Below are 144,179 nucleotides of genomic sequence, written 5' to 3'. Positions count from 1 at the left end.
AAAGCAAAACTTAAACATTATAAAACTGTAGTACAGCCAGAAGTCACCTACGGAAGCGAGACCCTTTTCAAAATCACTCAGAAAAACCGAATTGAAAAAAATCTGAAAATAGAGAGGAGAATTGTCGGAACGTGTATCGATAAAAAACACCAAAAAGACGGCCGATGGTGGATTGTGCCAAATGAGGTGGTGTATCGAGAAATAGAGACTGTTACTGATACTATGCGGAAAAAAGAATCTCTTTCTTTGGTCATCTCATAAGGACACAAGGAAACAAGACCGTCAAGAAATATCATTGAAAAGCTCTGGTTCCAAAAGCTAGAAGTAGGATGGATCAAAGAAATTACAGAAGATATGAAAGAATTGGGAATTTCCCTGACTGACCTACAGAATAAAACTGGAAAAATTACAAAGCTAAATAAAAATTAATAAAAAATCTTTAAAAACATTTCGAATATTTTTAGAAGTTTAAAAATTGTTTTATTAATTTTTATTTAAAACAAACAATTTTTACACAATGTAAAAAGCTAATAGTTATTATATAAATTGTGAACAGTTAAAGAATTTATAAAAGTTATCACCGAGAATGAGCTTAGGCCTGAAGGCATTTTGAAGTAAGAAATTAGAGGCAAGAGTGTTTCTCTAATTCCATGCTTTGCAGAGGCTGAAACAATATTCTATCGTACATATAGACATTTATGTAGAGAGAAAAAAAATGGACTATAAAAAGTTTAACCTGCTAAATAATTAATATATACGAGTTCACAAATGAACTGCATGGAATCCAAAATTTACATGCAAGGCCATAATAATGAAAAACAATACAGTAGGATGCCGATTTTCAAGATGTCTGACAAACTGGACTGCTTAAATCCAAATTAAGAAATTAAAGAAAAAATAATACATTATTTGAAAAATAAATCTTATTTTATTTATGTTTATTTTTCTGAATTTTTCAATTGACCTTTTTGCAATTCATTTAGCAAAAACATATATGTATTTTAGCCTTTGTAATACTTATTAAAGTAAATTTTTACCCAATTATCCAGATCTGGCCTTGTAAAGGTTCATCTGGACAATTGGTGTTTTCACTGTATGCAGAATCTAATATCCTTACTTACCACTTCATTTTTAACTTCTAAATTTTCTGATTTATACAAATTGGTGTCTTCAATTGCTAAATGATCTTTTTTGATATCAAGTAGTTCCTCTTTCAGCTGTAGTAAATCTACTTGCTGTAATAAAAAACAAAAAAATTAATGCTACAAAGAAAAGATTTTTACAATTTTTTTGTATAATTTATTAAGTAAAAATAAATTGCTTCTGTAATTTGCTTAGCACACATATTCAGGACAGCCACAGTTAAATTATTACTATTATTATTAGGTGACTTTAATATGCCAGATTTTGCAAAATATTATCAAAAAATGTTTCAACTCTTCTTATAGATTTTTCTACAAATTTTACAATAAAACCTTTTACAATCAAATAATCTGTTAAAACTCTTGTGGTAATTCTCATGAGTTTGTTTTTTCTAATCTTACTGACATTATGTTAATAATGCTTACAGTAAAACGTTTCATCATGGTAAATAAATATCATTTACCTTACAGGTAACGTTGCCCAAGATTTTGAATTAAATCTTATAGCTAAACAATTCTTACCAGATATTTTTTATAACATTCAACATTTACTAAATAGGAGTTTGACTGTAAATGATATTTATTTATTATATTGCCACATAATATTGAAGTTTAAGAGTGAAACAAGGAAACTGAATTTAGTAGCAAATGAAAAATGCAATACCTGACTCGGATTTGATATTTATCACCAATATAGAAATTTTTTTTAGAACTGCAACTACATATTAACAATATTGTTGATAATCAAGTACCAAAAATATTTATATATAATGTAATTTTTGAAGCAGAATTTACACAATTATTAATGAGAAAAACTTCCATTTAAAAGTTTATATTAAATTTTGAACAATTTCTTTCTGTTTAACAATAATGACCTTCCCTTGGGGACTGCATATGAGGCTAGAGTGGTGAGTTATACAAACACCTCATGGGAGGCTAGCCCAATCATTACTATGAACTTGTAACAAACAGGGTGCCCCTGGGACACTTTTTTGGAGGTGCAATGTGGTGCTCTTATATCAGAAAACAATCATCCGATTTTGAAAATTCAAACTGGGAATATATATATATAGTTTATCTGTTTGCTCATGCATCATGTGAGACAAATCTGACTGACTGATTACTTTCAAATTTCAGAATACGTATGTGTTACCGCAGAGAAGGTTTTAAGCCATTAACAGAGGCCCTAGCTTCTTTGAACATTAAGATATTAAAAATATTCATTATTTCTTCACTCCCAAGATGGGTGAAGTTATGAATTAAAGAAATTCAATTAGGAAAAGATAGATTTATTCTTTTACTTCATTACTGAATATTTCTGCCGCCATTGCAAAGAAATAAGTTATGAATTTTCCGTCGTCAAAGGCGTGTGTACATTGGTTACCATAGTTCTAATTACCTATATTTAATAATTTAGTTTCTTTTTCAGGTTTCTCACCAACCTCATCATGTATGTTACAATAACCAACAATTATAAATACTTACATGATCTGGATAAAATTCCTCCTCTTCTTCTGCCTTTACAGTGTGTACATCATTAATTTTAAGATTAATCTGAGGTGGAATGTCATCAGTTAATGAGATCTCAGATTTCTATAAAAATAAGATGAAAAAAACCTTACAAAAATGTTGAAATTAATTAATATTCAATAAAATATCTTTTTTTATTCTGACAAACTTAATTATACCATAGTAAATTTGTCTATTATCAAGATATACTGTCATCATAAAATAGATTAATAGAAAAACAAATTAGAAGATAAAAATAAATGCGATCAAAGTCTATATTAACTGTTTATATAAAACACATGAAATAATGTTTACGGTAAATACTTAAAAATAAAAAATCACAAAGAGATAATCCACAATCCAGAGAGCGCTATAGAAAACTATTTTGAGCCTATATTTAAATACATTTTGATCAGAATGCAGATAAAAAGTGATTTTTTTTTATAATTATTAATTATTTAATTAATTTTAAATAAATTGGTGGGAAGATTTTTCATATGATTCAGCAATTTAGAAGGACATTAAGGCTCTTCTTCCTGTAAGTTGGAGTTATGAAAAGTTATGAAAACTGGTGTCTGGTTACGTTTCTAAATTTCCCTTTAATTTTACTAAATTATAAAAGTAAACCCTACAAAATTTCTTATAATGATATTTTATTAGCTGTCAATAACACACAGGAAATTTTCGAAATTGAAGATTTAAAATGACTAGAGGAGATTATTGAAGTCGAAAATCTCTGAAAAAGAAGCCATTAGGTCCATACATAGTAAAGTGGCTAATCTATCAATTAACTAAACACCTGCAGCAGAAAATTGATACCACTGATGCTAAAATAAGGCACAACTGAACAGTCATTTGATCAGAAGCTCTATGTCTGACTGAACATCTGACATTTGACAACTTCTAATAGACAAATGAATGAACAATATTAAAAAAAAAAGGTCTTTCAGCCCATCAAACACAGAAAAGAAGACACAATAATGAACACGGAGAAAATATTAGATTTAATCAGAAAAAGAAAAATCACCTTTTATGGTCAACAATAACAGAAAAATACATCAAAGAATATTTACTATGACAATTGCAAAATATTTCAGGTTTCCAGGGGAAAAAACTGTAGAAGAAATATTTCTTACCTGGACAGGGGAAAAAACTGTAGAAGAAATATTTCTTACCTGGACAGAAGAAAAAAGTAAAATACTTGAAAATAATGAAGGATATATGAAAGAAAAAGTAACTGAAAAAGGGAAATAACAGGAACGTAAAAGCAATTAGATTAGACAAGCGAGATTAAAACTACAATTCAACCAAACATAAACCATGTAAAATTATGACACCAAATACTGACAATTAATAGCAAGTTATTTAACCCCCTTCATAGTTTTTGATGAAATAACTCATCAAATAACTACCCTGATAAAAATTTCCTTGACGAAATAATTTGTCGTCCACTTTTTTGCTGAAAAGTGCCACTGATGAAATAATTCATCATTATGAATTGACCCATTTTATTGTATTTGTTGATGGGTTACTGTAACAGACGTGAGTCAAGTTCCATTTTTACTCTAATTTATTACTGAAGCGGTAGTATCATATTGTTTCTCTATTCTATATGTCCTAACAAAGTATATTCATTATTCGGGTTATTTTTTGCAAATAAATTAGTTGACATTCTTTATGTCAAGCAGACTAATCTTTATGTCAAAGATTTCATTAAAAAAAAAATAACTACCAAACCAGTTTTTGAGGTTTCACCTGTGGAAACAGACTGATAATTATGAGATGCTTTTGTTTGTGGCTGTATATATGCTATCAGGAATTACCTGAAAGCCACAAACTGAAAGTTATTATACAAACAACCTCCTTTTTACAACTCTTGGATTTGGAAATGTTTTAGCCCAAAGAATCAAACTTTTATTGTGTTTCCTCAATTTTACTCATGATGATAATAATACTAATAAATCTTCAAAAAATAAAATTGATTATTGACTATCTTGTTAAAAGATTCAGAGATGTATATACACCAGAAAAAAGTTTAGATGATGAAAGTTTACTGGAAAGGTAGGCTAAATTTCATTCACTTTATTAGAATAAAATGAGCACACTTTTATATTAAGACATTTCAGAGCCAGAAACTGGATATATGAAAATAAAATTTGATAGCGTACGTAGGTGCAGGTACACAAATTGTAAAAACTCCTAATCATGGCTACACCACTAATATTGTCATTACTCTTTTTGAAACTAGTAACCAACTGGTGAACAATAAAGCTACCCCACGAACGTCCACTTAAATGAGAATGATATGTATGACATGTAAACAATGTGTAGTCTTGTACAATCAGGCGTAACATTCCTGTGACATATGGTTTATTGAACCCCAACTATCAAAGTCTATAGGTGTCCATGGTTTATATTTTAATTGTCTATAAAAGCAACTAAATTTTACTAGGATTTGAACTTTACAACCTTTTGACTTCAAAAATCAGCTGTTACAGCAGTGTTACTTAACTGCCTATTTGCAACTCAACAAATATTAGTAACAAAATATATATATACATATATATATATATATATACCAACCTTTGTAAAACTGATTATAAAAGCAAATGTCTATATAGTGTATCTTTTATACCATATTACATATTTCAAATTTCTTCTTAATTTAACTGAAACACATTTACTTTTTTTTTTTTTTTTACTTATTGTATTACCCATTAAATATAGAATCACACAACCTTTTTTAAATTACCCCTTTCAATTATCCAGATTTGGCCTTGAAATGTCCATCTGGATAATTGGTGTGCCACTGTATATAAAATTTAACACTTACCACTTCATTTTCAACTTTTACATTTTCTGGTTTAACTAAGTTAAACTCCTCAATTGTTAGAGATGTGTTTTGATTATTCATAATTTCAAGCAGTTCCTCCTCTTTCAGTAGTACTGAATCTATTATCTGTAATAAAAAACAATAAATAAATGCTACAAAGTAAATGTTTATGATTTATTGTACAATTTATAAAAGTAAAATAAATTGTATATGTAAATCGCTTATCATACACAAACAGCGCAGCAACAGTTAAATTATTATTAGTATTAAGTGACTTTACTGTGCCAGCTTTTGTATGGAAAACTTAAGAAATGTTTCTTTTGCTAAATGTCGCCATACAAATCTAAATATTAAAAATGCTGTTACTCACCATATAAATGGGTCTTGAAAACAACACTACGTTACAAGATGATGTTGTTTTTTACAAATTGTAAGCTTGTAAGATTGTAAACAATATTAATTTTTTTTATCGCAAAATAAGCATGAAACTAGTGCATGGAACATGGAAATGTCACTTTATAGTGTATGAAAAATGTCACACCTAAGCAGGATTTGATATTGATCATGAATATAAATTTATTAATAAGAAGAGAGTTCCATAAGCTACAAAAACAATATAAATCTACTTTAATTAAAAATGAAATTCATAGTGTGTGATAAGGAGGGAAAAATAATGTTGACAACTAAATTCATATTAGACTGTGTAGAATTAATATGGAAAGGAAAGAAAGCAATGGTTCTAAATGTTGTCAAAGTGTTATTAAATATATATGTATACTTTTTATTCCCTTAATGTGTATGTTGCAATTTGTTCAAGTAGTTAACAATAAAACTACCCTACCATGGGCCAATTAGATGAGAATGATATGTAAACAATGTGTAATCTTGTACACTCAAATCTCTGCTACAGAGGAATTATTTTTTATCAGTGTTTATTCTACTGGAGGTTTTTAACTCAATTATTGCAATTCATTCAGGAAACACACACGTGCGCACACACATACACATTAAGGAATTTATTAATCTCAATTATAAAAGTAAATTTCTACACATAGAAACTTTTTTTGTTTTTCCACCATATTTATTTTTTGTTACATTGTACAAATTTACATATATTCCTAATATCTTTCTGGGTCAATCCATTTAATGTGACCCAAGGGTTGACACTAATTCAAAAAAAATTCAAACTCACCCACTTGTTTTCCACATGTCTCAGGACCTTAAAAAAAAGTCCTTTTTTTTATTTAAGCAGTTTACCTGTGGCGGCCATTTTTGTTATGGTACACACATCTATTTTTGTGATTGTAAGGGTTTATGAAAACAATCGTAACTAAAAAACTGTTAGTCCGGAAAGAATGAACCAAAAAGCAATATATTCATATTTTTTCAAGGTGAAAGAATGGACTAGCGGTTATTTACCTATCTCTCTTCTTTTTACGAGAAAATTAGCGATAAATTTGATCTTGAAAAACAGTGAAATTTTACTTTTGGTAATTTATTTTGATGAGGCGAGGATGCCAAACACAGTTTGAATTATTTTTTTACATGTAGGTATTGTTAGTAGTTTTACCACAAATAATATCAATAGTGATATAATAACTAACCCTACATTTTTGAAAACTAATCTTTTTACATGATTTAAGTTTTGGCTTCAAATAATTTTGACGGGCTGGTAATAAAAATTTCAAATTTTCACCGCTTGCAGTGTTTTTATAGATGTTTATGGAAAATAAAATAGTTTCTTGTGTACTGTACTAATAAAAAACTTATAACCTCTCAAAAATCATGAAAAACTTGCTACAAGCAATACAATTTTAACTTAATAAAAGGGATTTCTTGTCTTCTTGGCGATTTAATATTTTTATACTTAATACTACAGTTGAAATAGACTTGTTTGAACCATTCAATTGCAGTACTCATCTTATAACAGGCGCTTGAATTCATTTCGTCATCAGGAAAATTCATGATGCAACATACTCATTTATGCTTGTTGCATCATTTAGCTTCGCGGTTACAGACTGGTGTGTCTGACATTAGTCAGTGACCTGTTCACGTCTTTACCAAGTGTCGTAAATTTCATTCTGTTTTTGAAAGTGTTTATTAAATAAATAAGTTTTCATTATTATATTAGCAAATTTTTAAATTATTTAAATTTTTACATTATTTTTCAAGTAAAACAATGGAAAACAATGTCCCATAGGAATTTATGTGAATGAAGAGTGTCAAAACATTGTACTGGTACAGTGCCAAAAGAACTCATTAAAATTTGTGAATTTACTGATGAAGACAAATCAACTTATTTTTTTACGTGTTAATTCAGATGTCACTAGTGTTTGTAAATACATGAAAATGTTTTTGTCAACATTCAGTCACCTGCATTGACAGTTCTGTTGCAACCCTTTGAGAACTCATAAAAAAACCTGTTAAGAAAACCTTGACAAATAACATTAGAGCAAGCTCTAAAAGAACACATTTTTCCAAATTTAAATTTAGTACCTGGAAAGTCTTTTTCTGTTAACTGTTTCAAAAGTATTTTTTCTCAGCAGAACAAAGATCTACACGAATGTAAAAACCAAGAGCAATATATTGCCCCACATCACAAAATTGAACGATTGGATGTTGGTTGTAGCATTTTGGGTGTATCACTTCCATAAAAATTAAAGTATTAGAAGCTACAATAAATATGTTCTTGTGTCAGAAGGCATTGTAAGATGTTACTTTACTTCAGACTCCAAGGACTAAGATCATCTGGTGTCAAGTATTGCACCACTTTCACTTAGGGAAAAAGACTCTATTGCTTGTGTGTATGACTATCAAGTGGTAGATATTAGCCTCGAAAATGATGATCTGCGGGTTCATTTTTCCAATAGAATTATTAAAAAAGATATCACAGCCAACCACACTAAATAATAAACTTTAATTTCTACAAAAACAGGCTATTTCATTGAAGAATAACAAAAATTTTGCTACAATTTAGTTTTTCTTTGTTAGAATTTACAAAAAAATACACCAATATAAAAATAAAGATGAATTCTTGAAAAAAGATGTGGGCTACTCATTGAAATCTCAGTTTGGGTAAGTTTTACAAATATTTTTAAATCAAAATTGTTTTAGGTTACTGTTATTGATTAATTTATAATTAAATTACTAAAAAAAATTATTACGATAACTAATGTAAGTAATAAAAAACAATTTTAAAAATATTGAAAACATTAACTTCAACAGCAAAGGCGCTAAATATAAAAATATATAAAAACTGTCAAGTGCAAAGAAGACAACAAACCCCCTTGGATAACTTATTTAGAGTCAAAATCATATAGCTATTAACAGGGTTTTCATGATTTTTGAGAGGTTAAAATTTTTTAATAGTACAACACACTATTTTATTTTCCATACAAATCTACAAAAACACTGTAAGCTGTCCACATTAGAGATTTTTATTGCTAACCCCATGAAAGTTATTTAAAGCCAAAATTTTAATTTTTTGTAAAAAAATTAGTTTTCAAAAAATCATAAAAATTTAGGGGTATGTATATCACCATTAATATTATTTATGATAAAACTACTAACATATACCTACATATAAAAATAATAATTCAAACTGTGCATGCCATCACTGCCTCTTGAAAAAAATGACCAAAAGTGAAATTTCTGTATTTTTCATGTTCAACTTAATTGGTAATTTTCTCACAGAAAGACGAGAGATATGTAAATAAACCACTGAAACAATCTTATACCTTGAGAAAATATGAATAAATTGTTTTTGTTTTATCCTTTCAGGACTAATGGTTTTCTTTAGTTATGAATCTTTTTGTAAGCCCTTACAATCACAAAAAAAAAGTGTGCGCACCGTAACAAAAATGGCCACCACAGGTAAAATGCTTAAATAAAACCGTTAGAAATTAGTTATTAAGACTGTATAAACTAAATAACTTTCACTGTGAAGGAATATACGAAATACTCCTGATTTACTAAAAAAAATTTAAAAGAATACTTTTAAGATCCTGAGACATGTGGAACCAAGTGGGTAAGTTTCAATTTTTTTTTTTGAATTGGTCAAACCATCCTTGGCTCACATCAAATGGATTGACCCATCCCTCATTTTGAAATACATGATGGTAACTAAAATTGGCTGAATCCATTTAGTTAAAAAATAACTGCAGTTTCCAATAACACCTTCATTTATTGTGTGATTTTTTTTAACAGATATAAAACAGTTTAAACGCAAGTAGCATCTTTCATGGCAACAACTACAGTAATATTGTTGAATGTCATGTACCAAAACTACTTATAAAAAAAAAATTAATTTTCGAAGCAGTTCTCTAGTGAAATTATTATCGCAATTATTAATAACAAAAAAATTCCATAAGCTTCAAAAACGTAATCTATTTATTATTAAGAATTATTTAAAAAGAAATTGTATGCAATACTCTTTGTCAAAGATTTTTTTTTAAATTTGCTAATAAAAATGACAACAGCAGATCTTATCCATCTTGTACGCTTTTTGAAGTGAGTATGCTAATAAGGGCGCCAATATTACATAACCTTTTCGCTTAAAAATGTGAAAGTGTCTATCTATATTAACGATTTTTCCTTAACTAAAATTACATTTAACTGTAACGATTCCTGCATTATTTTAACTGAGAATGATACTGAAAAGGCCATTTGAGTTAATGATAACTCTTTCATAGGCCCAGAATATAATCATCCTCTTTTAGTAGTGAAGAAACGCTCTGTGTTTTTTGTACAGTTTTTAACTAAGCTCTTCAATCATTCTTTCATATCTTGATGCATTTAATACTGATTTTCATTGTGCCATTGGTGTAGTTAATATCAAATTACTTATTAAAAAACTTGCTGCGTGTGGATTTTATAATAAATTGTTGTCTTGGATATATCCATTTCGTACAAACAGAATTCCTTATGTTAAAATTGATAATTTTATCTCTAAGCCTATTTATGTTAGATATGGATTAAGACAAGGCATGCATTTGGGTTCTCAAATTTTCCTTGTATTTATAAATTCTGTTTATTCATATGCTATTCGCATTTTTTAATTTTTTGCAGATGATATATGAAATTGTTTAAGCCGATTACAAATCTAGTTGATATTCAATTACTTCCGATCAACTTGAACTGTGAGCAAAAATAGTATTTCTGCTAACTTTAAAAAAATTAATTTCATATTCAATTTGGAAGGTTTGAAAATGTTGATATAATTGTGCAGCTGAATAATATAAAATAATACTGCAATACAAAAGGTCTCTTCTATTAAAGACTTAGCTGTATGTTTTGATAGCAAGTTATCCTTCAATGAATAAACTGGTAATACTGTAAGTCACTAAAAATGATAAATTTTATTAAGAGACTCTACAAATTTTAGGTCATGCATTTATGAAGTACTAAATTAAAATTAATAAACTCTGTTGTATGGTGACCTTTTGCTGACTTGCAATTAAAATTACCTGAAATACCACATAGAATTTTTTTTACATGTGCTGCATATAAAATCAGTGATTCTATGCCAATTTTATGATTCTATTACCAATCATAACTTTATTCATATCTTTAATTTGTTAAAAATACCAAGAATTGAGAGATTTCTGATCAGGACAGATTTAATATTTGCTACTAAAATTTTTAGTAATTATTTTGACTATCCTAATTTATTGCAGTTTTTTAACTTTCATATTAACTACATTGATTGGTATAATTTTCAAAATTTTCATGGTTACATAGATCATCTATTACTATGTCACCTATACTATGTAAAGTACACTTAATACCTTAACCTTTTCAAGAGCTATTCTAACTTATGAATGATAATTTTGTTATGTAATTATGTTGGTTTTTTAATATGATTTTGTATTCATGGGTTTCATGCCTGTCTATATCAATTAAATAAATAAATACAATTTAAAATTTAACATACTTACCAAATAGCAATTGTACAGTCTTTGTTTTAGGGTAAAAATAGAAAATTAGGCCACAACAGCAAAGACAATTGCAAAATTCCAGCAAGTACTTTAAAAGATCATTAAACTACCAACAAGCCAAGGTAACAATTCAATTCAAAATCTAGCAACTTGAACTGAAAAATCCAAACAAAATAATTAAATCAAAATATGCAAAATCACCCAGAAATTAAATAACAAGGTAGCAAGGGTTAATTTTACTGCAGCAAATTACAGAAACAATCATGAAAACAACAGATGAAACAGAATGAAATAACGACAAAGGTATTTCCTTCTTACCTTTGACAAACAAAATTCTTTCAAAATATTACTGAATTAAATCAAACACTTAACAACATTACTAAATAGATTCTTCCAAACACCTCTCATAGACAGCTTTCTTATAATTCCTTAATGACTGTGCTTTATGTTTTATAGTGGCTTGAATGAGGTTATATTTGATATCGATTCATTTGTGATGGCACTATTAAATAATTACTCTGAAGATGAATTTTTAATTAAATTAAAAAAAATTTTTTTTCTGCATCCTGATCACCTTGCTATTTCTTATTAATATATTTACCTAACATTATTTCATGTGTTTTATTTAAATAATAAGTTAAAAAAAAAATAAGACATCATGAAAACTAGTACTAAAGATCTCCCAGTTATAAGATTTGAACACTCACTATACCACTTGGTTCCTGTGACTAAAAATATACAAATAACTTACTTACTTAATAAAAATGTTTAATTAAGTTTACTACAAAACATCACGAGTTGGAAGCTGCCATTTTGGATTTAATGGAGGAATCCTCAACCAAAACTATACAAAAAGGTAATAATAAATTCCATTACAAGCTGAACCACCAGCCCACACTTGTTATCTAAAAACTTTTTCTAATTTGTATGCCCCATTTTAGAATACACATTTTTTTTCAACATGCCCACAATAATAAAGGTTACAAAAAATAGGGAAAAATACTAACATTATTCAGATTAAGCAGAATTCAAAAAACAATGCAAGTTTGTTTAAATATATAGATGTCAATAAGCACAGGTTCACTGAAGTTATTATATGTCAGTGAAATAGATTGATAATATTGGTTTGTAAATCTTTGTTCTACATTTCAAATTATGTGTGTGTGTGTGTATATAGTGTGCGTCTACAAAGGCCAACCTTTGTAGACCACGTTAACCACTAGACCAGACCAGTGGGTTAAAATTAGAACAATTTACATGACTGGTTAAAGTTCACACCAATAAATGATCAATACAAAAAATTCAAACTTAAATTCTATTGATTTATATTTGAATAGCATAACATTACTTACTTAGTCAGATAAACAAAGTAAACACCAAGTACACAATAATAAAATTACAACGTCTACTACACCTCTTCCTAACAACGCTTTCCCACAAATTGATCAGTGATGCCAACACATGCAATTGTATACTTTAATACATACGACCTCTGGATATAATCTTGGAAAATATATATATATACATACGTATAATATTGCACAACATACTTAAAAATAATTTTTCATTCACGGAAAAGTTAAGTGGTTTAATGTAAAAATAAAAAATGTACTGAAATTTTCATAAAATTCTTAGAAGCGATTGTAACTTATTAAAATAAAAAAAAATATTAAGCCAGCATTTAATAATAATAACAATGTTCTCATATACTTGTTAGGAGATGTTTATTGGTCCCAGATATCTTGAAACATGAACATCTTTGTACGCGCATCGCCGACAAAATACAGAATGCATCACCCTAAATCCGAAGTCAAATATCTAAATATCTCTTAAAGAAAATGATAGAGGCCTCCTCGACCTAAAATCACTTTGTAACAGACACACTGCTTCAATGAAGTGATATTTTCTCTCCAGATCTGAAACATCATCATTCGACAAAGCAGTAGTTGCATCTGACAAGGGTTACTCCCCTCTAAATCTGAATGTTGACAATTTCTACATAGTATCATTACAACTAGACATAGGATCCAAGCATGGAAATCTAAGGCGCTCCACGGTAGATTTGTCCATTCCCACGAAAATGCTAATAAGGTCGCATAAACGCGTTGGCTGAGGGACGGACTTCTATTTAGAGAAACTGAAGGTTTTTACATGCCATCCAGGATAAGGTCGTTGCGATGAACAATTACAAGCAGTTCATAATAAATCAGTGATGAGTGCGGGATGTGTCACCAATTATCGGAGATAATTGATCATTTTATAACTGAGTGCGCCAGTCTGGCTGACAAGGAAATCTGCATCACCACGATCTTACATTAAACACTGTTCATCAGGCGTTGGCGTTGAAATTAGGACTCGTAGATGACAGGGATGTCAGGGTGTCCTTGTTATGAATATAAGGCGAGGCCTGTGCTGGAAAATGAGCACTATAGACTGTGTTAGATCTCTCGGTAAATACTGATAAAATTATTGCTGCGAATAGGCCAGACGTGGTTCTCCACAACATTAAAGAAAAGACTGCTCTTCTCATTGATATCTGATCACAATATTATTAAGGCTGAGTAGATAAAATAACTAAGTACAACCCTCTGGCAATAGAGTATAAGGAAATTTACAGACTGAACTCAGTAAAGTCATTACCGTTGTGATAACAGCAACTTGATTGATTAATAAAAATTCGAAGAAGTGGATAGAAAAGGTTGGCCTGGATCCTATACTCAACATTCCAAAAGAAAATTGTAAATTTTTTCTTGTATAAAAAAAAGGTTAAAAGTTTTGAAGAGCAACTTGTTTGTTTAATATTGCTTTAAATTTGGAAAATACTTATAGAACCTGATGAATTTAGATCTAAATTTACAAATGTCATTACAAATTATGCTGGGTTTTAAAATCCAGCTATCATGAGTGCTTCCAGACCATACGGCTTCGGTGCTGGATACTTTGTTGTCCACATTACAATGTTGTCTGGCAAATCCTTTTAGTTTATTTTTTTTTTGTCTTCATTCATTTGACTGGTTTGATGCAGCTCTCCAAGATTCCCTGTCTAGTGCTAGTCGTTTCATTTCAGTATACCCTCTACATCCTACATCCCCAACAATTTGTTTTACATACTCCAAACGTGGCCTGCCTACATAATTTTTCCCTTCTACCTGTCCTTCCAAAATTAAAGCGACTATTCCAGGATGCCTTAGTATGTGGCCTATAAGTCTGTCTCTTCTTTTAACTACATATTTAGTTTATATAATGAAATATAATTATTTTTTTCTACAATCAACAGCACCAATTACATATGGAATTTTGAATCTAATACTCCACTTTCCTTTGGCTTTAACAATTTCAGTTGCATTTCAGAAAAAAATTATCCATCAATTTTCCTTAAAAACTGCTTTTTCGAGAACATAATTGAATGCTTTTGTATCAGCTTTTCTGTATGAAATCCTTGCTAACACCATTCTGAAATCCTGGATATGATTAATGTCTGAGAAAAACTTCAGTTTTTTGTTGCATGCTTAAAGTAACTCTTCTAGTTTCATTTGTTTCAGGTAAAAAAAATATTTTCAAAAACTCAACAGATTCTTTCACAAACACAAATTTTCTTGTACTGATCACCACTGATTGTTCTTACACCACACACTGTTTTTACAGTACAAATGCTCATAAATGCAGCCATTTTATTAAACTGTAAATGTTTTTAGTATGGTTACTACTAACAATCAACGAGCTAATAATAACTGATAAATTTAAGTAAATGAAACGTATTATTCCCCCAAATTTCAGTATTTACTTAGTAGTATCGGTAAATAGTATTTCAATAAATACTGATAAAATTAACTGAAGTGGTAATTGCTTTTTTATTCACACATACTAAATAATTTACTAAAAATATAGCTAGTAATTACTGGTTTTTATTCCCTTTCCTCAATGTGATAATTAACATTTTCTGCTATTATTTTTATTAATTTTTATCTTCCGTGAAAAGAATGACTGTTCTAGGATAACCTCAGTCCAACTACTTCCACTACTCGCTCACCTTGTATTCATCCTCAAATTTACATTTATTGGTACCTTTTTTTTATTGCAGGCCATATTGTCTCAGAGGTGGCTGTAACCCAAATCACAGTTAAAAAGTTAATCTTGTCCTATCTTGACCTAATCAACCCTAAAATTAATGTGGAAATGTTAGCAGTTTACTTTGTAGCAACACAAATTTTCACCATCCTTTCATGGATTACCAACCCCATGTCCTTGAGGAACATGGATTAATTTTTAAGCTGTCTTTTACATACACAGCCTTATGATTTCATTCTTTATTTACCCTTAGCTGAATTGTAAGATGGACCACTGAATGTGAATATAGGAGGAGAAAAGATTATGAAGGTAGAAGAATTTTGTTATTTGGGAAGTAGAATTACTAAAGATGGACGAATCAGGAGCGATATAAAATGCACAATAGCACAAGCGAAACGAGCCTTTCAGTAAGAAATATAATTTGTTTACATCAAAAATTAATTTAAATGTCAGGAAAAGATTTTTGAAAGTATATGTTTGGAGTGTCGCTTTATATGGAAGTGAAACTTGGGCGATCGGAGTATCTGAGAAGAAAAGATTAGAAGCTTTTGAAATGCGGTGCTATAGGAGAATGTTAAAAATCAGATGGGTGGATAAAGTGACAAATGAAGAGGTATTGCGGCAAATAGATGAAGAAAGAAGCGTTTGGAAAAATATAGTTAAAAGAAGAGACAGACTTATAGGCCACATACGAAGGCATCCTGGAATAGTCGCTTTAATATTGGAAGGACAGGTAGAAGGAAAAAATTGTGTAGGAAGGCCACGTTTGGAATATGTAAAACAAATTGTTAGGGATGTAGGATGTAGAGGGTATACTGAAATAAACGACTAGCACTAGATAGGGAATCTTGGAGAGCTGCATCAAACCAGTCAAATGACTGAAGACAAAATAAAATTATGAGCAGCTTACACTCAAATTCACTTCCATTTCATTATCACTCTTTTTTTAAAACCAGGAAAGGCAGTTCATCAACTTTAATATCCAGTCTCCTCCCAACTGTATTAAATCTCTGAATATTTTCTATTGTCTTATATCACTTTGTATATTGATGAAACAGGATCCATTCCAGTTTGGCTTTTAATGTTTTATGATAGAATAACTACTTCAGGGAAGATGCTTTTAAAAAGATGATAAAAAGAATTATGTGTTATCCTCAATGACAGTTCTGCATTTGACAAGGTCATAACAGCCTACTGAGGAAATTAAAATAAATACTTCCACATTACTACAACTTGATTCTCATAGAACAATCGTTTATAGTATGTGTATATATATTATCTCATGGGTATGCTACTAAACTGACAAAGTCAACAAAATTTGAAAATGAGTTAAAAGTGCCTAACTGTTCTAAAAATATGATATCTGTTTAAAAAAATAATTGACCACGTCAATATTTGTTGTAAACCAATATCAAAATGACAAAGTATCAGGACACATAATCAGAATAGATAGAATTGATTAACTCCACGTAGTCATTTTTATGTGTTAGCAAATTTCTTTAATAACAATTAACAACTAAATGTGACCATGTTCTTTCTTTTTCCTGTTTAGCCTCCAGGAATTACCGTTCAGGTATTACTTCAGAAGATGATATGTATGAGTGTAGTCTTGTACAGTCTCAGTTCAACCATTACTGATATGTGTGGTTAATTGAAACCCAACCACCAAACACCGGTATCCACGATCTAGTATTCAAATTCCTATAAAAGAACTGCATTTACTAAGACTTCAACTTCCAAACCAGCTTAAACAGTGAAACTATATTACAGCAGATTTCACCTGTCCATCAGATAATTTCTAGCAATTATAAGGTTATAAAATAACTAGAAAAGGGGAGTCCCCTTCTATAAAATTTTCTTTCATCTGATTTCCACTTATTTATTTTAAATTATCAACCAATAACATACCCAAATCAATATGTTTTTCTCAACTAAATTAAATTTGTTAACTCATCAATGAAAAGTTTTCACTTCAATTCCTAGTCTTGAAAGAAGTGACTGGACTTCTTTAAATAAGCTTGCATATGTCTCTTGCTTGCATCTTACATCTAGTAATTCTACATAATCCATATTTCTTGATTAAATATTAGTAAAAAAAAAATAAATTATACGTGTGTTGTAATAATATTGTTACAAGTAAAATAGTACCCTACAATGGTAGGGTTTTTTTTATACGTGATAGTTTTTAAAACTCGAGATGAAATATCAGAATAAAACAAACTACTAATCTAATGAAACTCGGGTTTATATTTTAAACTACATATTTATAACTATGAATAATGATTTAGTAATATTTGTACAAGATAAATAAGAAACAATGAAGAACCTTGTGATTCTGACAAAAAAACAGCTTATATGTTATCATCATTATATACATTCATAATTAAAAGATGTTCTGATGGGGCTTGTGACTGAAGGTAAAAAGTAATTTGAATTAACAAAATTAGGCGTTAATTAATGAAGAATATGACAGGACTTAAAAATTGTGTAACTCGCATAACTGCAATGCATCAATGATCACTGTTTTAGACAGCAGTTAAAATATTATTGGTTTTGTGAGTTGTAGTGCTAAATTTGCAAACGCAATAAAAATATTTTTTCTATGAAAAAGGCCACAAGATATCGGTCTGCATAACAAGTATCACTGATAATGGAATTAATGAAGCTGATATTCTTAGTAATTGAATAAAATTTTATAGCTATGAAATAGTTTACTAACAGAATTATTGTAATTCTAACACATCTGAACTTTTAGTTGAAGTTGAGCAAACAAAAAATTTGTAATTTCGATTTTTAAATTCACACAACATAATATGCAAGATGTAACAGAATCTGATACTGTAATAAGCCATCAATACTTAAACTTGAATTCAGTACTGATAAGGAATTCATAGAATGATAATGTAAATATTTGAGGGTGACATTTGTTAGGCTAGGATCAACAACAAAACTTATTCACTTAAACAATATATGAATAATAGTTCTCTAAATCCATTGCTATATTGTCAGTAAATGTGGAATGTATTAATATGTATGACCGATTGAAGTATTTTTCAATTACATCATTTCTGGTGTTATCATAACATTGCTTAGTAAGAATATACTTATGTAGTTTAATATGTATTAGTGATATTTTCAGAAAAAAACTTTAAGTTAGAGGGATCACTCATTTGTATAAAAAAAATAATATAACTAAAAAAAATCTACTTATGCCAGTTGATAGTTGGAGAATGGCATCCATCATCACTGTTTCTATTGTAGCGTAAATTCTTTGTCTTCAGCTATTCACTCCATACTAGACAATGATTATAGTACCATCTAAGTTGGAGAATTAAATTGTAACAATTCTCTTACAATTGTAGATATTATAAATAGTTAAAAAATTAATGGAATAAGAATTTTGATTCCTATCACAACAGAACCTTACTTTCTGCATTGAAATCAACAGTTCTTAATATTTTGTAAAAGTTTTATTGATTAATAATTTTGCTTTTAATACAATTATGTTTTATATCTATTACTATAATTGTTTACATCTATTACACGTGCTTAAAACAAGATTAATCATAGAAATCTGGTGCTACTTTTCTAGTTATAAGTTTTTTAAGTTAACTTTAGCAAGTAACGTGAGTAGTAATGTGTTATATTGACTATAAAGTGTTTACTTATAGCTTAATTTAGTAGATAATATTATTTTCAGAAATAATGTGAAGTTATAAACTGGTAGAAACTATTGATCAATAATTAATAGGATAAATAAGTTAGTTTAACAAGCACATGGCTAACCTTAAAATCGCCACGTGGTCAAGAACTTCCTAGTACATAAAGGTCTGCCACCTAGTTGCTTTTTTACCAACCAAATGGATCTGAAGCCTTCTTCAATCTCTTTGATCTGGCAGCAGATTCAAACCGATTGAAGTGGGACTTAGAAACTTTTCTAAGTCTCACGAGGGATTTTCATAGGGAAACAGCTGTTTTCCTATTATGTAGTTGCTAGGCTCTCGGCCCCAAAATCCTTAGGGTTCCAGGCCAGATCCTCAAGGTAGCTCCACCCCACTTTCCCATTTTCGCGGGCGATACCCCATCCCCCCCAAAAAAATTATTTTTTCATCACTATCACCCCCCATCAAAATTTTTGCACTTTCATGCAATGTGTCTACAGACTCGCTAAGAAGTGTAGAACATTTTGACAGTTTAAGATGTCTGTAACAGCAAAATGGAATAGGATAACTTATCAAACATATTGACGTGGAGGCCACACCTGCGAAGATCAGTACAGATGCAACGATGCCTGATCCTACATCTGACAGGTTGCCTGTCAGCCTGACAGGTTGTTAGGGTGGATGTTGTAAACTGCCCTCAGCGATGTTACAGCTGCCTTGAAGTTTGGCGTGTCTCAAGGAACTGCAAGAGTGCAGACAGGTCAGCTGCATGGTTTAACTGTGGAGCAGCTGGAACCCAGGCGGCAGACTGCAGCAGCATGCCAAAATGCCTTTCATGTAACGTCAAGGGGCATTGGACTGGCAGCGTAACATCCCCAAAGTGGTGAACAAATAAACTAAAGGAGAGCCGGAGGAGGAACGGACAGCAATCGACAAGCAGATGAAAGTAGTTCAACTAAACATGAACCCCTGTGTGCTGGCACAGGATATGCTTGCCAGACACATAGTGGAGATGGACATGGACATAGCCGTAGTTTCAGAGCCATATGCACTGCAACGCCGTCCGAACTGGATTCTATCTGAGGATGGAGGTGCGGCACTGTGGACGTGTGTCTCGTCCTACGCAGGACGTACATTAGGGAGTTGACTTCGTGAGGGCGAGAGTGTTTACTGCATGTGCTATCTCTCCTCCAACATCTGCTGCCCACGTAGCAGAAGAGGCCGGTGACTGGAGTGGTTCATTCAGCCCTGTTGTATGGTGTAAAACTGTGGTTGGGAGTTTTATGATATGCAAAATATAGGGGAAAAATTGAGTTTGTCAATAGGAGGTGTTGCCTTCAGGTAATATCGGCTTATAGAACGGTCTCAAAGGAAGCAGTGGAGGTCCTACCTGGACTCCCGCTCATAGATCTCATCATTATGCAGTGCTGTAGGATAAAGGAACTGGGCCCGCCGCCTACAGATGAAAAGAAACATCAGACCCAGGAAATACAGGGCGAGATGACACAAATGCGGCAGGAGCGATGGAATCGGACCACGAATGGCAGGTGGCACACCATCATATAGGAGACATCAAGGGGTGGTGTTGTAGAGGGCATGGCTTGCTAGGATATGAACTAACACCGTTCCTGGCAGATCATGGAGGCTTCCGATCAAACCTACATCGATTTAGTGACCGCAATGACAACTGCCAGGAATGGGGAAAAGAAGGAAAATATACATGTTTTCTTTGTATGCCCTAGATTTGCTGATGCGTGAAATAAGATGCTGGACAGACTAAACTGAACATGTATGTTTCACCCTGACGAAACACAAAGGATGCTTCTGTAGGACAAGACATTGGAGGGTGGTGGAGGACTACACCAAAACTGTCATGCGAATGTTACATGTTTATGACGAGACCCGAAATAGAGCACGGCACCAGAGGGCATGTGTGAGGACAGGCTCTCGGCTGAGTGCTTTGTCCTGATTTTTTCATGTATGTTTGCTATTTTTACTTTCATATATTTTGTATGTACATGCATGCAATCTTTTCATAGTAGCAATATTTTATTATGATCTTGCTGTGCTTTCTTTTATTAGTTTGAGATGTCTCCTGTATAATTTTGATATCTCTGTTGCATATATGATTGATATGTTCCTTTGACGTAATAATGTTGATATATTATGTTCCGGAACCTGGTTGTGATCTGTCTGGATGATCATGGGTTTTTGTACATATGATGACTTTGAAAGGGGCCGATTTAAATTTGATATCCTTTGATGTACTGTCTGCAATTATGTTCTTTGCTCATACGGTGTTTGATGTGAACTAGTGTGAGTTTTCTTTGTTAGATTTGTTGCATATGTTTTGATTTGATCTGATTCTGTTTGATCACGATTTGTATTATTTGTCGTTGGATGTATTATTTGTTTGTGTACCGTTTGGATGGTGATGTATTGCACTGTGATGTATGAATGTGTAAGTGCATGCATCCACCCCCTTTCTGAAGTAATGCTTCTTTAAGCAATTCCAGGTAGTCAGGGGGTAGGTTTAGTCAGTCGGTAGTGCGCAGGTACACATATGCATTTAACATCATCTTGCGGCACCTGTTGGTGACCCAGATACTGCCATATGGCGTCTGTAAAATTGATTTCCCACCTCTACAAAGAAAAAAAAGGTTAGCTAAAACAATGGCTTGGACGATGAAGTGGTAAAAGATGTAACTTTTCCAAAACATTCTGAAGCCATGGAAATGTTGAAGCAGTTGTTGTTACCTACTTTGAAAGACAAGAAAACAGGTCATCTAGCTAACTATTAATGTTTTAAGTGTTTGTGAGATTGTGCAGCCTGGAAGCACATATCAAAATTGAAACAGAAAACATTTGTGATTTTTTAAACTGAGCATTTTAAGAATATACTGATTACAGTACGTACTGTGTATTTTTTCAACATGTCAACAAAACTTTCTAAGTTTAGGGTTTTTTGCGATTTGTTATTAAATTACTACTATTCTGTACTGCATAAATATTTAAAATTACGTTAAGTAGAAATCAATTAACATTAGACAACAGTAATTTTAATACAGCTACATTTAATAATTCCTATAAGTTTAACAACACAGTAACTATAAATTTGATTGAAATATTGCCCTATGTTTTTGTAATTACTATAATTATAGTAATTATTCTATACTATATGTACTAAGAAAAATTTGGTTAGCTATTCAAATAATGAAACTGTAAACAATGCATTGTTTACTGAAAATGGTTCTATATAATAAAAAAAACTACTTTTTAATTTACAATAATTTTCCCAAACTTTTCTAATGAATTATATTGAAAAATAAAAATGCACTGACAGATATTATCTAAAATATTTCAGACTTATCTAGAATATTGTTTTTGAAGCAACTATAAACATTTGCTTTTCTTTTGTGCATAAAAAACTATCATAAGGTCAACTTCCATATCAAGCAAACCACCAAAGGCCAAGACATGAGAAATAATATTCACTCTTGATCAACATAATCATTTTCTTCTTTGACTGCTAAGTAAATAGAATGCTAAAAAAAGTTTGAAATTGACTTCTTTGTTGAATGCACTTTCGACCACAAAAGAACTTACTTTTTACAATAAAAGAGAAAAGGGTTTCTGCCATCAGGAACTTCTCTTAAACCTGGCAGCTTTAAAAATAGGTGTCAATTGTAATTAAAAAGACATTGATTTCTGATAAAGAAGACTATCAGGATGCAATTGCTTATTGAAAGGCCAAATATTGGTGCTTGGGGAATGTACTACTTGCAAATCACAAATATGAAAAAAAAAGTGGAATATAGTTTATTTAGATGAAACATATATTCATAGGATGCATTAAGTGGCAAATTGCTAGCAGTCAGAGGACTGAGGTCATCACAAAACTAAAAAAGATGATAAATTTATTATTGTGGCTGAAGGCTGAAGAAGACTCCTTTATTTTTAAAACCAGCTAAAAAAAGTATAAAATAATTTAGTGAATTTTTAATAATTTTTGCAAGCGACAGAACAATATTCAACTCAACTGTTTTCTCTAACTATGATAATAATGGAAATAAAATTCTTTAAAAAACAGTTTCTATACGCATTAAAAGTGATTAAATGAAAGATAATGACTCACGAGAGCTGATAGACAAAAGCAGTTTTTACCAGTTGTTAATAATAATTTTGATGTAAAAAAAATTTGTTATGGATATAGTTGTACTAGTCACATTTCTTTATGACCAGTTCTTAATCGAACTTAAATTGATTGAATAAAACATGTGGAACCTTAAAAATGTTTTTTCAATTCTTTCACTGTTAACTCTATCAGTCGATCGGGGCTTACTTCACTTGCCCAATCATCTAATCAGAGGGCTCTGCCGCCTGGACACTTGACGCATTCATATCCTAATTTTTATGATATTAAGAATTTTGCAGAAATATTAGTGCATAGAGAATAATATTCTTCTGAACGTTTGGGTGTTTTTGTATTAAAAATAGGCTTGAGTGAGTAGATATAGAATTTATAATAGTTTTTAACAGAAATATAATGTTTGAAGCTAGCAATATTGATAACAGGGAATGACTTCTTTGTTTGGTTATATGTGTGTTCTCGTGTGAGGTTGTGTTAGTTGCTGGTCCAGCTGCTGCTACTGGCGCAGAGCGGATCAGCCTTTTTTAAATAACATAAATTAACCGACAATGGACTGCTTCTAGCAGGAGAGAGTTGGCTGAGAGAGAGTTGCAGTGTGCAGCTGCCCGGCGCACCAATTTTGGTCCACTCTGTGCCAATAGCGGCTAACATAAAAATGTGAGCACGTATGACAAACAAACCCAAGCACTATCCTTTTTATAAGAAAGATAGAAATATAACATTTTGTACTATTGTTTACTTCAAGATCATATACAGAAAAATACTGGAACGTATTTAAACAAATGGTTATATTTTAAAATGTCAATGTTTTATGTTATCTGGAAAAAAAATCAGAACTTTCAACTGGACAGTGTGATCATCATTAAAATATATCAAAAAAGTAAAGATCTCAGATTAGACCGCTAAGATGTAACTTTTAAATCTGTCACATCTGATTAACTCAGTTATATTTTTCACACAATAAGAAATGTACTGACCTGAATTCTCTTCAAGAAACAGACCCAAAAAACCATACAGGTGAGACATCATAAGTGCCAAGAGAGGTCATCTTTTCTAGTAAAATATTAATAATACTGCAATAAAATGTAGCACACCTTTACACAAAAAAAAACCTTAAGGATTATGTTGCATGCATTTCGAAAAGTATAATGTTGGAGAATTGAAGAAATGCTGTGATCATATAGAGATCAAGGAAAATATTAAGTTGAGAGTAAATGAAATTAATAAGATTAATTATCAACCAAATTGATAATAAGAATCCAAATTCAGCATTAGACAACAATAACAACAGTTCTAATGGACAACACAGTAATTACTCTATTAATGATCATTGCAAACCATTAAAGGGAAAAGAATATAACATTATAACGGAAGTATAAAATATAATAATTTTGTTAATTTTGAACATCGATAATGAAATATTTTCAGTAATAGATGCACACTAAGATCACTACTTGTGTCATCACTCTCTTTCAAGTTTACATGCAATCTGACAGCAACCCATCAAAACAAATCAATAATATTAAAAAACAATCTTAAATTATTTCTAGCCATGTACAGATAAACTTGGTTAGTAGTTAAAGAATTATCTGACAAATCAGTACGGAAACTCCCAGAAGATGGTTCTATATAATAAAAAAAACTACTTTTTAATTTACAATAATTTTCCCAAACTTTTCTAATGAATTATATTGAAAAATAAAAATGCACTGACAGATATTATCTAAAATATTTCAGACGTTTTTCTGTGCAATAAAATTGGAAAAATTTATTATTTATTTTCTTATTCTATTTCAGTGAATAGATAAATCCCGACCGAATCTTAGTCACCTTCAAGAAAATTCCTACTGTATAAATAATTGTATTTAGCTACTAGAATAACTGCTGCGCATTAGGATGCCCATACCTATCCATGCCCATCGTCTATCCATATGTTTATAACAATATGCCTAAGTTTATAACAATGACATACCATTAAATGTAGAAAAATGAGATTTTTATAAATGAAACAACCTCATAGTAATCTACTTTTTTATGTGAGGCCACCGCATTTAAACCCCCATGGCTGGGACACTAAAAAATTTAAACGGAAAACTTAAGACTATGCAGATTCACAATGTAGGTCGGGCAAAGAGGGTAGCTTTAATTTAGTTTTAATTATCTAACTGGTACAGGATAAATGCATCTGGTCATAATATAATACAACAAACTGTTCTTACGAAAAGGAATCGTGTACATTTTAAATAAAAAAGCAATCTGTTTTTTGTAGAACTTTATTTGATTAAAAAAATAAATAACTTTGAATGTACATATGAAAATTAATCAAAAACATAATTTTTAAATAATAAGAGTATATAAATATAGTTTAATCCACTTAAATATTTAAGTGGAAGATTAAGTTTTCATTTCACATACATATTGTAAAATCAGACTATATAATTCTGAAATCTTTTAATTTATGAACAAAATATTATTTCTTAACATCAAATAATAATCGCAATTTATATATTATAAACATTTCTAAAACTGAAATATAATAAACTAATTTTTTTATTACAATAAAATACTCTATTTCATAAAGATATTTATTTTATAAAAAATTGAATACATATAAAATTTAATAAAAAATATTATTTTGAGATAGTAAAATTTTAGTCAATAATTTTGAAAAACTGCTGAATCTGCTAAAAAATCCAGAAAAAAGCTCAACTATTTGTAACCAGTAACTAAACTAGAAAACTCAAGTCCCCTGAATAAACAAGAAATAAAGAATAATCTGATCTCAAAAAAATAATAAAGCATCCGGGTGAGGACCCAATAACTGTGTAATTTTTAAAATTATGATTATTAGCTAATTAATCAATGATCTATTACAGAAAATATTTGGAAGACAAAAAAAATCCTGCCAGAATGGCCACTCTGCCCCAATTCATTTTTGACACAAAAGAGGAGACAAAATTTACAGTGGAATGTCTCTCCTTTCAGTAACCTTTAAAATCTTATAAAACTTGTAGAGAATACAAAGAAGAGAAGAGCACATCAATAAACAAATTGGGAAATATATCAGGGTGGTTTAGAAAGGGAAGATTCTGTGTGGAAAAAATAAACAGTAAAGAGGAGATTTTTTTGCCTTTACAAAAGATCGGGCAAGATTCAAATAGAAATGCTAAATGTAATTGCTGAAATATATTTCTTAAAATATATAACAAAATATTTCTTAAATAGATGTATCGGAATATACCAGTAGCAACAAAGTATGATCTAATCTTAAAGATTCTTAATTTTTTTAGGTGTTAAAAAAAAATGTAATTTTTTTTACATTTTCTGATATATATATTTTGAATAATATTTTCGTAAATTTACAAGCTTAAATTCAAAATAATTGCAAAGTTATACACATTTAACTCTTAATTGCTGTCATCTGGTCATTTTTAACCCGAGAGGTATATTTTTGTTGGCTATGTTGCAGTGACAGTTGCTACTTCCCTGATTTCATTGTCCACTCTATTCAAGGGTGTTTCAAGGCCAGCTATAGTGCCATGTACAATGAAAAATTATAAGTTTATTTTTTACGAGAGTTCACAATCAAACCGATGATAGTAGCAATGTTACTTTTTTTTTTGGTAATAAAATCATCATTGTATTTTTTACATTTTTAACAAATTATGAGTTTACTCATAATTACCTCTTGTGAAAGTAGTAAAAGCTTGAATGAAAATGAAATTGAAGATATCTTAATGAACTGATGATCTGTAGGACCGTGAATCTATATTTAGTGAATATGATAGCGATAGTGAATGTGACATAGAAAGTCCTGACAATGTATGTGAAATTAAAAACAAAAATGCGATGAGTGTATCCGATGAATTGTTGAAGAGGAAAGTAGACGAAAGTCTGTTTATAAAAAAAAATTGTTATAAATTGAGTACTGAACTTATTAGTTCAAGAACTTAGGTTATTAGGACTCATCTTTCTCAAATAAAAGAAACTGCTAAAAACTTGAATCTCTATTAATTCAATTTATTATTGGGAATTACTGTTTAGTGATGAAATGTTATACATTATATTAGAACATAAAATTATTAAATTATCACTAAAACTACTGCTCTGCAACTTCCTTTGTTAATTACACTCATAATATTGAATTAAAAGCTTTAATGGACTACTGTATTTATTTGGTATATTTAATTCTAGTAAAGAAGATGTGAGGAATCTACAGAAAGTGATGGAACTGGAAGTGTTATATTCAGGGAAACCGTGTCCCTTCAGCGGTTTGTATTTCTGTTAGTTTTAACGGCACTAAAGTACACTCCAGTATACAAGATGGTGACAAAACTGCTCATATTTTCAAATTATTTAAAATGTTAATCTTAAATTGCACTTCGAATTATTCTCCCTCCAAGTATCTAATTGTAGAAAAGATGCTTGTCAGTTTTCAGCATCTAAGCACCTTTTAAATGTTCATGAAAAATAAGCCCTGAAAATATGGACATATATTTAAGAAAATCACTTGCCTTAACTCATATGAGACGTTGACTTGAAGAATCCAGACTTTCAACATCGCTGACTTTATTATTAGAAATGTATTAAAAATTAAAAAAGGAAAGATCAAACCTGAATTGCTACAGAAAAAACACAGGCGATGTCATATGTGCCCATCAATCAATGACAACAAACATCTCAACGTCTGTAGTGAGTGTGAGACCATGTATGCAAGTACAAATAAAATCAGAAGAAATAGTTGCAAAAATGAAGATCTTGAATAAAATTAGTAATTTTTTTCTTAATTTAAAATTTTTCAATACATATTTGTCTCCAGTTAGTTTTGAAATATCACAATTTATTGTTACAAATACGTTTCATTCAAGAATCAGACATTTTCAACTTTCTTGTTACATAGAAGATTTTTCGATTATTTAATTTTTTAATTACTTTGTTTATTTTATAATATGGGTAAAAAACTTTCATTAGTAGTCTGTAATTAGAAAAAAAAATCATTAAAAATGTTAATCTTTTTATCAAAAAACACGTTTGTAATTTTCATACATATATCACATATTTAGATCAAATTAGTTTTATTAATTTATATATATTCTAAACATTATGTTGAATATTTTATTTCTTAAATGCAATGATAGATATTTGAAATAATGTATATTAAGTAGTAATATTATGTTTTACATGCTACAATCAGGTAATCTAATTAAATTTTATATAAAACCACTAAAAAGCCACCTTTGTATGTTTTTTCATTGCAAATACGGTCAATAATTTTGTCAACCAAAAAAAAATTTAATATTGTGAGAATTTCAATTTTTGGGTCAGCTGTGAACCGACAATAGCATTAATATAATAATAGCAGTAAAGAGTTAAAGTGGTACAGAAGTAGATCGAATTTCAAAGTATGGTAAGAGACCTGGCATCTCAAGTCTCTGCCCTCTATTGTTTAACTTTGCAGCTTCTATACTTTCCAAAACCTTTTTCTATTGTGAATAGAATATATTTGAGAATATAATAGGAATATTAACAACGATTTGAGACATGTATTTCAAAATGTTAGTTTCTGTTTATATTCAAGGTTATGAGCACTTTTAACCATTTTAGTGTGTAAAACAATGAGGAAAATAACTCACAACAAGGAGATAAGATAAGAAAAATTTTTTAAGAAATTGACACATGTAAGAGGCAGTCATTCTTTTACATGTTGATAAAAAATTAAAAATGAAGTTTTTGAGGTCAATAATGACAACAGGTTCAGGAATCCTCCTATTTGTTTTTAATATGCGAGTAAACTTAAATACAAAATCAGAATGAGGTTTTAAATTCATGCAAGATCAACGTTATTTGTGAAAATGAATTTGAGAAAAACACATGTAATGTGTGATTTGTATAAGTCTCACTTGTGAACTTCACAAATGTTTTTTCTGTACCACCTTTTCTGAAATGGTAGAATTTCTCAGCACCAACCAAGTTATCTGACTGGCATAATACGTGGTTCTGGGGTTAATATATTCATCATCACGTGCATATTATACTCTAGAGTAATACATAAATCTAAACTCTTTTTAGGTCGTCTGTAGCCTTGGAGTTTTAGTGTAGCCTGTAGTCAGTGGTAATGATTCAGTTTTCATCTACATGTCTTGGATTCAAATCCCGGTCAGGAATCGTATTTTTCACAAATACCATGGCTACAAAACTGCTATTTTACTTAATCCTCTGATGCAATACCTAATAGTGGCAGTGCTACTACAGTGGTAATAAAATTATTAAAAATGTACTTTGTAGCTATAACTAAGCCAAACGTTAATTTTTTGTTTACCTACCATAAAACTGTTCAAGTTTCGACTTCAGATAATTTCTTCAATAATTATCCCTTACCAATGACCACAATGTTGAACAATACCTAAGGAAAACCAATTTTTCCTTATCTTTACCTGGATAAAATTTGTTATTGTTGTTTTAAATTATGCACACTTGAAAAAATTATATTCATTTTTTCCCATAATATATTTTCTTACTATAAGATTTTTAAAGGTCATAACAATTCTCTAATATGGATACTAAGATATATTTTGAACTATAACTCATTGAAAGATTTTTGACAAAGGTTACAAACAGAAATTTTTCTAATTAGTTATGAATATTAAGATGTTTTTTTAAATTGCTTTTGTGATTAAATGACTTTTGACAAAAGTTACAAACATAATTCTTCTCTTTTGTATGAATATTAAGATGCATTTTTAAACTGCTTTTGTGATTAAATGACTTTTGACAAAAGTTACAAATATAATTCTTCTCTTTTGTATGAATATTAAGATGTTTTTTTAAATTGCTTTTGAGATTAAATGACTTTTGACAAAAGTTACAAATATAATTCTTCTCTTTTGTATGAATATTAAGATGCATTTTTAAACTGCTTTTGTGATTAAATGACTTTTGACAAAAGTTACAAATATAATTCTTCTCTTTTGTATGAATATTAAGATGCATTTTTAAACTGCTTTTGTAATTAAATGACTTTTGACAAAAGTTACAAATATAATTCTTCTCTTTTGTATGAATATTAAGATGTATTTTTAAATTGCTTTTGAGATTAAATGACTTTTGACAAAAGTTACAAATATAATTCTTCTCTTTTGTATGAATATTAAGATGCATTTTTAAACTGCTTTTGTAATTAAATGACTTTTGACAAAAGTTACAAATATAATTCTTCTCTTTTGTATGAATATTAAGATGTATTTTTAAATTGCTTTTGAGATTAAATGACTTTTGACAAAAGTTACAAATATAATTCTTCTCTTTTGTATGAATATTAAGATGCATTTTTAAAAAGCTTTTGCGATTAAATGACTTTTGACAAAAGTTGCAAATATAATTTTTGTCTTTAGTATGAATATTAAGATGTGTTTTTAAATTGCTTTTCTGATTAAATGACATTTGACAAAAGTTACAAATATAATTCTTCTCCTTTGTATGAATATTAAGATGTAATTTTAAATTGCATTTGCGATTAAATGACTTTTGACAAAAGTTACAAATATAATTCTTCTCTTTTGTATGAATATTAAGATGCATTTTTAAACTGCTTTTGTAATTAAATGACTTTTGACAAAAGTTACAAATATAATTCTTCTCTTTTGTATGAATATTAAGATGTATTTTTAAATTGCTTTTGAGATTAAATGACTTTTGACAAAAGTTACAAATATAATTCTTCTCTTTTGTATGAATATTAAGATGCATTTTTAAACTGCTTTTGTGATTAAATGACTTTTGACAAAAGTTACAAATATAATTCTTCTCTTTTGTATGAATATTAAGATGTATTTTTAAATTGCTTTTGAGATTAAATGACTTTTGACAAAAGTTACAAATATAATTCTTCTCTTTTGTATGAATATTAAGATGTATTTTTAAATTGCTTTTGAGATTAAATGACTTTTGACAAAAGTTACAAATATAATTCTTCCCTTTTGTATGAATATTAAGATGCATTTTTAAAAAGCTTTTGCGATTAAATGACTTTTGACAAAAGTTGCAAATATAATTTTTGTCTTTAGTATGAATATTAAGATGTGTTTTTAAATTGCTTTTCTGATTAAATGACATTTGACAAAAGTTACAAATATAATTCTTCTCCTTTGTATGAATATTAAGATGTAATTTTAAATTGCATTTGCGATTAAATGACTTTTGACAAAAGTTACAAATATAATTCTTCTCCTTTGTATGAATATTAAGATGTAATTTTAAACTGCCTTTGCGATTAAATGACTTTTGACAAAAGTTACAAACATAATATTTCTCTTCTTTGTGCGTAATAAGTTGTGTTTTTAACTTATTTTCAAGAATAAGAGACTTTTGACAAGAGTAAGAATTATTTTCTTTCTCTTTAGCATGAAAGTTAATGTCCCTCTTTAAATAACATTTACATCTGAATCTTTCATTGCAATATTCACAAACCAATTTCTTTCCTTTCTGCTGAGGTAACTCATTTTCACTACTTATATCCTTGACTAAATTTTCTGTTCTTACATCGCCATTCGCACAATTACATTCACTGGATTTTTGTTTTATAATTCCATCATATACCGAATTATTTACACATCTCTTACAATTCTTAGTACTTGCAGTGATGGTTAATTTATCAATAATAACCTGTAAAATTAAAACAACAGTTAAAAAGTAATTATGAATTCATGTAAAATTATTTCCATTAAAAGAACATTATTCTATTTTGCAAAATATGGATAAAAAACTGAATATCTTAAACATATATTCAAAATAAACATCGTTTGGAATATTATTTAATGATTCACAAGTAAAGTTTAACGTAATAACAAACTTTACTTATCCTATTGCATATCTATACACATAGCTGAAACTTTACAGATTGTCTGGGCTAAAGGTATCCAAAATAAATGGCCTATATTTAGGAAATCAGTCCTAACTTCTTAGTAGACTCAAATGATAGCATAAATCTCCAAGAATTGTTCAGTGTACTTCCAATATTCAGTAGAATATGCGTAAGATGTGCAGACAAGCTGACTCCAATGCGATTGTAGTCCATCAATATGTGGATCCCACAAAAACCATTCAGTGCATGCTTTAGTTAATGGAGTTTCAATCATGTACACATGTTTAACAGCTTGTACAAACTGAATGGAATATCAATTCTTTTACGTCAAAGTTTAACGTCCTCAAAGGTATGACTTTAAGAGACAGAAATCATCAAAGGTTACAGTTGTGATGAGGCTATGGATCAAGTAAGCGACGCATTCACTGCCCGTCCCATTAAGTTTATTAGGCGACCTAGTTATGGACTGCAAATATCTCTTTCTACTGTTCACAACATTACCATAAGCACTCAGTTTGCAAGAATACAAGTTACAACTCTTAATTATAGTTAGATATCTTATTTAGTGGTGAGACAACTTTTCATATGTGCAGGATAGTTAAAGACACTCTGTCAAATTTAATGTACTTCATGCAGTAAAAATAAAATAAATAGAATAAATTTACGCTATGTAACCTGGAAAGCCAATTTACATTACTGAGTGGATTTAAATCACACTATTTATAAAAATTATGATTATTCCTTTTTTTTTATATAAAAATGTGCTGCCATCTGTTGCTGCTTTTATAAGTGTCATCTTCATATTCTGTCTGAAAGTTGATCAAGTAGGAATCTTTTTTATTTATGTTTAAATATCTAAAAAATGTCTAAACTTTACCTAGTATTATTTAAATTAAATTTCTTGATATTTTCACTACATGGAAATTTTAATATTAAAATTAACTATTTACAATATTTTAATTTTTTATTATGTTTGATATGTAATTTTATATAAATATATTATATACAGCTGATGATGCAGGATCCTGCAAAGGTGCTTTTGGAATAGAAAATAAGGTAAGTGTCATTTCATTTACTTTATAATTCTGTACTTGGGTTGTTCAAGTTGATTTTTTTATTATAAAAATACAACATATATATATATATGATCAAACTGGAAAACATGATTTATAATGTATATTTTTATAATAAATAAAATAAAAATATATAATTTTTTGAATTCTTCTAAATTAGCATCCTCTTTTAACAATATATTAAATACATTTTAAAAAACTTGTAAATAAATCTGATGAAGTGGTGCTCATGCAAGAAACACTGATATATATATATATTTCCACACAGGGCAAGAAACTTAAAAACCAAACTGAGAGAGCTTAACTACTAGGTATTTGAGTGTTACTTTTTACACTGCTCCTATTAGCACTATTATTGGAGGTGTATATTACTACTCTAATCTATTATTGTCTGTTGTAAACTATTCATGCTTCAGTGCAATAATTTTCGAGAACCACGGTTTTCCTTGTCAACACGATTTGTCTAGTGCAAATCTGACTAGACGATTTGTCTAGTTGCAAGTCCTTCACTATCAATAACTGAAGGCAAATGTTCACAATAAATAACTGAAGTCATTGACAACAGTTTGCATCAGGTGACTCTCAATATGATTACTTTAGCATTGATGCATCAGCTGTGCAGGGTGATCACTTCGGATATCTTTTGTCAAAATATGGTAGATATGTTAAGTCTTCCTAATGTAATCACAAAATTAGATTTTATATTATTTTCTTTTCATTTACAGATTTTATGTCACAACCATGTTTAGTCTTACCAGGTCCAATTTAAACTGCCTACCTGATAAATATTGAAACATGAACACTGAATACAATTAACAACAAATCACCCAAAGCTTACTAAAATGTCAACTCCATCAACAGGTTAAAATTCACATATTTCAGTCATCAATGAATTTCAAAAACACACTTTGCTCTCACACATTGACCATTTATCATTCACAAACATCTCAATAAATCGATATTAATTAAAATGAACTAAATACGATTACAAACATTTTGTTAAAAACGAACACATTGAAATATATACATAGTAATGAAATTAAGAAGACAAATCTTGTTTGTTACAATAGCCAATAGCTAATACTTACACGACATGGATAAAATACCATCCCATCTTTTGTCTTCACTGTGTGAAAATCTTTTATTTGAAGTTCATTGCTTTTCATATTAAGATTAACCTGTAATGAAACATCATCATTCAATAAGATCTCAGATTCCTTTTTAAAAAAAAGATAAAGAACACAAATTACAAACTAATTAATTTCCAATAAATGTTTTTGGTAGTAAACACCATTAAAATCTATCTTGCTAAAAATTTTAGAAAAATCCAAATATTATGACAAAATTAGGCCAAAAAAGAACAAAACTGATTTAATTTTATTTTTATATGAATTTACTATTAATAGAATATTACAATTGTTATTTTTATATACATATATATATATATATATTATACACTTTATTTTCTCAAAGTGTATGTTGCAAAAAATAACAAAATAGCAAACACATTAATCACAAATTTAAATCTGTGAAAATTAATTTTATAAGTCAATTTAAAACAAATATGGCGGTTGTTCAGGAAGGTTTTGAAGAATTTTTTTTTAACTTTCAACTTAATTCTCTTGCAATTTGTTTCATTTACAATTTTCATTTTACAGATTTTCCAACTTTTTTTATATTATCAGTATGATGTGATTTGTCCAACTCTGCGAAATAAGCAGTTCTCTCACCTTTGCATCATTAGAAATAAATCTTTGTCCAATGAGCCATTTTTTCAGATTTGGGAGAAGGTAATAATTAATTGAAACCAAGTCAGGTGAATACAGCACATGCTTCCAGATGACTTTGTCAAAGTGTAAATTATCATTGAGTTTTGCAACTACTATCAGAGATATGTGTACCCTCACATTATTGTGGTAAAAGAACAGTATCTTTTTGGCCAATGTGGCAGTACATATCAATCAGTCCAGAACTGTAATGATCCTCGTACTTGAAAGTTCATGTATTACTAAAGAATAAACCAAAACATGGTAAAAAAATGCAATGAAGTCAAATTAAAAAATCAACATTAAGTGCTTACATAAAGTTTCACTCATATAACTACTCCACTAAATACACTCTGAAAGGGCGAGTAAAACTAACTTACTGCTTCATGTTTGATTTTATGATCTTCGAATTTAATTAGGTTGGTCCCTTCAGTCACAAAAGGATCTGTCACTTTTTCAAAATTATCACACCCATTACTGATCGGCTTATATATATATAAAATATTGTCAAGTGAATTATTAATGCGAGATTTGACATTAGACACATCACTAATAAAAATGGCACTAGTCATTCTAAAGAATGAAAGAGAAGAAGAGGTTTTGCAATATTTTCTTCATGCAACAAATATACACAAGTGTTACATAAACATGATATTACCACTGAAATAAAGGTGATAGTCAGCCACATACAAGCAGCTCAATTATTTATACCACAGAAATTTATGTACAATGGAGATCAAAACTATCAGAGAACATTACCATGACTATGCCCAGACGTACTTTAGTTGCTTCACATGAAACCAAGATCAAACTTTAAAAAAAAAACTAGGGAAGAAAGTTTAAAGCAACCGACTAATGGTCTTTTAAACAGAAAATTATAAATTATATATGACTCCATTCACTAAAAACATTAAAAAGCTGGAGCTACAATTTTAATACATTTTTTTTAAACTTTACAGTCCAGTACACTCTTCTTCAATTCTGAGGCGCCCCTTATTGAACAAAATGTTGAAATTCATCAAAGTCACTCCCAAAAATTGTAGGCTCTCTGTAGGAGATGATTCTGTCATACTCTGAGAATGACATTTCCTGTCGTATATTCCCGATACAGAATAAAAATTGCACCTAAAAGATGTATTGTTTGTTATGCAAACAACATAAGAAAGGAATCACAATATAACTGTTGGGAATGTGATGTTGGTATTTGTCCTGCCCCTTGTTTTAGAAATTTCATCACTAAGAAGGAAAACATTTTCATATTTCAAAAACATTAAAATTCATTTAAAAAAAAAATGTATGACTAGTATTAAACTGAAATATAGTAATAACTCTGGGAACTGGCAAACATGAATCTAAGTTATTATTCTGTGATCTTGAACTCTGAATGGCTAAATTCATAAATATTTATGAACTATTTCCATAGAAAATAATTTAATCGTTTTCACAGTAAGATTAGAAATATATACATAGAAGATTCACAACATGTAAACTTATTTCACCATGGCTCAATGAGATAATGATATGTATCAGACTACACTTTGTTTAGTTTAGTAGAGACTCAGAAGATCCATTCCTGAGACATATGTTTAATTAAACCCCAACCACCAGAGTACACAGGTATTCACTGCTAAGTTTTTAAATCTGTATAAAAGCAACTGACTTTTACTAGGATTTGAACCTGAGAACTTTCGACTTTGAAAATCAGCTGTTAAAACAACTTTTTTGTGATGAGTTAAACACTAGATCAGCCTGGTGGGCTAAATATATATATTATTATTATCTTTTATGACCGCATAGGATCATTTTAGTCAGTCTGTTATGCATGTCTCTTTGATGGGACTGTTTGGGCCTTGTGGTCCTCCCATTACTTTTTTATACATTTTGATTTTTGTGCCCTTTCTAGTGTTGAAATGTTTGTGTTGTGAGGTTTTATCTTATGAGTGCTTTTGTTCGTGATTTTCTCATTTAATTTTATCGTACCTGTGGCGCCTACTGATGTAATGCCAATTTCCTTCAGATCCTATCTCATTTCTCCGAATCATCTGCATCCTGCCTTTGTATTTTCCGAGTCGAGATTGTACTGCATCTTTATGATACATTTTGTCCATGCAAGTTCTTCCAATTTTTTCTTTCCATCTTCTGGAATCTGTCTGTCTTTGATTGTTCATTCAGGTGGAAGAGTGTTTGCTTGCTGAGTAAGTGGTTTATGGTTTTATAACTGTGTTTTAGTGTCTTATTTTTGTATTTATTGATAGGCATTTTTATTATAAGTGTACCAGGTTAATTTTTGTGCTTCAGCTAGATTTTTCTTCTTATTCAGATAAAGGATTTTTTGTTTAGATTGTTTGTTACTATTTCTCCAAGGTATTTAAATTGGGTTACTAAATTTTGGCTCCAATTTTATTTGTAATGTTTTGAAGTACTAATATCCGTGATTTAGTTTCATCAATGACATTTGCTACAAGTGCCAACTCGTCAGCAAAACTAGGACAGTTTGTTTCAATTTTTCCACCCATTTTAACTTTTGGGAGACACCTTTTTGAGCTTGAGCCATTCCCTAATTACAATTTCTAAAACACAGTTGAACAGTAGTCGTAATAACTCATTGCCTTGGCACAATCCTGTTTTGATCTCAAAAGGTTCTGAGAGCTCACCTTTGAATATTACCTTTGACACTGTTTGTAAGGGTCAGTTTTATCATGTTTATAATTTGATAAGTAGTTCAAGGTGTCTTAGAATTTTTAGTAGGGATGCAGTCATAAGCTTTCCTGAAATCTACAAACGTTATGACCACATCCTCTTGTAATCCATTATTAGCTTGAAACTCAAGATGTGGTCTGGGCAGCTCCTCCAGGATCTTAAACCTTCCTTGCATTCTCCTGGTTTTTTCGAGTTGTGGTTTGCTCCTGTTGAGGATGATTCTTGAAAGAATTTTGTATGTTGTGTCTAGGAGTGAGACTCCCCAGTTAATTGTTAGGGTCTGTTTTGCCCCCATTTTTGTGTTGTCAGTGGATGAGGGCTATCGTCCACTGTTCTGGTAGTTCTTCTTTGATCTCGATGTTGACAAACTGATGATGAAGGACAATTTTTGCTGATCTTCATGCATATTTTCAGATCTTTCGAAAAGTCTGATCTTCTCCTGCTCCTTTGTAATTCTTCATCTCACCCAGTGGTTGGTAGATTACTTTTATTGTGGGAGGGTTGATGTTTTCTGGTGGTGTTGGTGTTAAAGTTTAAGAATTTTGTTGGTTCTTCGCAATTTAGGATATCGTTAAAATATTTAACAAGGATTTCCACATTGTTTATATTTCTGTTAGCCAGTTTCTTATATTGACTTCAGTGTTTTTTTAATGATGTAGTCTCTTTATTCTCCTTAGGGGTCAGGTGGTTTCTTTTCTTTGTTTTACTAGATTTGGGAAGGATATTTCTAATTTTTGGGATTAATAGCAATAGTCGATTTTTTCCACTGTTCTGATACATTTGCTATTCCAACATTGATGTTTTTGTACGGGATTTTATTGGGGCTAATTCTTCTGTGATTTGTTTATTGTTGTTACTGGATCTTTGATTTATCTGTGATTGTTATTTTTTTGGTTGCTTTTTGGTAATTTTCATTCTTGATCAGTCGGGCAGGATCCTCTTTTCTTCTAGTTTTAGGACTTGATTTTGCTGTTTTCTTTGTGAAGCAAATTCAATTTTGACTACATAGTGATTGGATGCAGTGTCTATGCCTCGGATGACTTTTACACTGTAGATCTCCATGGGGTGCTGTTTATCCATAAAGACGGTCGAGTTACCATTCTCCTATAGTGTAATCAAGGTGTTTTTAGATTTTGATTTTTTGAGACTTCATCTTGAAATATGTGGAATTCAATATTAGGTTGTGGTTTCTGCAGAGATCAATGAATCTGTGTCCATTTTTGTTTGTTTTTTTTGGGCGGGCCATTTTCCGATGTTGTCGTGGTCTTCTTTCTCTGTCTAGTTGGGCATTGAGTTTCCAATTAATTTTTTAACATGGATTTCAGTTATGTTATTTATAGTAAGGTCGAGTAGATTCCAGAACGTTACTGTTTCTTTATAGTCTTTTGGAGAATTATTTTTATTATTAGTGGATGCATCTACTTATTAATGTAGATTTTATTAGATGCATTTGGTGTGAGTGTTCAGATTCTGACTGTTCTTAGATTCTGAGTGTTTGAGTCTGAATAAAAAGCCAGTTCAAAACTGTGGGACGTTTTCATCACTCTCTTTCAAGGTATACCTTCGCAGAGTCTATATCCGTGAGATTCCATGGCATCCTGGTCAGTGTTTCTTATTTCCTGCAGACCCATGATGAGAATTTTGTATTGGTCCATTCGGCCAGTTATTATTTTTAGTTTACCAGTCTGCTGCAGCAAGTTTTCTTTGTGTGTGGAAATGTAGATGGTTTGATTTTGGACTTTGTATTTTTCTTATTTGTGTATGTAGTGTTAGGGCATTCCAATGCTTCCAGTTGCATGTTATCTTCTAAGTGGCAGCCCACCATATCCAAATGCTGCCTTTTCTAAACTCTGGTGTTGCTTGGTTCAGCAGGTGGTGTATTTCTTAAAAAAGACCATTCAGTGACGCCTCTCAAGGGGACATTTGTCAAAATAGGTTCCGAGTTACATCTCTAAATGCGATCTAGTGAGGTGTGATTTGATGATAAATGAAGCTATGAAGTTTTTTTAGATTCAGTTCACCAGACAAATTTCTCCTATTTGTTTGGGATATTTCCAAGCATAACCCATGAAGGCTCAATCTGACTTTTGTTAAAAGATGTTATTTTGGAGAAAAGTTAAAAAGTCTGATCCTAAATATTACACCCGTATATATATATATATATATATAATAGCCTTCGCAATTCACAGAATTAGAGAAACACTCACCTTTAATCTTTTACTTCATCATAATGCTACTGGGCCTAAGCCCATCCTCAGTGATATCTTTTATAAATTCTTAACCTGTTTATAATTACACAATAACTATTAGCTTTTTACATTTTGTAATCTTTTTGCAATTGTTGGATTTTATCTTATAAATACCGGAAGAATACGATAAAACATAAACTCCTGTTATTTCAATTGAGAAATAAAATGAATATATAAATGAAATTGTTTTAAAAAAATTAATGACCCAACAATAAAGTTTTAAAAATTAAAAAAAGATTCCATAGTTAAATACAAGGAAATATTTAATAATAATAATAAATTAAAATATCATATCAGATTATCCACATATACCTTGTACCCCAAAACTTACAGGTTTCCCAAAATTACACAAGGAAGGTATAACAACAAGGCCATTAATTAATTTCAAAACAGCCCCAGGTTATATTATTACTAAAATTATTGATATAGCAATTAGATCAAAGATAAATTTAGAATACAAATAAAATATAAAAAACAGGTATGAATTAATAAATTAAATAAGTAAAAAATTATTAAAACTATAATTACTAGCTTAGATATAACCAATATGTACCCAGATTAACCCATTGATTACACAATCTCAATAGAAAATAAATTAATAAAAGCAGGTGAAGACAAAAAATTTATAAATATTTAACAATTAGAAACATGTCAGCAGAATTATTTTGAATTTATTGGAACCTGTTACATATGAGAAAATATTTTACCCATGGGATTTCCCTTATCTGCTTTAATGTCAAAAATATATTGCAGGAATTTGATAATAGAACAGTATATGGCATACATCACGTATATTAAATTTTATTGTGGGTCAGATTCGTGGATGATAATTTAGTTATATATGAACCGGTTATAGATAATGATGAAGTAATTTTAAATAAATTCAGTTCAGATCATAAAACTTTATATTTTACATATGAAATGGAACATAACAGAAATTTAAATTATTTAGATGTAAATATTAAAATAAAAACAATCAAATAATAACTGAATTATATAAAATACCTACCTGAAATGAAATTATTATAAATAGGAATTCTAATCATATTTGGTCCCAGAAGGTTAATATTTTTAAGTACATGATAAACAGAGCAATAAAATACATAAACAACAAATGGGAATTTTATAATTTTAGTATAAAGAATATAGCTATAAAAAATGGATATCATACGTCATTGATTGATATTAAAAATATAATCAAGAATTTTTCAGTAATACAAATATTACTACATTATTACCCATAAAAATATGTAAAATAATCTTATACAAATAAAATTATAGAAAACTAAATTGATGTGTATACAAATAAAAAATACAAACCTGATAATCATATAATAAAACATTAAAAACATACAAAATCCTGTCGAGAATCATATACAACCAACATGAACTGGAACTTGGGGAATACCAAGGGGGATTTAGGTCATGGAGAGGTTGCCCGGAGCAAATAATATCCCTAAAACTTATGATGGACTTATATAAAAGACGGAAGAAACAACTAATAATCACCTTCGTCGACTTTAAAAGGGCCTATGATTGTATACACCGACCATCCATGCTGAATATTCTGAGAAACCTGGGCCTTCACCCTAAACTCGTAAACATGATAAAATTAACTTTAACCGATACCCAGTCCAGAGTGAAATTCAGAGGTGAACTCTTTCAACCCTTCTACATAAAAACTGGATTGAGGCAAGGAGACGGCCTCTCACCACTCCTTTTTAACTGCGCCCTCGAATTTGTCATGAGAAAATGGTATGAAATAAATCCCAAAAATATAAAAATGGGTACTAAGAAAAACTCCATCGCACTAAATCGCCTAGGATTTGCAGATGACCTCGCTCTTTTAGCAAATAATATTCAAGAAGCCAAAACACAAATCATGAGCCTTCAAAACCTAGCACAAAAGATAGGGCTTCATATCTCTTTCGAAAAAACTGAACTAATGGCCATAGATCCTCTGGTAATAGAGCGCATTACGATAAACGATCATAAAATTAAAATAGTAAAACAATTTAAATATCTAGGGGAAATAATAACTTATAATTTAAATGAAAAAGTGACATGGCAAAACTGGACAAATAAAATGATTAAATCCCAAAAATTAACTCGATCAACATATAACAAAAAATGCCTTTCGACTAAAGTAAAACTTAAACATTATAAAACTGTAGTACAGCCAGAAGTCACCTTACGGAAGCGAGACCCTTTTCAAAATCACTCAGAAAAACCGAATTGAAAAAATTCTGAAAATAGAGAGGAGAATTGTCGGAACGTGTATCGATAAAAAACACCAAAAAGACGGCCGATGGTGGATTGTGCCAAATGAGGTGGTGTATCGAGAAATAGAGACTGTTACTGATACTGTGCGGAAAAAAAGAATCTCTTTCTTTGGTCATCTCATAAGGACACAAGGAAACAAGACCGTCAAGAAATATCATTGAAAAGCTCTGGTTCCAAAAGGTAGAAGTAGGATGGATCAAAGAAATTACAGAAGATATGAAAGAATTGGGAATATCCCTGACTGACCTACAGAATAAAACTGGAAAAATTACAAAGCTAAATAAAAAATCTTTAAAAACATTTCGAATATTTTTAGAAGTTTAAAAATTGTTTTATTAATTTTTATTTAAAACAAACAATTTTTACACAATGTAAAAAGCTAATAGTTATTATATAAATTGTGAACAGTTAAAGAATTTATAAAAGTTATCACCGAGAATGAGCTTAGGCCTGAAGGCATTTTGAAGTAAGAAATTAGAGGCAAGAGTGTTTCTCTAATTCCATGCTTTGCAGAGGCTGAAACAATATTCTATCGTACATATAGACATTTATGTAGAGAGAAAAAAAAATGGACTATAAAAAGTTTAACCTGCTAAATAATTAATATATACGAGTTCACAAATGAACTGCATGGAATCCAAAATTTACATGCAAGGCCATAATAATGAAAAACAATACAGTAGGATGCCGATTTTCAAGATGTCTGACAAACTGGACTGCTTAAATCCAAATTAAGAAATTAAAGAAAAAATAATACATTATTTGAAAAATAAATCTTATTTTATTTATGTTTATTTTTCTGAATTTTTCAATTGACCTTTTTGCAATTCATTTAGCAAAAACATATATGTATTTTAGCCTTTGTAAAACTTATTAAAGTAAATTTTTACCCAATTATCCAGATCTGGCCTTGTAAAGGTTCATCTGGACAATTGGTGTTTTCACTGTATGCAGAATCTAATATCCTTACTTACCACTTCATTTTTAACTTCTAAATTTTCTGATTTATACAAATTGGTGTCTTCAATTGCTAAATGATCTTTTTTGATATCAAGTAGTTCCTCTTTCAGCTGTAGTAAATCTACTTGCTGTAATAAAAAACAAAAAAATTAATGCTACAAAGTAAAGATTTTTACGATTTTTTTGTATAATTTATTAAATAAAAATAAATTGCTCCTGTAATTTGCTTAGGACACACATTCAGGACAGCGACAGTTAAATTATTACTATTATTATTAGGTGACTTTAATATGCCAGATTTTGCAAAATATTATCAAAAAATGTTTCAACTCTTCTTATAGATTTTTCTACAAATTTTACAATAAAACGTTTTACAATCAAATAATCTGTTAAAACTCTTGTGGTAATTCTCATGAGTTTGTTTTTTCTAATCTTACTGACATTATGTTAATAATGCTTACAGTAAAACGTTTTATCATGGTAAATATCATTTACCTTACAGGTAACGTTGCCTAAGATTTTGAATTAAATCTTATAGCTAAACAATTCTTACCAGATATTTTTATAACATTCAACATTTACTAAATAGGAGTTTGATTGTAAATGATATTTATTTATTATATTGCCACATAATATTGAAGTTTAAGAGTGAAACAAGGAAACTGAATTTAGTAGCAAATGAAAAATGCAATACCTGACTCGGATTTGATATTTATCACCAATATAGAAATTTTTTTTAGAACTGCAACTACATATTAACAATATTGTTGATAATCAAGTACCAAAAATATTTATATATAATGTAATTTTTGAAGCAGAATTTACACAATTATTAATGAGAAAAACTTCCATTTAAAATTTTATATTAAATTTTGAACAATTTCTTTCTGTTTAACAATAATGACCTTCCCTTGGGGACTGCATATGAGGCTAGAGTGGTGAGTTATACAAACACCTCATGGGAGGCTAGCCCAATCATTACTATGAACTTGTAACAAACAGGGTGCCCCTGGGACACTTTTTTGGAGGTGCAATGTGGTGCTCTTATATCAGAAAACAATCATCCGATTTTGAAAATTCAAACTGGGAATATATATATAGTTTGTCTGTTTGCTGATGCATCATGTGAGACGAATCTGACTGACTGATTACTTTCAAATTTCAGAATACATATGTGTTACCGCAGAGAAGGTTTTAAGCCATTTACCGAGGCCCTAGCTTCTTTGAACATTAAGATATTAAAAATATTCATTATTTCTTCACTCCCAAGATGAGTGAAGTTGTGAATTAAAGAAATTCATTAAGGAAAAGATAGATTTATTCTTTTACTTCATTACTGAATATTTCTGCCGCCATTGCAAAGAAATAAGTTATGAATTTTCCGTCGTCAAAGGCGTGTGTACATTGGTTACCATAGTTCTAATTACCTATATTTAATAATTTAGTTTCTTTTTCAGGTTTCTCACCAACCTCATCATGTATGTTACAATAACCAACAATTATAAATACTTACATGATCTGGATAAAATTCCTCCTCTTCTTCTGCCTTTACAGTGTGTACATCATTAATTTTAAGATTAATCTGAGGTGGAATGTCATCAGTTAATGAGATCTCAGATTTCTATAAAAATAAGATGAAAAAAACCTTACAAAAATGTTGAAATTAATTAATATTCAATAAAATATCTTTTTTTATTCTGACAAACTTAATTATACCATAGTAAATTTGTCTATTATCAAGATATACTGTCATCATAAAATAGATTAATAGAAAAACAAATTAGAAGATAAAAATAAATGCGATCAAAGTAACATTAACTGTTTATATAAAACACATGAACTAATGTTACGGTAAATACTTAAAAATAAAAAATCACAAAAAGATAATCCACAATCCAGAGAGCGCTATAGAAAACTATTTTGAGCATATATTTAAATACATTTTGATATAGAAAACTATTTTGAGCATATATTTAAATACATTTTGATCAGAATGCAGATAAAAAGTGTTTTTTTTTTATAATTATTAATTATTTAATTAATTTTAAATAAATTGGTGGGAAGATTTTTCATATGATTCAGCAATTCAGAAGGACATTATGGCTCTTCTTCGTGTTAGTTGAAGTTATGAAAAGAGAGTACTGGTGTCTGGTTACGTTTCTAAATTTCCCTTTAATTTTACTAAATTATAAAAGTAAACCATATAAAATTTCTTATAATGATATTTTATTAGCTGTCAATAACACACAGGAAATTTTCGAAATTGAAGATTTAAAATGACTAGAGGAGATTATCGAAGTCGAAAATCTCTGAAAAAGAAGCCATTAGGTCCATACACAGTAAAGTGGCTAATCTATCAATTAACTAAACACCTGCAGCAGAAAATTAATACCACTGAATGCTAAAATAAGGCACTACTGAACAGTCATTTGATCAGAAGCTCTATGTCTGACTGAACATCTGACATTTGACAACTTCTAATAGACAAATGAATGAACAATATTAAAAAAAAAGGTCTTTCAGCCCACCAAAGACAGAAAAGAAGACACAATAATGAACACGGAGAAAATATTAGATTTAATCAGAAAAAGAAAAATCACCTTTTATGGTCAACAATAACAGAAAAATACATCAAAGAATATTTACTATGACAATTGCAAAATATTTCAGGTTTCCAGGGGAAAAAACTGTAGAAGAAATATTTCTTACCTGGACAGAAGAAAAAAGTAAAATACTTAAAAATAATGAAGGATATATGAAAGAAAAAGTAACTGAAAAAGGGAAATAACAGGAACGTAAAAGCAATTAGATTAGACAAGCGAGATTAAAACTACAATTCAACCAAACATAAACCATGTAAAATTATGACACCAAATACTGACAATTAATAGCAAGTTATTTAACCCCCTTCATAGTTTTTGATGAAATAACTCATCAAATAACTACCCTGATAAAAATTTCCTTGACGAAATAATTTGTCGTCCACTTTTTTGCTGAAAAGTGCCACTGATGAAATAATTCATCATTATGAATTGACCCATTTTATTGTATTTGTTGATGGGTTACTGTAACAGACGTGAGTCAAGTTCCATTTTTACTCTAATTTATTACTGAAGCGGTAGTATCATATTGTTTCTCTATTCTATATGTCCTAACAAAGTATATTCATTATTCGGGTTATTTTTTGCAAATAAATTAGTTGACATTCTTTATGTCAAGCAGACTAATCTTTATGTCAAAGATTTCATTAAAAAAAAAATAACTACCAAACCAGTTTTTGAGGTTTCACCTGTGGAAACAGACTGATAATTATGAGATGCTTTTGTTTGTGGCTGTATATATGCTATCAGGAATTACCTGAAAGCCACAAACTGAAAGTTATTATACAAACAACCTCCTTTTTACAACTCTTGGATTTGGAAATGTTTTAGCCCAAAGAATCAAACTTTTATTGTGTTTCCTCAATTTTACTCATGATGATAATAATACTAATAAATCTTCAAAAAATAAAATTGATTATTGACTATCTTGTTAAAAGATTCAGAGATGTATATACACCAGAAAAAAGTTTAGATGATGAAAGTTTACTGGAAAGGTAGGCTAAATTTCATTCACTTTATTAGAATAAAATGAGCACACTTTTATATTAAGACATTTCAGAGCCAGAAACTGGATATATGAAAATAAAATTTGATAGCGTACGTAGGTGCAGGTACACAAATTGTAAAAACTCCTAATCATGGCTACACCACTAATATTGTCATTACTCTTTTTGAAACTAGTAACCAACTGGTGAACAATAAAGCTACCCCACGAACGTCCACTTAAATGAGAATGATATGTATGACATGTAAACAATGTGTAGTCTTGTACAATCAGGCGTAACATTCCTGTGACATATGGTTTATTGAACCCCAACTATCAAAGTCTATAGGTGTCCATGGTTTATATTTTAATTGTCTATAAAAGCAACTAAATTTTACTAGGATTTGAACTTTACAACCTTTTGACTTCAAAAATCAGCTGTTACAGCAGTGTTACTTAACTGCCTATTTGCAACTCAACAAATATTAGTAACAAAATATATATATACATATATATATATATATACCAACCTTTGTAAAACTGATTATAAAAGCAAATGTCTATATAGTGTATATTTTATACCATATTACATATTTCAAATTTCTTCTTAATTTAACTGAAACACATTTACTTTTTTTTTTTTTTACTTATTGTATTACCCATTAAATATAGAATCACACAACCTTTTTTAAATTACCCCTTTCAATTATCCAGATTTGGCCTTGAAATGTCCATCTGGATAATTGGTGTGCCACTGTATATAAAATTTAACACTTACCACTTCATTTTCAACTTTTAAATTTTCTGGTTTAACTAAGTTAAACTCCTCAATTGTTAGAGATGTGTTTTGATTATTCATAATTTCAAGCAGTTCCTCCTCTTTCAGTTGTACTGAATCTATTATCTGTAATAAAAAACAATAAATAAATGCTACAAAGTAAATGTTTATGATTTATTGCACAATTTATAAAGGTAAAATAAATTGTATATGTAATTCACTTATCATACACAAACAGCGCAGCAACAGTTAAATTATTATTAGTATTAGGTGACTGTACCGTGCCAGGTTTTGTATGGAAAACTTAAGAAATGTTTCTTTTGCTAAATGTTGCCATACAAATCTAAATATTAAAAATGCTGTTACTCACCATATAAATGGGTGTTGAAAACAACACTACCTTACAAGATAGTGTTGTTTTCTAAAAATTGTAAGCTTGTAAGATTGTAAACAATATTAATGTTTTTTATCGCAAAATAAGCATGAAACTAGTGCATGGAACATGGAAATGTCACTTTATAGTGTATGAAAAATGTCACACCTAAGCAGGATTTGATATTGATCATGAATATAAATTTATTAATAAGAAGAGAGTTCCATAAGCTACAAAAACAATATAAATCTACTTTAATTAAAAATGAAATTCATAGTGTATGATAAGGAGGGAAAAATAATGTTGACAACTAAATTCATATTAGACTGTGTAGAATTAATATGGAAAGGAAAGAAAGCAATGGTTCTAAATGTTGTCAAAGGGTTATTAAATATATATGTATACCTTTTATTCCCTTAATGTGTATGTTGCAATTTGTTCAAGTAGTTAACAATAAAACTACCCTACCATGGGCCAATTAGATGAGAATGATATGTAAACAATGTGTAATCTTGTACACTCAAATCTCTGCTACAGAGGAATTATTTTTTATCAGTGTTTATTTTACTGGAGGTTTTTAACTGAATTATTGCAATTCATTCAGGAAACACACACGTGCGCACACACATACACATTAAGGAATTTATTAATCTCAATTATAAAAGTAAATTTCTACACATAGAAACTTTTTTTTGTTTTTCCACAATATTTATTTTTTGTTACGTTGTACAAATTTACATATATTCAAAATATCTTTCTGGGTCAATCCATTTAATGTGACCCAAGGGTTGACACTAATTCAAAAAAAATTCAAACTCACCCACTTGTTTTCCACATGTCTCAGGACCTTAAAAAAAAAGTCCTTTTTTTTTTATTTAAGCAGTTTACCTGTGGCGGCCATTTTTGTTATGGTACACACATCTATTTTTGTGATTGTAAGGGTTTATGAAAACAATCGTAACTAAAAAACTGTTAGTCCGGAAAGAATGAACCAAAAAGCAATATATTCATATTTTTTCAAGGTGAAAGAATGGACTAGCGGTTATTTACCTATCTCTCTTCTTTCTACGAGAAAATTAGCGATAAATTTGATCTTGAAAAACAGTGAAATTTTACTTTTGGTAATTTATTTTGATGAGGCGAGGATGCCAAACACAGTTTGAATTATTTTTTTACATGTAGGTATTGTTAGTAGTTTTACCACAAATAATATCAATAGTGATATAATACTTAACCCTACATTTTTGAAAACTAATCTTTTTTACATGATTTAAGTTATGGCTTCAAATAATTTTGACGGGCTGGTAATAAAAATTTCAAATTTGCACCGCTTGCAGTGTTTTTATAGATGTTTATGGAAAATAAAATAGTTTCTTGTGTACTGTACTAATAAAAAACATATAACCTCTCAAAAATCATGAAAAACTTGCTACAAGCAATACAATTTTAACTTAATAAAAGGGATTTCTTGTCTTCTTGGCGATTTAATATTTTTATACTTAATACTACAGTTCAAATAGACTTGTTTGAACCATTCAATTGCAGTGCTCATCTTATAACAGGCGCTTGAATTCATTTCGTCAACAGGAAAATTCATGATGCAACATACTCATTTATGCTTGTTGCATTTAGCTTCGCAGTTACAGACTGGTGTGTCTGACATTAGTCAGTGACCTGTTCACGTCTTTACCAAGTGTCGTAAATTTCATTCTGAAAGAACACATTTTTCCAAATTTAAATTTAGTACCTGGAAAGTCTTTTTCTGTTAACTGTTTCAAAAGTATTTTTTCTCAGCAGAACAAAGATCTACACGAATGTAAAAACCAAGAGCAATATATTGCCCCACATCACAAAATTGAACGATTGGATGTTGGTTGTAGCATTTTGGGTGTATCACTTCCATAAAAATTAAAGTATTAGAAGCTACAATAAATATGTTCTTGTGTCAGAAGGCATTGTAAGATGTTACTTTACTTCAGACTCCAAGGACTAAGATCATCTGGTGTCAAGTATTGCACCACTTTCACTTAGGGAAAAAGACTCTATTGCTTGTGTGTATGACTATCAAGCGGTAGATATTAGCCTCGAAAATGATGATCTGCGGGTTCATTTTTCCAATAGAATTATTAAAAAAGATATCACAGCCAACCACACTAAATAATAAACTTTCATTTCTACAAAAACAGGCTATTTCATTGAAGAATAACAAAAATTTTGCTACAATTTAGTTTTTCTTTGTTAGAATTTACAAAAAAATACACCAATTAAAAATAAAGATGAATTCTTGAAAAAAGATGTGGGCTACTCATTGAAATCTCAGTTTGGGTAAGTTTTACAAATATTTTTAAATCAAAATTGTTTTAGGTTACTGTTATTGGTTAATTTATAATTAAATTACTAAAAAAACTATTACTATAACTAATGTAAGTAACAAAAAACAATTTTAAAAATATTGAAAACATTAACTTCAACAGCAAAGGCGCTAAATATAAAAATATATAAAAACTGTCAAGTGCAAAGGAGACAACAAACCCCCTTGGATAACTTATTTAGAGTCAAAATCATATAGCTATTAACAGGGTTTTCATGATTTTTGAGAGGTTAAAATTTTTTAATAGTACAACACACTATTTTATTTTCCATACAAATCTACAAAAACACTGTAAGCTGTCCACATTAGAGATTTTTATTGCTAACCCCATGAAAGTTATTTAAAGCCAAAATTTTAATTTTTTGTAAAAAAATTAGTTTTCAAAAAATCATAAAAATTTAGGGGTATGTATATCACCATTAATATTATTTATGATAAAACTACTAACATATACCTACATATAAAAATAATAATTCAAACTGTGCATTACATCACTGCCTCTTGAAAAAAATGACCAAAAGTGAAATTTCTGTATTTTTCATGTTCAACTTAATTGGTAATTTTCTCACAGAAAGACGAGAGATATATAAATAAACCACTGAAACAATCTTATACCTTGAGAAAATATGAATAAATTGTATTTGTTTTATCCTTTCAGGACTAATGGTTTTCTTTAGTTATGAATCTTTTTGTAAGCCCCTACAATCACAAAAAAAAGTGTGCGCACCGTAACAAAAATGGCCACCACAGGTAAAATGCTTAAATAAAACCGTTAGAAATTAGTTATTAAGACTGTATAAACTAAATAACTTTCACTGTGAAGGAATATACGAAATACTCCTGATTTACTAAAAAAAATTTAAAAGAATACTTTTAAGATCCTGAGACATGTGGAACCAAGTGGGTAAGTTTCAATTTTTTTTTTTTGAATTGGCAAACCATCCTTGGCTCACATCAAATGGATTGACCCATCCCTCATTTTGAAATACATGATGGTAACTAAAATTGGCTGAATCCATTTAGTTAAAAAATAACTGCAGTTTCCAATAACACCTTCATTTATTGTGTGATTTTTTTTAACAGATATAAAACAGTTTAAACGCAAGTAGCATCTTTCATGGCAACAACTACAGTAATACAGTAATATTGTTGAATGTCATGTACCAAAACTACTTATAAAAAAAAAAATTAATTTTCGAAGCAGTTCTCTAGTAAAATTATTATCGCAATTATTAATAACAAAAAAATTCCATAAGCTTCAAAAACGTAATCTATTTATTATTAAGAATTATTTAAAAAGAAATTGTATGCAATACTCTTTGTCAAAGATTTTTTTTTAAATTTGCTAATAAAAATGACAACAGCAGATCTTATCCATCTTGTACGCTTTTTGAAGTGAGTATGCTAATAAGGGCGCCAATATTATATAACCTTTTCGCTTAAAAATGTGAAACTGTCTATCTATATTAACGATTTTTCCTTAACTAAAATTACATTTAACTGTAACGATTCCTGCATTATTTTAACTGAGAATGATACTGAAAAGGCCATTTGAGTTAATGATAACTCTTTCATAGGCCCAGAATATAATCATCCTCTTTTAGTAGTGAAGAAACGCTCCGTGTTTTTTGTACAGTTTTTAACTAAGCTCTTCAATCATTCTTTCATATCTTGATGCATTTAATACTGATTTTCATTGTGCCATTGGTGTAGTTAATATCAAATTACTTATTAAAAAACTTGCTGCGTGTGGATTTTATAATAAATTGTTGTCTTGGATATATCCATTTCGTACAAACAGAATTCCTTATGTTAAAATTGATAATTTTATCTCTAAGCCTATTTATGTTAGATATGGATTAAGACAAGGCATGCATTTGGGTTCTCAAATTTTCCTTGTATTTATAAATTACTGTTTATTCATATGCTATTCGCATTTTTTAATTTTTTGCAGATGATATATGAAATTGTTTAAGCCGATTACAAATCTAGTTGATATTCAATTACTTCCGATCAACTTGAACTGTGGGCAAAAATAGTATTTCTGCTAACTTTAAAAAAATTAATTTCATATTCAATTTGGAAGGTTTGAAAATGTTGATATAATTGTGCAGCTGAATAATATAAAATAATACTGCAATACAAAAGGTATCTTCTATTAAAGACTTAGCTGTATGTTTTGATAGCAAGTTATCCTTCAATGAATAAACTGGTAATACTGTAAGTCACTAAAAATGATAAATTTTATTAAGAGACTCTACAAATTTTAATTAAAATTTTAGGTCAAGCATTTATGAAGTACTAAATTAAAATTAATAAACTCTGTTGTATGGTGACCTTTTGCTGACTTGCAATTAAAATTACCTGAAATACCACATAGAATTTTTTTTACATGTGCTGCATATAAAATCAGTGATTCTATGCCAATTCTATGATTCTATTACCAATCATAACTTTATTCATATCTTTAATTTGTTAAAAATACCAAGAATTGAGAGATTTCTGATCAGGACAGATTTAATATTTGCTACTAAAATTTTTAGTAATTATTTTGACCATCCTAATTTATTGCAGTTTTTTAACTTTCATGTTAACTACATTGATTGGTATAATTTTCAAAATTTTCATGGTTACATAGATTATCTATTACTATGTCACCTATACTATGTAAAGTACACTTAATACCTTAACCTTTTCAAGAGCTATTCCAACTTATGAATGATAATTTTGTTATGTAATTATGTTGGTTTTTTAATATGATTTTGTATTCATGGGTTTCATGCCTGTCTATATCAATTAAATAAATAAATACAATTTAAAATTTAACATACTTACCAAATAGCAATTGTACAGTCTTTGTTTTAGGGTAAAAATAGAAAATTAGGCCACAACAGCAAAGACAATCGCAAAATTCCAGCAAGCACTTTAAAAGATCATTAAACTACCAAGAAGCCAAGGTAACAATTCAATTCAAAATCTAGCAACTTGAACTGAAAAATCCAAACAAAATAATTAAATCAAAATATGCAAAATCAGCCAGAAATTAAATAACAAGGTAGCAAGGGTTAATTTTACTGCAGCAAATTACAGAAACAATCATGAAAACAACAGATGAAACAGAATGAAATAACGACAAAGGTATTTCCTTCTTACCTTTGACAAACAAAATCCTTTCAAAATATTACTGAATTAAATCAAACACTTAACAACATTACTAAATAGACTCTTCCAAACACCTCTCATAGACAGCTTTCTTATAATTCCTTAATGACTGTTCTTTATGTTTTATAGTGGCTTGAATGAGGTTATATTTGATATCGATTCTTTTGTGATGGCACTATTAAATAATTACTCTGAAGATGAATTTTTAATTAAATTAAAAAAAATATTTTTTCTGCATCCTGATCACCTTGCTATTTCTTATTAATATATTTACCTAACATTATTTCATGTGTTTTATTTAAATAAGTTAAAAAAAAAAATAAGACATCATGAAAACTAGAACTAAAGATCTCCCAGTTATAAGATTTGAACACTCACTATACCACTTGGTTCCTGTGACTAAAAATATACAAATAACTTACTTATTTAATAAAAATGTTTAATTAAGTTTACTACAAAACATCACGAGTTGGAAGCTGCCATTTTGGATTTAATGGAGGAATCCCCAACCAAAAACTATACAAAAAGGTAATAATAAATTCCATAACAAGCTGAACCACCAGCCCACACTCTTGTTATCTAAAAACTTTTTCTAATTTGTATGCCCCATTTTAGAATACACATTTTTTTTCAACATGCCCACAATAATAAAGGTTACCAAAAATAGGGAAAAATACTAACATTATTCAGATTAAGCAGAATTCAAAATACAATGCAAGTTTGTTTAAATATATAGATGTCAATAAGCACAGGTTCATTGAAGTTCTTTTTATTATATGTCAGTGAAATAGATTGATAATATTGGTTTGTAAATCTTTGTTCTACATTTCAAATTATGTGTGTGTGTGTGTGTGTATATAGTGTGCGTCTACAAAGGCCAACCTTTGTAGACGCGTTAACCACTAGACCAGACCAGTGGGTTAAAATTAGAACAATTTACATGACTGGTTAAAGTTCACACCAATAATTGATCAACACAAAAAATTCAAACTTAAATTCTATTGATTTATATTTGAATAGCATAACATTACTTACTTATTCAGATAAACAAAGTAAACTCCAAGTACACAATAAAATTACAACGTCTACTACACCTCTTCCTAACAACGCTTTCCCACAAATTGATCAGTGATGCCAACACATGCAATTGTATACTTTAATACATACGACCTCTGGATATAATCTTGGAAAAAAATATATATACATATGTATAATATTGCACAACATACTTAAAAATAATTTTTCATTCATGGAAAAGTTAAGTGGTTTAATGTAAAAATAAACAATGTACTGAAATTTTCATAAAATTCTTAGAAGCGATTGTAATTTATTAAAATTTAAAAAAAATATTAAGCCAGCGTTTAATAATAATAACAATGTTCTCATATACTTGTTAGGAGATGTTTATTGGCCCCAGATATCTTGAAACATGAACATCTTTGTACGCGCATCGCCGACAAAATACAGAATGCATCACCCTAAATCCGAAGTCAAATGTCTAAATATCTCTTAAAGAAAATGATAGAGGCCTCCTCGACCTAAAATCACTTTGTAATAGACACATTGCTTCAATGAAGTGATATTTTCTCTCCAGATCTGATAGGATCCAAGCATGGAAATCTAAGGCGCTCCACGGTAGATTTGTCCATTCCCACGAAAATGCTAATAAGGTCGCATAAACGCGTTGGCTGAGGGACGGACTTCTATTTAGAGAAACTGAAGGTTTTTACATGCCATCCAGGATAAGGTCGTTGCGATGAACAATTACAAGCAGTTCATAATAAATCAGTGATGAGTGCGGGATGTGTCACCAATTATCGGAGATAATTGATCATTTTATAACTGAGTGCGCCAGTCTGGCTGACAAGGAAATCTGCATCACCACGATCTTACATTAAACACTGTTCATCAGGCGTTGGCGTTGAAATTAGGACTCGTAGATGACAGGGATGTCAGGGTGTCCTTGTTATGAATATAAGGCGAGGCCTGTGCTGGAAAATGAGCACTATAGACTGTGTTAGATCTCTCGATAAATACTGATAAAATTATTGCTGCGAATAGGCCAGACGTGGTTCTCCACAACATTAAAGAAAAGACTGCTCTTCTCATTGATATCTGATCACAATATTATTAAGGCTGAGTAGATAAAATAACTAAGTACAACCCTCTGGCAATAGAGTATAAGGAAATTTACAGACTGAACTCAGTAAAGTCATTACCGTTGTGATAACAGCAACTTGATTGATTAATAAAAATTCGAAGAAGTGGATAGAAAAGGTTGACCTGGATCCTATACTCAACATTCCAAAAGAAAATTGTAAATTTCTTCTTGTATAAAAAAAAGATTAAAAGTTTTGAAGAGCAACTTGTTTGTGTAATATTGCTTTAAATTTGGAAAATACTTATAGAACCTGATGAATTTAGATCTAAATTTACAAATGTCATTACAAATTATGCTGGGTTTTAAAATCTAGCTATCATGAGTGCTTCCAGACCATACGGCTTCGGTGCTGGATACTTTGTTGTCCACATTACATTTATTTACCCTTAGCTGAATTGTAAGATGGAGCACTGAATGTGAATATAGGAGGAGAAAAGATTATGAAGGTAGAAGAATTTTGTTATTTGGGAAGTAGAATTACTAAAGATGGACGAATCAGGAGCGATATAAAATGCAGAATAGCACAAGCGAAACGAGCCTTTCAGTAAGAAATATAATTTGTTTACATCAAAAATTAATTTAAATGTCAGGAAAAGATTTTTGAAAGTATATGTTTGGAGTGTCGCTTTATATGGAAGTGAAACTTGGGCGATCGGAGTATCTGAGAAGAAAAGATTAGAAGCTTTTGAAATGCGGTGCTATAGGAGAATGTTAAAAATCAGATGGGTGGATAAAATGACAACTGAAGAGGTATTGCGGCAAATAGATGAAGAAAGAAGCGTTTGGAAAAATATAGTTAAAAGAAGAGACAGACTTATAGGCCACATACGAAGGCATCCTGGAATAGTCGCTTTAATATTGGAAGGACAGGTAGAAGGAAAAAATTGTGTAGGAAGGCCACGTTTGGAATATGTAAAACAAATTGTTAGGGATGTAGGATGTAGAGGGTATACTGAAATAAACGACTAGCACTAGATAGGGAATCTTGGAGAGCTGCATCAAACCAGTCAAATGACTGAAGATAAAATAAAATTATGAGCAGCTTACACTCAAATTCACTTCCATTTCATTATCACTCTTTTTTTAAAACCAGGAAAGGCAGTTCATCAACTTTAATATCCAGTCTCCTCCCAACTGTATTAAATCTCTGAATATTTTCTATTGTCTTATATCACTTTGTATATTGATGAAACAGGATCCATTCCAGTTTGGCTTTTAATGTTCTATGATAGAATAACTACTTCAGGGAAGATGCTTTTAAAAAGATGATAAAAAGAATTATGTGTTATCCTCAATGACAGTTCTGCATTTGACAAAGTCATAACAGCCTACTGAGGAAATTAAAATAAATACGTCCACATTACTACAACTTGATTCTCATAGAATAATCCTTTATAGTATGTGTATATATATTATCTCATGGGTATGCTACTAAACTGACAAAGTCAACAAAATTTGAAAATGTGCCTAACTGTTCTAAAAATATGATATCTGTTTAAAAAAATAATTGACCACGTCAATATTTGTTGTAAACCAATATCAAAATGACAAAGTATCAGGACACATAATCAGAATAGATAGAATTGATTAAATCCACGTAGTCATTTTTATGTGTTAGCAAATTTCTTTAATAACAATTAACAACTAAATGTGACCATCTTCTTTCTTTTTCCTGTTTAGCCTCCAGGAATTACCGTTCAGGTATTACTTCAGAAGATGATATGTATGAGTGTAGTCTTGTACAGTCTCAGTTCAACCATTACTGATATGTGTGGTTAATTGAAACCCAACCACCAAACACCGGTATCCACGATCTAGTATTCAAATTCCTATAAAAGAACTGCATTTACTAAGACTTCAACTTCCAAACCAGCTTAAACAGTGAAACTATATTACAGCAGATTTCACCTGTCCATCAGATAATTTCTAGCAATTATAAGGTTATAATATAACTAGAAAAGGGGAGTCCCCTTCTATAAAATTTTCTTTCATCTGATTTCCACTTATTTTTTTAAAATTATCAACCACTAACATACCCAAATCAATATGTTTTTCTCAACTAAATTAAATTTGTTAACTCATCAATGAAAAGTTTTCACTTCAATTCCTAGTCTTGAAAGAAGTGACTGGACTTCTTCAAATAAGCTTGCATATTACATCTAGTAATTCTACATAATCCATATTTCTTGATTAAATATTAGTAAAAAAAAATAAATTATACGTGTGTTGTAATAATATTGTTACAAGTAAAATAGTACCCTACAATGGTAGGGTTTTTTTTTTACGTGATAGTTTTTAAAACTCGAGATGAAATATCAGAATAAAACAAACTACTAATCTAATGAAACTCGGGTTTATATTTTAAACTACATATTTATAACTATGAATAATGATTTAGTAATATTTGTACAAGATAAATAAGAAACAATGAAGAACCTTGTGATTCTGACAAAAAAAACAGCTTATATTTTATCATCATTATATACATTCATAATTAAAAGATGTTCTGATGGGGCTTGTGACTGAAGGTAAAAAGTAATTTGAATTAACAAAATTAAGCGTTAATTAATGAAGAATATGACAGGACTTAAAAATTGTGTAACTCGCATAACTGCAATGCATCAATGATCACTGTTTTAGACAGCAGTTAAAATATTATTGGTTTTGTGAGTTGTAATGCTAAATTTGCAAACGCAATAAAAATATTTTTTCTATGAAAAAGGCCACAAGATATCGGTCTGCATAACAAGTATCACTGATAATGGAATTAATGAAGCTGATATTCTTAGTAATTGAATAAAATTTTATAGCTATGAAATAGTTTACTAACAGAATTATTGTAATTCTAACACATCTGAACTTTTAGTTTAAGTTGAGCAAACAAAAAATTTGTAATTTAGAATTTTAAATTCACACAACATAATATGCAAGATGTAACAGAATCTGATACTGTAATAAGCCATCAATACTTAAACTTGAATTCAGTACTGATAAGGAATTCATAGAATGATAATGTAAATACTTGAGGGTGACATTTGTTAGGCTAGGATCAACAACAAAACTTATTCACTTAAACAATATATGAATAATAGTTCTCTAAATCCATTGCTATATTGTCAGTAAATGTGGAATGTATTAATATGTATGACCGATTGAAGTATTTTTCAATTACATCATTTCTGGTGTTATCATAACATTGCTTAGTAAGAATATACTTATGTAGTTTAATATGTATTGGTGATATTTTCAGAAAAAAACTTTAAGTTAGAGGGATCACTCATTTGTATAAAAAAAATAATATAACTAAAAAAAATCTACTTATGCCAGTTGATAGTTGGAGAATGTCCTCCTTCATCACCGTTTCTATTGTAGCGTAAATTCTTTGTCTTCAGCTATTCACTCCATACTAGACAATGATTATAGTACCATCTAAGTTGGAGAATTAAATTGTAACAATTCTCTTACAATTGTAGATATTATAAATAGTTAAAAAATTAATGGAATAAGAATTTTGATTCCTATCTCAACAGAACCTTACTTTCTGCATTGAAATCAACAGTTCTTAATATTTTGTAAAAATTTTATTGATTAATAATTTTGCTTTTAATACAATTATGTTTTATATCTATAACAATTATACTATAATTGTTTACATCTATTACACGTGCTTAAAACAAGTAAATCATAGAAATCTGGTGCTACTTTTCTAGTTATAAGATTTTTAAGTTAACTTTAGCAAGTAACGTGTTATATTGACTATAAAGTGTTTACTTATAGCTTAATTTAGTAGATAATATTATTTTCAGAAATAATGTGAAGTTATAAACTGGTAGAAACTATTGATCAATAATTAATAGGATAAATAAGTTAGTTTAACAAGCACATGGCTAACCTTAAAATCGCCACGTGGTCAAGAACTTCCTAGTACATAAAGGTCTGCCACCTAGTTGCTTTTTTACCAACCAAATGGATCTGAAGCCTTCTTCAATCTCTTTGATCTGGCAGCAGATTCAAACCGATCGAAGTGGGACTTAGAAACTTTTCTAAGTCTCAGGAGGGATTTTCATAGGGAAACAGCTGTTTCCCTATTATGTAGTTGCTAGGCTCTCGGCCCCAAAATCCTTAGGGTTCCAGGCCAGATCCTCAAGGTAGCTCCACCTCACTTTCCCATTTTCACAGGCGATACCCCATCCCCCCCCCAAAAAATTATTTTTTCATCACTATCACCCCCCCATCAAAAGTTTTGCACTTTCATGCAATGTGTCTACAGACTCGCTAAGAAGTGTAGAACATTTTGACAGTTTAAGATGTCTGTAACAGCAAAATGGAATAGGATAACTTATCAAACATATTGTCGTGGAGGCCACACCTGCGAAGATCAGTACAGATGCAATGATGCCTGATCCTACATCTGACAGGTTGCCTGTCAGCCTGACAGGTTGTTAGGGTGGATGTTGTAAACTGCCCTCAGCGATGTTATAGCTGCCTTGAAGTTTGGGGCGTGTCTCAAGGAACTGCAAGAGTGCAGACAGGTCAGCTGCATGGTTTAACTGTGGAGCAGCTGGAACCCAGGCGGCAGACTGCAGCAGCATGCCAAAATGCCTTTCATGTAACGTCAAGGGGCATTGGACTGGCAGCGTAACATCCCCAAAGTGGTGAACAAATAAAGTAAAGGAGAACCGGAGGAGGAATGGACAGCAATTGACAAGCAGATGAAAGTAGTTCAACTAAACATGAACCACTGTGTGCTGGCACAGGATATGCTTACCAGACACATAGTGGAGATGGACATGGACATAGCCGTAGTTTCAGAGCCATATGCACTGCAACGCCGTCCGAACTGGATTCTATCTGAGGATGGAGGTGTCTCGTCCTACGCAGGGCGTACATTAGGGAGTTGGCTTCGTGAGGGCGAGAGTGTTTACTGCATGTGCTATCTCTCCTCCAACATCTGCTGCCCACGTAGCAGAAGAGGCCGGTGACTGGAGTGGTTCATTCAGCCCTGTTGTATGGTGTAAAACTGTGGTTGGGAGTTTTATGATATGCAAAATATAGGGGAAAAATTGAGTTTGTCAATAGGAGGTGTTGCCTTCAGGTAATATCGGCTTATAGAACGGTCTCAAAGGAAGCAGTGGAGGTCCTACCTGGACTCCCGCTCATAGATCTCATCATTATGCAGTGCTGTAGGATAAAGGAACTGGGCCCGCTGCCTACAGATGAAAAGAAACATCAGACCCAGGAAATACAGGGCGAGATGACACAAATGCGGCAGGAGCGATGGAATCGGACCACGAATGGCAGGTGGCACACCAACATATAGGAGACATCAAGGGGTGGTGTTGTAGAGGGCATGGCTTGCTAGGATATGAACTAACACAGTTCCTGGCAGATCATGGAGGCTTCCGATCAAACCTACATCGATTTAGTGACCGCAATGACAACTGCCAGGAATGGGGAAAAGAAGGAAATATACATGTTTTCTTTGTATGCCCTAGATTTGCTGATGCGTGAAATAAGATGCTGGACAGACTAAACTGAACATGTATGTTTCACCCTGACGAAACACAAAGGATGATTCTGTAGGACAAGACATTGGAGGGTGGTGGAGGACTACACCAAAACTGTCATGCGAATGTTACATGTTTATGACGAGACCCGAAATAGAGCACGGCACCAGAGGGCATGTGTGAGGACAGGCTCTCGGCTGAGTGCTTTGTCCTGATTTTTTCATGCATGTTTGCTATTTTTACTTTCATATATTTTGTATGTACATGCATGCAATCTTTTCATAGTAGCAATATTTTATTATGATCTTGCTGTGCTTTCTTTTATTAGTTTGAGATTTTTAGAAGGGGCTGATTTAAATCGATTTGATATCCTTTGATGTACTGTCTGCAATTATGTTCTTTGCTCATACGGTGTTTGATGTGAACTAGTGTGAGTTTTCTTTGTTAGATTTGTTGCATATGTTTTGATTTGATCTGATTCTGTTTGATCACGATTTGTATTATTTGTCGTTGGATGTATTATTTGTTTGTGTACCGTTTGGATGGTGATGTATTGCACTGTGGTGTATGAATGTGTAAGTGCATGCATCCACCCCCTTTCTGAAGTAATGCTTCTTTAAGCAATTCCAGGTAGTCAGGGGGTAGGTTTAGTCAGTCGGTAGTGCGAAGGTACACATATGCATTTAACATCATCTTGCGGCACCTGTTGGTGACCCAGATACTGCCATATGGCGTCTGTAAAATTGATTTCCCACCTCTACAAAGAAAAAAAAGGTTAGCTAAAACGATGGCTTGGACAATGAAGTTGTAAAAGATGTAAATTTTCCAAAACATTCTGAAGCCATGGAAATGTTGAAGCAGTTGTTGTTACCTACTTTGAAAGACAAGAAAACAGGTCATCTAGCTAACTATTAATGTTTTAAGTGTTTGTGAGATTGTGCAGCCTGGAAGCACATATCAAAATTGAAACAGAAAACATTTGTGATTTTTTAAACTGAGCATTTTAAGAATATACTGATTACAGTACGTACTGTGTATTTTTTCAACATGTCAACAAAATTTTCTAAGTTTAGGGTTTTTTGCGATTTGTTATTAAATTACTACTATTCTGTACTGCATAAATATTTAAAATTACGTTAAGTAGAAATCAATTAACATTAGACAACAGTAATTTTAATACAGCTACATTTAATAATTCCTATAAGTTTAACAACACAGTAACTATAAATTTGATTGAAATATTGCCCTATGTTTTTGTAATTACTATAATTATAGTAATTATTCTATACTATATGTACTAAGAAAAATTTGGTTAGCTATTAAAATAATGAAACTGTAAACAATGCATTGTTTACTGAAAATGGTTCTATATAATAAAAAAAACTACTTTTTAATTTACAATAATTTTCCCAAACTTTTCTAATGAATTATATTGAAAAATAAAAATGCACTGACAGATATTATCTAAAATATTTCAGACGTTTTTCTGTGCAATAAAATTGAAAAAATTTATTATTTATTTTCTTATTCTATTTCAGTGAATAGATAAATCCCGACTGAATCTTAGTCACCCTCAAGAAAATTCGTACTGTATAAATAATTGTATTTAGCTACTAGAATAACTGCTGCGCGTTAGGATGCCCATACCTATCCATGCCCATCGTCTATCCATATGTTTATAACAATATGCCTAAGTTTATAACAATGACATACCATTAAATGTAGAAAAATGAGATTTTTATAAATGAAACAACCTCATAGTAATCTACTTTTTTATGTGAGGCCACCGCATTTAAACCCCCATGGCTGGGACACTAAAAAATTTAAATGGAAAAGTTAAGACTATGCAGATTCACAATGTTGGTCGGGCAAAGAGGGTAGCTTTAATTTAGTTTTAATTATCTAACTGGTACAGGATAAATGCATCTGGTCATAATATAATACAACAAACTGTTCTTACGAAAAGGAATGGCGTACATTTTAAATAAAAAAGCAATCTGTTTTTTGTAGAACTTTATTTGATTAAAAAAATAAATAACTTTGAATGTACATATGAAAATAATCAAACATAATTTTTAAATAATAAGAGTATATAAATATAGTTTAATCCACTTAAATATTTAAGTGGAAGATTAAGTTTTCATTTCACATACATATTGTAAAATCAGACTATATAATTCTGAAATCTTTTAATTTATGAACAAAATATTATTTCTTAACATCACATAATAATCGCAATTTATATATTATAAACATTTCTAAAACTGAAATATAATAAACTAATTTTTTTTATTACAATAAAATACTCTATTTCATAAAGATATTTATTTTATAAAAAATTGAATACATATAAAATTTAATAAAAAATATTATTTTGCGATAGTAAAATTTTAGTCAATAATTTTGAAAAACTGTTGAATCTGCTAAAAAATCCAGAAAAAAGCTCAACTATTTGTAACCAGTAACTAAACTAGAAAACTAAAGTCCCCTGAATAAACAAGAAATAAAGAATAATCTGATCTCAAAAAAATAATAAAGCATCCGGGTGAGGACCCAATAACTGTGTAATTTTTAAAATTATGATTATTAGCTAATTAATCAATGATCTATTACAGAAAATATTTGGAAGACAAAAAAAATCCTGCCAGAATGGCCACTCTGCCCCCATTCATCCTTGACACAAAAGAGGAGACAAAATTTACAGTGGAATGTCTCTCCTTTCAGGAACCTTTAAAATGTTATAAAACTTGTAGAGAATACAAAGAGAAGAGCACATCAATAAACAAATTGGGAAATATATCAGGGTGGGTTAGAAAGGGAAGATGATTCTGTGTGGAAAAAATAAATAGTAAAGAAGAGATTTTTTTGCCTTTACAAAAGATCGGGCAAGATTCAAATAGAAATGGTAAATGTAATTGCTGAAATATATTTCTTAAATTATATATCAAAAAATTTCTTAAAGAATGTATCGGAATATACCAGTAGCAACAAAGTATGATCTAATCTTAAAGATTCTTAATTTTTTTAGGTGTTAAAAAAAAATGTAATTTTTTTTATATTTTCTGATATTATATATTTTGAAAAATATTTTGGTAAATTTACAAGCTTAAATTCAAAATAATTGCAAAGTTATACACATTTAACTCTTAATTGCTGTCATCTGGTCATTTTTAACCCGAGAGGTATATTTTTGTTGGCTATGTTGCAATGACAGTTGCTACTTCCCTTATTTCATTGTCCACTCTATTCAAGGGTGTTTCAAGGCCAGCTATAGTGCCATGCACAATGAAAACTTATTAGTTTATTTTTTACGAGAATTCACAATCAAACCGATGATAGTAGCAATGTTACTTTTTTTTTTTTTGTTAATAAAATCGTCATTGTATTTGTTACATTTTTAACAAATTATGAGTTTACTGAGTATAAGTACCTCTTGTGAATGTAGTAAAAGCTTGAATGAAAATGAAATTGAAGATATCTTAATGAACTGATGATCTGTAGGACCGTGAATCTATATTTAGTGAATATGATAGCGATAGTGAATGTGACATAGAAAGTCCTGACAATGTATGTGAAATTAAAAACAAAAATGCGATGAGTGTATCCGATGAATTGTTGAAGAGGAAATTAGACGAAAGTCTATTTATGAAAAAAATTGTTATAAATTGAGTACTGAACTTATTAGTTCAAGAACTTAGGTTATTAGGACTCATCTTTCTCAAATAAAAGAAACTGCTAAAAACTTGAATCTCTATTAATTCAATTTATTATTGGGAATTACTGTTTAGTGATGAAATGTTATACATTATATTAGAACATAAAATTATTAAATTAACACTAAAACTACTGCTCTGCAAATTCCTTTGTTAATTACACTCATAATATTGAATTAAAAGCTTTAATGGACTACTGTATTTATTTGGTAAATTTAATTCTAGTAAAGAAGATGTGAGGAATCTACAGAAAGTGATGGAACTGGAAGTGTTATATTCAGGGAAACCGTGTCCCTTCAGCGGTTTGTATTTCTGTTAGTTTTAACGGCACTAAAGTACACTCCAGTATACAAGATGGTGACAAAACTGCTCATATTTTCAAATTATTTAAAATGTTAATCTTAAATTGCACGTCAAATTATTCTCCCTCCAAGTATCTAATTGTAGAAAAGATGCTTGCCAGTTTTCAGGATCTATGCACCTTTTGAATGTTCATGAAAAATAAGCCCTGAAAATATGGACACATATTTTAAGAAAATCACTCTGCTTAACTCATATGAGACGTTGACTTGAAGAATCCAGACTTTCAACATCGCTGACTTTATTATTAGAAATGTATTAAAAATTAAAAAAGGAAAAATCAAATCTGAATTGCTACAGAAAAAACACAGGTGATGTCATATGTGCCCATCAATCAATGACAACAAACATCTCAATGTCTGTAGTGAGTGTGAGACCATGTATGCAAGTACAAATAACATCAGAAGAAATAGTTGCCAAAAATGAAGATCTTGAATAAAATTAATAATTTTTTTCTTCATTTAAAATTTTTCAATACATATTTGTCTCCAGTTAGTTTTGAAATATCACAATTTATTGTTACAAATACATTTCATTCAAGAATCAGACATTTTCAAATTTCATGATACATAGAAGATTTTTCGATTATTTAATTTTTTAATTACTTTGTTTATTTTATAATACGGGTAAAAAACTTTTAATCTTTTTACCAAAAAACACGTTTGTAATTTTCATACATATATCACATATTTAGATCAAATTAGTTTTATTAATTTATATATATTCTAAACATTATGTTGAATATTTTATTTCTTAACTGCAATGATAGATATTTGAAATAATGTATATTAAGTAGTAATATTATGTTTTACATGCTACAATCAGGTAATCTAATTAAATTTTATATAAAACCACTAAAAAGCCACCTTTGTATGTTTTTGCATTGCAAATACGGTCAATAATTTTGTCAACCAAAAAAAAAATTTAATATTGTGAGAATTTCAATTTTTGGGTCAGCTGAGAACCGACAATAGCATTAATATAATAATAGCAGTAAAGAGTTAAAGTGGTACAGAAGTAGATCGAATTTCAAAGTATGGTAAGAGACCTGGCATCTCAAGTCTCTGCCCTCTATTGTTTAACTTTCAGCTCCTATACTTTCCAAAACCTTTTTCTATTGTGAATAGAATATATTTGAGAATATAATAGGAATATTAACAACGATTTGAGACATGTATTTCAAAATGTTAGTTTCTGTTTATATTCAAGGTTATGAGCACTTTTAACCATTTTAGTGTGTAAAACAATGAGGAAAATAACTCACAACAAGGAGATAAGATAAGAAAAATTTTTTAAGAAATTGACACATGTAAGAGGCAGTCATTCTTTTACATGTTGATAAAAAATTAAAAATGAAGTTTTTGAGGTCAATAATGACAACAGGTTCAGGAATCCTCCTATTTGTTTTTAATATGCGAGTAAACTTAAATACAAAATCAGAATGAGGTTTTAAATTCATGCAAGATCAACGTTATTTGTGAAAATGAATTTGAGAAAATTCATCATCACGTGCATATTATACTCTAGAGTAATACATAAATCTAAACTCTTTTTTAGGTTGTCTGTAGCCTTGGAGTCAGTGGTAATGATTCAGTTTTCATCTAGATGTCTTGGATTCAAATCCCGGTCAGGAATCGTATTTTTCACAAATACCATGGCTACAAAACTGCCATTTTACTTAATCCTCTGATGCAATACCTAATAGTGGCAGTGCTACTACAGTGGTAATAAAATTATTAAAAATGTACTTTGTAGCTATAACTAAGCCAAACGTTAATTTTTTGTTTACCTACCATAAAACTGTTCAAGTTTCGACTTCAGATAATTTCTTCAATAATTATCCCTTACCAACGACCACAATGTTGAACAATACCTAAGGAAAACCAATTTTTCCTTATCGTTACATGGATAAAATTTGTTATTGTTGTTTTAAATTATGCACACTTGAAAAAATTATATTCATTTTTTCCCATAATATATTTTCTTACTATAAGATTTTTAAAGGTCATAACAATTCTCTAATATGGATACTAAGATATATTTTGAACTATAACTCATTGAAAGATTATTGACAAAGGTTACAAACAGAAATTTTTCTAATTAGTTATGAATATTAAGATGTATTTTTAAACTGGTTTTGTGATAAAATGACTTTTGACAAAAGTTACAAATATAATTCTTCTCTTTTGTATGAATATTAAGATGTCTTTCTAAATTGCTTTTGTGATTAAATGACTTTTGACAAAAGTTACAAACATAATTCTTCTCTTTTGTATGAATATTAAGATGTATTATTAAATTGCTTTTGCAATTAAATGACTTTTGACAAAAGTTACAAACATAATTCATCTTTCGTTATGCTTAATAAGTTGTGTTTTTAACTTATTTTCAAGAATAAGAGACTTTTGACAAGAGTAAGAATTATTTTCTTTCTCTTTAGCATGGAAGTTAATGTCCCTCTTTAAATAACATTTACATCTGAATCTTTCATTGCAATATTCACAAACCAATTTCTTTCCTTTCTGCTGAGGTAACTCATTTTCACTACTTATATCCTTGACTAAATTTTCTGTTCTTACATCGCCATTCGCACAATTACATTCACTGGATTTTTGTTTTATAATTCCATCATATACCGAATTATTTACACATCTCTTACAATTCTTAGTACTTGCAGTGATGGTTAATTTATCAATAATAACCTGTAAAATTAAAACAACAGTTAAAAAGTAATTTTGAATTAATGTAAAATTATTTCCATTAAAATAACATTATTCTATTTTGAAAAAATATGGATAAAAAAATGAATATTTTAAACATATATTCAAAATAAACATCGTTTGGAATATTATTTAATGATTCACAAGTAAAGTTTAACGTAATAACAAACTTTACTTATCCTATTGCATATCTATACACATAGCTGAAACTTTACAGATTGTCTGGGCTAAAGGTATCCAAAATAAATGGCCTATATTTAGGAAATCAGTCCTAATTTCTTAGTAGACTCAAATGATAGCATAAATCTCCAAGAATTGTTCAGTGTACTTTCAAATTCAGTAGAATATGCATATGATGTGCAGACAGGCTGACTCCAATGCGATTGTAGTCCATCAAGATGTGGATCCCACAAAAACCATTCAGTGCATGCTTTAGTTAATGGAGTTTCAATCATGTACACATGTTTAACAGCTTGTACAAACTGAATGGAATATCAATTCTTTTACGTCAAAGTTTAACGTCCTCAAAGGTATGACTTTAAGAGACAGAAATCATCAAAGGTTACAGTTGTGATGAGGCTATGGATCAAGTAAGCGACGCATTCACTGCCCGTCCCATTAACTTTATTAGGCGACCTGGTTATGGACTGCAAATATCTCTTTCTACTGTTCACAACATTACCATAAGCACTCAGTTTGCAAGAATACAAGTTACAACTCTTATTTATAGTTAGATATCTTATTTAGTGGTGAGACAACTTTTCATATGTGCAGGATAGTTAAAGACACTCTGTCAAATGTAATGTACTTCATGCAGTAAAAATAAAATAAATAGAATAAATTTACGCTATGTAACCTGGAAAGCCAATTTACATTACTGAGTGGATTTAAATCACGCTATTTATAAAAATCATGATTATTCCTTTTTTTTATATAAAAATGTGCTGCCATCTGTTGCTGCTTTTATAAATGTCATCTTCATATTCTGTCTGAAAGTTGATCAAGTAGGAATCTTTTGTATTTATGTTTAAATATCTGAAAAATGTCTAAACTTTACCTAGTATTATTTAAATTAAATTTCTTGATATTTTCACTACATGGAAATTTTAATATTAAAATTAACTATTTACAATATTTGAATTTTTTATTATGTTTGATATGTAATTTTATATAAATATATTATATACAGCTGATGATGCAGGATCCTGTAAAGGTGCTTTTGGAATAAAAAATAAGGTAAGTTTCATTTCATTTACTTTATAATTCTGTACTTGGGTTGTTCAAGTTGAATTTTTTATTAAAAAATATAACATATATATATGTTATCATATATCATGTATATATAATCAAACTGGAAAACATGATTTATAATGTATAATTTTATAATAAAATGTCTGATACGAGATAGTAATAGCGTATATAAGTAATTTAAGTGTTTATTGTGGCGATTTTGAAACCGGGATAAAGTTGTACATATTCATTATGCAGCATTTGTATGCTTTTTATATTTTTTTTTTTTTGTCTTCAGTCATTTGACTGGTTTGATGCAGCTCTCCAAGATTCCCTATCTAGTGCTAGTCGTTTCATTTCAGTATACCCTCTACATCCTACATCCCCAACAATTTGTTTTACATACTCCAAACGTGGCCTGCCTACACAATTTTTCCCTTCTACCTGTCCTTCCAATATGAAAGCGACTATTCCAGGATGCCTTAGTATGTGGCCAATAAGTCTGTCTCTTCTTTTAACTATATTTTTCCAAATGCTTCTTTCTTCATCTATTTGCCGCAATACCTCTTCATTTGTCACTTTATCCACCCATCTGATTTTTAACATTCTCCTATAGCACCGCATTTCAAAAGCTTCTAATCTTTTCTTCTCAGATACTCCGATCGTCCAAGTTTCACTTCCATATAAAGCGACACTCCAAACATATACTTTCAAAAATCTTTTCCTGACATTTAAATTAATTTTTGATGTAAACAAATTATATTTCTTACTGAAGGCTCGTTTCGCTTGTGCTATTCGGCATTTTATATCACTCCTGCTTCGTCCATCTTTAGTAATTTTACTTCCCAAATAACAAAATTCTTCTACCTCCATAATCTTTTCTCCTCCTATTTTTACATTCAGCGGTCCATCTTTGTTATTTCTACTACATTTCATTACTTTTGTTTTGTTCTTGTTTATTTTCATGCGATAGTTCTTGCGTAGGACTTCATCTATGCCGTTCATTGTTTCTTCTAAATCCTTTTTACTCTCGGCTAGAATTACTATATCATCAGCAAATCGTAGCATCTTTATATTTTCACCTTGTACTGTTACTCCGAATCTAAATTGTTCTTTAACATCATTAACTGCTAGTTCCATGTAAAGATTAAAAAGTAACGGAGATAGGGAACATCCTTGTCGGACTCCCTTTCTTATTAGGGCTTCTTTCTTATGTTCTTCAATTGTTACTGTTGCTGTTTGGTTCCCGTACATGTTAGCAATTGTTCTTCTATCTCTGTATTTGAACCCTAATTTTTTTTAAATGCTGAACATTTTATTCCAGTCTACGTTATCGAATGCCTTTTCTAGGTGTATAAACGCCAAGTATGTCGGTTTGTTTTTCTTTAATCTTTCTTCTACTATTAATCTGAGGCCTAAAATTGCTTCCCTTGTCCCTATACTTTTCCTGAAACCAAATCGGTCTTCTCCTAACACTTCTTCCACTCTCCTCTCAATTCTTCTGTATAAAATTCTAGTTAAGATTTTTGATGCATGACTAGTTAAACTAATTGTTCTGTATTCTTCACATTTATCTGCCCCTGATTTCTTTGGTATCATAACTATAACACTTTTTTTGAAGTCTGATGGAAATTCCCCTTTTTCATAAATATTACACACCAGTTTGTATAATCTATCAATCGCTTCCTCACCTGCACTGCGCAGTAATTCTACAGGTATTCCGTCTATTCCAGGAGCCTTTCTGACATTTAAATCTTTTAATGCTCTCTTAAATTCAGATCTCAGTATTGTTTCTCCCATTTCATCCTCCTCAACTTCTCTTCTTCCTCTATAACACCATTTTCTAATTCATTTCCTCCGTATAACTCTTCAATATATGCCACCCATCTATCGACTTTACCTTTCGTATTATATATTGGTGTACCATCTTTATTTAATACATTACTAGATTTTAATTTATGTACCCCAAAATTTAACTTTCCTGTATGCTCCGTCTATTTTACCATTGTTCATTTTACTTTCTTCATCACTAGCATTCTTATATTTTCTACGTTCATCCATCAGCTGCAATATATCGTCTGAAACCCAAGGTTTTCTACTAGCTCTGTTTATTCCGCCTAAGTTTGCTTCTGCTGATTTAAGAATTTCCTTTTTAACATTCTCCCACTCTTCTTCTACATTTTCTACCTTATCTTTTCTTCTCAGACCTCTTGCGATGTCCTCCTCAAAAATCTTCTTTACCTCCTCTTCCTCAAGCTTCTCTAAATTCCACCGATTCATCTGACACCTTTTCTTCAGGTTTTTAAACCCCAATCTACATTTCATTATCACCAAATTATGGTCGCTATCAATGTCTGCTCTAGGGTAAGTTTTGCAGTCAACGAGTTGATTTCTAAATCTTTGCTTAACCATGATGTAATTTATCTTATACCTTGCAGTATCGCCTGGCTTTTTCCAAGTGTATATTCTTCTATTATGATTTTTAAATTGGGTGTTGGCAATTACTAAATTATACTTCGTGCAAAATTCTATAAGTCGGTCCCCTCTTTCATTCCTTTTGCCCAGCCCGTATTCACCCACTATATTTCCTTCCTTGCCTCTTCCAATGCTTGCATTCCAATCTCCAACTATTATTAAATTTTCATCTCCTTTTACGTGTTTAATTGCTTCATCAATCTCTTCGTATACACACTCTACCTCATCATCATCATGGGCGCTTGTAGGCATATAGACGTTAACAATCGTTGTCGGTTTAGGTTTTGATTTGTATAAAATTGTTATAATTGTATAAATTTAGATTTATAAATGTAAATCTAAATTTATAAATCTAAATAAATTTAGATTATAAATTTATCGAGTATACTCTAATACTCGAGGGCAAATTCAAAATTATCATAACCCTCTTTTAATGGATAGAATTTCTAACTGGTATTGACGGTATGTATTCCTATTGTGAAGGAGGACAACTTTGAGGCTTCTTTTGGAAAAATCTACTAACAGTCTCCAGTCAGTACTTTCATAAGGAATGTTAAATCGAGTCAAAAGTCCACATATCAGATAGTAGTTTCTCCGCAAGAAGAGATGGCACCACCAAAGTATGTTCCGACTCGTAGACAGTTCTAAATGTAACTTCCTTATCAATTTTGACTCCTTTGCAGGATGCTGCAAAATTTTTCCATACAATAGTTAGTTTAATTTTTACTTCATAAACACAGAAATGCCTTTTTTAAGAGTATAATTTTAATGCTTAATCATTTTTTTTTTATTTTAAGTTTACAATTTACATTTTACCTTGGCTGCATCAACAGCAATTAAGTCTAATTTCTCAAACTAGTGTTTGTTTTATTGAGTTTAAATATATCAATTTTCTCAAAAATTTGTTACAAAGTTTTATTTGTTAATTGGCAATCTAATAAAGTTATTTAATTAAAAATAAAACCAAACTATAATAAAACTAAAAAAGTTGTTTCTGACTTGCATTTTCTAAAATTTTAATGACTTTAAAAAAAAAAAATATTAGAAATGTAGTTCTAGGGAACTTTTACCATAATTATTAGGGTCAAAAAAATTTTTGTTTGCGTTGTATTAATACATAGAGCAAAAAATATTTTGGCAGCTATAGTGTGAACAAAACATTTCTGGACCTATGATTATACTACTTTGTGAGGGTCAGTTTTATCATGTTTATTAATTTGGGATGTAGTCCAAGGTGTCTTAGAATTTTTAGCAAGGATTCTCAGTGGATGCAATCAAATGCTTTCTTCAAGTCAACAAATGTCATCACAATGTCTCGGCATTGTCAATGTTTCTGTTATAATCCATTATTTGCTTGAGACTCATGATCTAGTCTGAACAGCTCCTCCAATATCTGAAAACCCCTGGTATTTTCTAGTTCTTTCTCAAGTTGTAAACCAATCCTGTTGATGATGATTCTTCAACGAATTTTGTATGTTTTTCTAGGAGTGTTTTCTTCATCCAGATGTTGACAAGTTGTTGGAGAGCGATCTTTGCTGGTCTTCCTGCATGTTTATATCTGTAAAGGTCTGATCTTCTTCCACCGCTTTGTAATTCTTCATCTCAACCATTAGCCTTGGTAGCCTTATTACGGGAGGATTGATGTTTTCCAATGGTGATGTTGCTATTGGGGTCCTGGTGTCCTAAGTTTAATTAAATTATGTTAAAATTTACCTCAGAAAGCAATTTTTTTTAAATGTAGTAATAAACATTAATGAAAATAATGAAACAGTTAACTGTAATTTTTAAAAAACAAAAATCATATTACTGCCACCAACAGAAAATCAAATCATTCTTAGTTACAAAAAATAAATACATTTTATGGTATGATACATAAAGTACACAAATACACACAAAATAAACCAAAATGAATTAAGAATATTTTGATACAGAATATTAAAAAAACTACATTAAAAAGAATATTAAAAAAATTCATAATTCCATCTAGAAAAAAAAATTAAGCAAAAACATCTTAAGTACCAGTGAGCAACTTAAAAAAAAATTGCAAAACTAAACAGTCCCAACTTATTACATTTTCTGAATGAAATTATAAGTTAAATTAAATTCAGATATTTAAATTAATAAAATTTTACATATTTAATAAATTTTACCATATTTTTACAAAAGATGTTTGAAGTGAATCCTCTGTGCATCAATGCACTATTGTGCTTGAGAGATCATACTGAGAGTCAACTGATGTAAAACATTGTCAATGCTGTTGCTCTCTTGTTGAATGTTCATTTTCAATTCACTGATAAAATCTATCCTTAAAATAACTCCCAAACGAATAAAAGTGAAGTAGAGAAATCTGGGGAATGTGATGGCCAATATTTAGACTTATGGTTTGTAAGTTCTTTTGAATTGTTTCACAGTTATTAAATAACATGATTTAAATTATGAAGAAACTTACAGCAAGATGTGTATTTTACACCACTTTGATGAGATAACTTGTGTATACATTTTTCCGGGCTGGCAGATTATTTATTAAATTTCAGTTCACATACATAACTAATATGCAATATAATACTATAAAACTGCAGATTGATGAAGTGGGATCAAAAAGTAATAAAATTTTAATTTCTATTAAAAACAATTTTCTTATTCTTCTATACCGATAAAGTCCTCTTCTAAGTAGACGTGCAGAGATGTGACACACTTATGCCAGCGTTTCTTCCAATCCTAAACCATTTGTAGAGAAAGGTTTTTACATATTCTTAAATTGACTCAGTAATTTTTTCTTTATTTCAACTACTGTCACAATTTGCAGTCCTTAATCAGTCGGAACAAGATAGAATTGCAGGGTGTCACGTCTGTATAATACTGAGGTTGCAGCACCAGTATGGTGTTATTTTTCATTACACAATCAGGAATTAATTGAGTGAGTGAGTTTGGAGCATTATCGTAGTGTCAAATTCAAGAATTATTTAACCATATTTATGGTTGTTTCTTCAGGCTGCCTCATATAAAAAGAATAAAACTGCTACTGTTTAAAAAATGGCATAAAACGAATACTGTATGTTTAACTACAATCATATGGAAGAATTCATAATGGACACCCCTGTAATTAAAAAAAATATATATATAGTAAGGAGGAATTTAATATCGATGAAACTTAGTGTCCTTTTTTCATTTTTGGTTCTTTAGGAACTTCTACTGGGATAATTAGACCTTCCATTTCAACATAATAATTGTACACCCACAATTCATCACATATTATGACACGTTTGAGTAATTCAGTAATGCAAAGTCAGTAACTGCTGCAATAGCTGCAGTTTTGAAAATTTTTAGTTTTACAAATTTAGCTACTAGTTTTATATTGAAACTGTCAAAAATTGTTCCACGTGAGCTATAACAAATTCCCAAATCTTCAGCAATTTCTATAATACTGATTTGATGAATATTGATCACTTGTCTTTCATTTTATCAATATTTTTATTGGTTGCTGATGCATAAGGCTATTCAATCCTTTTCATAGTCTTCTTGAAACTGTATGTAACCAGATGTCGACATACCATCCTGCCAAAAGCTTTTTGTAACATCTTCACCATTTCAATGTAGTGAAAAACTTCCATTTTTGCAAAATTTAATGCACATCCTTTGTTGATAAAACAAAATATTATATTAAATTATTTTCAAACAAAATAAATCTTCATATGTAGGAAAATACATTTTAATTAATTGGTAGCCAAATCTGAACTAAATGTTTTATATAGTTGAAAATTTAATTGAGTCATACTAAATGTATGGCAAATAACCATACATTATAGATATACTCAGTTGAAAGACAGCATACAGAATTGAAAAAAATACTTGTTATTTTTGATCACACTTTATATATAGTTGAAAAATTATTGCAAATGAAATATTCATGGTTATTTTCCACAGTAAAACCTTAGTATAAATCAAGCGACCACTGTTATTTCAATACAAGTAACAGAATGAGTTGGCCATTTTGAATTTCTAATAAAGTTTATACAACCCTTTTTAACTTAAAATAATATATTTCACAAAATTATTTTAACACTAACTGAATAAAATTTACCTCTGTGAAAGGAATATCAAGAAAAAGTTCTTGAAGAAATCTCCTTGATCGTATGCGATGTGATGTTGATGACATTATATTGTAAACATCACAATATACACAAACATCTTGGAATACATCACTATAGGTTTGTTTTAAGCTGGAAAAAATTGCAATAAATTAAAAATTACTTAAAAAAGACTGCTATATACATACTTTTATTTTCACACATAAATCACAAACTTATAAATGTTATAATAATTTCTTTTTTCATCAGTCATTTAACTGGTTTTTGCTTTTTCCCAATACTTCTTTTGGTTTAGCATTAGTCTTTAATCTTCTACATTTACATTCCCAAGTATGTTCTTCTATTATTTATTTTCTTGTACTTTCTATTTTCTTGAACACTGAGACAAAGAAATTTTGAGGAATTAGTAACCAGACAGGTGATTGAACATAAATAATCAATCATCTAGCTGTTAACAAGATAAAGTGATTATTGCATTCTCTAGTGGATATGTATCAACAAGGGCATATGGTTAAGAAATATCATACTGAATTTCTTCCATTTAAGCTAAGAAAAATAGAGGGCAACTTTCCCAGTTTTCTATGCTAAAAGGAAAAAAGCTTTGTTTTCATACTTTTTTCTTCATCTATCAATCTAATTTCTTTTTACTCTTCCCTCCAGAAATAAGTAATCTAACACAGGAGCTTTAGTATACTGCCCACTGATAGTTCTACAATTCCATGAGTAATTCCTCTTTTCAAAATTTTGAAAAAGAGGTCAGAAGACGACAGCACAGTCATCTTCCGACCTCTGTGCTGTAAAGGTAGAGTCCCTTCCTTTTGTTTGGAAAGTTGAATTTGAACCTACAGTTTTCACATACAAAATACTTCACAGAAAAAATACAAGTAATTGTGTTTTCAATCAGTAGTTACTTTATAATAAACGTTTTTAAAAAGATAGAGAATAAAATTTGATAATTTAAGTATTTTTAATACACATATATTTACTGTAATAAAGCTTGTTTGCAGGTTTTATATAAAACTGGATTAGATAATTGTTCAACAAATTTTAAAACATCTCTGCGGACCATTGAACGACTTTTTAAATTATCACTTACTGAACGCTGAGCAATACCTGTAAAATAAATAATAATTAAAGAATAATTATCTATTTACAAAAGTAATAAAAACAATGAGAAATAACCGTTAGATTGATATTTCGGATATTTGGACTATTGGATATAATGATTTCTCTAGTCATATATACTGATTATTTGATTGTATCCAGAGGTAGGTTTAGTTGTTTGCCTTCATATACTTAATCAGTGTTGACAGCAAATATTGATTCTGCACAATAACCTATTAACACAGTACCAACAATGTATATTTGGTGAAACTGCAGAATTAGAAGTATTCTTTACAAATACAGATCCCAGATTTAGAAATTATTTACTCGTGCTGGTAATGTTTTAGTTTGAATACTACATTTTAATTCTAACACTCAATATACTCAAGTCAATAAAGAAATTTTCATTCTAAGAAATACTTTTACCGCAAAGAGGTAGTTAATGTATGGATTTGATCACTATGAGTGATTTTACCATACTGTTGTTATCTCCAAACAGAGTATTAATATCCATTTATAGATAATCAGTTGCATTTGTTCATAGTGTCTTCTAAAATAGTATCATAGCGTCTTACATACCAGATTTTATTATTAAGTAGAGTAATATTTGTATTTCAAGTACTTCATTAGAATTTTATCTAACCTTAATACAGATCAATTAATTGAATCCTGAAGCCAAAATATGAAATGTATTATAAATGTTCGGGTTACTGTACACTTCCACCAGAAACTGGATACTACTTTTACACCAGAAATGTGGGTATTTAATTTAGTTACAAGTAAAATTAGATCTTTAGTTACGTTTTAACCCAGATTTAACTAGATTACCCACATTATGCCATATTCATTATTTTGTTTATATTTAAACTAAATTTCTTCCTTAACAATCTGTCTAATATCTGTAACATGTATACATTTCTAGAATCAACAAATAAAGAATATTATTAAATAATTTTTTCATTTCCTTTTTTTATTTTTCTAAACCAAAAATTAAAAATGAAGTGCCATGTACAGGGCTATATTAGTCTTATTCCATTAAAATTGCTTCCTTCTCTACATTTCTACATTTACAGGAAAAACAATTCTTGTAAAAAATGAAAACAGTTTTCCTTTTTCTATAATTCAACCTTACTCTATTTTGTTAAAAAAAATTATAAAAATCATCTTTCATGTTCTAGAAATGATCTCATGCAGTTGTACCTTTATGTTTTTTATTTTTTTTTTGTATAATTAATCTGAAAATTGAATTGTTTCTTGTGTACACCTGTTCTTTTCTGAAAATAAACTGGTCGTTAACTAGTTTGAGCATACGGTACTAAGGGCAGTTATAATGCCCCGGTAACAAAACGATAATGACAAAACATTCATTATGTCAGCATTCAGATTTGGACTCTTGGAAGGGATGCAGTGGTGATTTATTTTTGTTTAGGACAAACAAAAGGTTAGACATCAAACTGTGTAAGTCTTTTTTGTCCTGATTACATTATCTTGTATTTCAAACTGATTTTCAGTCGGTGGGCTCTGCTTTGAAACCTCTATGCCAGAGTTAGTTCTAGTCGGACTGATGCAGCGGACTAGATTTTAGACAGCCTTGCCTAAAGTCTGCAATGGAGTCAATTCTCAACACAAAGTACATCACTCACAGAAGCCTCTCTGTTTCTAGTAGCTTCATCGACTCCCTTAAGAAGGTCATGTTGGACTTCAGTTGACTTGAAATGGTGGCAATGAATAGCATTAGATCTGGTTCTGAATCGTAAGCATACACAGGTCTTTGACAAGTATCAAGGTGACAGTTATATTGAATTAATCAGATTTGGGTTGAAGGGGTGGGTGTTGCAAGTGATCACACTTAACAGGCATTTGATTGCAGTGACACAATCATAGAGAAGCATGGAGCAGGACATTTTTGGTACAGCCTTACAGAACTAGGTCTTCTTTTCTTTCATTTTGTGTTTAGCCTCTGGAACCACATAAGGTATTACTTCAGAGTATGAATGAGGATGGTATGAATGTAAATGAAGTGTAGTCTTGTACAGTCTCAGGTCGACCATTTCTGAGATGTGTGGTTAACTGAAACCCAACCATCAAAGATCACCAGTATCCATGATGTAGTATTCAAATCTATATAAAAGCCTTTATTAGGATTTAACCTTAGAACTCTCGACTTTGAAATCAGCTGATTTGTGATGATAAGTTCACCACTAGACCAACTGGGTGGGTCTACATAGGTAGCTCTATGCTCATTCATGATTCTATTTTCTATATTATAGATTCACAAACTCTTAAGAGTAGGCATTCTGGTCTTCGTTTAGCACAAAATTTATTCTAATTTTTTTAATCAGGGAAATGGAATTATTTTATGCTGTGGGTAAATTTCAATGAAAAATGTCATAATGAAATTTTAAGGCCAGTCTTGTTTATGCTCCAATGAAATAATACTCTTATTACTTACGTTTTCTCTTTACAAACAGATTAAAAATGTAACAGATTCAACCTTTTAGAGGCAGATCAACCAAGGAGAATAAAATCAGTATTATAATGCAAGAAAATTTAAGAATTGCTTTATTTTCCTAAAATTACAGTTAAGTAACTATATACTTACCAGATTTAGTGTTCTGTGACTTTTTCTTCTTTCCAAAATTAAAAAGGGTTATTAAGGGTTTTCATTTCACCACGATGATAAATAACTGAAGGATGCAGTGAGTTGTGGATTTAGGAAACACTGCCAACATTATTAATTGGTAGAATGAGAAGACTGGTACACAATTAGGAAAAATAAATAGCTGTAAAAATAACAACTGTTTATGAAAAAATAAATATAAGCTTTTGCAGCAAATAAAATCTACTTTTATGCCATATTTGTTTCATTTGACTATCTCTTGTGAGTTATAAGTAACTGTGCATTACATTTCAGCCACCTCTTGTATGCAAGTAAAATAATTTTCTCAAAGCCTGAATGTTTCAGTATGAAGTCTATCTCAACTATCAATCAGTAAGTGTTCTGAAAACATTTATGAAAAAGGCTGATGTGCCCTTTCATTCAGGAATCATACAGATATCCATATATTATGGTAGCATAAACTGGATGGCTATTTTTGCCTTCTTAAAGGCTTACAAAGAGATAGCTATCACCTGTTAACAACAAAGGTTTCACATGATTCCTAAGAGAATTACTAATTATATTAATTAATTATAATTAAAAAATAATAAATAAAATACTTACTAGTAACGTCAGTGCTAGAACTATCAATACTGTTTACACCTTCTAAACCACCTTTTGTCTGCCAAGGCAACATTATTGGGCTTTCACCTTCACCAGGTGCACCTCCATAACTGCTTTCGGTCTCTAAATATTAATAAAAGAAAGACATAACAAAAGCTATTAATACATATATATATATATACATTGAGATCAGTGGAAAAAAGTTTCTTTGTATTCTACCAGTATTTGCCTTTAGAATTGCATAACATATTAATCAAATCTATCAACAATTGTGTTTTGAAAGGTGACATACCACTGAGTATTTTTAGAAAGTTATGATTACATTATTTAATTATTTAAAACTTATTGCGTTTTGAAAATGAGTAAAGTTAAACAAGAAATTTGATACATTCTGAAATTTTATTACAAATAGTGAAGAATGTGACTCAGGCTACTGAAAATAATTGAAATATGTATGGTCATGATATACAATCAGTACATACAGTACAAAGCTGGTTCAAGTGTTTTCAATCTGTTAATTTTGATGTCAATCCTGTATTTCACAGTGGTCAGAAGATGACTGAAAATAGCAATAAAACTGAGCAAGACTGGACAATTAGTAATTAGTTAGGATATCAGTAATAAATTTAACATCAGCCACAAAACAGTTTTAAATTACTTGAAGAAGGCTGGATACGAAAAAAATCTTGATGTTTGATGCCACATGATTTAACAATGAAAAATTTAATGAACTGAATTTCCATCTGCAATTCATTACTAAAGTGATAAAAAATTGAAGCATTTTTAAAAAGGCTGATTACAGACAATGAAAAATGGATCACTCACAGTTAAAATGTATGGAAAGATCATGGTTGAAGCAAGGTGATGCTCTGCAAATGGCAGCAAAGCCAGGATTGAGGCCAAGAAAAATAATGTTTTTTTGTGTGTGTGTGTGTGTGTGTGTGTGTGTGTGTGTGTGTGTGTGTGTGTGTGTGTGTGTGTGTGTGTGTGTGTGTGTGTGTGTGTGTGTGTGTGTGTTGGGATCAGAAAGGAGTTCATTATGAGCTGCTGCCACAGGTTAACTATCGATTCTAACCTCAATCGATTGATATTTAAGATATCATTTTCCATCACAACAATGCCAGTCCAAACACATTTTTGGAAAATTAAGAGAGCTTGGCAGGGAAGGAAGTTTTGATACACCACTAAATAGTCCTGATATTGTTTGTTCTGTTTGATTTCTACGTAACTCTCCTAACAGAATAAAATTAGCTTCAAAAGAGGCCTGTAAAAACCACTTATCGCAGTATTTCATTCAGTTTTTATAAGAAAATATTTTCTTATTTGATAAACTGATCTAAATGATTACTTGCATCTGTTTACCCAGACATACAAGAATAACCAAGCAATACTTGCACGATCCTAACTCTGACCGAAAAGTTCTCCATGTCTTATTTTAAAAAAGGAACAAATAAAGAAGTGTTCCTTCATAAAAAAATTCATTTTATAGTATTTGCAATCAATAAATTATAACAAAGTTCTACTCGATGGATTTCTTCATACAATGATTTCAGAAAACTATTTTAACTCAGATACCCATTCTTACAACAATGTACTTCTTCTATTCACAAATTTTTGTTTTACATACAAGATTTAAAAAGGCGTTAAAAAGTTAATAACTAATGGAAATACATTTTACAACTTATATTATTTCATTAATGAAAGGAAGTCATAATAAGCTACAATAACGTAAACTATTATTATTATTATTATTAATAACAAAAATTGTAATACTTACTACTTTAATATTTTGTTTTTTGTATGAGCACTTTCATAGAGATCACGACTTCATCAGATTCAAATAAAAAATTTTTATGTTAAAAATTAAAATAGAGAAGTATGTTTCATCTTCTAAGTCGATCTAAATTCCTAGAAGAATCTAGATGAACAATTTTGAATCCGATGAAGTAGTGATCACTATGAAAGCGCTCATATAAAAAACAAAATATTAAAGCAGTAAGTGTTTATAACTTTCATTATTGTCACTAATTTGTATTTATACTGCTATCACGCTTAATTACAAATTCATTAACATAACGAACTATTCATAATTACTAATTTGGTCAGTTCAACTTAAACATAAAAATTAAATTGTCATAGCAAACATGCTGCATTGATGAACAACAATCTTCTGTACACAGGTTTCCATACTGTACATGTTAATTAATCATACAGTTCCATTAAAATTCTACTTGTAGAATACTGCAATCCTTTTAGAAAACATCAATATTATCATTTTAGTGTAATGATGTCTGTTTATTTATTTAATTTTTAGTGATATAATCTCCATTAATATAGCGATTGCTGAATTGCATTTTTTATTACGCTTTTTCTAGCGGAAATTCTAAGTGGAAGTGTCCAAGTTTAAATGAATGATTGCAAATCATAATAGAAATCAAAAAAGAAAGAGAGAAGATTAGAACTCATTCCGAAATACTCACAAAGTTTCTCAACACAATTCTATAAAACAAAAAGAAAAAAAAAGAAGTAACTTTAAAAAGACTGGTAATGCAAATTCTAACAGAAAGTGCATCAAATCCTGTGTGAATATGTACATGAAGACATTGATGAAACTATATTGAAATGATTAATTGCGGCTAATGATAAACATCTGGTTCTATCAATAAAGAAAATTAAGCTACAGAAATAGCCGAAGTGAATAGTTTTTTAAAATAAATAAATTGGGAATGTTTGTTGAAAATACAAAAAATTTTGGGAGGATGAAAAATGAATACAATGCACTTGCTGAAGGTAATTGGTAAATTTGTATTATACATATAAACAGTGATTTTTTTCCCCTCTTTTAGTGCGCTTTCATTCATAACAAAGGCACTGAATTACATATGTTGGCCTTTTGCTTTTAACACCAGAAAAATATGGAAAAAGTTATTACAGCCATGAAAAATTAAAAAAAAAACTGAAATAAGTATGACATTTATTTTTATTCTTCCATTTTAACTATTTTTATAAAATGAAGTTTCTACATAACAGATATTTTCTTTACACGCTAAATAATTTACTACCCAGAAGTTTGATTGTATTTGTAAAAAAAAATTGTTTATTTGTTCAAGACATAACAATCTGCACCAAAAATAAAACTGGTGTAACCTCCATCTATAATAATTTGAAAAAATATTAGCAATTAACAATTAAGAAATTGTAAATTGTATTGTATAGTTTTTAATGATACAAAAGGAAGTTTTTTGGAACCATGAAAAATAAAGGTTTGCCCTCTTCTTGGTAAAAATATGGTTTTTACTGATTTGTATATTCACAGTTCTTTAATTAATAAAGAAAAAAATAAATTATTTGAAACAACTTTACATGAAAAGCATATTTCAAATTTTGAAAGGGACAGAGCTTTGAATGAAAACAAATTCTGGTTAGGGTGTTTAAAAAATTTTATTTTACTTTATTAGATTTTATAACTCTTAAAAAAAAAAAGAAGCAATCTATGTGAATAAATCCTGAAAAACAGTAATTCTACCCTAGAATAACAAACACTTACTGCTAATGGTGGGGATTTTATTTTCTTATTTTTATACATTTCTAACTTAAGCAAATATGGAAAGAAATTGGTTCTGCTACGAATGGAAGAGATAAATTTGAAAACTACAGATTAATATAAAACAGTACCAGGTAGATAAGAAAGATTCAGCATTCAAATATTTGAGGACTACCATTCTCAGAAAATAAGAACACAAAAGAAGACGAATACAAGAATTTAGGCTACAAGTGATTTTCAAAACATAAGAAATCTAACATAGCCTAAAGACAACCTGAAAATTGTAAAATCCTTTTTGTTTTGATACATACATATGCAACAAGAAAAAGATGGAGTAAAGAAAGAGTAAGAGTAGAATGGAAATTACAGTAACTGTGAACTTCAAGATCATTTTAGTATAACAAAGAGAGCTGTAAGGAATATAATAGAAAAACAGGATTAAAGTCAGATGTTGTTACAGAGAAGATGATTAAAACTGCAATGCTTCAAATACATGTTAGAACAATATAATTAAGGTTACCAAAGAAAGCTTTTTCATTAGTTATAATGAAAAGGCTGAAGATGAAATGGATAATGCAGGTAAAAGAAGAATTGGAAAAAACTGAATAAATGTTGAAAAATTTAACAGTATTTTACCTGTTCTAGTACGATGCGAAGAGCTCGCAGATACTTTTCTCCATCTACTTACTCTTTGATTATTACGATTACCACCAGAACATAAAAGACAACTATTGCGATTATGTCGCCGTTTGATTGGTACTTCCATCGGTACACTGATAACGCCGCACCCTCCAGTATCAGTACCAGTATCTGTTTCTGATTCAGCAGAACTAATATTTTCAACACCTAAAAACAATAAAATTTATTTATAACAAAATTAAAAAAAAAAGATTAATAAATGAAAAAATATTTTTTCTTCACAATGTTAAGTGAATGCTGTAAAGTAAGGAATTATTTGTTTTGTATTATTATTTTTTTAAATTTTTATCTGAAAATCAATATTGTAAAACTGTACATTATCAATTACTTAGAATCAAATGGGCAGTGGCCATATTTCTGTAAAAATAAAGTTTTGCCCTCTTCTTGGTAAAAATATGGTTTTTACTGATTTGTATATTCGCAGTTCTTTAATTAATAAAGAAAAACGATCTTAAATAGAACAATTTTCATCAATATTTGAGCAACGAAATGAAAATGAAAACAAATAGAAAGTTCACCAGTAACAGAAAAAATGAATAAAAAACAGAATTTAATGGCTACAATTCTGGCTACATTCGCTGGGAAAGTACAAAGGTTTAAATTATACATAAATTTTTGGTTACTTTTAAGAACACACTGTAACAGAAAATTGAATTAAAAATTAGGAAGTCATTTTTTTTATATATTTGAAGTTCTAAATCAAATATTAACAGATTATAAATATTGAGATCAAAAGGACAATCAAAAGATTATAATAAAAAATCTACAGAAAATCCAGAAACAAGCAGCACTATAATTTATTAGTCCCTAGTTGTATGCAGCAAAAAAATCCCTAACTTGCTGGCCCTTCATTAGTCAATGAAAATAGAAATACATGCACAAAACCAGTGTAGCGGTAGAAAAACAGAATGGTACCTACATCACTCACATACAAATGCGACTGAAAAACCGGATTTAACTAACTTAAGATGCGGTGAAAATAATGAAAAGTATAAAAAAAAAGAATTTAAGTACTTTAATGCTATCTTTTAGTCATAATAAAAAAAAAAATTTAAAACAATTAAGTACTGGTAATAATAATTGTGAATATCTATTTCAATTTTCAAATAATTCTCTTTAAAATGTCTTCAGTTAACATGAAATACAATAAGCACAACCTTTTTGAAAGTTTAAAGAACCAAGGATATTTGTAAATACTGAGATATGGCTTACACTCAACTCACAATTTCACCAACTTTAATTTGTTGATTATTGTGAACCATTTTTCTTTGCAACTTGTAATTATTTTGATGTGAAGAGAAGACGTATCTTTTTGTTCATCAAAAATCCTACCTTTATAAAAGTGACAAATTGATTCACATATGTTGCTTCCATTCAAACAATTTTCTCCATATTGCAGTTGCAGTCTCTGAATAATCTGATGGTTTCACCCTCCCTGAATTTTGAAAATGTATCACTGCTCATATCTCTTCTTCGGTGCAATCAGACATAGTACCACTCCTTTTAAATCCATTTATAAATAAAACCACAAACTGCTAAAAATGAAACAATACTTTCAATATATAAACTGTATGAAGTTATGATTTACCAGAACAATCAGTGTTGTGAGAAATATAATAAAAAGAGAAATAAAAATTTTCCTTTAGTTTTTAACTATCCCTTATATATAAAAAAATTACTATTTTAGTAACAGAATTGTATAATCTCAATCTTACATATTCAATTTTCAAATGGCTCTAATAATATTTACTATTTAATATTAATATTTATTTATTTAATATTCAAAGGCTGATTTAAAATATATATATTCAATTTATTTAATATATGGCAACCATTTAGAAAACAAGATTGTTGGTTTTATTTTTCAGTAAAGGTAGAAACATGTTTTTTTTTCATTAAACAATACCATCATTATAGTAATGCATAGTTTTATAATTTTAATTAATAGTGGAGAAACGACTGAATTTCCCCTTAAAACAGCTGGAAATCTCAACCAACTCTTAAAAACAAGTTCAGTCATTCACAAAATCATGGAATACAGTACTAAACTCATTCTTGTCTATCTGACTTTTGATTAGGTTGATTTTATTGTGATACTGAAACAACCATTAGGAAAATTTATAGACAGACTTAAATGATAAAGCTCTGTTTTTACGTACATTAAACTAAAAATTTCTATATTATCTTTAAACAAAAAGTTATTAATGCTACAAAACATTAAAATTGCACTATTGGAAACACTACCTTCTATGCTTATTTTTTTTGTAATTTTTATATTTTCTTTGAATGAATAGCAAAGCGCAATAATAATGTGCAAAAAGAACAAGATTTAATAGTTATCAAGTACATTTATTTTAATCACATTTTTCGTTAAGATATAACTTCTAAGGCAATCAATCTTTTATCATCATATTTTTCAGCTGTATTAAATTTCTCTGACTGAGTATTTATCTTAATTATCTAGATATAAAAAAAATAATAATAAATAATAAATTAAAACTAACTTTAATTAATTTTTGTATATTTTCATCTTGTTTTAATGTGTTAAACCCAGCTTCATGTTGGGTCAACTGTCCGTACAAGTGTGGTGGTAGAAAAACATCACTTGGTGAATGTTTGGCACCACTTATTCTAGCACAATACCGTCCATCTTCACCACGTTGATGAAGTGTCAATGAATCGCATAACTGGCTTTCAATAAGACATACATATCTGAAATAAAATATTGCAACAAAAAAAAAAATAAATAACCCAAAAGATAGATGATATAAGATATTAGATAAGATAAACTTATTTTTGTAATCAGCAATAAGGAAATATCATTTATTGAATAACAAAAGGGGCAGATGGTTTGATATTTTTAAATAATTAAAATATAAAAAATTCTTATATATGTATAAGGGTCATTCAATAAACAAATATTTTTAGTAAAGGTAAAGCTTAATGCAGGCAATTGAAACTTTTTTAAATGATGGTTGGCAATCTTGGGAAGTGTTAGTCAGCTGGTCGATTAATATTTACATAAACATAACCTCTAAAGTCTTAGTTATGATGGCCTGTCTACTTTTTAAGAACAGCGTTCTGTGATCCAATTTTTACTTTCAGAAAGTGTACAACCATCAGAAATATTCCCTCAGATGAACAAACAATACAGCAGTAGTTGCATGAACTGTGTGACTTTTTACGCATAGGTGGAACAATTTTAAAATGGCCGCAAAAGCATGGCTGACAAGCACAGTTCTGGGTGGCCAGAAAGAGTGTTGACTTTGGTGTTAGATTCTCGTATTGATTCACTTATCCAAGAAGACTAACGACTTACAGTTAAACAAATTGTTGAAAAAAGAATTGTGCAAGGTAAGTTCCCAGAGAGCTTACTATTCATCACAAAGCTGAGAGATTTCACTTTTGCACTGAACTCAAAAATTGTTTCAATAATAAAGGTGACACAATTTTGAACAGGATTTTAACCTATGATGAAACTTGGATACATCATTTTGAGCCGGAGTCCAAGCGTCAAAGCATGCAGTGAAAACACCCTGAATCACCTGTCCAAAAGAAATTCAAAACGCAACCATCAGCTGGTAAGGTCATGTTAACCATCTTTTGGAGTGCTTATGATCCGATTTTTCTTTGATTAATTGGAGGAGCAACACACTATCAACAGCTTATACTACTCAGCCATGATTGAGAACAAAGTCGAGCCTGCAATGAAGAGGAAATGCCCAGGATGGTAGAGGAAAGGTGTGCTTCTTCTTCAAGACAACATTCAAACTCATACAGAACAACTGATGCTGAAAACTATTGGCAAAGTGGGTTGGAAGCTCTAGACAAAAAATTGTATTTATTTAATAAACCATTTTTGCTGTACAGTTATTTGTATGTTTAATTATTGAATAACCATCATTAAACATTTATTTTATCTAAATTTTTTTATCAAAGGAGGTATTTCTATGATAAACACTTATTTTTTATGTCTTTCTTGAAATAAACTTTTATCTTATTATAATCTACACTAAAAGCGAGATGACTAGTCCATGTGCAGAGTATACTTATAGATGATAAATCAATCAAATCTCATTCACTGAATACGGCTATAACAGTGATTGAAAGTAATATGATGTAAGCTTATTACTTCAAAAAATTTGGTTCAGTTTGTAATTAAAAAATTACTAGTTTTAAAAAATTTTCAACATCAACAAAAAAAAAAAATAATAATTTTTGAGAATTTTTTACAACTCATATACAAAAGTTTTATCTAGTTTCCAGAGTGACTGGAAATACCACATTTAAAATAAGCTGTGTATTTCATGATTTAAAATGTTACAGTATACTGTAAGAAGAGAAACATGATCGTAAGGAATAATTACCCATATAATAATCTCAGGGTTGGTAAAACCAGTCCTGGTAACATGACAGTTGATTTTAATATTGTACGCTACATCTAACTTCTGTCCCATGAACTAAGTAATAAAATTAAAACAAAAAAAAAATCACCTGATGACCAGGAAAATATCACCAGTAGAGAATAGTAAAATTTTATCTGGTGTAATGAAAGAGTTTAATATAGGAATGTGAAAGAAAAATAAATACTGCACAAAAAGAGATTGCTGATACAACGTGAGCCACAATAGTAATATATAAAGGCCATTTTTTATTACGCAATAAGACATTTTTTTAAACTAATTTATTCCAGTGGATGGGCGATTGAGTAATCTATCAATTCAGACGGACCTATTTTTATCTCTTACTTTACTTCTCTCTCACCCTCACCCTTTCACTTCCTCTCTTTCTCAATCAGCTCTATCTTTATCAAGTCGCATGATTCAACAGAACTCGAGCCGCTTTACAAACATATATGGGCATGTACTATTCTTACACATATTTTCAGTGTTAAATATGTTATTTCAAACTTTGACCCCCTTTGGAGGGCTACCCTATGTTTCAATTAAAATTTCCCAAAAGACGACCCACAAATTTTTTATGGAAAATCCAAATCAGGTCTCAAAACCGAAGGGTAAGTAGCTGGATTCATCCAAACTGAATCAATAGATTACTCAGCATCAAATTTTTTTAATTTAAAAATTAATATAAAATAATTTTATTTGAAATTATGCAATAATCAAGTTCATTTAAATTATTTTTACTTTTGTTAAGACAATTTCACCACTTAAATAAGACAGTTGTGGTTACCTTACAGTCACAAGCTTCATCAAAAGCGAGTATTGCAGCATTGACAACAGCTCTATCTTCATCATACGGTCGACCTACTAAACGTTCGACCACCCAATCTATTATATCAGCATTATTATGTAGTGGAGTTCTCAATATGACATGTAATAATTTAGTACAATATAAACGGCATGATAAATTCTGTGATGAAAGTTCTTTACTGATAATCTTTCTGTAACCAAAAAATAGAAAATAAATAATTATTTTTCAGTAATTATTATTTCTTATGTATAATAAAATGAGTAGAATACTAGATTAAATATGCAATTAAAAGAATGAAATTTTTAAATACAATTCTAATCTATGCATCCAGAAATCAGTAATCAACAAAATTACTAATTCTGTAACTATTAGAATTGTTTGACTTGGTTTTAAAAAAATTGTACATGAAAACCCGTAAAAAAATAATTCACGACCAATTTTTCAAATTTCAATAAAAGTGTTATGTAGTAAGATGAATTAGGTGCCAATATCTTATGGTTATAAATGGAAAACAAGTTACTTTTGACAGGATATAAAAACTTCTAAAAATATCAAACATACCATGCCAGGCTTACTTATATTCAGATTGTTCACCATACAAACTGGCTACAAATTGAGTGTCATTACAGAAAATAATTCTCACCTCTTCCTCTTGTATTTTAGATGGTTTATTCACGTCATTCATAAGAAGACTGACACAAATAGTGTAAAAGTAATTAAAAATGAGAAAACTGGTTTGTGTATTTTGAATTACACATATTCAACCAATAAAAATTACACAAATTAAAGATTTTTTTAAATTCATCCTTAAAAAACTTCTTTAAATTTTTAATAGTTAAATTTTTAATTTTTTTTATTATCTTTGAGCTCATATCACCACCATTCATACAAGCATAATTTCTCAAAAAAAAAAAAAAAAATGAAAACATATACAGTGTATAAATTAACAAAAGTTGAAGTAAAATGTATCCTTTATAAGAGGGTAAAATCTATTTCTTACAACTTATGGTGCCATAATTTCACATCCTTCAAAGTAACATCTTGAAAATTGAAAAGTGTAAAATAAGATAAAAGTCTAGGCCTAAACCATGTTAATAAATTATCTACCATAAATCACCATACTAATTAAATGGTATTGGTGCAGTCTCCCTATAAATTGCTAGCATTAATCTATTAACTGCCAAACCCAGGTTAACTTGATCATATTTTGCCAAACCCAATTATCTCTTACATTTAATGGCAGCACGAATACCTGCCTAGAAGTATAACCAACTAGATTTTATAACTACGATTAAAGTAATATTATTTTTTAAATATATGAATCAAGCAAGTTCATATCAGCTATTCACTAAACCTTCAGTGCGTGTAGAAGCAAATATGGCATTGTCTAATGATCACATATTATTGAAGATAAAGAAATGGACCTTTTTTTTGGTGAGAGAAGTAGCTGTGCTCGTGATGAAAAAATTAATGCAATATTTAACAGTCACCTACAAAATAAAGCTGATGAGGAAAGTAAATCAAACAGCTCTGACTAAGGGTAAACAAATTACTTGTAACACATATTGTAATTTTAAGTACTTTCTTAATTTTGCTTGGAACAAATTAAAGCTAATCATAATTAAAAAATTAAGCTTACCAAAATCATTATGGTTTTCAATACCTTAAATAAGGATTTAAAAAAGCTGGTCCTGGAGATAAACAGATAAAAAGAAAGCCGACAATTAAAGGATTAATTTGTAAAAAATAATAAATAAAACTATCACAAAATTTTATAAAATGATTAAAAATTAAGCTATCAAAATATAGAAATGATCTCTAGTTATCACAACATAAAACAGTGATAAGTTATCATTTCTTACTCAAAAGAAAACATGACAGAGAGTGAATCACTATGTTAACGAGTTAAAACATAGTCATAAAGTAAGGGTCATCAGCTTATATTTAAATACTAGCAGGTCTGAACACAATTTCACACATGCAGGACTATATATGGCTATTTACGAAGCCACTGCAAATGTTATTTTGATTCAGTAGTCGTTTGCCTGCCGATTAATGCAGATCGCAATGTCTGCGACAATAATTTCTCCCTCCAGTTATGAAGTGCACGCTGCGATTCGATTTTTGTGTACAAAAAGGGTCTTCAGCTGCTGAAATTCATCGGGAGTTGTGCCTAGAGTATGGCCTTACAGAAATGAGTGAAGGAAAGTTTAGACAATAGTGTCGAGACTTTAAAAAGGTCGCACAAATTTGCATGACAAAGAGCGGAGTGGCAGGTCCAGTATTCAGACCAATGAAATCATTGAACAAGTGAACCGAAAACTGTGATATGATTGGCAATTGATGATTAGTGTTCTGGCTGATGACTTTCCACATGTTGGACGCACCTCTATCTACATGTTGTCACAGAAAAGCTTGGATATCACAGATCGTGTACAAGGTAGATACCAAAAATGCTCACCAACCAACACAAAGAGCAAAGAATGTGCGGTGGGGGAGCGTTTTTGGACCGCTATCGACAATATCGATGGAGATGATTTGTTTTCCCAGATTGTTACAGGCGACAAGATGTGGATGTCCTACACCGACGCAGAATCGAAACAAGTCAGTGCAGTTGAACAGCTGCCCATCTCCTGCCTGCAGAGGAGGCTTTACAGCCTCATGATGGAAGCATGGCAGCAAGAATGGCACGATACGACTAAGGGAAGATCCTTGTATAAGTTTATACAGGATTTGGGGGGATGGTATGACTCTCTTTCGTTTTTAAGGGCAGTGGGAGCCCGAATGCTTTTCAACCATGTAAATTTAAACCAATATTTGTTTCGATTCCGCCTGGAAGCTGATAAGCTGTGCGTCTGCAGGGAGTCCAGTCGAATGAACACATGATGTTCGAGTGCCCAGCTCTTGAGAGGGCCAGAACTCAGGCCACCTTGGAACTTAGAGGTCAAGGGGAAGACTGGCCACTCACAAGTGGTGAGTCGATGTGGCAAAAGCTGCATTGTCGGACCATGTGGGAGTTCCTTGATGCGGTTGCTTTGTTCAACCGACATCAGTAGTTTACTTAAGGGAAAAAGACTCCTACTGCGCTGTTGTAGGAAGCTAACCGAGAGATATGACTGGTTACCAGCCAGATTAAGGCTCCAAGCGCTTTAATGATGGACAGGTACTTGCTAGCATTCAGCGGCCTGCGCATGGCAGCGAATTGCTGTCTTTGACGAGATAAATTTAATTATTGATAGTCATACATGATTTAGTAAATGGCGGAGTGTGCCTATCCATTTTACTGATATATGACAAGTGGGCAGTGGGACACAAAAGCGAGTGGTGTGTGATACCATGCTTATTCTGCTTACGCTTTTAGGTTAGCTCTAGGAACTAGTTAGAACACTGGTTACAAAACTGTTTCAATGCTCAGTAGCTGTTTGTGGCACAGACATTCGGTCTTATGCTTTAGGGTGACCGAATGGGGTGGTGGCCGAAAAAATGCCAAGCAAACCAAAACAGTCAATGTAATGGCACAATTCAAGTTCCCCAAAACTGAAAAAGTTTAAGCAACCTTCATACTTGAGTCAAAAAATGTTAGCTACTGTTTTTTGGGGCAAAAAGGGCATCATTTTCATTTATTTCATGAAACATCAATCAACAATTACAGCTGATGTGTACAGAAAAACGCTCACCAAACTGAGATGTGTGAACAAAAAATGACAGTGTGGGAAACTGTCATTCAGCATAATCCTCTTTCACAACAACCCATGTCCTCACACCTCTGCCTAAACCAAGAAGATTCAACATTTTTGTTCGGAACCTTTTGACCACCCTACCACCCACCATATAGTCCCAACCTTACACCTAGTGACTACTTCCTCTTCTTTTATTCGAAGAAGTGGCTTGGTGGACAACGATTTGAAGACTACAAGGAACTCAAGACTGCCATTGTCAACTGGTTCAATTCCCAGGCGGCAAACTTTTATGCAGGGGATTAAAGAAACTGGTACAGCGTTAAGAAAAGTGCTTAGAACTGAATGACGATTATGAGGAAAAGTGAAGTAGATATATAGTAAACTAAAACTGTAAGTAAAAACCTCTTCTCATGAGTTAATTTTTTTAATGACCAAACGGTCCTTACTTTATGAATATGCCTTGTAGATTCTGTAAAAATACATACAGTCAGTACAGTGCAGAAGTATTAATCCAAAGATTATGAATTCAAATCTCAGTCAGACCTTAGACAATTTTTGTAACTTATAACTAAATGGTTAATCAACCAAGCCAAGTTACAGATCCATCATGACATTTAAAGTAAGTAAGAAGCAGTCAGCCATGGTATTAACATGTGTGCTGTTACCATGTGAAATAACATAACCCTGTTATGTTATTTGTGTTAGTTATATCAGTAATTTATCTTTTTAGGAAGAGAGCCTTAGGCTCTGCAGATAACATCTTCCAATCTTAATTATGAACAGAATAACACTTATATCTCTGAGTTTAATAATTTTGTCTATTATTAACTAAATAATAATCCCATAAAAGTTAATAAGAACCAAGAAATAAATACAAATAAAACAAAGAAAGAGATAAATTTATGCATAAGGGAATAAAATATAAAATTAATAATAATAATAATACATTTTACTTGGCTAAAGTATCAGATGTGTAGTCAAGTACAGAAACAATTATCTTGACGTAACACTCATGATTAGTTGTGGACACTAAATCATACAACCTGGAAAAATCCACACACAAGTATAAAATATTATGACAGATTAGTCCAATATTTCAAGTGTTTTCAGATATCTAGTGGAGCTTTATTGATTGTGGGCAAGAAAAAAAATAGCAAATAATGGTAAAAAATTAAAAATGCAGCAATGTTTTAAGAACGACAACTCTTGAAAGTCAGGCAGATGATGTGAAATGAAACAAGTTTAAGTGTATTTTATTCATTCAAACTAAGATGGAAATAAATTTTTAAATTATTTATTTATTTATTAACTGATAATACGATTAAATTTAATATCGTAAAATAAAGTTTTATAGGTATAAAAAAAAGAAAAAGATTTTTATAAACTACATTTACAAAGTTCATTTATGTAATATAATGGTAATAAAGATTAAATTAAATAAATAAATCTTAATTCTGGTCAGAACATAAAAATACAATACATTACATAAATCTCATCAATGTAAGATATAATATAAAATCAAAATTTAAGATATAAAAAATAAACGTTTAAAGTCCATATGAATAATTTAAGCACAAGCACATGAATTAATGTTAAGATAAATACATTAAATTTAAAAATTACTATAAAATAATTCACAATTCAGTAGCCACTCAAAATGTCAAAGCACATTTTTAAATACGTTATAGAGTAATGTTTTCATAAAAATGTTTTTAATTTACTTTAAATAATTGGTGAGAAGACTTTTGAAATAGTTCAGCGATTTATTAAAAATGGTATGGAAGCAAAATAAGACTCTTTCTTGCAAGCTGAACAAGTATTGTTTTAAATTATAAAAACACAGTTCCATTGTCTGGTTTGGTAAAGATGGAGAATCTTATTTCATAAAAATAACTGATCATTCTTTTTACCAAAGATTGTATATTCATAAATATAGATGCAAGTATAAGTAACATATTAAATTTTCTGAATATAGGACTACACAATTCATCCTTATGAGTGCCGAATAATGATCGACAACAAATTTTTTTATTTTAAAAACTCATTCTTACTTTTTGAGGGAGCCTCAAGAGATGACATTATACTTCATACATGAATATATGTAGGCATAATAAATATTTAATAATGATGACAACTTGGTGCAAATAACTGTAGGCAGCTCCTCGATATCATAACTACTAAGAAGAAAAAATCTCTTCATTTCTATACAGAAGTCGGGTAGTTATAATGGAAAAAGTGTTAACCCAATTACTGGAATCGCGAGATAAATGAATAATATTTTTCCAGGATAAATAAACACCATTCTCAATGTTTTTACAGAATAATGAGTATATATTGCTGTTAGCTTACTTAGCTGATGTATTTTCGCATTATAAGAACTTAAATGTGAATTTATAAGGATGTGATAAACATATTTTATTAATGACAGACAAAGTTCATGCTTTCATTAAGAAGCTTCATATCTGGATTATTTGCCTTCAGAGCAAAAATTCTGTTATATTTCCAATCACTTCTGATTACATTGAGAAAAATTTAAATGAAGAAGACATTATTATTCACCGCAATTTAGATAGCATGAATTTGCATTTGCATGAGCTTTGGAAGTAGAAGTACTTCCTGCAAGATAAAAAAGATTTCTCAAAGTGATGGGTACTGAATCCATTTAATGAAAACGTTGTTGCAGCTGCTAAGTTACCAGTTGAGATTCACAACCAACTCATCAAAATGTCTGCTGATAAAACATTACAACAACAAAGGCCAAATTTTCCACAGTACCGTTCATAGGTTTTTTTTTTGTATGGATTTGTTAATTGCACTGTGTGCTTGACTTGCATTTTGGACTTGTGTAGTTGCATTGAACAGGGTCAAAAGCCAACTTTATAACAGAATCATCAGTCGAATAGGGATGCATCTTCATGGCCAGTTCAAGGTCACAATGCTGGAGCAGGGGCCCAGACACTTCAGATGTGACACTACAGGCGGGGTGCCTTGAAACAGTTTATCTGCCTAGATCTAGATCTAAATCTTGTACCTTACAAAGGTCCGATGTTAGGATATATCATGGTTATGTGACATCAGAGGTGTGTGTTAGATCACAATCTCTCTTATGTAGGTTCAATTTCAGCATAGAATTTAATGATCTAAATTTCTTATTTTATTAGATCTGATGTTAGGACATCTCAAGGTCATGTGATGTCGAGCATTTTTCGCCTGCAGCCGGGACTAGAGATGGGGTATTTTACTGGCCTCGTGAGATAAGGTATGAAAACGGGTATCTGTCTGTTGGTATAGCCGGTCAAGTTGCACAACATTAGACTGGTAGTGGTTGCCAAGCAGTATCGGCTTAGTGTTGGCTTTTCTTTCTTTTCTTTTCTTTTTTCCTGTTTAGCCTCCGGTAACTACCATTTAGATAATTCTTCAGAGGATGATATGTATGAGTGTAAATGAAGTGTAGTCTTGTACATTCTCAGTTCGACCATTCCTGAGATGTGTGGTTAATTGAAACCCAACCACTAAAGAACATCGGTATCCACGATCTAGTATTCAAATCCATGTAAAAATATCTGGCTTTACTAGGATTTGAACGCTGTAACTCTCGACTTCCAAATCAGCTGATTTGGGAAGACTACCGACCACTAGACCAACCCGGTGGGTTGGCTTAGTGTTAGCTGGCAAGGCTTATCCGCACTCCTATAACAGCAATACCTTTTATGCGCTGGCATCATTAACTAGCAAGTTTAGGATGATGGTAGTTGGACTTAATTACAATGACCAACACAAAAGAAATCTGTCAGCTATTTAATGCTAAACAGTCTTGTAGACAAACATTAAAGCTAAGCAAATTGGAATTGAAAGAGGAATATGCTGTTACAAAAAGTTAACACTAGATACGGACGGGTGTTCGTTGCAATCTTATCAAATAACCAAAATTAATTCAAATGCATCTTGACAAACCATTATGTGACTTGATTTACTGTTTACCAGCTAGAAGAAATACCAGAGTTAAAAGTAAAACTAGTATATACAGCAAAGATTAATGGAAGATATGATATCGAATTGTTACAGAGTGAATGAATAGTATGTAATGTATCTTTGTTTGTATAAATATAAATAAATATTTATAACTAAAATATATCTGTTTTATTTATTTTAGTTTACCTATCCCAAATCAGTTAGAAATGTGTCAGAGCTTTTGCCAGATGTACAGGAGAAGAATGGATAGCCATCACTGCGTTACGGTAAGTAAAAATTTCATGTGGTCTTGCTGTGAAGTCTGCAAAGAGGATGAAGCCACTTATAAAAAAAGCCCTAAATTTATTAGCGAAATAGAAAACCGAAATAAAATGCTAGTTGATGATTATGAGGGAGGTTAAATACTTGTATATTTTTTATCTCTTGACTGTCTACTTAAGCAATTAATAGTACAGAAATATAGTAATAATTCACAGATTGTGTGATCTGTAGATGGTATCTTTATATATCAACTTCATTTCTATGGTTTTAAACCGCTGCTATTTCTCATCTGTATAGGTATTAGCATAGTTAATCAGAACAAATACATCAAACTGTCCTCCATCGAAGTAATCTTCTTTAGTTGCTAATAGAGAACGTCCATGTCGAGTCCTTACTGCTATCATTTGCTACGATTAAGTACGGCTCATTGACAATCAATTCATTAGATTTCTCGACAGTAAACCTTTCTTTAATTTAGCAATAGCAACAAAACGACTCACAAAATCTCACTTTAGATCTGCCATTACAATCACATTAGCAACAATCATTTAACTAAACTTTTTCGTCCGTAAACGTGGTTTTACCTTGCTTTTTTTCTTAACGATTGCATCAGAACTGCTAGAGAAGTCTATCACTTTTAGATCACTAATTGTATCCATCTTATTATACTCCTACAACATGCAACATGTATTATTTATACATAACAGTATTCAAGTTACGTTACATCGAGGTAAAGCATGAGAGGTCATACTGGCATGACACTATCTGATCCTATTTCATAGGCTGGACCTCATTAGTCAAAGGCGCTTACTTCAAGACCGTTTTGTAGATCAATACACAGTAAGATGTAATATTCACAGTTATAGTGATCTATATATCAGTCACCATTGATCTCAAAGTGACTTTTAAATCGATAGGACCCAATTTCAGCGATTTGTTTTTGTGAGAGCAATCAGCCATTTACAGAGATACATCCTTTCTGAATCTGCATAATTGTATGCAGGTTCACTTTCTTCTCTGCTGTAATACGATCTCCGGAAATCTATTAACATCCTGTACATCTTACTAGTGTCGCCTTTTAAGTAATTGTAAAGATAGTCAACTGAATTGAGTGACTTTCAAGTTTTTTAAATTGCAAGAGTCAAATTTTGATTTCTCTTTGGTCACTTGGTTTTTCCTACCTGTCTGGAAATCCCGTATTACATATCTCAGTTTCTTCTCTTGTGACGTAGTCTGCACTGTCCGTGTATTGGTATCGCTTTGAGTAGCACCCGACCACTCATGTGTATCCCAAGTGTGGAAACCGATCATCACTTTCTCGTTCGATTCCAGCAGTGTGTTCAAGATGATGGCCACTCTTAATCCTATCATTACATACGGAATTATCCATGAGACTCTTGTGATCGATATTTCAGTTTCATGATTCGCTTCGGTATAAACTACCGTATTCACATCATTATTGGCTCTTATCAGTACCAACTCCTGTTTCACTCTAGTTATGACTCGCTTGTAATCTTCAGCAAAACCTATGAAAATCTCCAGCGGTATACAGAGACTACACTTTCTAGAAATATGTTGTCATTACCAAATACCCAGCTGACATTTTTGACCGCTTTTCTGTGACTGTCTCTCAATGACAGAATATTCTTTATGAAGCTAATTACTCCTAAATTCTTAACCCTTGTGATTTCTTTTTTTTTTTTTTTTTTGTCTTCAGTCATTTGACTGGTTTGATGCAGCTCTCCAAGATTCCCTGTCTAGTGCTAGTCGTTTCATTTCAGTATACCCTCTACATCCTACATCCCTAACAATTTGTTTTACATATTCCAAACGTGGCCTGCCTACACAATTTTTCCCTTCTACCTGTCCTTCCAAAATTAAAGCGACTATTCCAGGATGCCTTAGTATGTGGCCTATAAGTCTGTCTCTTCTTTTAACTATATTTTTCCAAATGCTTCTTTCTTCATCTATTTGCCGCAATACCTCCTCATTTGTCACTTTATCCACCCATCTGATTTTTAACATTCTCCTATAGCACCACATTTCAAAAGCTTCTAACCTTTTCTTCTCAGATACTCCGATCGTCCAAGTTTCACTTCCATATAAAGCGACACTCCAAACATACACTTTCAAAAATCTTTTCCTGACATTTAAATTAATTTTTGATGTAAACAACTTATATTTCTTACTGAAGGCTCGTTTAGCTTGTGCTATTCGGCATTTTATATCGCTCCTGCTTCGTCCATCTTTAGTAATTCTACTTCCCAAATAACAAAATTCTTCTACCTCCATAATCTTTTCTCCTCCTATTTTCAAATTCAGTGGTCCATCTTTGTTATTTCTACTACATTTCATTACTTTTGTTTTGTTCTTGTTTATTTTCATGCGATAGTTCTTGCGTAGGACTTCATCTATGCCGTTCATTGTTTCTTCTAAATCCTTTTTACTCTCGGCTAGAATTACTATATCATCAGCAAATCGTAGCATCTTTATCTTTTCACCTTGTACTGTTACTCCGAATCTAAATTGTTCTTTAACATCATTAACTGCTAGTTCCATGTAAAGATTAAAAAGTAACGGAGATAGAGAACATCCTTGTCGGACTCCCTTTCTTATTATGGCTTCTTTCTTATGTTCTTCAATTGCTACTGTTGCTGTTTGGTTCCTGTACATGTTAGCAATTGTTCTTCTATCTCTGTATTTGAACCCTAATTTTTTTAAAATGCTGAACATTTTATTCCAGTCTACGTTATCGAATGCCTTTTCTAGGTCTATAAACGCCAAGTATGTTGGTTTGTTTTTCTTTAATCTTCCTTCTACTATTAATCTGAGGCCTAAAATTGCTTCCCTTGTCCCTATACTTTTCCTGAAACCAAATTGGTCTTCTCCTAACACTTCCTCCACTCTCCTCTCAATTCTTCTGTATAGAATTCTAGTTAAGATTTTTGATGCATGACTAGTTAAACTAATTGTTCTGTATTCTTCACATTTATCTGCCCCTGATTTCTTTGGTATCATTACTATAACACTTTTTTTGAAGTCTGACGGAAATTCCCCTTTTTCATAAATATTACACACCAGTTTGTATAATCTATCAATCGCCTCCTCCCCTGCACTGCGCAGTAATTCTACAGGTATTCCGTCTATTCCAGGAGCCTTTCTGCCATTTAAATCTTTTAATGCTCTCTTAAATTCAGATCTCAGTATTGTTTCTCCCATTTCATCCTCCTCAACTTCCTCTTCATCCTCTATAACACCATTTTCTAATTCATTTCCTCCGTATAACTCTTCAATATATTCCACCCATCTAACGACTTTACCTTTCGTATTATATATAGGTGTACCATCTTTGTTTAACACATTATTAGATTTTAATTTATGTACCCCAAAATTTTCCTTAACTTTCCTGTATGCTCCGTCTATTTTACCAATGTTCATTTCTCTTTCCACTTCTGAACACTTTTCTGTAATCCACTCTTCTTTCGCCAGTTTGCACTTCCTGTTTATAGCATTTCTTAATTGCCGATAGTTCCTTTTACTTTCTTCATCACTAGCATTCTTATATTTTCTACGTTCATCCATCAGCTGCAATATATCGTCTGAAACCCAAGGTTTTCTACCGGTTCTCTTTATTCCGCCTAAGTTTGCTTCTGCTGATTTAAGAATTTCCTTTTTAACATTCTCCCATTCTTCTTCTACATTTTCTACCTTATCTTTTTTACTCAGACCTCTTGCGATATCCTCCACAAAATTCCTCTTTACCTCCTCTTCCTCAAGCTTCTCTAAATTCCACCGATTCATCTGACACCTTTTCTTCAGGTTTTTAAACCCCAATCTACATTTCATTATCACCAAATTATGGTCGCTATCAATGTCTGCTCCAGGGTAAGTTTTGCAGTCCACGAGTTGATTTCTAAATCTTTGCTTAACCATGATATAATCTATCTGATACCTTGCAGTATCGCCTGGCTTTTTCCAAGTGTATATTCTTCTACTATGATTTTTAAATTGGGTGTTGGCAATTACTAAATTATACTTCGTGCAAAACTCTATAAGTCGGTCCCCTCTTTCATTCCTTTTGCCCAGCCCGTATTCACCCACTATATTTCCTTCCTTGCCTTTTCCAATGCTTGCATTCCAATCTCCAACTATTATTAAATTTTCATCTCCTTTTACGTGTTTAATTGCTTCATCAATCTCTTCGTATACACATTCTACCTCATCATCATCATGGGCGCTTGTAGGCATATAGACGTTAACAATCGTTGTCGGTTTAGGTTTTAAATTTATCCTTATTACAATGACTCTATCGCTATGCGTCTTGAAATACTCCACTCTCCTCCCTATTTTCTTGTTCATCACGAAACCTACTCCTGCCTGCCCATTATTTGACGCTGAGTTAATTACTCTAAAGTCACCAGACCAAAAGTCGCCTTCCTCTTCCCACCGAACCTCACTAATTCCTACTATATCCACGTTTACCCTATCCATTTCCCTTTTTAAATTCTCTAGCCTACCAACCTTTTTTAAGCTTCTAACATTCCACGCTCCGACTCGTAGAATGTTATTTTTTACTTTTCTGGTGACCCCTTCCTTAGTAGTTCCCACCCGGAGATCCGAACGGGGGACTATTTTACCTCCGGAATATTTTACCAAGGAAGGCGCCTCCATTATTGCTTTTGAAAATGCAGAGCCACATTTTCTTGGAAAAAAAAACAGCTGTAGTTTTCCATTGCTTTCAGCTGCGCAGTACTCAGAGGACTGAGTGATGTTGATACGGCCGTTTAAGTCATTGTGACTTACGCCCCTAACAACTACTGAAAGAGCTGCTGCCCTCTTTCAGGAATCATTCCTTAGTCTGGCTCTCAACAGATACCTCTCCGATATGGTTGCACCTTCGGTCCAGCTACTCTGTATCCCTGAGCACTCAAGCCCCCTCACCAACGGCAAGGTCTCATGATTCATAGAGGAGGTTGTGATTTCTATCCTATTCAATTTGTAACGGATCTCGCTGAAGAGGAAAGCGACCATGTTGTTCACAAACTTAGTTTTAGTGGCTTTCCTGTTATCTGCACCAGGTGGGTTCTATCAAGAATTGTCTACAATCTTTTAAAATTATAGACCTGGAGCTATAATGCAGAAATGTTTTTAAAGATTTTTATTTTCTTATTTTACCCTTTATTGAAAGGACTGCTAGATTTAGAGAAAACTTTACTGAAGCAAATTTGTTAAGCTTGACCAATATTTGAATATTATAGAAATTCTTTTCTTAAAATTTATTTCCCACCTCTCAAAAACATATATTTTGTTTTTTCTGGAAAAAAAAAATTCTTTTAATTTGTATTACTAATGGTCGGGAAAATCATACAATACTTTGCCAGATTTTTTCAAATACTTTAGAAAATACAGACAATAACAAAATAGGCTAATAATTATTTATTTACAGCAAACCACAAATAATTATTTAACATTTCTCATCATTATGACCCAATTATAAACCAAATTCAAAAAAAGTTTGATTGTATTTTGGTTTTTAAAGTTACATTATTAGTGTTAAAATTTGAATATTTGAAGTTCAAAGGGAACATTTTCATTTAAATATAATTTGTTAAAATAATATTGCATCAAAAGCACTTTTCCACTGTATAAATAGTTTCCATGAACTGAGTTTCTGTCATAAGAAATGAAATTTGATGTTATGTTTTGTACTTTTCAAACCAACAGAGGATAATTCTTTTTAAATTTTTGGATGTAATTCAGAAATTAAGATTACTTTTACAATAATTTTTGTTTCATAAAAAAATTTTTAATCTGATGTGTTAATTTGCTTAATTTTAAATAGTTTTCATCGAAAACTCAAATTTTATAAGTTCTTAATAAATACACAATGTACTGTTTAATCAGTACTGTACTCATATGACACAAAATGATGGTAGATATATCCTAAGTAGATTTTGACTTGATATTTAGACTCCCACACAGTCAACATTTATCACTTTTAAAAAACCTATTTTAAATTCAACCGTTAATGATAATTAGAGGTTGATAATAGCACAGCTGGTGGTATCACGATCCTGACAGTCTGGTTGTATGATCATGAGTTCTTATTAATAAATAATAAGAATATGCTCAAGATCGATAGAAATATGGGTTGTGTGATCAAGTAAAAATCTTTAATACATTTACCAATAACCAATGCAAACATTAAAGAAGAGTGATGACTTAAAAAATTGCCTTTATTTATAAAAATCTGATGTGGGCACTTCCTTGTGCGCCTGCTAAATTATACATATACATTTTTTTAAAATAAAAAGTACATAAAATTTTATTTTATTAATAACTTCTGTCTAATTAATAATAATTAATAACTTCTCCGTCTAAAATAGACGGAGCATACAGGAAAGTTAAGGAAAATTTTGGGGTACATAAATTAAAATGTAATAATGTGTTAAACAAAGATGGTACACCAATATATAATTCGAAAGGTAAAGTCGATAGATGGGTGGAATATATTGAAGAGTTATACGGAGGAAATGAATTAGAAAATGGTGTTATAGAGGAAGAAGAGGAAGTTGAGGAGGATGAAATGGGAGAAACAATACTGAGATCGGAATTTAAGAGAGCATTAAAAGATTTAAATGGCAGAAAGGCTCCTGGAATAGACAGAATACCTGTAGAATTACTGCGCAGTGCAGGTGAGGAAGCGATTGATAGATTATACAAACTGGTGTGTAATATTTATGAAAATGGGGAATTTCCATCAGACTTCAAAAAAAGTGTTATAGTTATGATACCAAAGAAAGCAGGGGCAGATAAATGTGAAGAATACAGAACAATTAGTTTAACTAGTCATGCATCAAAAATCTTAACTAGAATTTTATACAGAAGAATTGAGAGGAGAGTGGAAGAAGTGTTAGGAGAAGACCGATTTGGTTTCAGGAAAAGTATAGGGACAAGGGAAGCAATTTTAGGCCTCAGATTAATAGTAGAAGGAAGATTAAAGAAAAACAAACCAACATACTTGGCGTTTATAGACCTAGAAAAGGCTTTCGATAACATAGACTGGAATAAAATGTTCAGCAATTTAAAAAAATTAGGGTTCAAATACAGAGATAGAAGAACAATTGCTAACATGTACAGGAACCAAACAGCAACAATAACAATTGAAGAACATAAGAAAGAAGCCGTAATAAGAAAGGGAGTCCGACAAGGATGTTCCCTATCTCCGTTACTTTTTAATCTTTACATGGAACTAGCAGTTAATGATGTTAAAGAACAATTTAGATTCGGAGTAACAGTACAAGGTGAAAAGATAAAGATGCTACGATTTGCTGATGATATAGTAATTCTAGCCGAGAGTAAAAAGGATTTAGAAGAAACAATGAACGGCATAGTTGAAGTCCTACGCAAAAACTATCGCATGAAAATAAACAAGAACAAAACAAAAGTAATGAAATGTAATAGAAATAACAAAGATGGACCGCTGAATGTGAAAATAGGAGGAGAAAAGATTATGGAGGTAGAAGAATTTTGTTATTTGGGAAGTAAAATTACTAAAGATGGACGAAGCAGGAACGATATAAAATGCTGAATAGCACAAGCTAAACGAGCCTTCAGTAAGAAATATAATTTGTTTACATCAAAAATGAATTTAAATGTCAGGAAAAGATTTTTGAAAGTGTATGTTTGGAGTGTCGCTTTATATGGAAGTGAAACTTGGACGATCGGAGTATCTGAGAAGAAAATATTAGAAGCTTTTGAAATGTGGTGCTATAGGAGAATGTTAAAAATCAGATGGGTGGATAAAGTGACAAATGAAGAGGTATTGCGGCAAATAGATGAAGAAAGAAGCATTTGGAAAAATATAGTTAAAAGAAGAGACAGACTTATAGGCCACATCCTGGAATAGTCGCTTTAATATTGGAAGGACAGGTAGAAGGGAAAAATTGTGTAGGCAGGCCACGTTTGGAGTATGTAAAACAAATTGTTGGGGATGTAGGATGTAGAGGGTATACTGAAATGAAACGACTAGCACTAGATAGGGAATCTTGGAGAGCTGCATCAAACCAGTCAAATGACTGAAGACAAAAAAAAAAAAAAAATAACTTCTGATATTTTTTCATTTTTTTTATTGTTATTATTGGATTATTATTTATTGTAATTTTTTTTACAATCAAAGGTTAATAATTATTAATAAATCAATATATTTAAATTAAAAAAAAAAAAGTTAAAAAAAGGGAAATGAAGTCTGACTCGAATCGATGTGCCTTCCCCTTGATCCAAATATTTCATTAATTAAAATTTTATTTGGCTATAACTCTAGAACCAATGAAAATAAGTACCACTTATGATATATTGTTGAAAAGCTGTCAATGAGGGCTTATTACTGCAGTAAAGAAACAGTCCAAAATCCAAATTGTTTTTGGATCTTGGGCTTTTTTGGACACTCTTTCTTGGTTCAGTTGATTGCAATCAAAAAGGGAGGTGCACAACTAGATGTTCCAACAGTCCTAAATCCAAAATTTTAACATCCTACAGATAATCGTTTTTGCATTATGCTATACATACATATATACAGACGTCAGACCAAAACTAGTCAAAATGGATTCAGAGATGGTCAAAATGTATATTTTTGTTGACATCTGAAAACTGAAATTTTTCATGAACACAATACTTCCTTTACTTTGCATAATAAAGTAAAAATCAAATGGGATAAAAAATATTTAAATTCTATTTCTAACAAAATATTTAAAAAATATGATGCAAAGCAGTATTTTTTTTTTTTTTTAATTTTATGATAAATATTTTGACAAGCAACTGGTATTAGGTCGTTTGATAATGGCAAAACATTATAAATATTTTTACAATTATAACTTCAAATATGCACAGAGATAAAAGTTTAAAAAATAAAAATATATTACTTACTGTTGCATAATACCAACTTTTTCAAGCACTTTATAACCAGCTGTTGTACGACGAAGATGACCAATATAAAAAAAATAGTCTCCAAGTAATGTGTTTAAAACATATTGCGGACTGAAGAGACAATCATGAGCAGATTTAGATGACAGCAGAGAACCAATTTCATTTGATATATCAGTTAATAAATCTATCAATAATTTTTCACATTCAGACTGCAAAACAGGGAAAATAAAAATACAAAAAATATCACATAATAATGTAGCTTTCTTTTACAAAATCTGAATAGTGAATAAGGTATTAAAATGAGACATTTGGAATATGTAACAATAATGAATTTCTATTTTTGAAGTACAGAAATCTATTTATTATTGTATATATAATAATTAAATTAACACGGCACAGCCAAACACTGGCTATACACAAGTTAAAAATAGATAGAACTTCATTGTATATCTAGTGGCAAGATAAAATGCCAACTTACACACGTTACAGTCGTGTTGGGCTATAACCACAAGATTGATGGTGAGACTAATGTTTTTTAACGTATCAGTGACTGTGTAACCTTATATGTGTAATTACAAATATATACTTTTAATTAAAAGTAAGTGCCATTCATTAAGATTGTTAAAAACAGCTACTGCATGTTAAAAGTAAAACTATTTACACAATTTCTTTTGCATTGTGTGTATATTTTAACAAACACACATGTGTACATATTTCTACATACATGTATGGAAATACTGAAGTATTTTAAGCAAATTATTGATGTGCCAAATAATTTTAATTTTAAAAAAATATAGATTTTGAGAAATCAGGGGTGAAAACTAATAAATTAGGGTAAAATCACTGTTTTTTATGTTTGACATATAATAAATTTTATAAAAAATTTAAACAAAACTTGTAAAGAATTTAATTTTGAACAAAATGGTATAAGATATGTTGGATAAAACAAAGAAAGAAAAGTTAGAAAAATTTGAATATTATTTATAAATAGTACACAAGACCAAAGTGGATTATACATACCAGTTTATAATAAATGTTCAAAAATGAGCCCGCCATTTTCAACAAATTTCTTGGCACGCTTCTGTTTATCTTTTTATTTCTTCAGGGCTGTCCTTAAGTTCCTCAGCCAAACTATAATGCAGACAATTAATTCTTCACAAGATGTGGACCTCCATGGCCAATTCATTTGTCAGAGAAATGATTATACAATGGTTTAAGTCCAATTAACAAGTGACGAAAAAGTATGGAGGTGTGCCATCGAGCTTTTAGTATACTTTGTGTCTCAGCGCTAGAGAAACATCTTCAAGCAGCTACGGCAATTCTTTTTGAAGAAAGTGCAAGTATACCTCAAGCATTTAAATAGCCAGGTAATATGAATGGTCCAAACAGTTGATTGTGAAGAAAGCTGTACCGTACATTAACACTACATCAGTACTGAAAATTGCTTTCCACAGTTACATGAGGAATTACTTCTGCCCATGTACGCTCACTGCATAAGTTGTTGAAGTCATCTCGAATGAAATTTGCCTTGTCGGTAAACAAAATATTCTTGTAGAGTTGTTGATTTTTATTCCACCAGTTGCAGAACTCCAAGCAAAGCTTGGTAGACAGAACTGATACACATTGCTGAATCCGATATTAGGTCATGTGCATCACATTTTCACAAGCGGAATTTTATTGAACAAAAATAAAAGCTTCATCAAAACATTTTATATTAGACAAGCCAACTGCCTGGGGAATTATTATGATAAACAAAGGGTTAATTAAAATATTACAAAAATGTGCAGCAGAAGGTAAAAAGAAGAAGTGACAGAAAAACTAAAACTTAAAGATAAACTAAAACAAAGTGTAAACTATAAACTCAACAGTTCAGCTGTAAATGAAAGAGAATGGAGATGAAAACACAGTAGTGTTTATCTACAGTGTTAAAAAAATAAAGGTAACCATGTGATTGCTATAAAATAATTTAATAGTATCAACTACAACGCATGTAAATTAATTTCTTAAATAAATATTAAAATGTATTACCTACCTCTTCTGGACTTTGTAGTAAACAGCCAATGAGTTCAAATCCAGTTAATGTATATATATATTGACAGCTCGTCTATCGATTCCAACATCAATCCTTGATAATTGTCGACTTTTTGGCAATAAAAATTGAACCAATTTACGTAAGAACTGCCGTTGACTTGACTCATAAAGGCAAGCTGCTTTACTCTAAAAATAAAAAAGGCCAGTTTCATAACTTAAGAATATCCTGACTTTTGATTGTTTTAATTATGCAAGAATAATTTGTTATGAAATAATAATATACCAAAATAATAATAATCAAATGGCTTTTTGAAAAATTATATAGAAAACATCTTACATCACAACAATGTTAAAAAAAACTAAGCAAAAAAAAAAGCTCAGACTATATTACTGCTCAACTGACCATCAAAGGAGTTGCAAAATAATGAAACCACATCTTATTAAATATCAGTAATAAAAAAAAAAATAATACAAAACAATTTTAGAATGAACAAAGTAAACAGAAACATACTAAAAGATATAACATTAACAGGGGTTTAGTCCATTCTTTTTTATTTTATAAGATGAATCTGATGGATGAACGTAGAAAATATAAGAATGCTAGTGATGAAGAAAGTAAAAGGAACTATCGGAAATTAAGAAATGCTATAAACAGGAAGTGCAAACTGGTGAAAGAAGAGTGGATTAAAGAAAAGTGTTCAGAAGTGGAAAGAGAAATGAACATTGGTAAAATAGACGGAGCATACAGGAAAGTTAAGGAAAATTTTGGGGTATATAAATTAAAATCTAATAATGTGTTAAACAAAGATGGTACACCGATTTATAATACGAAAGGTAAAGTCGATAGATTGGTGGAATATATTGAAGAGTTATACGGAGGAAATGAATTAGAAAATTGTTTTATAGAGGAAGAAGAGGAAGTTGAGGAGGATGAAATGGGAGAAATAATACTCAGATCTGAATTTAAGAGAGCATTAAAAGATTTAAATGGCAGAAAGGCTCCTGGAATAGACGGAATACCTGTAGAATTACTGCGCAGTGCAGGTGAGGAAGCGATTGATAGATTATACAAACTGGTGTGTAATATTTATGAAAATGGGGAATTTCCATCAGACTTCAAAAAAAGTGTTATAGTTATGATACCAAAGAAAGCAGGGGCAGAAAAATGTGAAGAATACAGAACAATTAGTTTAACTAGTCGTGCATCAAAAATCTTAACTAGAATTTTATACAGAAGAATTGAGAGGAGAGTGGAAGAAGTGTTAGGAGAAGACCGATTTGGTTTCAGGAAAAGTATAGGGACAAGGGAAGCAATTTTAGGCCTCAGATTAATAGTAGAAGGAAGATTAAAGAAAAACAAACCGACATACTTGGCGTTTATAGACCTAGAAAAGGCTTTCGATAACGTAGACTGGAATAAAATGTTCAGCATTTTAAAAAAAATTAGGGTTCAAATACAGAGATAGAAGAACAATTGCTAACATGTACAGGAACCAAACAGCAACAATAACAACTGAAGAACATAAGAAAGAAGCCCTAATAAGAAAGGGAGTCCGACAAGGATGTTCCCTATCTCCGTTACTTTTTAATCTTTACATGAAACTAGCAGTTAATGATGTTAAAGAACAATTTAGATTCGGAGTAACAGTACAAGGTGAAAAGATAAAGATGCTACGATTTGCTGATGATATAGTAATTCTAGCCGAGAGTAAAAAGGATTTAGAAGAAACAATGAACGGCATAGATGAAGTCCTAAGCAAGAACTATCGCGTGAAAATAAACAAGAACAAAACAAAAGTAATGAAATGTAGTAGAAATAACAAAGATGGACCGCTGAATGTGAAAATAGGAGGAGAAAAGATTATGGAGGTAGAAGAATTTTGTTATTTGGGACGTAAAATTACTAAAGATGGACGAAGCAGGAGCGATATAAAATGCCGAATAGCACAAGCTAAACGAGCCTTCAGTAAGAAATATAATTTGTTTACATCAAAAATTAATTTAAATGTCAGGAAAAGATTTTTGAAAGTGTATGTTTGGAGTGTTGCTTTATATGGAAGTGAAACTTGGACGATCGGAGTATCTGAGAAGAAAAGATTAGAAGCTTTTGAAATGCGGTGCTATAGGAGAATGTTAAAAATCAGATGGGTGGATAAAGTGACAAATGAAGAGGTATTGCGGCAAATAGATGAAGAAAGAAGCATTTGGAAAAATATAGTTAAAAGAAGAGACAGACTTATAGGCCACATACTAATGCATCCTGGAATAGTCACTTTAATATTGGAAGGACAGGTAGAAGGGAAAAATTGTGTAGGCATGCCACGTTTAGAATATGTAAAACAAATTGTTGGGGATGTAGGATGTAGAGGGTATACTGAAATGAAACGACTAGCACTAGATAGGGAATCTTGGAGAGCTGCATCAAACCAGTCAAATGACTGAAGACAAAAAAAAAAAAATATGAATCACATAATCCTATTCATTTATTATAGTAAAACAACAAGCTCAGTCACAAGTAAATTGATGTTTTATAACACCAAAAAGAAGGAGCTAAGTCCACATGTCATTCTCTGTACTCTGAATATTTATCCTATTTTCATAAAGACCATCATTACTCATAATACAGTTTAATTTCAATCACCTTTCATGCATCGACCGTTTGTTTTAGTTCAACTGTTACATTGTGAACATATTTTTGCTATTTTAGCTGTAATTCAGTTTTGTTTTTGAAAATAATTTTAAATGTTTAATTTTTTTAAAATAATTTTTATTTTATAAGTAATATGAGTAACAGCTATATCAGATTAACTTACATTAGTAAAAAGAGTAAATTATCACTTCATAAGTTTAGCAATGATTACTGATGCAAATGAATTAAATGTTTTGCAGCTGTTACCAGCTGAAGGTGGAAAACAGATCCTTAAACAATTTACGATAAGTAACACAATAAGTATTACGATAACAGTATCGATTACAGTATTAAGTATTACGATAAGTATTAACAGATAAGTAGCAATGACGAGCAAATTTCTTATTTATATCATCAAACAAGTATCGTTAGTCAGTGAAAACATAATCTGTTATGTAAAAGTTTAAGAGATACAAATAGTGATAAAAATAATATTTAACACGACAAAATTTTAAAGAGACTGAAGTCCACAAAACAGAATTTATTTCAATTTATGGAATATGCTGGAAAAAACAGAATTTTTCAAAAATCAATTAAATTTACTGATACAATGAAAATATAGTACAATGAAAAGTGTTTAAATTGCAGTAACGTGTATAAAACATGTTACTGTTATGGTGAAACAATTTAATTCAGGCAGAACAAGTATGACTGATCTTAATCGCTCTGGAAGACCAGTTGAAGTTTTGACCACTGCGCTGCAGACCGCATAAATAGTTTTTTTTATTTTTGCATAAATGGTCTTATTTGGGAAGACAAGCGAGTCAAAATTTTCCGAATTGCTAGTTTGTATAATATTAGTATTAGAACCACATATTCAATCATTCATGATGTGCTGAATTATCGCAAAATGTGTTTGAGATGGGTTCCAAGACGGTTAACTCAAGCACATAAAGACACCCAGATTTGGATTTATTCTGGGCTCAATGAACAGATTGAAGTCAAAGGTAATCACTTTTATCTCTGATGAAATGTGGACACACCATTTTGAGTCTGAATCCAAACAGCAAAGTCTTGAATGGAAACATCCGGATTCATCTACAACAAAAAAATTTGAAACTCATGCATCAGCCGGTCAAGGGATATTAACGACCTTCTGGGAAACACGAGACCAAATTTTTAGCGATTATTTAGAAGAACAACATACCATGAACAGCGAGTACTATTCTAATATGCTCAAACAGAAAGTGAGACTCGTGATAAGGCGAAAAGGTTAGGACACTCTCTCAAAAGGTGTGATTCTCTTGCATGGCAACGTGCATCTCCACATCGTTCAGGGAACGGGATAAACGCTGGGTTGGGAAGTGTTGCAACATCCTCCTTGTAACTTAGACCTCTCCCTATCCAATTTTCATTTGTTCAGCTTACTCAATGACTTTTTATGCAGTAAAAAGTTTGACAACAAAGCGATAAAAAAAGCAGTACATGAATGGTTCAAACAGCAAACTAAAGACTTCTATGCCGTAGGAATCAGAAAGCTGACAGAATGATAGAACGAGTGTCTAAATGTTGCTGGGGACTATGTTGAAAAGTAGTATAAAGTTTCATTGTCATTAAATAAATAATTTTTTTTAATAATATTTTAATATTACTAAAAATGTATTATTATAATTTAATTATATTAATAACATTTTTCAGTGCTATTTATGATATTTAAATTATTCTTTCATTTTATAACTAACATGTAGTTTCAATTATTATAATATTCAAAGGGGAAAAATTGTATAATTTTAGCATGTAAATTTTGTATCAAGGTAATAAAAATATTTTATATTTTTGTTTTTTTATTTTTCATTTTTTTTGGATTTGATATTTAAAAAAAACTATTTATTTACAAGTTACCTTTAAAAAAAGAACTTCTTAAACGTGTTATCATAAAAAAAGTTCTTCTGTAAAATTGACAAAATGTGACCTAAACCCCTTTTTGATATGGACCCATCAGTTATAAAATGAACTACAAAAATAAAACGCTATAATTAAGTTGAAAAGATACTGAACACTTTAGAAATAACCATAAAAATAAAATCCATGAAAAATAAAAAATGACTTAATGATTTAAATTATAATTATGGGTATATATAAAAAAAAGAAGAGAAAACACAAAAACAAAAACTGAATATTGCACTTATAAAATAAAATTTAATTTATTATGTTACAAATCCAAAAAATAAAATGAACACAAAATGACAAGCTATGTTTTTTCTCTTAAAGTTAAAAGAAAGAAATAACATTAAATGCATATAAATTGGAAATTTTAAAATTAAAAACGAATAAAATTTATGTTAATCAAGAAACTGTAACAGAAGGTGAATAAAAAATAATCAATAGTTTAATTCATAAACTAAAACTAAATTACCAGACACATTTACAATGCCAACTTAACTTTAACCAGTTTGACCCATTAAGACACTCAAGTAGTTCATTTTTAACTAAAAAGTGTTTTTAAAAACTTTTCTATGACTTCAGTCAAAATCAGGCAAAAATTAACAACAATCGATGATGAAATGAACCATATCCTCCACATTCCTACTATATAACAGAAATCATAGTTAATTCAAAAATGAAACTTTTTTATGAAGAGTAATATAAATATTTCTCTGACTGACCTACAGAATAAAACTGGAAAAATTACAAAGCTAAAAGATAAAAGCATTAGATTTAAACAAAAGACAGACAAACGACAAAATACAACGAAGAGGGTGTTTACGGATGAAGAAAAGAGAGCAAGATCTGAATGGATGAAGAAATTCTGGGCAGCTCGAAAGAGTAAAATAACACGCTTTTCTCAGAAAAGATCCAACTAAAATTGACTTAATTGGTCCCATGTTGGCCGTAAAAGCATAATAAATAATAAATAAATATAAATATTTAACAAACAAAAAATCCTCACACAGTACAAGGAAACCCTGAACCAACAGAGACTGATTAAATAATTAATCTTTGTATATAACTCAAAAACAACAAACATAAGCTATAGGTAAATAGATACTCAATATTATAAAATTACTGTAAACAAAATAATCAAGAAACACTTCTTCTTTCTTTACTGTTTAGCCTCCCCGGTAACTACTGTTTAGATAATTCTTCAGAGGATGAATGAGGATGTTATGTATGAGTGTAGTCTTGTACATTCTCAGTTCGACCATTCCTGAGATGTGTGGTTAATTGAAACCCAACCACCAAAGAACACCGGTATCCACGATCTAGTATTCAAACCCGTGTAAAAGTAACTGGCTTTACTAGGACTTGAACGCTGGAACTCTCGACTTCCAAATCAGCTGATTTGGGAAGACGCGTTGCGTTCACCACTAGACCAACCCGGTGGGTAATCAAGAAACACTACACAGACATTACTTACAAGGAATGACAGAAAACTGAATCATCTTAATTTATGTCCAATTATTTATCCCAAACGTACAAATAAAATTTAGTTACCTAACTGAATCCCAGTTCCAAATGAATGGATCTTTAACAGACAACACACCTGATTCCTTTATTGCTTCATCACACTCTTTTGTTAATAACTGTAATTAAAGAAAATAATAAAAATAAATATAAGTTTAAGTTGTAATGAAGTACAGACAAAGATGTCAACACTTTTTTTTCATCAATCATTTAACTAAATGAATTAGCTGATATGATATATACTCATTTTATTAGCTGATATCCATATATCAGCTAATAAAACTCAACATAATTCAAATGTTCAAAATTCACCCACAAATGTTTCCGCTGTCTCGCCTGTCTTAAGGTTTGTTTGTTTCATATAATCTTATCACAATTTATGTTACATATTTTTTGTCAATCCAGTTAATTTTCAACACCTTGTAAAATCATATTTCTAAGAGCTCTTTTCTTTGTTTTTTTGTTTTTCCTATTGCTTGTGTTTTGCTCCATATAAGAGAGCTATCCAGAATGTAGCTTAAGTTTTCTTGTTTGTGAATGAGGGTAGCAGCATTTCGTGTTAGTCTGACTCATACACATGAAGGTCCGTTATGTGGAATTTGACACATCTTGTTAATATTTACAAGTGTTTAAAATAGATTGTTACAGAAAATTCCACCGGTCGTGAAGTGAGATCAGGTATTAGATTACTTTCATAAAAAAAAAATTACAAACTATATGATGCTTGTGGGAAAGAAATAATGAATTAACGTGCAATGAAGCGGTGATGTTACACCCGTGTGTGATTGTATTTAAAAATGGATGCTCAAATGTTCACGAAAAAATGATATGGCGGGCCTAGTATTCTGTCTGTTGAACTGGTAGCAAAAGTTGATGAAAAAAATTCATACTAATCAGTGCATTACCATTACAGAGCTTTCATTTCATTTTCCAACAATTTCATTTAGCCTTTTGCATTATGTTTCAGAACAATAGTCTTCTGGGACAGAAAAAAGGGTATTTTTATTACATTTATGAACCCTGATGCTACAATAAATGCAGGAGTGTAATGTAACACCTGAAAAAAGCTATGAAGAGCAATCCAAAACAAGCGACAGGACATGTTGACAACCAGGTTTTATTCATCTACAATAATGCATGTCCACTGTACTCAAGAACTTTTGGGGCAGTTTGGATGAAAACATTTTTGATCATCCTGCATACATCTTAGATCTGCCACCGTGTAATTACCATTTGTTTCCTTAAATGAAAAACTGGCTAAACTTTTTTGACTATGTACAAAAAAAATGTTTAACAATGTATTCTCAAATTATATTTCCCACAACTGCTGTTTTTTTAATCCTAAAACATTCGTTTCTGGACATTCATCATAAAATTTAAAAAAATTTCTTTTGTAACATCTATATTTAAAAAGAACAAAGTGAATTTCTAAAAATTCTGCTCCCTTATGCTAATCTGTTTTTAATCTCTATGTTACTTTGTTTTTCCTTTTTATTTTCTTTGTCTAGAAAGCAAAAATTTGAACATACAACAGAATGTACAAATTCGGTACGTTCTAGTATTTATTTATTAATAAATAAAATGAAGAAAATGATTAAAAAAACGAACCTGAGTTAATTTATTTTTATTTGATGATGATTTTCCTTTAGTTCTTGCAAGATCAAACCAATCTGGAGATTCTTTCCGATCAATACAAGTAATAATACAGAACAATTAGTTTAACTAGTCATGCATCAAAAATCTTAACTAGAATTTTATACAGAAGAATTGAGAGGAGAGTGGAAGAAGTGTTAGGAGAAGACAAATTTGGTTTCAGGAAAAGTATAGGGAAAAGGGAAGCAATTTTAGGCCTCAAATTAATAGTAGAAGGAAGATTAAAGAAAAACAAACCAACATACTTGGCGTTTATAGACCTAGAAAAGGCTTTCGATAACGTAGACTGGAATAAAATGTTCAGCATTTTAAAAAAATTAGGGTTCAAATATAGAGATAGAAGAACGATTGCTAACATTTACAGGAACAGTAATAATTGAAGAACATAAGAAAGAAGCCGTAATGAGAAAGGGAGTCCGACAAGGGTGTTCCCTGTCTCCGTTACTTTTTAATCTTTACATGGAACTAGCAGTTAATGATATTAAAGAACAATTTAGATTCGGAGTAACAGTACAAGGTGAAAAGATAAAAATGCTACGATTTGCTGGTGATATAGTAATTCTAGCCGAGAGTAAAAAGGATTTAGAAGAAACAATGAACGGCATAGATGAAGTCCTACGCAAGAACTATCGCGTGAAAATAAACAAGAACAAAACAAAAGTAATGAAATGTAGTAGAAATAACAAAGATGGACCGCTGAATGTGAAAATAGGAGGAGAAAAGATTATGGAGGTAGAAGAATTTTGTTATTTGGGAAGTAAAATTACTAAAGATGGACGAAGCAGGAGCGATATAAAATGCCGAATAGCACAAGCTAAACGAGCCTTCAGTAAGAAATATAATTTGTTTACATCAAAAATTAATTTAAATGTCAGGAAAAGATTTTTGAAAGTGTATGTTTGGAGTGTCGCTTTATATGGAAGTGAAACTTGGACGATCGGAGTATCTGAGAAGAAAAGATTAGAAGCTTTTGAAATGCGGTGCTATAGGAGAATGTTAAAAATCAGACGGGTGGATAAAGTGACAAATGAAGAGGTATTGCGGCAAATAGATGAAGAAAGTAGCATTTGGAAAAATATAGTTAAAAGAAGAGACAGACTTATAGGCCACATACTAAGGCATCCTGGAATAGTCGCTTTAATATTGGAAGGACAGGTAGAAGGGAAAAATTGTGTAGGCAGGCCACGTTTGGAGTATGTAAAACAAATTGTTGGGGATGTAGGTAGTAGAGGGTATACTGAAATGAAACGACTAGCACTAGATAGGGAATCTTGGAGAGCTGCATCAAACCAGTCAAATGACTGAAGACAAAAAAAAAAAAAAAAAAAAAACAAGTAATAAGATGATCAAGAAATATAGAAGCAGGTGCTGGACGTTTACGTAGCAACCGATGAAGTTGAGACAATGTGAAACAGCTGTTAGACCATGTTGTTGAGCCCTACTGGAATACGGTGGATCAAAATTAACTGGATCTGGTTCATTAAGGATATCATATTCCAGAAGTGGATTTGGGGATAAAGGTAACAGTTCTGGAACATTGAATATTTGAGGCTCCAGTATATGTATCAAATTCAGGGACATAAGGATTGTTATCAGTGCCATTTCCAACAGTCCCTTTGCTGTGTTTCTCAGCAATGTCTGATAAAGCATCTCTCACATCACGAAGAACACTTGCTGTTCTTGAAGTCCTTAAAATTAATAGAAAAAAGGTATCTTAGGATCGATATAAAAATTCAGAACTTTAAAAAATGTCTGCATGTAAAAAAAACTCATCATATTTAACTATTTAAATGTCGGTGACACTTTGAAATTGCTTTTAGAACTCTTTCTAGAGATACAGAACAATGATGTACTGTAATGTTGTACCGAATAAGAATTAAAATTAAAAATTCCAAAAACAGTATATGTTAGTTATTAAATTTACCTGAAAGAAACTATGCTCTTAATTAATTATTTTTTGTTATTTTTTTATTTTTAAATTAAGCACTTTAATTGTGGTCCACTACAAAAATTTTTAAGTATAAAAATTATTTGTTTAAAAAAACTTAAGGAGATCCTTCATTTCTAAATTCATAAAAACTTTGGATTATATCAGTTATTATTATTTCCAGCACAACAAAACTGCTACTTTATTGGGAAGTCCACTTTTTGAAAGTTGATTTTTTTTTTTAATTTCTTTTAAGATATTGTCTATTGAAATAAGCAGAATCCCAATCCAAAATTCTGTTTTCAAAGAACAGGAAAACATTTTGTAACTTTTTATAAAACATGAAAATGCTTTAAAACAAACTGAAGAAAAAAAATTTTGTACAGAATCTTATAAAACAAAGAAAAATATCAGTCGGACAAACATTACGATATTAATGGTCAAATTCAATTCTATAAGCAATTTTAAATAGCTAAAACATAAAAGAAAGCAAAGATTAAAATATTTATAAAATAGATAGCTGTACATTAAATTATGAGTAAGACAAAGAATAAAAGTTATGGAACGGTGCACTCTACTGTCGAATAACTAATAATAATAATAAGATTTAAAATTCCATTTTTCAAGTTTTTTTTTCTATAAAAGAAATTCATTTAAATAAATCTCAACTCACATTTTGTAATCCATTTGCAGATGGAGGTAAGATCGTTTCAGAGTCAGGACGATCAATATGACTACAATCACCAGAACTATCCGATACAGTTCTTGAACGACAACTCTGACTACTGACAGTACGTACTCTGTCAGTTTGGCAAACACTAGAAATACTTTCTTTTTTCTTTTGTCGATCATGTTGAATCGAATCTCTTTTAAAGCGTTGAAAATGTGATTCTGTATATTGTTTTTCAGTAGTCTGTATGTTTGGACGATTTATACAAGTCGCTGGACGGCCTCGTACTGCGTATGACAAAAGATTTGGAAGTGCAGGTGTTAAATGGCAACACTCTGGTGGAAGCAATAAGTGAATTAAATGCAACAATTCTCCTGTTAAAAAAAAAATACAAAAAATGATTGTAAACAGTTTTAACAAAAATAATTTTAATTAAGTGTTTACATTAAAAACAGGGAAAGAAATAAATTAATGACAGAGCGATGGCTTCTTGATCCAAAGGCAATTAATATTAGCAATCTAAAAAATTCACAGCTCCTCTTCGCTGATAGAAAAAGAACAAGATGGGTGTGGAGCTGACCATATCAAAATTCTCTATTTGAACTGCTCAAGAATCTTTAAACAAAGTTTATTCCAAAATGATGCCAAATTGAATTTTAAATTTAAAGTAAGAAGCACCATTCCTACCACCAAGCAAATCAGCATCAAGAAATTCTATTGTAGGCTGATCTCTTATCCTTGTCAGTATCTGAAAATTTGACTTCTTAAAGAGATTTAAACAAATTGATACCTGATTTGAGCCGACTGGATTACTCTATGTAGGCATCAATTAAGCAGAGTTATTAAAACTGAACTTACAATTGAAATCGGTCATAACTTGCTTTATATAAAGCAACTAAATTAACAAAACAATAAAAAAATTGCAGTCTTGAAACAAGCAAAAATGTGCCAAAGAGAGTCGGTTTATATTAGCGGATGACTACTAACATTCTTTATCGACTATTTTTTAATCTACAACAATTTTAATCTATATGAAACAAGCAGATTTGGCAATGCTTCGCTATTGCTAGATCTGAGTGTATACATAGATTAAATGAACACAATTGAAAGTTTGATAAAACATTAAACAACTGAACATTACAGAACTTTATCCCTTTATCCCTAATAACCTTTCACTTTATCCCTTTTTCCCTGTTTCTCTTGTTCCCTATTTCCCTTTCTCCTTTTTTGAGGAGAAAGGGAATTTATTTTATTTTATTTTCTTATTTTCTCTTTATCCATTTTTCCTGCACATAAATCAGTCCAGTAGTTTTTAGTCTATAGTAGACATACATATGAACACTGCCTTTTATATATATAGAAAAAGAAAGTCTGTCTGTGTATTTGTTTTGTGAATATCTCTACACCGGCACCACGTAGCGGGTATAGTTTTTGCAAAAAATTTTCTTTTCATGTAATACATATTACACATAATACAATTACATATATAATATATAATATATAATACAAAATACATAAATACAATTTTTCTAAATATCTCAACCCCAGTGCCACCAAATTAATTCAGAAACCTTCAAAAGTGTGCACACAACTCATCAAAGTTTCATCACAATTGGATGAATGGTATATGAACACATATGGGACAAACAAACAAACAAACATTGATTTTTATTTGTGTGTGTGTGTGTGTGTGTGTGTGTGTGTTTATTTTTTTAAAGATTAATGTAAATCAGTTTTTTTTAGTCTATGTTTCTCAAAAAAAAAAAAATAATAATAAAAAAACATTCAAATCAGTGAAAGTTTTTGCATGATTGGGAAAAACTTTAGATTTATACATAAGTATGATGAGAAATTTCATAATAAAACATATTACAGCATAGCAGTGTTGTTACACTGCTATGTACTATTTTATTATACACAAACTGCATTTATTATACCCAACCTGGTCTACCTCTACCAGTTCTTATCTAACATAAAAAGAAATCTATATTAAACATTCTAAAAAATGTTTCTTATTTGAAACATATTTCATCTGCTTTAATTCTTCTTTGACATATTTTATCAGAAAGTTATCAATAAGGATTAATTTTTTTCACTTACTGCTTTGTTTTTTCCTTACATTTAGTACTTTCACAGAGATCCACAATTCATCAGAAAATTTTGTGGAGATTATATTACACCCCAACCCCATAGGGAAAGACCTTGTGACGTTACCGGTTGCCACACATCCCCCCTTCCAAGGGGCCAGATTATATTACACTGTTAAAATATGAAAAATAATAATATGCCTACCATCTTGGTTAATGATATGAAACGAAACCATATCTATTAATTCAAATAATAAGAAACAGCAAAAAAAAACTAATGATCAAGTAAAATTTAACATTACAAACAATACATTTAAGAAAACAATACATTTAATTTAAATAATCCAAATTTTGAATTAAAAATATGTAATCCAATTACAATATGAAAAACAAGAGTTCCACTATCTGCAACAGATCAGATCATAGCAGTAGCAGAATAGTTAATTTTATATCAGATACCAAGACAGTAAACATAAAGAAAGTTTTTTTTATTCTAAACTCTACATAACGAACAGACAGTAAATGTTTAAAGAAATAATCATGGGATAAAACAACATGCAACAAGATAAAGTGAAAAACCTTCCTGTAAAAAATTTAAGCACATTTAAATATTAACTGCAGCCAGCAGCAGGATCAATTTACAAAGCAAGGTTAACATCTCTTAGAGCAACAGTTCAGTTAAATAACTTAACTCATTAACTTATAAAATATTAAAGAATAACTTACCCTAATTTCACGTTGATTTAAATAAAGAGTATTAACTATTGATCTTAAACCATCTTTCTCAGGATGACAAAAATTTAGAACACCAGGCCAAGATCGTAACAACGAAACAAGTACAAAATGCGTCCACTGCAGCTGTGTTTCAGTCGAGAAGTTAGTTTCACTAAAATAATAAAATTATAATAGGAAATAAATGTATAAAAATATTTTTTATTTTGTATATACAAAAAAAATTACACCGTTATCATCATAATTGAGGCAGAGGGATCTGGAAACCTCATTACTATTTATCTTTAACACTGTAGTCTGCCAGCTGAGTGACTCTTAGGATAAGAGATTTTCTCTTACTAAGTGACAATGGCATGTGAGGGCAGATGGAGTTGGGGCACTGTATTATCCTTCGAATGAGAAAGAACTCTTAAAGGCAAACTACATTAAGGACAAAGATGGATATCCTTAAGAAATAACATGGCAGTCCAAAACTATGATAGACAATGACAAATAACAGTTATGCACATGAAAAATATCAAAATAATTATACTTATTTGCTTATAAATGCAATTTCATAAAATTACGAGGTCTGTTCAGAAAGTAGCCAAACTTTATTTTTTTAATCTTTTTTATTAATTTTACAGATTACTACCGGTCCTTGTCCCATTTTAAGTATTCCCCTCCCTTACTCACAACTTTTCCCAGTGGTGTTTCCACTGGAGAAGCAGTCCAGGATAGCTTCATTTGAAATGGCCTTTAAGGTCAGCGATGAATTTGTTTTAATGTCATAAACAGTCTCAAAATGGCGTCCTTTAATCACTGATTTTAATTTCAAAAATAAGAAAAAATCACAAGGAGCTAGGTTTGGCGAGTAGGAAGGCTGAGGAAGGACAGTAATCTAAATTTTGGTACAAAATTGACTAATTGACAGAGCTAAGTGTGTAGGAACATCGTTGTGGTGAAGGAACCATGAGTTGCCTTGCCATAATTCTGGTCTCCTTTTGTGGATTTTTACACATAACCATTGTAAAATGCTTTGACAGTACACACAGTTCACTATTTCACCTTGAGGCAAAAATTCAAAATGCACAATTCCATTAAAATCAAAAAATAAACAGAGAGCATCACTTTGACATTGGATTGAGACTTACATGCTTTCTTGGGGCATGGAGATCCTTTACCAATCTATTGTGATGATCAAACATTTTTCTTGATGTCATAGCCATATCCTAAACCCAGCTTTCATCTACCGTTATGATCCTTTGTGTAAATGTTTCACCATTAGTGGCTTGTTCAAGAAGTTGCCAATAAACGTCTACTCGATGTTCTTTCAGCTGTTCGGTCATCAAACGAGGAACAAACTTTGCTGCAACTCGATGCATGTTCAATTTTTCAATCAAAATGTCATGTCATGATCTAATTGAGATGTTAATTCTCTGACAGTGAATCAGCGATTTGCATACACCAGATCGTTGATTTTCTGAACATGGGTGTCATCAGTTGAAGTCGAAGGCCTTCCTGGTAGATGGCCATCTTCAATTGACTGACTACTACTTTTAAATCATGAAAACTATTTGTAACATTGCATACAACCTACAGCATCATTTTCATAAACTTGTTTCTGTGAAAATCTTCTCCAGTTTCACGAAAAATTTTACATTATACTGTTGCCCCTGAAAATCATTACAAAAATTGTTACCAACACTTAAACACATTGCACTCGAATAACAACAACACGAAAACTAAATGAGATATCAACAATCCAAGAATATGTGATTACAGAGAAGGTTTTGCAGAACACAATGCTGCCAACCGCACATCAATAAATACCTCCATTGACATGTAATTAAAAATGTTCGGTTATTTTCTGAACTGTAATGTCTGTCAGCAGTGATTGCTTTTAATTATTTTTATTTTAATCACAACTGTCTGGTATAATTGGACAGAAAACATCACATCTGCTGATTCCTTTCACTACACTTGAAGTAAATTCAGATGATAAAATTATTTTTTGTAATATTAAAAATAAGTAATATTTTATTCACCGATGACAACAGGAATGGGAAGAATGCTACTCTAGAATTTGCCTGGATGGATCAAAGGAAACACCATTGTAATATCTTGATAAAAACAACAGTTACAAATTACAAAATTAATTTTTTTAAATACTAAGAAATTGTAGTAAAAAAATATGTAAATAAAATAAACAAAATCATTATAAAAAAATACCAATTTTTAAGACAGTAAAAATTGTCTGAACGTGTATTTTATACATATTAAACGATAACACAGACTTCAGTCTAGAAAAAAAAATTGTATTAATTAGAAACTCATCCTAAAATTGGTGGTTCTGTAAGTTAAAATCAAGTTTTAATTTAGATTTTTTTTAACTTTTACAATGATTCATATATTTAAAAAAAAACAATGGAAGCATAATAAACCCTTTTTAAACCCAAAGTATCTAACTGGGCACAAGTAGATATTATTATAACTTTTTTCTTTATCTTATAAATCATTTAAAGTACTCATTACATCACTGAAAGTTTTAAAAGAGATATTATATTTCCCATAATAATATACATAGGTATAAAGGTAAAATAAATATTTAATAATAGTAAGTTTAACTCATTATTAAAATAATTTTAAGAAAAAGAATATAGTTTAATTTTATTGTGCAGAAAATCAAATTATGTTTGTTGGAAATGAGAAAAAATTTGATTATCCTAAGAGAATTAATCAACTAACAAGTTATCCAGAAATTACATATTATGAGCAGCAGAAATTTTATTACATAGAAAATAAATTACATCGATCAATTCATATGACATTCCACAGGTCACTGGACATCTAGTGCAGATTTACTGATTCTGGAAGCCAAGTCTTGTTCTGAAAATTTAATTTACTTACAGCTTATTCACGGCCACCATGTTACAATTTGCTGTTAATTTAAATCATCTGACATCAAAAACAAAATAGTGGCTGGAGACATATTACAGACAATATTTTAATAAGCTAAATTAAATTCAATTAATTAAAACAATTTTAATTCATGTAAGTCTCATCTTGAGTAAGTCTCACTATTTATTTATTTTCCTACTTTCTAAACTATTACTGTTATAAAGTATAATTTTACTTCATTAAGTACAAGAATAATTTAAATATACTTAAATTATATTTAAATATATTATATTTATATATATTTAAATAATTTAAATATATAAACTATAAGTTTTTGAATTATAATAATCAACACAGATGCCCTGGAAACATTTTTTTTTAAAATAAGAACTCCTTTCATGCAACCTCTTAAATAAAAATAAGTAACCTTAACAATAAAAATAACTCTCCATTAAATTCTTGACTGATATATAGCAAATAAAAACTCTTCTAAGGTTATACTGGTTGTTTTTAAATTGATAAAAAAGATAATACATTTACCTTTTTATTCTACTAACAAAAGTTAAATGGAAAATAAACTGAAGTAGGGATATAATCAATTACTTATATAACAACCTATGTAATTATAATATCAACAACTATAATTAAATAAATTAAAAAATAATAAACTGAAAGAGTGAAAAAATATACAGAAATTATTTTATACACTAATAATATGATTGAAAACATAACTAAAACTTACAATAAAGAAACATTTAAAACAATATGCAAACCTAATAATTAAATAATAAAATATTCAAAAAAACAAAAATAATAATAAAAAAATAAACAATTTTTGTGGAATTTATAAAATTAAATGTAATGATAGTGGTAGTATTTATGTAGGAAAAACAAATAGATCCTTTAAAACTAGATTTCTTGAACATTATAGAAAACAGCTATTGCATGTCATCTATGGATTCATGTGATGTAAATAAATAAAAATCAAAAGCATTTTTAGAGAGTTTTTAAACTCACCTAGGTCTTCCAAGTGTATGTGGATCAGTATATGGTGAAGCTAAGCAATCAAAACTTATCATTGCTTTTATTCTTGTTTCTGGCTTATTAACTAGATATAGCAAAGCTCTAATTACAGTTTCACCGATGCGAGATGATGCTCCGACATTACAGAAAGAGTAAAATAACACGCTTTTCTCAGAAAAGATCCAACTAAAATTGACTTAAGTGGTCCCATGTTGGCCGTAAAAGCATAATAATAATAATAATAACAGAAATCATAGTTAATTCAAAAATGAAACTTTTTTATGAAGAGTAATATAAATATTTAACAAACATAAAATCCTCACACAGTACAAGGAAAACCTGAACCAACAGAGACTGATTAAATAATTAATCTTTGTATATAACTCAAAAACAACAAACATAAGCTATAGGTAAATAGATACTCAATATTATAAAATTACTGTAAAAAAAATAATCAAGAAACACTTCTTCTTTCTTTATTGTTTAGCCTCCCCGGTAACTACTGTTTAGATAATTCTTCAAAGGATGAATGAGGATGTTATGTATGAGTGTAGTCTTGTACATTCTCAGTTCGACCATTCCTGAGATGTGTAATTAATTGAAACCCAACCACCAAAGAACACCGGTATCCACGATCTAGTATTCAAATCCGTGTAAAAGTAACTGGCTTTACTAGGACTTGAACGCTGGAACTCTCGTCTTCCAAATCAGCTGATTTGGGAAGACGCGTTGCGTTCACCACTAGATCAACCCGGTGGGTAATCAAGAAACACTACACAGACATTACTTACAAGGAATGACAGAAAACTGAATCATCTTAATTTATGTCCAATTATTTATCCCAAACGTACAAATAAAATTTAGTTACCTAACTGAATCCCAGTTCCAAATGAATGGATCTTTAACAGACAACACACCTGATTCCTTTATTGCTTCATCACACTCTTTTGTTAATAACTGTAATTAAAGAAAATAATAAAAATAAATATAAGTTTAAGTTGTAATGAAGTACAGACAAAGATGTCAACACTTTTTTTTTCATCAATCATTTAACTAAATGAATTAGCTGATATGATATATACTCATTTTATTAGCTGATATCCATATATCAGCTAATAAAACTCAACATAATTCAAATGTTCAAAATTCACCCACAAATGTTTCCGCTCTCTCGCCTGTCTTAAGGTTTGTTTGTTTCATATAATCTTATCACAATTTATATTACATATTTTTTGTCAATCCAGTTAATTTTCAACACCTTGTAAAATCATATTTCTAAGAGCTCTTTTCTTTGTTTTTTTGTTTTTCCTATTGCTTGTGTTTTGCTCCATATAAGAGAGCTATCCAGAATGTAGCTTAAGTTTTCTTGTTTGTGAATGAGGGTAGCAGCATTTCGTGTTAGTCTGACTCATACACATGAAGGTCCGTTATGTGGAATTTGACACATCTTGTTGATATTTACAAGTGTTTAAAATAGATTGTTACAGAAAATTCCACCGGTAGTGAAGTGAGATCAGGTATTAGATTACTTTCATAAAAAAAAAATTACAAACTATATGATGCTTGTGGGAAAGAAATAATGAATTAACGTGCAATGAAGCGGTGATGTTACACCCGTGTGTGATTGTATTTAAAAATGGATGCTCAAATGTTCACGAAAAAATGATATGGCGGGCCTAGTATTCTGTCTGTTGAACTGGTAGCAAAAGTTGATGAAAAAAATTCATACTAATCAGTGCATTACCATTACAGAGCTTTCATTTCATTTTCCAACAATTTCATTTAGCCTTTTGCATTATGTTTCAGAACAATAGTCTTCTGGGACAGAAAAAAGGGTATTTTTATTACATTTATGAACCCTGATGCTCCAATAAATGCAGGAGTGTAATGTAACACCTGAAAAAAGCTATGAAGAGCAATCCAAAACAAGCGACAGGACATGTTGACATCCAGGTTTTATTCATCTACAACAATGCATGTCCACTGTACTCAAGAACATTTGGGGCAGTTTGGATGAAAACATTTTTGATCATCCTGCACACATCTTAGATTTGCCACCGTGTAATTACCATTTGTTTCCTTAAATGAAAAACTGGCTAAACTTTTTTGACTATGTACAAAAAAAATGTTTAACAATGTATTCTCAAATTATATTTCCCACAACTGCTGTTTTTTTAATCCTAAAACATTCGTTTCTGGACATTCATCATAAAATTTAAAAAAATTTCTTTTGTAACATCTATATTTAAAAAGAACAATGTGAATTTCTAAAAATTCTGCTCCCTTATGCTAATCTGTTTTTAATCTCTATGTTACTTTGTTTTTCCTTTTTATTTTCTTTGTCTAGAAAGCAAAAATTTGAACATACAACAGAATGTACAAATTCGGTACGTTCTAGTATTTATTTATTAGTAAATAAAATGAAGAAAATGATTAAAAAAACGAACCTGAGTTAATTTATTTTTATTTGATGACGATTTTCCTTTAGTTCTTGCAAGATCAAACCAATCTGGAGATTCTTTCCGATCAATACAAGTAATAATACAGAACAATTAGTTTAACTAGTCATGCATCAAAAATCTTAACTAGAATTTTATACAGAAGAATTGAGAGGAGAGTGGAAGAAGTGTTAGGAGAAGACCAATTTGGTTTCAGGAAAAGTATAGGGACAAGGGAAGCAATTTTAGGCCTCAGATTAATAGTAGAAGGAAGATTAAAGAAAAACAAACCGACATACTTGGCGTTTATAGACCTAGAAAAGGCTTTCGATAACGTAGACTGGAATAAAATGTTCAGCATTTAAAAAAAATTAGGGTTCAAATACAGAGATAGAAGAACAATTGCTAACATGTACAGGAACCAAACAGCAACAATAACAATTGAAGAACATAAGAAAGAAGCCGTAATAAGAAAGGGAGTCCGACAAGGATGTTCCCTATCTCCGTTACTTTTTAATCTTTACATGGAACTAGCAGTTAATGATGTTAAAGAACAATTTAGATTCGGAGTAACAGTACAAGGTGAAAAGATAAAGATGCTACGATTTGCTGATGATATAGTAATTCTAGCCGAGAGTAAAAAGGATTTAGAAGAAACAATGAACGGCAGCATAGATGAAGTCCTACGCAAGAACTATCGCAAGATAATAAACAAGAACAAAACAAAAGTAATGAAATGTAGTAGAAATAACAAAGATGGACCGCTGAATGTGAAAGTAGGAGGAGAAAAGATTATGAAGGTAGAAGAATTTTGTTATTTGGGAAGTAAAATTACTAAAGATGGACGAAGCAGGAACGATATAAAATGCCGAATAGCACAAGTGAAACGAGCCCTCAGTAAGAAATATAATTTGTTTACATCAAAAATTAATTTAAATGTCAGGAAAAGATTTTTGAAAGTATATGTTTGGAGTGTCCCTTTATATGTAAGTGAAACTTGGACGATCGGAGTATCTGAGAAGAAAAGATTAGAAGCTTTTGAAATGCGGTGCTATAGGAGAATGTTAAAAATCAGACGGGTGGATAAAGTGACAAATGAAGAGGTATTGCGGCAAATAGATGAAGAAAGAAGCATTTGGAAAAATATAGTTAAAAGAAGAGACAGACTTATAGGCCACATACTAAGGCATCCTGGAATAGTCGCTTTAATATTGGAAGGACAGGTAGAAGGGAAAAATTCTTTAGGCAGGCCACGTTTAGAATATGTAAAACAAATTGTTGGGGATGTAGGATGTAGAGGGTATACTGAAATGAAACGACTAGCACTAGATAGGGAATCTTGGAGAGCTGCATCAAACCAGTCAAATGACTGAAGACAAAAAAAAAAATATATATAAAAGAATGAAATGCTGAGAAAACCTGAGCTTCGTAAACCTACTACATAAACCAGTAATTACTACTGATACATATTTTTCAGCTATACATATTTATAATATAAATATATTAGTAAGCGATGTAACCAAAAGATTAAATAAAAGCAGCATTTTAACATGCAATGAACCAAAATGTAAACTTATGAAGCAGTGAGGAAAACCAATAACTATTCCTGTATTATAAAAAAAAAAATTGTTGTTTTGCTATGTCACATGCTATTGTCCCATGCAATGATAAAATAAAATTTAAATGTTTAGAAATAGAATTTTATCATGATGAAAATTTAAAAAAAACATATAAACCTAATATTTTGTTATAAAATTATCCTCCACAGATAATATCCCACTTTCAGTTTTATTATTTTGGCAATTACAGATAACAGATTATAGTTAGAATACTTATAATAAGGTAAGTATTATAGTGGGTTGTAATTTAGATTGTTTTACACATCTTGATGTTTTGAGATCTCCCAAGTGTAAAGAAGTAAAAATAAAACTAGAGTAAAATTTTATACAAATGATTGGATGATTGTGTTTTGTCATGGTAATTTATTAACAATTTGGTAAGAAAATATATGGAATGTTGACTTGCTTTTGTGAAGTAAGGGAGATTCAGTAAAAAAAAAAAATTTAGACAAATAAAGGATAGGCTCTGCTGGGATATGATAACTATCATATTCTACGTGAATTTTGGTAAAACTTCAGCTGGTAAGTTTTATTTTAACATTTATTAGTAGCAGTATAAAAAACTGAAAAATCTTCACTATCTATCTTAAAACAAAAAAATGAGAGGGTATACTGAAATGAAACGCCTAGCACTAGATAGGGAATCTTGGAGAGCTGCATCAAACAAATGACTGAAGACAAAAAAAAAAAAAAAAAAAAACAAGTAATAAGATGATCAAGAAATATAGAAGCAGGTGCTGGACGTTTACGTAGCAACCGATGAAGTTGAGACAATGCTGAAACAGCTGTTGTTGAGCCCTACTGGAATACGGTGGATCAAAATTAACTGGATCTGGTTCATTAAGGATATCATATTCCAGAGGTGGATTTGGGGATAAAGGTAACAGTTCTGGAACATTGAATATTTGAGGCTCAGTATATGTATCAAATTCAGGGACATAAGGATTGTTATCAGTGCCATTTCCAACAGTCCCTTTGCTGTGTTTCTCAGCAATGTCTGATAAAGCATCTCTCACATCACGAAGAACACTTGCTGTTCTTGAAGTCCTTAAAATTAATAGAAAAAAGGTATCTTAGGATCGATATAAAAATTCAGAACTTTAAAAAATGTCTGCATGTACAAAAAACTTCAAGTACATACATATCGCTGTCACATTTAAATCAAAAAGTAAGCTTCCAATGAAAAATGGAAAATATGAAATGACACCTCTACTTAAAATACATCTCCAGATGGTAAAAAAAAAACATTCCAGCAGTATAAGGAAAGAATCCCTTTTTGAAATTTCAGGAATAATTGTCAACTGTTATTTTTCATTAAATGCATCCTAAGCAGGTAAATTATAAAACCACTTTGTAAAAAAGTGGGTGAAACATCTTGTACCCCATTCAAAATGAAAAAGAAAACATCCAAGTAAAGTTGTTTCTAATATTACTTTTTAACTGGTGAAATTTTTTATTAAATGCAACTTCAGTATCTAAATTTAAAACAAAAATCACCATCACCAGGACGGTGGGTTTAATTTTTTAATCAATACCTTATTTTTAAGTACATTATTAGTAAGTAAGTAGTAAAAGCATATTTTTCATTAAAAATGAGCTGTTCACTGATAAATAATTCAAGTGAAAATATAACAGACAAGTAGTAATTCAATTATGCAAATTGCTAAGTTTGGTAAAAATTAGTTTATTTTCTTAAAAGAGATTCTGCTATTCATTGCAGTCTCATATGAACTGAAAAACAGATGCAAATTAAAATAATGATGATAATTTTTCTTCAATTTGTATAAAATGTAAAGAAAATATGAAATTAAAAAAGCACTGTAACTTTAATTTCATACAATAAAGAGAGCATATATATGATGAACCTATTATTACATCATGACATTTGCATACAATGTAATTTATTTGCCACCAAATGATGAAATCCAAGGTCTATGTGCCTAAAAAAAATTCAGTAAAAGGCAATTTTATTGTTTTTCACCCTCAAATGAAAAAAAAAAAAAAAATAAAGAATTATTATTTTACATAAATAACTCAACGAGTGTACCCAGAACTGCTCGAATCATTCGATCACGTATATCAGGAGGTGTCATAGTAAGTGATACAAGACATCGTGCAAGACTGATTGGAAACTCAGCAGCATTTAAGGAAAGTAAACGTCATACAACACGTAGTGCTTGAGTCCTTTCACAATCATTATCCAGTAAAAAATCTAAAGATCTATGGAAAAGAAAAACAAGCTTGAAATATATATATATATATATATATATATATATATATATATATAAGTTTTTCCTCAATAAAAATTTATTTTTTTGTTACATCAAAAAGTTTTATTAATATCAAATAATAATTTTTTTTTTAATTTAAAAAATTATGATGATGAAAAAATGACCAGGTCTGTTTAGTAATAAATAAATCTATTTGGACATATATAACATGTCTACTTATGCAGCATAATAAATTTTACCTCTATTATATGTAAAAATTATACACTGCTTAAAGTTTTAATTAGTCTTATTAAAGAAACTTCATATTTTCTAATTCTCATGTGTAATTTTTAAATAAATATAGTTAAATGCAAATAGTAGTTTATGACATTGGTATGTGCTGAAAGTACACTGCAGAATGCAACAGTTTAAAGGGTTACACCACTTTGTATATGATTATAGCGAGATGAATTCTTATTAATACGAACTGTCCTCCAAATCAGATAATTAATATATTATGTTGAAAGGTTAAAAACACCCATAAATATAAAATTTGATTAGAAATTAATTAGGGACTTAAAGGCAATAATGAGTAAATTACTTTATATTTACTGTACAACCATGTTACAAAGTTGTTATTGTCTCCCATTAGGCAGTTTATTTAGAAACATTGCTGCCAAGTCAATATGCAGACACTCACTGTCAAAATATAAGAAAACCATACTAAATAACAATATAGGATGATTTTGAGCATAATTCCAGATGAGTCTACTTGTATACAACTCTACCACATAAAGCTTTATCTTAAACTTTTTAAGATACATATACTCCTAAGCTGGAATATCAAGAGCTACAAAAAGAGACTGCAGATTTGTCACTTAAGACTGTAATACCCCTCCAACTATAGTACATATGCAACCTTACAATACAACATCTCATAACAAACATTTGGTGAGAGGTCAAACCTAACAAACATCAGTTGGTGCACTCTCAGTTAATGACGATAAAGAAGTGCACCTTCATTTCTGCATCAAGTATTGAATAATTTAACAGTTTTATAGAATTTCTTGTCTTTAGTGATGATGCAACTTTTCAAATATAAAGAATTATGAATCGCCAAAAAAACATGAATCTGGAACCAGAGAAATTCCCACAGTTATTGAACATCTGCAAGAATCCCTAAAGGTGAACATGTTTTGTACTATTCAACGTACACAGCATTTAGTTTTCTTAGTAAAGTCAACAGGAATACTTAGACAGATTGAACAGCCTGTTGCTACAACTTTATGAAGATGAATCACCCACAGATGATGACTGGTAGAATCATATCTACCATTATGATGACTGTCTTTCCAGTTACTACAAGATGTGAAGATACTTTAGTGAAAACTTGCCAAAATGTTAGGATAGGGTTCGAAAATTGCAATGATGAGGTATTAATACAGTAGCAACAATGATTTCCAAATTTTATCAGTGTAGATTTATAAAGTATATTGTTTCCTTACTACCATTCCCCTGCTGATCTTGTGGAATTTTTAATCCACTGCTGCTGTAACAGTGATCAACTGGATGATGTCTCACATGTATACGAGACATATCATCAACAGTATCACCTACATATCCATTTGCAACTGTAAAGAATACAATGAGCAAATGAAAGAATTGTAAATAAATTTAGGGAGTTTATCTTCATTTTATTGCAACAAAATTTGGAATCTTTTATTTTGAGAGGGAATAACTGAACAGGTTAATGTTGCCCAAATAAGAAGAGCAGGAAAATGCCTTACTGCATTCAAGTATATATCAAATTATACAACTGCAAAGAGAAATACATGCAGAAAATCTTTTTTCATGTGGTGACAATAAACAGAAACAAAAAGTTGCTAAAAATGGACTCTAGAGATTATAAAAATAATATTAATCAGTTACAGTAAAACTATTGTGAAATAGAATAAAAAAATTAAAATAAGTAGTAGGTACCCATACATATACAAGCAAATACTTATACAGTGAGTAAATAATAATAATAATAATAATAATCTCTCTCTCTCTCTCTCTCTCTCTCTCTCTATATATATATATATATATATATATATATATAGAGAGAGAGAGAGATAGAGAGGTAAAACTGCTGAACATATATATTTTTTTTTATCATACCTCACTAACAAACATGGATACTGTAATTTTATACAAGAAGCAAAATCCTGTTTAGTTTGAATAAGAAATTTAACGACTCGAAGTGCAGCTGCTCGAACAAGACTAGATTCATGTACCATAGCAGGTCGTAAGCTGAAAGCAAAAAAGAAAAAAATGAACAGAATGAAAAATAAATATTTAAAATGAAAAAGAATTTTTTCAAATGGGCATTCCACCTGGTTAAGAAAAATAAATGTTTTAACACTCACAATATAAAATTTTTATAAGACTTGTTATGTTTTATCCTTTCATTTAGATATATAACTAAATTAGATATGTACCTAACTTTTTCTACTCAATTCATTTGTGTTTTAGTTTATAGCTATTTAAAGTTTAGTTAAAAATAATATTTTTTTTGTTTTTCAAGACCACCGAAACAATTTTTGCTTTCCTTATCAAAAATTATTTCTCATCTTATTAAATCACTCCAAATAAATCTTTTTTTAAATTAACCATTAAAAAATAAACATTTCAGAAAAACTTACCTAACACTCAAAGCATTATTAAAGTGTATAAGAAGTTTGTTTTAATATTGGAATTTTTGTAGGCAACGGAAAAGAGTTATCAAATACAATTTTGCCACATGATCCTTAATTATATTCACCACAACTAACAATAATTCATGGCTTTTTCCTTCCCAGAAAAATATTATTTTTATTCAGAATTCTTGGAAAAAATTTGTTCAGAGAGTTATACAAACTTACCGCCCGGAAACAAGTGTACATAAAACATACATTTGGAACTGAACATTAATTAGTGAATATTGTTGCTTTTGAAGTACTCCCACTGTGAATTTAAATCCAGGTTTGAATTCACATTTCTGAAAACAGGCTTGAAACCCTTTTTTCAAAATACTCTTGAGTTTGTATATCACATTATGCTGGATTCCAATAATGTTAAAACATATTCCTTCTCTTAGTGCATATTTAAATTTGGGAAGAGCCAGAGATCATATGAATAGTAATATTAGGGTAATTACCTATTTAACAAACAGCAGAAAATATCTCTTTGGCAACCTTTAATGGCATTCTTACTTTTGTTAAACTATAACACAAAAACAACAAAATCTCACATACCACAATAATATATCTTCAGTTGGAAATCCAAAATCTTTATCACCATTTTCATCAGTTATAATTTTAACAAATCCATTTAAATAACTAATTTGATGACTTTCTGAAACACCATGTTTTTTTGATACACTGATCAATATCTCCTTTACATTTTCAGCAACTCCTAGAGAACAAATAGAATTGATATTTATAAAACAAAATTATTTATACAATATTAGGGAATTGTACAATATTAGGGAACTGCGAAGTGAGTAAAACATTTTTATTTGACCAAAGTATTAATTTGTACACAGTTTGTTGTTTATGAATATATTCCTGATGACACACAAACTTATTCATAATACCTAACCTGTTATACCTACCTTGTCATGAGACCTACCAACCATATCACCCAAAGATCAAGCAGAACTTAACATTTTAAGATTCATATTAATGGATACACAACCCGATCACTGACTTACTCCTTTGGTAAATAAATAGAAATAAGAACAAAGAAATGAAATTAAATATATGTTACACTAAAATATAAGAGAAAAATACACTTAAAAATATAAGTACACAATTCTTGAAAGCTTGGTACCTAGCCTTGTAAAAAGTGAAGAGAGAATATGGATCAAGAGGAATGAAAAAAAAACCATGAAGGTTTTGAAATTTGGTTATAATACGAAAAGGAGAAAACAAAATGAAATTATAGAATAAGAAATGAGAGAAGCATTAAGGAGAAGGGGGAGGTATCTGTTGAAAGATATTAAAAAAGTAAAATATTATTTTCAATCATATGTTGTACAGGCACCTTTCAGAGAAGAATTGTAAAAGGGAAAAGAGAATGAAAAAGGACTAATACCAGGGTCATTTGGAGAGTTCTCAGCTTGACAAAGAGATGATGCAATTATGACCAAATCACTATGTTTTTATCAAGTATGATCCTTTAGATGGTGGGCTGCAATGTTTCAGCAGATGCATACGTTTCATCTTTGTAGTGAATAAGCAATGCAAATAAGTTCTGACATTTACTAAAAAATGGATAAAATTGATGATCGAGTTGCTATAAAGAACTTTTATAAAAGATTTAATCCCAACAGACATATAAAAAAAGTTCATTTTTACAGGATTCTCCCCCTTTGTTTTCGTTGGTAAAAAAAGCAAGCTTCTGAATTTTAATGTGGTCCGTACATCTGTCCAAGATGATGAATGATCAGTGCAACCAAAAACAGTTACCAACAAAATGCCTCAAGAAATCACAACACCATATTAAATGACTGATGACATGACTGAAAGTATGCAAGCTGGATGACATTGCAAATATCTAAATAGACTGTGTCTATTTATATTTTATTAAATATTTTGGATGTGAAAAAGCTTTTTACTCTATGGAAAAGTTATTTTACGTCAAATTTATTAACAGTTGACCAAAAAAGCAATTGACTGAACACTTCTGAAAGGTGTTTAGACTTATTTAAACTGGATTTTGCTGAGTTTCTTCATTTTATAACAGTAAATAACTGATAGATACACCATTACATGCTAAACACCAAACAGAAGTCAAAACCGGAGTGCGAGTGTGTGAAAATGCGCCAAAGAAAGCGAAAACGGGTTTTCCAATTGTGGGAATAGTTATGGCTACAAGTTTTGGTTTTCTTATAGAGTGGTTCTATTAAACTTCCTGTAAAAAGGCAAGACCATCACCAGGGAGTATTATGCTTCACTATTAGACCAATTGAAGGTTGTTATTCAGGCTGAACAGCCACACTCGCAAAAAAGAAAATGCTCTTTCACCATGATAATGGGCCTGCTAACATGTCTCCAGTTGTAGCTGCAAAATTTCATGATTTACATTTCAAATTGCTTCCACATGGACCATATTTCCCAGATTTGGTTCCCAGGGATTACTTCCTCTTTCCAAACCTGAAAATATGGCTCCCTGGACAAAAATTTACATTAAATGATGAGGTCAAAGCTGACATGCGCTCATTTTACAGAGTTGGACAAATCCTATTACGTTGAAGGTATTAAAAAGTTGGAATGTCATTGATCTATATATATCAAATTGCAAAATGGCTATGTTGAAAATCTTTTTTTAATTTCTGATAAGTTTTGTGTTTTCTTTGTCAGGCCAAGAACTTTTCAAATGGCCCTCATATACACATATAAATCAAAAAATCATATAAATCACATATTAGATTGTTTACAGAATTTTTTTCTGATGATGAATACTTTGATAATTGTTTATTATTCTATTTTATTTAATATTCTTCTTCTATTTTTTCTAATATTTTAAATTATCAAAAATACCTCAGTTTAAGAATATATAGGTAGTTTAAGTAAAATATATATAGGATAATACATTTAGTAAGAATATTTAAAAATAGTTTAAAGTTCACAAAGACAAAATAATGTTATTCCTGTGATCATATGCCATTATTATCTATCAATATATCTATGTTATAGCACTTCAGCAGAATGCTCACAATTGGGGGTTATTATTTCAATATTAATTAGAATATGAATACAACTAAAGACCCTACCTAACTAAGCACTAACAGGGGTCAGCTACACAACAACGTGATTGTCTCCCCAGTACTCTACTCTTCTTTCACCAGTCAAACAAGTGCGTATCCAGTTACTATGCATAGTTAATTTTGTTGGATTATACTATTATGAATATTAACAAAATATTAAAATTTTGTTCTATCTTTTCTTCATACAATATTGTATATCCCTTTGTTAGATTTGCGTAATTTTTGTCAGTATTCACGTAAATTAATTATCTCAATAATAATTCATTAACTATATTTACTTATCACTCGTCAGTATTCAGTAACATGATATACACAATTAATTGTTTAAAAATGTTGTCCTTATGATTTACTTGTAATAATGAAAAAGGCATAAAAAACTAAAATCATATAGAATGATATAAAATGTGAATACTAATTTACTACAGACATAGATCTACTTATAATTACAGATAACGCTGATACATTTGCTATAGGAAGTTTACAATGCTAAGTGGCTAGCAATCAACATTATTAACTAATAATTATAAATTACATATTACTAGCTGTAAGTTATTTCAAAACATTCCCAAGTTTAATTAAACTCATACATCGGGGTTTAAAAGTAATTATACACTTTTATTTGATTTTCTATTAAGATATTAAAAAAAGACAAAATAATATTAAAGTAACAATATAAATTTTAATCATATAGATCCTTCTGATGACTGCTGGGTAACAAGATGAAGAAACAATAATGTATTTTTAAAAACACTAAAAATACTTATTTTACTTATATCTGTTGACCCTGGGTTTCAATCATTGATCGTGCACCTAATCTTATACCTCAGATTCAGTATTTTAGCATTACAGAAACTCAATCCTTTTTTATTTCTTTTATATGAATATTTTAATGAATTTTTACATTACTTTGACTTATTTCAGGTACATTAAATGTAGCAGACAGAGTATAATTAAGAAAAATCTCAGTTCAGATGTTAAAAAAATAAAACAGGAAAAAGAAAAATTAAGACTGTTAAAATACTGACGCAGCATATTTAAACATAAACTTGAAGACTAAGATGTAAGTACTAACATTCATGAGTACATAATCTTGTGTTTTTATATAATACTACAATGTATAGGTTTCTGTACAAAAACCCTAAAATAAATAACTCTGCGATTTAATAATGCGAACAATCTACATTCCAGAAATAAAACATCTTAGTTCCACATCCAAAATATGTTTTTCCATAGCTTCACACAACTAAACACAGTAAAACACTAAAATTATTGAATAAAAATAAATTACTACCGCTGATGTAATTTTTAAAGAAAATCTATAAAAAAAAACCTAAGAATACTAATTGGTTAGGCTTGTGTAACCAACAAAATTTAGTATGTTATTATAGAAAACAAACAGCAAATTCACATCTAACATTCAAGAAAACATTGAAAAAACCAACATACCTCTACTAGGATCCAATTTTATTCCTTTATCGGTGCCAGTGGAACCTGAAAAAATACAAACAATATAACCATACTGAACGAAACACAAAACGAATACTTTTAATCACAGAAATAACAAATAATTTAAAAAATTACCTCTAGTTCCACGACTAGAAAGAATATTTCTAACCATCCAGCTGGAAACCCCCATAATTCATTAATTATACTATCGATTAATTATACTATCGATATTATACTATCGATTAACCGAATAAATCGATTGCATTCCAATTACAAGAAAAAATTTGTCAGTAACCATACTGAAAGATAAATTGCTCATAAATGAATCGTTTCTTTCGTGACGTAAATGACGAATGATAGGATTGGATTGATAGTAAAGGTAGTTACTTTTATTCGGATTTGAATACTAGATCGTGGATACCGGTTTCTTTGGTGGTTGGGTTTCAATTAACAATACATCTCAGGAATGGTCGAATTGATACTGTACAAGACTACAGTTCATTTACACTCATACATATCATCCTCTTAAGTAATACCTGAACGGTAATTCCCGGAGGCTAAACAGGAAAAAGAAATGGTAACTACTTTCATCCGGAGGCCCTGGGTTCTAATCCCGGTCAGGCATGCCATTTTCAGACACACTACAAATCATTCATCTCATCCTCTGAAGCAATATCTAACAGTGAACCTGGAGGTTTACAAAAAAAAAAAGATTGCTAAGTACGCAATAAGTTCTATTTTTAAGACTAAAACTCATTATTATGCTCACTAACTTCCATGTAAAATAAAACTAAGAATGATTTTAGAGGCAGAAAATGCTGAAAAGTTGTAACATCGTTATAACTTATTTATTGGGAGCAATTTGTGATATTGTTGTCAACTAACATGAATTACATATACTTCTGAAAAAGACAAAAGTAATTCTCAAGAATACCAAGAATCCTGTACTAATTATAAGTGGAAAGTTAGGACAGATGTGAGGACTTTACAAAATATTTTTAGCTTTCTTAATTAAATCAAATATGCTGTCACACAACAGCATATCAAGCTCACCAAAGTAAGATGCTACTTGTAACCACAAGCCACATCTCCACTCTTTTCAATACAAAGATTGCCTGGGTATTTAATATCATCATTGTCAGAGAATGCATCACAAAAATACAAATAGTCAAGAACAAAAAAAAACAAATAAACTGAAGATACCAACCTAATAAACATATGGGGTAAAAAAACCTATTTTTTATGTTTGAATAATATTACCTATTGTTAAAAAGGCAATAAATACATAAAATGTTTAACCGAAACTAGTAACGAATTTAATTTTGAGCAAAATGGTGTAAGATAAGCTGAATAAAACAAAAAGAAAAGTTAGAATTTTATTTATAAACAGTACATTATTATATTTGTCAGAAAAGTACTTATTTAATGTAAACAAAACCCATCCATATAAGCACGGACGAACGGCGACTCCACAGCGGGCTGTCTATCCTCCCTTCGTTTCCTGCTCTTTCTCCCTCAATATCCCCATTATGTATTTTGATATTACCTCGAAGGTTTTGGTCCCGGAAGTATTGTAGACACTATATCCTGTGTGTTTAACTTTCCCGTCTTCCCATCACAGTCATTCCTTTGCACAATCCACCTCTGGCAGTCGAAGGCCACGTGCTCCAGAGTATCTCTTCACCGCAATAAGAGCAGGTATCGTCTTTTACCCTCCTCCTACTATGCAGGTATACCCTGAACATACCATGGCCGGTCAGGAATTGGATGAGCCAAAAATTTAGCTCATCGAATCCCCTCTCTTATCAGCTGATACGTCCACCTACCCTTACTTGACGTGTCCCAACTTTTCTGCCAATTGCTCTTCATTTCTTCCAGTGCTACTTCACTCGTTCCCCCTTCATACAGAATTGCTCTCATTCTCGTCAGCTGCTGTAGGGGCGGAATACCATATTACAATCACATATTATAAATTGTCTTATCTACACTGGGGAGGAACAAAATTAAAAAATTTCACTATTTTCAAATTTTAATTATGTATTCCATAAAACAATAAAACAGGAAACATCTTTTGCCTTTTGTGATTTTTTCAAAAAATTCATTTTTTTCTAGATATAAGCAAACAACTTGCTCAGTAAAAGTTAGCAGGAATGCATCACAGCTAGTACATACATACATGTGTTCATTTTCATTCAAATTTATATTTAAATAGCACGTTACTAAAAAAAATAAAAACTTATACTAGCATCGTACCTAGGTGATTAGATAATATTGAATAACAAGTTATTGGAATGGAATGGAATGCAAAGTTGGCAGGAGTCTATTACTCCCTACTTTATCGCAGAACCTGGACAGAGTCCCTTGCTGCTGGATCATTCTAATCGGGCTTGTTTTTAAAAGGGTTATTATTTTTTTAATCTCGGATCTAATTTTTCAAGTTTTGTCTATTATTATTTTAGTGAATTTAAGACGGATTTAATTGCATTCCAATCCGTTGTTAAACCAGCGTTATCGAACCCATTTCATGGGCCGACCGCGGAAGGCTAGGCTTATAAAGCCTGTCCTCCCGACGTAATTCCCCTTCAGACCGTCCACTGAAGTCCTTTCGGTGCTAACTCTTTAATAGGCTAGCAGGAATACGCCACAACGGGGCACTAGCTATAAGGAGGGAGCAATGCGTCCCCTTTTCCGGAGGAGTCGCAATTGCTGGGATATTTTGTCTTACTGTAAGTTTTTTTTTTTAAATTTAGACCGCGTTTTTGTTTTATGCGCGACTTACCGTGTTTGACGTCTTCAAACTATATAACTCGCGAAAACTTTTCACTCGCGACCCCGGAAACGCGTCTGACGCACTATTCCGTTTATGGCTCATGCGATATGGAGGCCCCTAAGCCTGGTTTGTCGATTTTCGGCTACCGCACCGCACCATCACGGTGGTTCGTCCAGTACGGCGTGAGGCCGCTTCCTTACAACTGTCGGAGTTGGGTCCTCTCGGCAGATGTCCCGAAGATGACTGTGTTCGGACACAGCCGCTCTCCCGAACAGTCTGCGCGCCTGCGCCACCCCCACCTCGGACACGGATTGAAATCTCGCATCAGATCGGAGAGTGGCGTTCCTGACGAACCACGGAGCTCCAAAGATCGTCCGCAACGCGATGTTTTGGACGGCCTCGATCTTCTTTTGAAGCGAGGAGCTCAACACTGCCCCCCATGCCGGGTAAGCATATGTTAGAATCGGCAGTACGTACAGCCGAAAAATGAGGAGCTTAGTTGCCAGTGGGTACGGGCTGGCACTGTTCAGCACTGGGTATAGCGAGGCTCTGGCGGCCTTAGCCCTCCGGGTCGCATAATTTACATGTTCGCCGAAGGTAAGCCGCCTGTCCAACACCACCCCCAGGTACTTAACCGTTTTCTCAAAAGGGATTTTCTCCCCTGAGATTTCCAGCTCTCTGGTCGGTTTTCGTGTCTTGCATGTGAACATCACGGCCACCAATTTTTCACCGTTGACCCTGATTCTCCACATGTCGAGCCACGGTTCCACTAAGTCCAGCTGCCTTTGGAGCCTCCGGACCGCGTAATCCACATTTGCGGATTCGTAGAAATATGCCGTGTCGTCTGCGTAAAGGGCCGTTTTGACCCCTTCCGACAGCGGCATATCGTTCACGTACAAAGTGTACAAGAACGGGGAAAGTACTGCTCCTTGGGGAACCCCAGCGGCTTCCCCTACGCGCACGACAAAATGTCGGTCTAGCAGATATGACCGCATCAGTCTGACATAGCGGTACGGGATCGCCGATCGCGCTAGCTTATAAAGCAGCCCGCTATGCCAAACTTTGTCAAAGGCCTTGGCCACATCCAGAAAAACGGCTGCAGTCACTCGTTTCCTGTTCAGGCCTCCGACAAGGTCGTCTATTATTTTTACCAGTTGGAGGGTGGTTGAGTGACCCTCCCTGAACCCAAATTGCTCGGGCCGCACTTCTCCCTCCATGTATCGCCTCAGTTTTTCGAGGAAAATTCTCTCGAACAACTTAGACAATACCGGTAACAGGGAGATTGGCCTATAATTCCGAGGGAAAAGTAAACTTTTCCCCGGTTTGGGTAAACATACGACTTTGGCCGTTTTCCAACAATTCGGGAAATATCCAACGTACAAAATGGACGTGAATATCACCGAAATTGCTGTAATCACGGAGGCCGGTATGTTCCGGAATGCACGGGCGCTGATCCCGTCGACACCCGGGGCCTTGTCGGGGCTTGTGGCCTTAATGGCTGCGGAAACTTCCGCTTCAGTGACTTGGTCAATCTCTAGAGGGGCGTCCTCCACCTGTGAGAAATAATCTACAAGAAAGGATTCCACCTCGGTTGTGTGCACGTCGTTCGGGGAGGGAGGGGGTTTGGAGTGAACTGCTCCTCCAAGGTATCGGCGAATACCTCGGCCCTCTCCGCCTCCGAGTATGCAAGAAAACCTCGCTGCCCCACAACCGGATGGCGAGGCTTCTTCCCTTCTCGCAGTCTCCTGTTCAACCTGAACACCGAGGAGATGTCGTCAGAGACCGAGGCGAGGTATTCGTTCCACGAATCCTCTCGATGGCTTGTCAGCAGTTGTTTTACCCTGTCCGTTTGATTATAAAAGGCCCGCTTATCAGCGGGGGACAGGGTGATTCGATATCTCCTCCTCAGTCGTCGTTTCTCCGTTATGGCTTCGGAGATATGAGGAGGGAGGTCGTTTCGAACAACTGCTCGAGTTTTGGCCGATGAGCTGCCTGCCAGGGCCTCGGTCATTGACGACGTGACGCGCCCGACAGTGTCGTCGAATTCCTCCGGGGTGTTCAGGAGCTCAGGATTTACCGGCCTGTACTCCCGCTGGAGGGTCTCGTAGAACCTTTTCCAGTTGACTGACCTTCGGGATATAGGCGGGGGATCTCGGCCACCCCCTGCCTGACCTAGTTCCAACAGGACAGGGGAATGGTCCGAGCTGAGGTCTTCTATCGTTTCAATCATGAATGGGAGAGTACCCCCCTTCATGACTGCGATATCCAGCACGTCAGGCCTAGATCTGCCTGAGCGATGCACGAACGTGGGCACCTCCAACAAGTTATTAAAACAACAAAAAAGCTTTAAATAACATAATTTAAAAAAATTTACTACTAATTATACATACCTACATAGAATAATTATGAGAAGTGAACAAAAACTAGTTAAACAAGTTTTTATTTCTTTTCTTACAGACAATTTTTTATATTAGT

General features: G+C 30.8%; 7 protein-coding genes and 1 long non-coding RNA gene across 9 annotated transcripts in view; all 8 read right to left on the bottom strand.

Moving 5' to 3' along the window:
- Positions 1-3,506, bottom strand: part of LOC142330963 (uncharacterized) — a 21,252-nt gene extending 17,746 nt beyond the window's left edge. Inside the window, exons 1-3 of the mRNA XM_075376429.1 lie at positions 3,471-3,506; positions 2,628-2,735; positions 1,122-1,235 (exon numbers count right to left, since the gene is read on the bottom strand). Coding sequence (XP_075232544.1) covers positions 1,122-1,235; positions 2,628-2,735; positions 3,471-3,506 — 258 coding nt within the window. The remainder of the gene's footprint in view (positions 1-1,121; positions 1,236-2,627; positions 2,736-3,470) is intronic.
- A 2,026-nt stretch (positions 3,507-5,532) lies between these two features.
- LOC142331161 (uncharacterized) lies at positions 5,533-12,857 on the bottom strand. The gene is made up of 3 exons (XR_012757904.1): positions 12,773-12,857; positions 11,421-11,575; positions 5,533-5,610 (listed from the first exon to the last, which is right to left on the bottom strand). It is a non-coding gene; the product is annotated as an uncharacterized LOC142331161 (long non-coding RNA).
- Positions 12,858-23,070: 10,213 nt separating this feature from the next.
- On the bottom strand, positions 23,071-37,515 carry LOC142330962 (uncharacterized). The gene is made up of 4 exons (XM_075376427.1): positions 37,423-37,515; positions 34,322-34,450; positions 31,394-31,961; positions 23,071-23,117 (listed from the first exon to the last, which is right to left on the bottom strand). The coding sequence occupies exons 1-4, from the start codon at positions 37,513-37,515 to the stop codon at positions 23,071-23,073; spliced, it is 837 nt and encodes a 278-aa protein (XP_075232542.1).
- Positions 37,516-43,144: 5,629 nt separating this feature from the next.
- On the bottom strand, positions 43,145-47,656 carry LOC142331146 (uncharacterized). The gene is made up of 3 exons (XM_075376850.1): positions 47,555-47,656; positions 44,705-44,812; positions 43,145-43,319 (listed from the first exon to the last, which is right to left on the bottom strand). The coding sequence occupies exons 1-3, from the start codon at positions 47,633-47,635 to the stop codon at positions 43,173-43,175; spliced, it is 336 nt and encodes a 111-aa protein (XP_075232965.1). The 5' UTR covers positions 47,636-47,656; the 3' UTR covers positions 43,145-43,172.
- Positions 47,657-67,546: 19,890 nt separating this feature from the next.
- LOC142330961 (uncharacterized) lies at positions 67,547-86,972 on the bottom strand. Its single transcript, XM_075376426.1, has 6 exons — positions 86,789-86,972; positions 84,222-84,431; positions 80,042-80,164; positions 76,701-76,827; positions 75,708-75,846; positions 67,547-67,903 (listed from the first exon to the last, which is right to left on the bottom strand). The coding sequence occupies exons 2-6, from the start codon at positions 84,349-84,351 to the stop codon at positions 67,547-67,549; spliced, it is 876 nt and encodes a 291-aa protein (XP_075232541.1). The 5' UTR covers positions 84,352-84,431; positions 86,789-86,972.
- LOC142331588 (rapamycin-insensitive companion of mTOR-like) lies at positions 86,860-118,844 on the bottom strand. Of its 2 annotated transcripts, XM_075377592.1 has the most exons (7): positions 118,712-118,834; positions 114,489-114,577; positions 108,366-108,550; positions 106,334-106,542; positions 94,129-94,218; positions 89,475-89,685; positions 86,860-86,996 (listed from the first exon to the last, which is right to left on the bottom strand). In XM_075377592.1, exons 4-7 carry the CDS (start codon positions 106,339-106,341, stop codon positions 86,979-86,981), a joined length of 327 nt encoding a protein of 108 aa, XP_075233707.1. In that variant the 5' UTR covers positions 106,342-106,542; positions 108,366-108,550; positions 114,489-114,577; positions 118,712-118,834; the 3' UTR covers positions 86,860-86,978. The 2 variants fall into 2 exon arrangements, with proteins under 2 accessions (XP_075233707.1, XP_075233706.1); XM_075377591.1 differs by lacking the exon at positions 114,489-114,577 and having other exon boundaries at positions 118,712-118,844.
- Positions 118,845-118,854: 10 nt separating this feature from the next.
- Positions 118,855-131,580, bottom strand: LOC142330960 (uncharacterized). The gene is made up of 6 exons (XM_075376425.1): positions 131,513-131,580; positions 130,290-130,534; positions 127,878-127,948; positions 126,299-126,387; positions 121,522-121,681; positions 118,855-119,082 (listed from the first exon to the last, which is right to left on the bottom strand). Exons 1-6 carry the CDS (start codon positions 131,578-131,580, stop codon positions 119,065-119,067), a joined length of 651 nt encoding a protein of 216 aa, XP_075232540.1. The 3' UTR covers positions 118,855-119,064.
- Positions 131,521-139,150, bottom strand: LOC142331587 (rapamycin-insensitive companion of mTOR-like). The gene is made up of 5 exons (XM_075377590.1): positions 139,070-139,150; positions 138,935-138,979; positions 134,973-135,132; positions 133,858-133,989; positions 131,521-131,707 (listed from the first exon to the last, which is right to left on the bottom strand). The coding sequence occupies exons 1-5, from the start codon at positions 139,122-139,124 to the stop codon at positions 131,647-131,649; spliced, it is 453 nt and encodes a 150-aa protein (XP_075233705.1). The 5' UTR covers positions 139,125-139,150; the 3' UTR covers positions 131,521-131,646.
- Between the last annotated feature and the right edge of the window lie 5,029 nt (positions 139,151-144,179).

This window comes from Lycorma delicatula, chromosome 10 (genome assembly GCF_047948215.1).
Source record: "Lycorma delicatula isolate Av1 chromosome 10, ASM4794821v1, whole genome shotgun sequence".
Taxonomy (NCBI): Eukaryota; Metazoa; Arthropoda; class Insecta; order Hemiptera; family Fulgoridae; genus Lycorma; species Lycorma delicatula.
The sequence above is the reverse complement of the archived record's forward strand: the minus strand, read 5'-3'. Positions and strand labels throughout refer to the sequence as shown.

Coding starts and splice junctions, on each gene's coding strand:
- LOC142331146 (XM_075376850.1), bottom strand. CDS start 47,635: ATGAATAATCAAAACACATCTCTAACAATTGAGGAGTTTAACTTAGTT. Junction 44,813..47,554: donor TAAAAGTTGAAAATGAAGTG/GTAAGTGTTAAA, acceptor TTATTTTTATAG/AAATCTGAGATCTCATTAAC. Junction 43,320..44,704: donor AGGAATTTTATCCAGATCAT/GTAAGTATTTAT, acceptor TTTTTATTACAG/CAAGTAGATTTACTACAGCT.
- LOC142330962 (XM_075376427.1), bottom strand. CDS start 37,515: ATGGGTGGAAAAATTGAAACAAACTGTCCTAGTTTTGCTGACGAGTTG. Junction 34,451..37,422: donor AAACTAAATCACGGATATTA/GTACTTCAAAAC, acceptor TTTTTTAAAAAG/GAATCTGAGATCTTATTGAA. Junction 23,118..31,393: donor AATGTCATTTAATCAGAAAA/GCAATTTAAAAA, acceptor TACTTTTTTTAG/CTGGTTTTAAAAATAAAGGA.
- LOC142330960 (XM_075376425.1), bottom strand. CDS start 131,580: ATGACACCTCCTGATATACGTGATCGAATGATTCGAGCAGTTCTGGGT. Junction 130,535..131,512: donor ACACTCGTTGAGTTATTTAT/GTAAAATAATAA, acceptor ATTAATTTTAAG/GACTTCAAGAACAGCAAGTG. Junction 126,388..127,877: donor ATAAAAATAAATTAACTCAG/GTTCGTTTTTTT, acceptor CTTTAATTACAG/TTATTAACAAAAGAGTGTGA.
- LOC142331587 (XM_075377590.1), bottom strand. CDS start 139,124: ATGGGGGTTTCCAGCTGGATGGTTAGAAATATTCTTTCTAGTCGTGGA. Junction 138,980..139,069: donor TTCTAGTCGTGGAACTAGAG/GTAATTTTTTAA, acceptor GTATTTTTTCAG/GTTCCACTGGCACCGATAAA. Junction 135,133..138,934: donor AAAATTGGATCCTAGTAGAG/GTATGTTGGTTT, acceptor TTTGTTCTCTAG/GAGTTGCTGAAAATGTAAAG.
- LOC142331588 (XM_075377591.1), bottom strand. Junction 89,686..94,128: donor ACATCTGATACTTTAGCCAA/GTAAAATGTATT, acceptor TTTTGGTTACAG/AAAGATTATCAGTAAAGAAC.
- LOC142330961 (XM_075376426.1), bottom strand. CDS start 84,351: ATGGAAGTACCAATCAAACGGCGACATAATCGCAATAGTTGTCTTTTA. Junction 80,165..84,221: donor TTCGCATCGTACTAGAACAG/GTAAAATACTGT, acceptor ATTAATATTTAG/AGACCGAAAGCAGTTATGGA. Junction 67,904..75,707: donor TTGATATTCCTTTCACAGAG/GTAAATTTTATT, acceptor TTAATTTTACAG/GTTATTATTGATAAATTAAC.